The sequence below is a fragment of the Nelumbo lutea genome, chromosome 7 (assembly GCF_056320005.1).
Source record: "Nelumbo lutea isolate HS-2025 chromosome 7, American lotus-T2T, whole genome shotgun sequence".
Taxonomy (NCBI): domain Eukaryota; kingdom Viridiplantae; phylum Streptophyta; class Magnoliopsida; order Proteales; family Nelumbonaceae; genus Nelumbo; species Nelumbo lutea.
Genome location: NC_142690.1, coordinates 40,126,968 through 40,271,146, shown reverse-complemented (window position 1 = coordinate 40,271,146; position 144,179 = coordinate 40,126,968). Strand labels below are relative to the sequence as shown.

Genomic DNA, 144,179 nt, shown 5'->3' with positions numbered 1-144,179 from the left:
GTCCAGGGCAATACTGGAAATCTGGTCTGGTTTAAGGGTTCAAGCAATCCCATACTGCATGTGCCTTGGGTCTTATCCTGATGGCCGAAACAAGCCATCCCAACACTTGGTGGCATATCAGTATCAGCCTTGGCAGGATAAATCTCCCTAGACTTATCCAATGGCTATGAACATTTAAAACTAACACAAGTTTCTATAAGTGTCCAGTTTTAGGGTCTTACACAGAATTATACCAAACAACATGAATCAAACATGTACTTTATTTATTTACACTAAATGTCAAAAGTACATCAAAATGGATTGAAGCTAAGGGCATACAAAATAGTCTAACAGCTCCCACTTGCACTTAGGTCCAATCCGGTACAAGCTGGAGTCCCATGCTTTCCACGTGTTTCTCAAACACCTTCTGTGTCAGTGGCTTAGTCAATGGGTCTGCCACATTGTCCGCTGATGCTACCTTCTGAATTAGGACGTCCCCTCTACCAATGATCTCCTGTAGTACATGGTACTTCCTCTCGATGTGCTTTGACTTCGAGTGAGCCCGAGGCTCTTTAGCCTGGGCGATCGCTCCATTGTTGTCACACAACAACGGGATGGGTGATGTGCTGGATGGAATCACACCCAATTCGTGTATGAATTTCTTCATCCACACGGCTTCCTTGGCAGCTACACTTGCGGCAATGTACTCGGCCTCAGTTGTGGAGTCTGCAATGGACCCCTGTATGCCACTTTTCCAGCAAACAGCACACGATCCTATCGTGAAAACATACCCAGATGTAGACTTTCTATCATCTGGATCTGACTAGAAATTGACATCGGTATACCCTAGAACTTGTAGTGAACCACCGTCGAATACCAGACAAAACTCTTTTGTCCTTCGAAGGTATTTAAGTATGTTCTTCACAGTAGTCCAATGTTCCTAGCCTGGGTTGGCCTGGAATCTGCTTACCATACTCACCGCCTAAGCTATGTCCGAGCGAGTGTACAACATGGCATACATGATGCTCCCTACGGCTGAGACATAGGGAACGTCTCTCATGCCCTCAATCTCCTCAGAAGTCTTAGGAGACATCTTATTGGAGAGAGTGACTCCATGTCTAAAAGGAACATTTCCTTTCTTGGAGTTTTCCATGTTGTACCTTTTGACAATTTTGTCAATGTAAGCAGCCTGGGATAATCCAATTATCCGCTTCGATCTATCTCTATAGAGTCGAAGACCTAGTATGTAAGAAGCTTCTCCAAGATCTTTCATGGAGAACTACTGTGATAGCCATACCTTGACCAAAGTCAACATTCCTACATCATTCCCAATGAGTAGGATATCATCCACATACAATACCAAAAAGGTAATCTTATCCCCACTGGACTTCCTGTAAACACATGGCTCATCCAGATTCTGTTCAAAGTCAAACGTTTTGACGGCAGAATCAAAACGGATGTTCTAACTCCTAGAAGCCTGCTTAAGTCCATATATGGATCTATTGAGTTTACATACCATGTGTTCCTGACCAGCAACAATGAAGCCTTGCGGCTGCTGCATGTATATATCTTCACTAAGATCTCCATTCAGGAATGTGGTTTTGACATTCATTTGCCAAATCTTGTAGTTATGGTATGCTGCTATAGCTAACAGAATCCTAATGGATTTAAGCATGGCCATGGGCAAAAAAGTTTCCTCATAATCGATGCCTTCTTTCTGAGTATACCCTTTCGCCACCAAGCGAGCTTTGTAGATCTCAATCCTGCCATCGGGGCCCTTCTTCCTCTTGTACATCCATTTGCAACCAATTGCTTTTACCCCGGAGGGTGGATCTACTAGAGTCCAGACTCCATTGGTCACCATCGAGTCCATCTAAGCTCTCATGGTCTCCACCCACTTCTGGGATTCTATGTCTAACATAGCTTCCGCGTAAGTCACAGGATCCTCTTCACTAGTCAAGGCTTCCACTAGGTAACTATCCTGGTCATAACCATATCGGACTGGTGGTCTGGATACCCGGGTGGACCTTCTAGGTTGGTCACTACCTGGAACTTGTGGGACATCTCCCATTGCTCGTGAGCTCTCCTCATCAAGAACTATTTCCTGACGGTGAGTGTCCATGATGTATTCGGATTCTATGAATTGGGCGTTTCGATTGCAGAACACTTTCTACTCACTTGGGTCATAGAATAGATAACCCACTGAATCTTTTGGGTAGCCTATAAACAAGCAACGACTGGTTTTGGATTCCAACTTGTCCACACTTGTTCTTTTAACATGTGCAGCACAACCCCAAATCTTCAAGTGTCTTACACTTGGCATCCTTCCGGTCCATAGTTCATATGGAGTTTTCCGAACTGATTTGGTTGGAACCCGATTCAGCACGTAGATAGCAGTCTCTAATGCATATCCCCAAAAGGATGTGGGTAATTCTGAGCGTACGAGAAGTGACCGGACCATGTCCAACAAGGTCCTATTCCTCCTCTCTGAAACACCATTGAGTTGAGGTGTAGCAGGAGGAGCTAGTTGTGATACTATCCCATTGTCCTTTAAGTAGTCCCTGAATTCGTCAGAGAGATACTCGCCGCCTCGATCCAATCAAAGGGCCTTAACTTCTCTCCCTAACTATTTCTCGACTTCCTATCTGAACTCTTTGAACTTTTCAAAGGATTCAGACTTGTGTCTCATTAGGTACATGTAACCATATCATGAAAAATCATCTGCAAAGGTGATGAAATACATGTGTTGATTCTGTGTCCTAACACTCAAGGGACCACATACATCAGTATGTATTAGGTCAAGTGTGCCTCTAGATCTTTCAGGCTTACCGTCAAATGGCCACTTAGTCGTCTTACCTTGAAGGCAAGGCTCACAAGTGGGAAGATTTTCTACAGTTAGAAAATCCAAAGGACCATCCTTTACCAGCCTTGTGATTCAGTCAACACCGATATGGCCAAGTCGGTAATGCCAGAGGCACGTGGGATTTACTGTATTACGATTCCTTTTCTTGGGATTTTCGACCGACGTAGTTTCGGTTAGGTTAGTTTCCAGAGAAGGATGTAGAACATAGAGACCGTTCTCCAGTTCCCCGTATGTGATGAATTTGTTATTCCATTTAAAAGTAATCGTATTTCTAAAATAAACAGTATATCCATCAACACACAGTTTAGAAACAGAAATTAAATTTCTTCTCAAGTTCTGTACATAAAGACAATCTTTAAGTACAAGGACTCCTTCTCTAAAAACTTATTCTACGGTTCCTATTGCCACAGCTACAACACTTGCAGTCGTTCCCAAAAATAGTGTCACTTCGCCTTCACTCAATCTTCTGCTAACTTTGAACCCCTGCAGTGAGTTACATGCATGAGTTGAAGCCTCAGAGTCAACACACCAAGACACAGCAGTAACTAACATATTAGTTTCAATGACATAAGATGGATGTTACCTTTCTTAGATTCCAGGTAGGTAGGACAGTTCCTCTTCTATTGGCCGGTCTGCTTGCAGAAGTGACAGACATCAGATGCCTTGTTCTTCTTCTGCTTCTTGGGTTTGGTAGCTTTCTTCTGGGGCTTCTTTGCCTTTCTCTTTTTCTTGCCCGATTTGTTAGTTTCAGCAAGCATAACCATAGGCTCATCCTTCTTGAGTAGATCCTCGGCTCTCTGCAACATATTGCTGGGTTCCTGGACACTGACATTCAGCTTATTCATATTGTAGTTCATTGTGAATGCATTGAAGGAAGAGGGCAAAGAATTCAGGATGGCATCCACTTGCGTGCCAAGATCTAGCCCAGATCCAAGAGCTTCGAGTTCATTAATGTATCCCATCATCCGAAGACAATGGTCATGAACTTTCTGACCTTTGGTCATCTGTGCAGTCATGAACAATTTCAGGACCTTCTGTCGAGTAGAATGGTTCTGCTCTTCATACATTGTTCTTAGACTGTCCAATATGTCATTGTTCTAATGACGCAATGACAAAGCAGCAGGCTAGGGAGTTTCTTATTCTCCCAATCTTGGTAGTCCCTCCTACAGGCCTTAGAAGCCCTATCACCCGGACGTTCCGGGGTAGGATTTTTCACCACCTTGTCTAACTTTTTGGAAGTTAAGACCAGCATAAGATTTTTGTACCAGTCGGAATAGTTTGGGCCCTTAAGCTTGTTATCGTCTAGAAGCTTTGCAAATTGACCGTTTGCCATTTTCTGATCAAACAGCAAAGACATTAGTCCTCAACCTTAATTTGATTCATGTTACTTACATAGATATGGTTTTTAATCTATGTTCCATTCCCATTTGTTCATCTCTGAGATTTTCCTCCTTTCTCAGTGATGGAGATGACAAACATGAAGCCAACTGTTTCAGCTGCAAAACCCCACCACCTTTTTGTGACGGATCATATCCACTCATCAAATGAGTATCCTTTTGGCCTCTATCAAACAAGGTTCAGAGCCGTTTTTAGGTAAGCCTTTCTATCTAGTGAGTGCACACCCATCATATTCAGGTTACACCAAGGTACCGTGAGAGAGTTCCCATTTTCTAGTGAAGCCACTCCCACATCGGTCTATGACGCCCCTATCATCTTATGAAACACTCTAACAGATCCAACAGCAAATGGATAGCCCAATTTTATGGTGCGTTTCCTCATTACTGACGCCCCTATCATCATTGTGCTAATGATGGAAGGCCTTTAGAGAGTCCATCATATGGATCTCCCTATCATATGCATTCATATTTGCTGGAGGGAACAAAATTATGCCCTAGTTCTAATTTAGGTCAAACCAAAGTGGCTCCCACTGACTTTCATAAAGTCAGATTTTTGGTGGGCCTCAATCGGCTAGGGGTTCCGTATGCATCCCTTTTCAGGATTGTGGGGCCCACCAAGCAAAGAGGGGTCATCCAATGAACTTAAGGGACACCATGGCAATGATGTGCATTCAACCATGGTGTGCACAAGAGCCACTAACGAGTCATCATGGGCCAAGTGCTTATGGCCCATGGTCGCAGCACATCAAACATCCAAACATCACATGTAAAGGAGGAATTGATCCAATCAATTAACTACTATAATGCCCATCGAATAGCCCATTTAAAAACCCAAAGCATTGACAATTAATGTCTACTAGGTGTATGGGCTGAATTGCAGTTAGCAGTTCGGCCCATACAACTTTTCTCACAATAATGGGCTTTTGTAGTTTTAACCCTTTAAAACTGGGCTTTACAAGTGGGCCGAATTAATCCCTATAATTGAACATCAGATTTGGAACAACAAGTGTGAGAAATATGGACTGAAAAACAACCCCTTTCGAACCCCAGATTTGGTCCAAACTGTTTTGGTCCAATCTAGTCCGAAATGGTCCAAAACTGATTTTCAATTCAAGAATTAATTCATGAAAGATCTGAAACTAATAATCTTGATTTTAAACAAACAAAAATCAACTGCGAATCATATTCTCTAAATTTACAATACAATATTCAAGTATTCTACTTGAACCATAATCAAACGAGATCTGAACCAAAAGGAAACAGGAAGGGTTATACCTGATCTGGAGAAACAATATCTCCCAAAGTTGGTGTTTACGCCCAAAGAAGAAACCAAGATCCGCTCCTGCTGAAGATGACACCACTGTGGATGGAACGGAACCAGCAGGGTGCGTCCTACACACTGGATTCTTTGCAAGAATCCTCTGGAAACCTTGAACACCGAATCTTTTTTATCTTTCTTGCAAGACTGTTGTCAAGAATTGATTTCTTGACTTCCTATTGCTGCAAAGATCCAATCTTGCAACAGGGAATGGCGACTGCTGGAGGAGGAGAAATCCAGGGACGAAGAGGGCTGAACTGTGTCTCTTCTCTCTGGAGTTTGTGGGAGATCAAATCTCAATTTGCAGGAGGTATCTCTTGCATACAAACCCTAGTTCAAAATCTGATATTTCTGTTAGGGTTTTTTCTCTTCCTTCTTGATTAAGAATCCTCCTAATTTTTTGGGAGTTATCCCAATCCAAATCAGTATTTGGATAGGGGATAATCTTAATCCTATTTGTAGATTAACTTAGCTGACTCATGATCTTAACCGGAGGTTACCAGGTTCAAATCTAATTTGAATTTGGTCTCATAGAGTGGATAAGGTTAAAGACCCAATCCTTTTACTAACATTAATCTCAGATTCGCCCCATGAATAGGTGATCATATCAGCCCAGTTCGAGATGGGCTTTTAGCCCATTAAGTGTTTAGTGTTCAACTAGTTTCCAATCTGCTGCCCAGTTGGGCTTCTTTCTATGGTGTGGGACCCAAGCATTGATCTACACACCAGCCACATGGGTTTGGCCCAACCTTTATTACAAGGCCCAGCCGAATTCACTGAAAAACTTAGTGACCCCCTTAAGCCCATCATATGGACCCTATGGGTCAACACACATTAAGTGGTCCCTGGGCCAAGCCATCTTATAAAAATCCAGGGACTGTGGGCAGGTGCAAGATTAGCCCATCAGGTATTATCCTAAATGGTCTTACACTTAACCTGTCAGCCCTAAATGATCAAGCACTGCCCGACAAGAGAAGACCTCTCCCTCGGCTGCAAGGAATAGTGTCGCACTCTCTACTCACATGGATCCCGGGAATTAAAACCTTTTGCAAATATTTTGAAACCGTACATATACATATACATATATATATATATATATATATATATATATTAATTTTGCAAAACAAAATTCCAACGATTGAAATCAACTGCCGGCAGTTTGGTTTCCATCAGAGAGAGTGCATCCCCGATCATTACCATTGTCCGACAAAGTGGCTGATCCTGTCACTATGATCACTCACTCAGATGAATTCTCATACTACCCCAGCATGTCCTACTTTTGACCCCACTAAGGATCTCACTGATTGACACATCAAAGACATCCCGATCCGACACCTAGTGATGTGTCATAATCGAGTCCAGGGGTCAGGTGTAACTTTCCAGTTTTGCCCATCTGTCTCCAAGGTCTAGGGCAATACTAGAAATCTGGTCCGTTTTAAGGGTTCAAGCAATCCCATACTGCATGTGCCTTAGGTCTTACCCTGATGGACGAAACAAGCCATCCCAACACTTGGTGGCATATCAGTATCAGCCTTGGCAGGATAAATCTCCCCAGACTTATCCAATGGCAGTGAACATTTAAAACTAACACAAGTTTCTATAAGTACATAAAAATGGATTGAAGCTAAGGGCATACAAAACTGTCTAACACTTATGTGATCTTGCGAGCTCCCCTTTTGCCTGTCATATTGTGGCCATTGTTGTGGAGGGACATAACCATTTAGGTAGGGCTTGTACAAGATTCGACCAAAATATATCTTTTGTAAAATAACTGAATCTTGTGCTCAGTTACAACACTCTACCACTAGCCCCTAGACATATTCCCTTAGTTCATCCCAGCTGAGTGGGGTCTTTGTTGCTGGATCTGCTTGGGGAGGAATTCTTGATTGTCCCACAATGTGCTATCTCACTTGCGTGGGTACGGGGTTGGTCCTGCCATGTTGTTTCCAAAGGAAGGGGAAATCCATCAAATGGATGGCTGAACCATGCTGGATGGTAGGGAAAATTTTCAAAAAAATTATTTTTACCCTTTTGGGAATTCATTCATAGTTTTAGAAAAACTACATTTTTCAATGTTTGTTCTTGCACCAAACTAGACCAAATCAGAAACCAAAAGAAAGGGAGAAGAATACATGATATGGATTCCACACGTGTAGTTCACAAAGTGGGTGTTCACGCCCAAAGAGGGTACCAAAATCAGCTTCCACTAAAGATGGCGCAACTTAGGGTGATGTCGGTTCAGCAACGCAGTCCTTCAGCAAGTATTTTAATCCAATAGTTTGGATCGAGCAAGGGAGATGAGCACAAAATTAATATGATTTTTCTTACAAAATGAGATGTGAGAACTGATCTCTATTAGTCCAAGAACTGGAGAATGAACCAGGTTTGGGTGGTAAGAGAAACGGGAGAAAATTGAGAGCAGAAATGTGATCTTTGTAGCAGTTCGCCCTCCTCTATTTATAAGCCTTAAATATCAGTTCTCCTAATCCAATTAGGAGCTTCCAAATCCAAATCTTTATTTGGATCTAGACTCTTTAAGTGGATAAGAGTTATCCTCTTATCCTATTGCTGATCTAAGCCCATATCCATACCCATATTTGCCCATGTCACATGACTGCTTTAAACTGTCAAGTGACACTAATGAGTACATGGTTTACTTACAATTTATACAGTTTTTGTATGAATTTTATGCCGGTTTGATTGAATTTCACCCTATCTTAGCTTGATTTTGAGAAAGAATTCAAGGGAAACCAACTCAAGAAAAAGAAGGCATAAAGCAAGAAAAGAGAGCCAAAATTTAATCAATTTAGCCTAGCCCAACCAAAAAAACAATGGAGGAGCAATCGGCTCATGTAGCCTATGCTACACTCTTTGGGGGAACCCAAAGAGAGAGCCTAGCAAGCAAGTTAAATTTGGCCCAGCAAAGAGGAGCCCCTTTCAGCCCAAAAGCAGCCTTGAGTACAGCCAAAATATGCTCAAAACTCAGCTAAGTTGCAGCCCAAAGTGCAGCCCAAAGGGAGCAAGGGGCGGCAACTTCTAGAGGTTTCAAGAAGAAGAGAGAAGGGCAACCAATTCTAGAAGATTCAAGAGAGGGATGAGGTGGCAACATCCTAGGCTCCTTGAAATCCTATTTAAGGAGGCCTCTTGAAGGGAGAGAGTGTTCAATTGCTGGAGTTCAAGGCTCTCTAGTCCCCTTAGGTTCAGAATTCTTGAAGAGAAGAGGAGAGGAGAAGGAGCTAGGCGTAAGAAGGAGAAGGGCTGAAGAGATCCAAGAAATCAAGAGGGAAGAAGGTGAGTTCGAATTGGAGGAAAGCTTGATTGAGAGATTCTTTGTTCTATTTCTACTTAATTTGTGTTTTCTTGAGTTCAAATTCAACTTCAATTCATGTAATTTTTCTTCATTTCTTTTCATTCCTTCTTGTTGTAATCAAATGCTGTAAAATTCAGATTGTGTAATCAAGTTCATTGAATCATTCGAATAGACTAGATCTAATCTTGTTGTTTCTTGAATAAAGCATGAATTGAAACATTCGAATAGACTAGACCTATTCTTGTTGTATCTTGAATAAATCATGAATTGAAACATTCGAATAGGCTAGATCTAATCTTGTTGTTTTTTGAATAAAGCATGAATTGTAGATCAGATTGGCTGAATTAATCTCTTAAAAATCTAGGTCTAAAATTTCAGATCTGAGATTTGTAAGGACTGAATTGCTTGAGAAAGAATTCAGACCTTCACATTTCAGCTTGGCCGATTTGATCTAACTCTTGGAATTTCTAGAGTGCTTGAGAGAGACTCTAGAAATTCAGATCTGCTATTCAAGAACTGAATTGCATACAAGGTTAGAAATAACTTGCACAATTCAGTTGGTGATCAATTCAAATCTGAATTGATGCCCTTGAAGTGTTTGATTAAATGCATGAATGATTAGATTCTTGATAGAGATATAAGAATCATCATTCTTGTGTAGGATGACCATGCACTTGAAAGAATATGTTCATTGCCTTGGGGTTTCACCAAACCAAGGCTGAATCATGTCCTATTCGAATGAGTTAAGAAGGTTGATTGCTGCATCATGAATTGAGATTTTTGGCTTACTCTTTCATCTTGAATGCAAGGTATTTGAGCCAATGCTTCTTAGGTAGGTTGTAGCTTAGGATTTTGGATTTGAATAAAGTTGTAATGTTTTGTTAATCAGATAAGAGTTGACCAATTTAGTATTAGTAGATGCTACCTAAATCCTCATGGGAATGATACTCTACTCATCTCTTTATTACTTGAGCGGCTAGTGCACTTGCTAGTGTCACAATGACCCATCAAACACCTCGATTAATTCATTTAATCATGGGCCTAAGGCCCATTTAAAAAGTGGCTCACATCCCTTTTTAGTTGTTGACCAATTTGGCTCTCTTTTGTATGGTGTGAGACCCGGACAATGACCTCACATAAGTCCATATGGGTTCAGTCCAGCTTCTGTGAAAAAGCCAGGCCAGATTTGAAGGGATTGGATATCCATCACATGGACACCCAAAAATTGCAGAATAAGGGGGTGAATTTCAAAAATTTTTCTCTCCCTTCAACTGGGAATCACATTCCCTATTTAGAAAATCATATTTTCAATGATCATTCTTGAACCATAAACTGAACCAGATCTGAACCAAAAGGAGTAGGAAGGGATTATACCTGATACAGAGAAATAATATCTTCTAATGGAGGTGTTCATGCCCAAGGAAGGATCCAAAATCTGTTCCCACTGAAGATGGTGCAGTGCAGGATGGAGCAGAATCAGCAGTGTTCTTCCAAAAGAACTTGACCCTTTGCAAGAATCAACAGGATGACTTGTGAATACAATTCCAATCAATATTTTCTCCAAAAGATTGATATCAAGATCAAATCTTGATTACTCTTGTAGAGAGTAGGAGATCGAACTGCTAGAGGCAGCGGCTACAAGAAGGAGGTGGCAAGAGAGTATTCATAGGGTGCAAAATTCTCTCTTCTTGTGATTTCAGCTCTGAAGACAAGAATGCGTTGGTTGCATGTCTAAAGGCTGCCGCCCCCTCCTCCTTTTATAGCCTTAAAGGGATCAGCTCCTAATCCCATTAGGAGTTGGTGATCCAAATCATATTTGGATTAGAAGTCCCTTTAAGTGATAAGGAATAACCCTTATCTTATCTGCAGATCAGATCAACCATCTCCTAATTTAATTAGGAGGCTTCCAAATCTAAATCTTATTTAGATCTTGGACTCTCTAAGTGGATAGGGTCCAGGCCCAATCCTATCAGTTGATCCATCTCAGAATTTGCCCCTTTTAATTGACTGATCAAATCAGCCCAGTTCGAAATGGGCTTAAGGCCCATCTAAGGTTATGTATTCACTTAGCCTTCCAAACTACTGCTCAGTTGGGTTTCCTTGTATGGCGTGGGACCCAAACATTGATCTACACATCAGCCACATGGGTTCGGCCCAACCTTTGTTACAAGTCCTAGCCGAATACACTATTATGGATAGTGCACCCCCTCAAACCCATCTCATGGGCTCTATGGGCCCAACACTTACCCTAAGTGATCCTTGGGCCAAGCCACCTTGTAACACCCAGGGACTGTGGGCAGATGCAAGATTAGCCCATCAGGTATTATCCTCAATGGTCTTACACTTAACCTCTCTGCCCATAATGATCATACACTGCCCGACAAGAGATGACCTCTCCCTCGGTTGCAAGGAACAGTGTTGCACTCTCTGCTTATATGGATCCCGCGAATCAAAACCTTTTGCAAATCATTTCGAAACCATAATATATATACTTTCATACCTCATATAAAATATATTTTGTAAAACAAATCTCAACGTTTGAAATCGACTGCCGACAGTCTTGGTTTCCATCAGTGAGAGTACATCCCTGATCATTACCTTTGTCCGACAAAGGAGCTGATCCTGTCACTATGATCACCCACTCACATGAATTCTCAGACTGTCCCAACATACCCAGGTTTTAAAACCCCGCTAAGGATCTCACTGATTGGTATATATCAAAGACAGCCCAATCCGACACCTAGTGCAATATCATAGTCGAGTCTAGGGGTCGGGTGTAACTTTCCAATTTTGCCCATCAATCTCCAACGTCTAGGGCAATACTAGAAATCTGGTCCAGTTCATAGATTCAATTAATCATACACTATAAGTGCCTAGGGTCTCACCCTGGCAGATGAGACAGGCCACCCCAACCAACTTGGTGACACCACAGTGTCAGCATTGTCAGGATAAGTCTCCCCAGACCGACCCACTGGCTATGAACATTCTAAACTAACACGAGTCTCATTAAGTGTCTAGTTTAAGGGTGTTACACAGAAATATACCAAGGGAACATGAATCAAATATGCACTTTTATTCATTTATAATAAACTCATAAAGTACATCATCTTGATTGAAGCAAAAGGCATACAAAACTGTCTAACAAGATTCACTACGAAACACAGTGGACCCTTGAGTCCATCAGTATGGGCTCTTAATGGGCCCAACATTTACACTAAATGGTCCATGAGTCCAGCCATCCTATGAAGGCCAAAGGACAATGTGGTCTTAAGTGAGATTAGCCCATCAAGTATAACAACCCTAAATAGTCTTACACTTAACCTCTTAGCCCTTAGTGACAAATACTACCTGTCAAGGGAGGACCAAATATAACACGAATATAACACGAATCAATTTTGTGCTTTTTTTCATTTACAATAAATGGATATGTACATCAATCTGATTGGAGCTATGGGCATACACTGTCTAACAATTCTAGCACGGTAGGGTAGGGGTTAGAGGCATGATGGCTGACAAAGGCGTTTGTAGGAGCGATAGCTAGGGTGAAGGAGGATTGCTTGTTTGGCTGATCTATTGGAGGAGGAACTGCAAGGTAACTCTTGTATCATTTTGTATATGCTTGATGCAATCAAACCGAGCCCCAAACTGGGTTTCAAATTCATAAACCTCATTTCACAAGACCTCTATGTCAACTTGTTTGGCCGCCTCCACTTCGTACTAGTTTCCAACCTTTGGGTTGGTATTCTCAAGGATGCTATTGTTTTCCACCGGAATGGGTGAAGGGTTGATTCTCCAAGCAACCATCTTCTATGATCAAGGAAGTAACCAGAGATTCTAATGTAAGCTAGATGGTAGTTAGTGTTACATAGTATATGCCCTTATCTCCAATCAGTTTGATGTACATTATGACATTTATTGTCATTGAATAAAGTACATATTTGATTCATGTTATACTGGTGTGTTTCTGTATAATACCCTTAAACTAGACACTTATGAGATTCATGTTAGTTTAGAATCTTTACATCCGTCGGATAGATCTGGGAAGATTTATCCTGCTAAGGTTGACACTAATGTGCCGCCAAGTTGGTTGGGGGGGCTTGTCTCAGCTGCCAATGTGAGACCTATGGTACATGCAGTGGGAGTTTGCTTGAAACTCTGAACCAGACCAAATTCCAGTATTGCCCTAGACCTTGGAGATAGATGGGTAGAACTAGGATGTTATACCTGACCCCTAGACTTGATTATGGTACTGCACTAGGTGTTGGATTGGGCTGCCTTTCATATGCCAATCAGTGAGATCCTTAGAGGGGGTCAAAACTAGGGTATGTTGGGGCAGTTTGAGAACTCACCTGAGTGGGTTTACATAGTGACAGGATCAGCCCCTTTGTCAGACAAAGTGAATGATAAGGGAATGCACTCTCTCTGATGGAAACCTAAACTGTTAGTAGTTGATTTTAAACTTGTTGAAAACCTTGAGATTATGGGCAGATGCAAGATTAGCCCATCAGGTACTACCCTCAATGGTCTTACACTTAACCTCTCAGCCCATAATGATCAAACACTGCCCGACAAGCGAGGACCTCTCCCTCGGTTGCAAGGAACAGTGATGCACTCTCTACTCACATGGATCTCAGGAATTAAAACCTTTTGCAAACATTTTAAAACCATAATTATCTATATATATATATATATATATATATATATATTTATATAAATATATTTTGCAAAAAACAAATTTCAATGATTGAAATTGACTACCGGCAGCTTTCGTTTCCATTAGAGAGAGCGCATCCCTGATCATTACCTTTGCCCGACAAAGGGGCTGATCCTATCACTATGATCACCCACTCAGATGAATTCTCGGACTATCCCAACATACCCAGGTTTTGACCTCCTCTAAGGATCTCACTCATTGGCTTATCAAAGACAGCCCAATCTGACACCTAGTGCAGTATCGTAATCAAGTCTAGGGGTTAAGTGTAACATTCCAGTTTTGCCCACTATTCACCAAGGTCTAGGGCAATACTAGAATTCTAGTCCAGTTTAGGGTTTCAAGTAAACCTACACTACATATACCTCAGGTCTCACACTGGCAGTTGAGACAGGCTACCCCAACCAACTTGGCGGCACATCAGTGTTAGCCTTATCAGGATAAATCTCCCCAGATCTATCCAACGGCTATGAGCATTTTAAACTAACACGAGTCTCATATGTGTCTAGTTTAAGGGTATTACAGAAATACACCACAATAACATGAATCAAATATGTACTTTATTCATTTACATTAAATGTCATATGGTACATCATTTCAATTGGAGCTAAGGGCATACACTATCTAGCAGCTCCCACTTGCACTTAGGTCCAATCTGGTATAAGCTGGAGTCCCATACTTTCCACGTGTTTCTCAAACACTTTCTATGTCAGTGGCTTAGTTAATGGGTCAGTTACATTCTCCGCTAATGCTACCTTCTAAATTAGGACGTCCTCTCTTCCAACTATCTCTCGCAATACATGGTACTTCCTCTCGATGTATTTTGATTTCGACTGGGCTTGTGGCTCCTTAGCCTGAGCAATAGCTCCATTGTTGTCACACAACAATGGAATGGGTGATGTGCTGGATGGAACTACTCCCAATTCATGAATGAACTTCTTCATCCATATGACTTCTTTGGAAGCTTCACTTGTGGCAATGTATTCAGCTTCGATTGTGGAATCTGCAGTGAACCCTTGTTTGCTGCTTTTCCAGTAAACAACACACGATCCTATCATGAAAATGTACCCAGATGTAGACTTTCTATCATCTGGATCTGACTAGAAATCGGCATCAGTATACCCCTGGATCTGTTGTGAGCTACCATCGATTACTAGACAAAACTCTTTTGTCCTTCGAAGGTACTTAAGTATGTTTTTCCCCTATGGCTAATATCAGTATACCCCAGAAATCGACATCAGTATACCTCTATGGCTGAGGCATAGGGAATATCCTTCATGCCCTCAATCTCCTCGGGAGTCTTGGGTGACATCCCCTTGGAGAGAGTGATTCCATGCCTAAAAGGAACATTTCCTTTCTTAGAGTTCCCCATGTTGTATCTCTTAACTATTTTGTCAATGTAAGCAGATTGGGATGATCCTATTATCCGCTTCGATCTATCTCTATAGAGTCGAAGACCTAGTATATAGGAGGATTCTCCAAGATCTTTCATGGAGAATTGCTGGGAAAGCCACACTTTCACCGTAGTCAACATTCCTACATAATTCCCAATGAGTAGAATGTAGTCTACTTACAAAACCAGAAACATAACCCTATCTCCACTGGATTTCCTGTAAACACAAAGCTCATTCGGGTTCTGCTCAACGTCAAACTTTTTGACAATAGAGTCAAACCGGATGTTCCAACTCCTAGAAGCTTGCTTAAGTCCATATATCGATCTATTTAATTTACATACCATTTGTTCCTAACCCATAGCTATGAAACCTTGCGGTTGTTGCATATTAGATATCTTCACTAAGATCTCCATTCAGGAACACAATTTTGACATCCATCTGCCAAATCTTGTAGTCATGGTATGCTGCTATAGCTAGTAGGATCCTAATGGATTTAAACATGTCCACCGGCAAAAAGGTTTCCTCATAATCGATGCCCTTTTTCTGAGAGTACCCTTTCGCCACCAGACAAGATTTGTAGGTCTCAACCTTACAATTGGGGCCCTTCTTCCTCTTATAGATTCATTTGCATCCAATTGCTTTTACCCCAGGGAGCGGATCTACTAGAGTCCAGACTCCATTGGTCTCCATTGAGTCCATCTCAGCACTCATGGCATCTACCCACTTCAAGAAATCTATGTCCAACATAACTTCCATATAAGTCACGGGATCCTCCTCACAAGTCATAGCTTCCACCAAGTAGCTATCATGGTCATATCCAAAACGGATTGGAGGCTTGGAAACCCGGGTAGATCTTCTAGGTTTATCACTACTTGGAACTTGTGGGACATCTCCCACTGACCCTGAGCTCTTTTCATCAAGAACAACTTCCTGATGATGATTGTTCAGGAAATAGTCTTACTCTAAGAAATGGGCATTTCGGCTACAAAACACCTTCTGCTCACCTGGGTCATAGAATAGGTAACCCACAGAGCCCTTGGGGTAGCTTACAAATAGGCAACTACAAGTCTTGGATTCCAATTTGTCCACACTCATTCTTTTAACGTGTGCAAAACAACCCCAAATCTTCAAGTATCTGACACTTGGTTTCTTTCCGATTCAAAGTTCATATGGAGTATTCGAAACCGATTTGGTTGGAACCTAATTCAACATGTATATCGTAGTTTCTAATGCGAAACCCCAAAAGGATGTGGCCAACTCTGAGTGCACGAGAAGTGACCGGACCATATCCAATAAGGTCCTATTCCTCCTCTCTAAAACACCGTTTAACTGTGGTGTAGCAGGAGGAGCCAACTGTGATACTATCCTATTGACCTTCAAGTAGTCCCTGAATTCATCAAAGAGATACTCGCCACCTCGATCCAATCAAAGGATTTTAATTTCTCTCCCTAACTGTTTCTTGACCTCTTGTCTGACCTCTTTGAACTTTTCAAATGATTCAGATTGGTGTCTCATTAGGTACACATAACCATACCGAGAATAATCATCGGTGAATGTAATAAAATACACGTGCTGGTTATGAGTCCTAACACTCAGGGGACCACATACATTAGTATGTATAAGGTCAAGTGTGCCTGTACATCTTTTAGGCTTACCATTAAATGGTCGTTTTGTCATCTTACCCTGAAGGCAAGGTTCACAAGTGGGAAGCTTTTCTACAGTTAGAAAAACCAAAGGACCATCCTTTACCAACCTTGTGATACAATCAATACTGATATGGCCAAGTCGGTAATGCCACAGGCACGTGGGATTAATTGTATCATGGATTCTTTTCTTGGGGAAATCAACCGACATAGTTTCGGCTATGTTAGTTTCTAGAGAAGGATGGAGAACATAGTGACCATTCTCAAGTTCTCCGAATGCAATGAATTTGCTATTTCTTTTAATAGTAATCATATTACCAAAAAGAATAGAATATCCATCCGCACACAATTTTGAAACAGAAATCAAATTTCTTCTCAAATTCTGTACATAAAGACAATCTATTAGTACAATTATTCATTCTCTGAAAATTAACTCTACGGTTCCTATGGCCATAGCTGCAAGTCCCCAAGTAAAGAGTTACTTCTCTGTCACTCAGTCTTCTACTTATCCTGAACCCTTACAGTAAGTTACACGCATGGGTCGATGCCCCGAAGTCAATACACCAGGAAACAGAAGTTACTAACAAATTGGTTTCTATGACGCAGGATTCGAAATTACCTTTCTTGGATTCTAGGTACTAAGGACAGTTCCTCTTCCAGTGGCTGATCTGTTTGCAAAAGTGACAAGCATCCGATGCTCTATCCTTCTTCTGCTTCTTGGACTTGGTGGCTTTCTTCTGGGGCTTCTTCTTTGCCTTCCTCTTTTTCTTGCCCGACTTCCTAGCTTCAACAAGCATAGCAAAAGGCTCATTCTTCTTAATTAGTTCTTCGACCCTCTGCAACATATTGTTGAATTCCTAAATGCTGACATTCATCTTGTTCATGTTGTAATTCATGATGAACGGATTGAAGGAAGGAGGCAAAGAATTTAGGATGGTGTCTACCTTAGTGACATGGTTCAGTCCGGATCCAAGAGCCTCAAGTTCATTGATATAGCCCATCATCCGAAGACAATGGTCATGAACCTCCTGGCCCTTGGACATCTGTGCGGTCATGAACTATTTTAGGATTTTTTTCCGAGTAGAATGATTATGCTCTTCGTACATTGTCTTTAGACTGTCCAATATGTCCTTGGAAAGATCGATCAAATCGAACTGCCTCTGTATCAGATTGTCCAGAGAGGCAATGATATAGCACTGGGCCAGGGAATTTTTCTCTTCCCACTCAAGGTATTCCCTCCTACGGGCCTCAGAAGCCCTATCTCCCAGATGCTCCGGGGCAGGGCTTTTAGCCACCTTGTCCAACTTCTCAGAAGTTAGGACCAGCATAAGGTTACGGTACCATTCGGCATAGTTTGGGCCCTCAAGTTTGTTGTCATTCAACAGCTTTGCAAATTGTCTGTTTGCCATTTCTGATAAAAGCAAACAATAGTCCACAACCTAATTTGATTCATGTTGTCTACATAAATATGGCTTTTAATCTATGTTCCATTTTCATTTGTTCATCTTCGAGATTTCCCTCCTATCTCAGTGATGGAGACAATGACTTATGTCAATGGAAATGCGGGAAATCACATAGGGTATATGGAGCCAACTGTTTCAGCTACATAACCCCACCACCTTTCTGTGAAGGATCATATCCACTCACCGTATGAGTTTTCCCTTTGGCCTCTGTCAGACAAGGTTCATTGCCATTTTAGGTTAAACCTTTCTGTCCAGTGAGTGCTCACCCATCATATTCGTGAACACCAAGGTACCATGAGAAAGTCTTCCATTTTAGAATAGCCCCCTCCCACATCGGTCTATGACGCCCCTATCATCTTATGAAACACTCCGACAAATCCAGCAACAAATGGATAGCCCAATTTTATGGTGCGTTTCCTCATTACTGAAGGATTCGTCTTCATGCTAATGATGGAAGGCCTTTAGAGAGTTCATCATATGAATCTCCCTATCACATGCACTCATATTTCAGGAGGGAACAATATTATGCCCTAATTTAATTTAGATCAAACCAAAGTGGCTCCCACTGACTTTCATAAAGCCAAATTTCTAGTGGGCCCTAAACGGCTAAGGTTCCGCATGGATCCTTTTCAGGGGTGTGGAGCCCACTACTGAGGGAGGTCATCCAATGACTCATAGGGACACCATGGCAATGATGTGCATTCAGTTATTGTGTGCACAAGAGCCACTATCGTATCTACATGGGCCAAGTACTTATGGCCCATGTACATTGCACATCACACATCCATACATCAAACGCAAGGATAGAATTGATCCAATCAGTTAATATTTGTAAAGCCCATTATTAAATCCCAATTTAATCCATAATATTACTGATTAATATTATCTAGGTATATGGGCTGAATAGTAGTTAGCAGTTCGGCCCATATAGCTTTTTTGCAATTGGTGGGCTTTTAGTAGTTTTAACTCCTTAAAATTGGGCCTTACAGGTGTGGGCTGAATTAAGTCCCACAATTAAGTATCAAGCCCTTGACCCAAAAGTGGGAAATTAGGGCTGAGAACAGCCTCCATCGAACCACAGATTCGATCCAACCAGTTTGGTTCAATCTGGTTCGAATGGGTCTAGCGTTTGATTTTTAATTCAATAATTAATTCAAGAAAATGATCTAAAATTAATTACTAATCAAAGACAATAAAAGATCAGTAATAGGGCGGTTCGCACATCTCTAACCTACAAAACAGATGTTAGATCACAATTTGTAGTTTCATAAACTACAAATTGCAGATAGCAATTTCTCCATCTATGAAATCTCCTTATCCTATGCATCCAACTTCGATCTTGAAATAAAATAAATAGAAAACCCTAATTTTTCTATTAATATTACATCAGATCGAATTCCTATACCTTTAGTCTAGAAATAAAAAAAATTAATTACAGACCAAAATTAATAGAATTGCAAAATCGCAGATATCCTATGCCAATAAAGAATTCGATCTCCTTTGTACGAACAACCCATAAATCAAGAAAATTATAAAAATCAATTCTAAATAAATTTTAGATCATTCATCCTTGATCTAGGAAACAATTTCCTAGAAAAACCACAATCTGCACAAATCGAGTGGAACGCCTTCTGCTCATTTGCGCTGGTTTAGATCTGATTTATTTCGGTTCAAGATTTGAACCATGGCTCTGATACCACTAAGGGATGAGAGATCCATCATAAAGATAGCCGAACCCTGTAGGTAGGTAGGGCAAAATTTAAAAAATATTCTCTTTTTCCCTTGTGGGAATCACACTCTCTGTTTTAGAAAATCTGCATTTTCAAGGATCAATCTTGAACCAAGAACCGAACCAGATCTGAAATCAAAAGGTAGGAGAGGGATATACCTGATATGGAGTAGCAGTAACTCCCAACGAAGGTGTTCACACCCAAGGAAAACTTCAAAGACTGCTCCCACTGAAGATGAGACAGCGTAGGGTGGAGTAGAATCAGCAGGTTCTTCACAAGAACCGAATCCTTCACCAAGAATTCAATGGAGGGAATGTGAGCACGACTTCAGATCAGTTTTTCTCCAAAAACTAATATCAAGAACACTTCTTGATCGCTCCTACAATGGAGAATGAACTGGCAATGGCAGCAGCAGGAGGAGGGCACAAAAGCAGAAGATGGCACAGTCTTACTATAGCTGTTTTCTCTCTTTCTGTGATCTAAGATCAGCAGTGTTGAGATGAATGGAGTTTTGCCCTCCTCCTCCTTTTATAGCCTTAAAGAGAGCTCTAATCTCATGAGGAGTTTCCTAATCCAAATCTGTATTTGGATCAGGACTTCTCTTTAAGAGATAAGGCTAAGCCCTTATCTTATTTATAGATTAGATCAACCCTCCTAAACTTATTAGGAGTTTCCAAATCCAAATCTGCATTTGTATCTGGACTCTCTGAGTGGATAGGGATAACTCCCTATCCTATCTATTGATCCAAATCCCAGATTCATCCCCTTCTTTAACTAATCAAATTAGACCAGTTCGAATTGGGTTTTAGGCTCATTAAGTCCATGTAACCTTCCAGACTACAGCCCAGTTGGGCTTCTTTGTATGGCGTGGGACCCAAACATTGATGTACACATCAGCCACATGGGTTCAGCCCAGCCTCTGTTACAAGGCCTGGCTGAATTCACTGAAAAGACAATGAACCCCCTAAAGCCCATCACATGGACTCCTAATGGGCCCAACACTTACACTAAGTGGCCCCTGGGCCAAGCCACCTTATAAAAACCCAGGGACTGTGGGAAAATGCAAGATTATCCCATTAGGTACTACCCTCAATGGTCTTACACTTAACCTCTCAGCCCATAATGATCAAACACTGCCCGACAAGAGAGGACCTCTCCCTCGCCTGCAAGGAACAGTGTTGCATTCTCTACTCACATGGATCCCGGGAATTAAAACCTTTTGCAAACATTTTGAAACCATAATATATATCTTTATATAAATATATTTTGCAAAAAAAAAAATTCAATGATTGAAGTCGGCTGTCGGCAGCTTTGGTTTCCATCAGAGAGAACGCATCCCCGATCATTACCTTTGTCCGACAAAGGGGCTAATTCTATCACTATGATCACCCACTCAGATGAATTCTCAGATTGTCTCAACATACCTAGGTTTTGACCCCCTCTAAGGATATCACTAATTGGCATATCAAAGATAGCCCAATCCGACACCTAGTGCAGTATCATAATCGAGTCTAGGGGTCAGGTGTAACATTCCAGTTTTGCCTACTAGTTACCAAGGTCCAGGGCAATACTGGAATTCTGGTCCAGTTTAGGGATTCAAGTAAACCTACACTGCATGTACCTCGGGTCTCCCTAGATCTATCCAACGGCTGTGAACATTCTAAACTAACACGAGTCTCATATGTATCCATTTTAAGGGTATTACATATATAAAGGAGGAGGGCGAACTGGAATAGACATACACAGTTCTACTGCTTTTTGCTTCCAGATCTCTCTCTCTACTCTTGCCGCCCTACCTTATTTGATCTCCACCTCCTAGGGTGATCAAGATTTCAATCTTAAAATTGTTTCTTGGTGGAAGAAACAATTTTGAAGCCATTCTCACTACCTTGTTTGGTTCTTGCTGAAGAATCTAAGGTTCTTATTGAAGAACCACTTGCTAATCCTACCTTGCCCTAAGCTGTGTCATTTTCAATGGAGGAAGGATTTGGTATTCTCTTTGGGCGTGAACACCTACATTGGGAGGAGCTTTTTGCATGGATTCCATATCAGGTATTCCTCTCCCTAGTCTTGGTTTCAGATTTGATCTGGTTTGTTTCAAGAACGAACCATGAAAAATGCAGTTTTTCTAAATCAAGGAATAGGATTCCCAGATGGGATAAAGAAATTTTTGAAATTTTGCCTAGCCACCCTGCATGGTTCGGCTATCCATATGATGGATAATTCCCTTTAGTGGTATCAGAGCTAGGCTCAAGTCTTAAACCATATCTAGACCAGATCTGAACCTATGCAAATGAGTAGAAATTGTTCTACCTGATTTGTGCAAGTTTATTGTTTTCTAAGAAATTGGTTCTTAGTAATGGGGCGTATGATCTGAAAAATAATTTTTTATTATTCTGATTTAATTATGGAATGTTTCTGTGGTTATTTCGTGGCTCAACATATGCTATGTCATCTTTAGTGGAGGAGGATTTGGTATCCTCTTTGGGCGTGAATACCTACATTGGGATTTTCTTTTGATTTCGTATCATATATATCCCTCTCCCTCTTTTGGTTTCATATCTGGTATGGTTTTGTTTCAAGAACAAACCTTCAAAATGTAATTATCTAAATCAGGGAATACGATTCTCAGATGGGAGAGAAAGAAAATTTTTAAAATTTTTCTCAACCTCCCTATAAGGTTCGGCCATCCATATGATGGATCTCCCATCTATTGAGTGGTATCAAAGCCAGGTTCACATTCTTGATCCAAATCAGACTTGATTTGAACCTATGCAAATAGGCAGAATCGTTCTACCCTATTTGCATAATTTACAGTTTCACTAGGAATTGGTTGCCAATTTTGGGTTGTTCCTATGGTGGAGATCAAAATTTTATTGGCGCCAAGAAATTGCACCCCTACTGAACTATTCTATTCATTCTTGGTCTGTAAATAATGTTTTTTTTTAGACGGAATGTATAGGATTTATTCTGATGTAATTAATAAAAGATTAGGTTTTTCTATTTTTTTTCATTGGAAGAAATGTTGGAAGTGCGCGGAGGAGAAGTTTTGCAGAAACGAGTTCAGCCATCTGCATTTTGCAGATTTGGAACCTGCAATCTACAAACTAATCATTGTTTTGTAGGGTTGCAGCCTTACGAATAGCCCTCTGATTGTTGCTTGCTGATTCTTGATTGTCTTGTTTTCAGCCTTTTAATTTTGAGATCTTTCTCTTGAATTGATCTTGCAGTAGACACCAAACCCTAGACCCATTTGACACAGATTGGACCAAACTTGTTGGACCGAATCTGTGGTTCAATAGGAACTGTTCTCAGCCCTAAACTTTTATTATGGACCAAGGGTTTGATGGCCCATTGCAAAAGGCAATTTGGCTCTCCTTGTAAAACCACTATTTAATTAAGTTAAATCTACACTAGCCCTAATTTAGCATAAATTCTATATGGGTCAAATGTCCTTTTGCAGTTCAGCCCATATACCTAGATAATGCTATATGATAATGTTATGGGGTTTAATGGGATAACACTAATTTAACCTAATTAATTTAGGGTTTTATAGATGATTTGATTAATTGGATCAATTGTGTTAATATTTCATTCATGTGATGTATGATGTGTGATGTGCAACATACATGGGCCAAAAGCACTTGGCCCATGTTAATTCGATAGTGGCTCTTTCACACACCATGGTTGAATGCACATCATTGCCATGATGTCCTTAAGATCACTAGATGATCTCCCTGTTAGATAGTTATGCCCTTAGCTCCAATCAGATTGATGTATCTTTCGATATTTATTGTAAATGAATAAAGTACATAACTGTTCCATGTCATTGTGGTGTGTTTTTGTGTAATACCCTTAAATTTGACACTTATGAGACTCGTGTTAGCTTACTTCACAGCCGTTGGATAGATCTAGAAAGATTTATCCTGCCAAGGTTGACACTGATGTAACACTAAGTTGGTTGGGATCTCTTGTCTCAGCCACCAGGGTGAGACATGAGGTACATGTAGTGTGGGTTTTATTGAAACCCTGAATTGGACCAAATTCCAGTATTGCCCTACACCTTGGAGATAGATGGGCAAAACTGAAATGTTACACTTGACTCCTAGACTCGATTATGGTGCTGCACTAGGTGTTGGGTTGGGCAGTCTTTGATATGCCAATCAATGAGATCCTTAGAGGTGGTCAAAACCTGGGTATGTTGGGACAGTCCGAGAATTCATCTAAGTGGGTGATCATAGTAACAAAATTAGCCCCTTTGTCAGACAAAGTGAATGATCGGAGAATGCACTCTCTCTAATGGAAACCTAAACTACTAGCAATTGATTTCAAATGTTGAGATTTGTTTTGCAAAATATATTTATATAGAAATGCACATATATATATTATGGTTTTCAAAATGTTTGCAAAAGGTTTTAATTCCTGGGATCCATGTGAGTAGAGAGTGCAGCACTATTCCTTATAGCCGAGGGAGAGGTCCTTTTTTGTCGGGTAGTGTTTAATCATTATGGGTTGAGAGGTTAAGTGTAAGACCATTGAGGGTAATACTTTATGGGTTAATCTTGCATCTGCCCACAGTCTTTGGGTTTCCATAAGGTGGTTACACTCAAGGACCATTTAGTGTAAATGTTGGGCTCATTAAAAGCCCATGGTGATGAATTCATGGATTCACTGTCTCCTACAATGAATTTGACCAGGTCTTGTAATAAAGGATAGGATGAACCCATGTGGCTGATTTGAATATCAATGTTTGGGTCCCACGCCATACAAAGAGAGCCAACTAGGCAACATGTTTAGGGGTAAGTGAGCACATAAGCTTAATGGGCCTAAAGCCCAATTCAAACTGGGCTTAAATTAGTTAATTAAAAGGAGGCAAGATCTGATTTATAATCTGATTAGGATTGACTAAACGGATAAGATAAGTCTTATCCATTTAAGAGTCCAAATCCAAATATCAAATTTGGATCAAGAAACTCTCTCCTAATTAGATTAGGAGGCTGATCCAAAGAAGGCTATAAATAGGGGGTGGATTCCTCAGTTTTAACACATAGCAACCTGCGGAATTCTCTCTTATTCTTGCCATCCCTACCCACTTCGATCTCCTTTTGTGGAATTAATCAAGAAAGGTTCTTGATATTGTTTCTTGTTTGAAGACGTGCTCACCACCCCCTGTTCAATTCTTGTTGAAGAATCCTACTTCTTGCTGAAGAGTCATCCTACTGATCCTACTTCATCAAACACTGTGTCATCTTCAGTGAAAAAGGGTTTTGGTCTTTTCCTTGGGTGAGAGCACCTTCATTGGGAGTTACTGCTACTTCATATCAGGTATATTCCTCTCCTCCCTTTTGGTTTCAGATCTGGTTCGGTTTTGGTTCATGATTGATCATTGAAAATGTAGTTTTCTAAAATAGGGAATGTGATTCCCAATTGGGAGAGAGAAAATTTTTGAAATTTTGCCGAATCTTTCTATAGGGTTCAGCCATCCATATGATGGATCTCTCATCCCTTCAATGGTATCAGAGCCATGGTTTGATTCTTCAACTGAAGTTGAGCCAGATTTGATCTGCGCAAATCGGTAGAAACTGTTTTACCCGATTTGCATAGTTAGTGATTTTTTTTGGGAAATTGGTTCCCAATTCTGGGCGAATGATCTGAAAATAAATATTTATTATTTTGTTATATATTTAGAATTGTTCTATATATATTTCTTGAATTTTGGGCTGTTCGTATGGAGGAGATCGAAATCTTTCTACAACGCAAGAAATCTGTGCATCTACATTTTTTCTATTCATTCTTGGTCTGTATTTATTTATTTTTTTAATTTTAGACAGAATGTATATTAATTCGAATCTAATGTAATATTAATAGAAAAATAGGTTTTCTATTTTATTTCATTTGAAGACAAAGTTGGAAGCACAAAGGAGAAAATTTTGCAGATTTGGGTTTGGTGATCTGCAATTTGCAGTTTTGGAAACTGCAAACTATGAACTAATTTTTGTTTTGCAGGGTTGCAGCCTCACAAACAGCTCTCTTGCTATTGCTTACGGATTCCTGATTGTCATGTATCAGTTTCTTTATTTTCAGATCATGTTTCTTGAATTGGATCTTGAATTAAACATCAAGCCCTAGACCCATTCGAACCAGATTGGACCAAACTAGTTGGACCAAATCTTTGGTTCGATGGGGGCTGTTCTCAGCCCTAAAATTTCCTTCATGGACCGAGGAGTTGATGCTTGATTGCAAGATGCAACTTGGCCAACATCTGTAAAACCAGTTTTGATTTGTTAAAAAACTACTTTAGCCCAATTCAGCATACATGCTATATGGGCCGAACTGCTCTTTGCAGTTCAACCCATATACTTAGATAATATTATTTGATATGGGCTTTAAATGGGATGAAAAGGTTTTAAATTTTAATTATGGGTTTTACAGTTATTTTATTGATTGGATCAATTATGAGCTTCATGCATGTGATGTATGTGATGTGATGTGTTGCATACATGGGTCATAAGTGCTTGGCTCTTGTTAATTCGATAGGGGCTCTTTTGAACAACATGGCTGAATGCACATCATTGGCATGGCTCCCTTAAGATCATTAGATGATCTCCCTTTCTCAGTGGGGCCCACTTCAGTTTCTCCCCAAGAGGAACACCCCAGAACCCTAGCCGTTTTGGGCCCACTTTGAATATGACTTTATTAAAGTTAGTGGGAGCCACTTTGGTTTGACCTATATCAGATCTTGGGGATTTTTCATTCCCTCCATTAAATATAAGTGCATGTGATTCGGAATTTCATATGATGAATTTTCTAAAGGCCTTCCATCATTAGTATGAAGGATGGTTGTATTGGTGGGTGATGATGCACCATAAAATTGGGCTATCCATCTGCTAATGCGGTTGGTTGGATTGCTTCATGAGATGATAGGGGCGTCATAGACCGATGTGGGAGGGTGAAAATTAGTACTAGTCCCACAATCAAATAATTGTAGTAAAAAGTGGTACTAGGTTGAATCCCATAGGGAGCAAATCAGTAATCTCTTAGCCGAATGGATAAAGTAATTGAGTGGAAAATTTAATAACTAAAATTTAAAAGAATAAAAAGCAATAGCAAACTCAACAATAAAAAAGAAATCAGTCTTACCAAATTCTGATTCAGGGGTTCGGTTTAGCCGATTGGCCATCGATCATAGGTACCCCTGGAAATCTTGTAATTCAAGCATTTAACCTTAGATTTATTAGCATAGCCATAATAAACCTTGTGTTTTCCTAATTCAGTTGACCAAACCCAGCATTCGATCAATACTTATCACCACTCAACTGGGTACGATAGCGTTCCATATTAACCGGTGATAGCATTAAGATTTGTGAAAACAGTTAAATCAAAACAACAATAATTGAGATAGTTGTAATTATTGAATTTTGTTCCATCGATTCCTTTTAGGTTAAACCATGTCAATACATTGGTCAAAGGCTGTCATGAACAATTGACCCAAAAAGATATTAACCTAATTGCTACTTGTACCACTATTCGTGACAATTACAGATCACCAAAATCATGGATAGCAGTAGAAAAATCAACATTAATTCAGTTTGTCAGACTAATTAACATTAACATCCAATGAAAATGTGCTCAAGAATCAATGAATACTTGAATTAAAAAGCAAGAAAATAAATTAACTACAAAACCTCACTATGACACAATCGAACCGCCCCCCTTGAACCAGAAAAAGAAGCTTAGCTGCTCATGATCTGCAAAACCTCCATGCTCTGCTTCTCCATGGCCAAATTGCTCTCTTGAGTTTCTTGAGTTGCTTGGTGATCTCTTGGATCTTGGAGTGAGTGATGCTAGAGCTGATTCAACCCCCTCTTTATATAGCCAAAGGAGAGGGCTGTTTTCCAACTCCTTCTAAGAGATCATCTTATCTTTAGGGAGTCTTCATCTTCTTTGTACTAATCCTATCCTATCTCTTATCTAATGATCTAATCTCAATCTTCTTATCTCTCTAGGATTACATTCAAGACTTTAGATTTGATAAGACTCTCTCCTTGGAGATTACATTCAAGATTTGGACTCTTGACTCTTGAACTCGAGTTGGGCTGCTTTAAAACTTGGGCTGCTTCAAGGTACTTCTGCGAGTTGGGCTTAAGTTGTGAAATGAGCCTGGCTACGAACTTGCTCTGACTTTGGGTTTGTTTTCGTACTCGATTCGGGCCAAATTTGTCAAAATCCAAAACATAAACGTTGTAGGCCTTCCTTTCATATTTCTAATGCTTCTTTAATTGTCCAATTCGGAGTCCAGAATTGAGAGTTAGGTCTCTAGATTACTGGCTATTGCCGAAACAGTGCAAAATCACCCGATTTGGCCTGTTTTCTTCCAATTGCATGAGTCCATTTAAGTGCTAAAGTAATGTAAAAAGATGAAAATTAGGGGACAAAAATAGGATTCTTTTCAGTCTCATCAAATCCCCCAACACTTAAACTTTGCCCGTCCTCGAGCAAGGCAAAACTCAAGAAAAACAAGAGAACCTAACTATTGCAACTCTCTTCTTTTTCCCAAGACGACTGACGGGTTTGTCGAAGCCCTCAAAATTATTACTAGTCTTACAATAAAATATTTGTAGTAAAAGTGGTTCTAGGTCGAATCCCACAGGGAGCAAATCAATAATCTCTTAGTTGAATGGATAATGAAATTGAGTGAGAGAATTTAAATATTGAAATTAAAAGAAAAGAAAATAAATAGCAACTTAAACAAGAGAAAATCAGTCTTACCGAATTCTAGTTCAAGGGTTTGGGTTGAATCGATTGGCCATCGATCCTTGGTACACTTCAGCATTCTCACAATTCAAGCATTTAACCTTAGATTTATTATGATAGCCATAATAACCCTTGTGTTTCCCTAATTCAGTTGACCAAACCCAGCATTCAATCAACACTTATCACCACTCAATTGGGTATGATAGTGTTCCATGTTAAACAGGGATAGCATTAAGATTTGTGAAAATAGTTAAACCAAAATAACAATAATTGAGATAGCTGCAATTACTGAATCTTGTTCCATTGATTCCTTTTAGGTTGAACCATATTAAAGCATTGGTCAAAGGCTATCAAGAACAATTGACCCAAAAAGATTTCAACCTAATTGCTACTTGTACCATTATTCGTGACAATTATGGATCATCGAAATCATGGATAGCAGTAGTAAAATCAACATTAATTTAGTTTGTCAAACTAATTAACATTAACATCCACTTAAATTATTCTCAAAAATCAATGAATACTTGAATTAAAAAGCAAGAAAATAAATTAACTACAGAACCTCACAATCACAGAATCGAACCTCCCCCCTTGAACCAGAAAAAGAAGCTTAGCTACTCATGATCTGCGCAATCTCCATTCCTTGCTTCTCCATGACCAAACTGCTTTCTTGAGCTTCTTGGTCTTCTTGATGATCTCTTGGATCTTGGAGTGAGTGATGCTAGAGCTGATTTGCCCCCCTCTTTATATATCCAAAGGAGAGAGTTGTTTTCCAACTCCTTCTAGGAGATCATCTTATCATTAGGGAGTCTTGATTTTCTTTGAACTAATCATATCCTATCTCTTATTTAATGATCTAATCTCAATCTTTTTATCTCTCTAGGATTACATTCAAGACTTTAGATCTGATAAGAGTCTATCCTTGGAGATTACATTTGAAATTTGGACTCTTAAATCTTGAATTCGAGTTGGGTTGCTTTAAAACTTGGGCTGCTTCAAGGTACTTCTGTGAGTTGGGCTTAAGTTGTGAAATGGGCTTGGCTACAAACTTGCTCCGATTTCATATTCATTTTCGTACTCGATTTGGACCGAATCTATTGAAACCCAAAACATAAAAGTTGTGGTTCTTCCTTTCATCTTTCTAGTTCTTCTTGAACTGTCTAATTCGGAGTCCAGAATTGAGAGTAAGGCCTAGATTACTGACCGTTGCCGAACTATGTAAAATCACCCGATTTGCCCTGTTTTCTTCCAATTGCCTTCTTTATTGCCCTGAATCGAAATACAAGAGTAATGAGTTCATTTAAATGCTAAAGTAATGTAAAAAGATGAAAATAATGGGACAAAAATAGGGTTCTTTTCAGTCTCATCAAATCCCCCCACACTTAAACTTTGCCCGTCCTCAAGCAAGGCAAAAACTCAAGTAACACAAAATAAACCAAGTACTGATTTTCAATCTTTCTTTTTCTCTACATGATGCCTAGTTCATTGCATGCTTTAGTCCAAACTTGATAGCCTTCCCTCATTATATCTCTTTCTCCCTTCTTCTCATCCAAGAGTGATTGCAAATCACCATTCCCCATGGTCCCAGGTTAAATCGATAGTCCAGGAGACAAGCCTTCCTGACTGAAGCATCCTTGCCTGAATGGGTACTCATTGCCTTAACAAACCAATACAGCTAGATTCACTTACCTTTCTTTGTTTCTTAAGCCAAAACAAGGTGCGTTTATTGCCATAAGCTTGCTATGTATCACATCTCTGCCACTTAGTATGAATTCCTAGGATCTAAAGGTGAGAATGGGGTTGGGGTTCTAGGGTGAGTGCATTTTATGCTCCATCTCACCCTTGCCTTCATTTCAAGATGTGAGTGTATTTTATGCTCCATCTCACACTTGTTTTTGTTTCTAGATGTGAGTGCATTTTATGTTCCACCTCACATTAGTCACGATTTTATTTTTATTTTTTTTTCTTTTTTTTCCTTTTTTTTTGCACAAGAATCATAGGGTTTCACCGTCTGATCCTTGAATTCATTGATTGTGGTCTCAATATGCCTAACACAGCAAGTTCTAGAATAATCAAACCATGTTTGATAGATAATTATGAAAAAATCAATCAAACCCTTATGCATCTTGCCTATTGATCGATTAAAATAATGAGGTACCATATGCAGCCAAGAAAGAGTCAGTTAGTCATGCTTGCATCCTATCTTATCTATTCAGCCTAAGCACATGATTCCTGATAAGTTGAAATCGTTCAAGGATAAGTTTCTGGGAGCTGAAATTTCAAGAAGGTAAGGTACCCCAAATTTCCATCAGATTTTCCTAATCCCCCCACACTTAAGTTATACATTGTCCCTAACATGTGTGATTATGCATAAAGTAGAAGGATTCGGGGGTACTTCCCTATTCGCCTTGTGAGGTTCCTACTAAACACAAAAATCAAAACAAAATAACAAAATTAACTAAACACATTTGGTTGCCTCCCACAAGCACAATTGTTTAACGTCGTTATGCTCGACGTCCTCCTTTGCTACTTTAACTCTCGTGGGTGCAGCTTCCGGTGTGCTCCCCTTCCATCCATCATGGGCGGGTTCAAATCTAGAATAGGGGCATTCGTATCCAATTGTGCACTCGATTCTAGTTCCTCATTAATATCTTTTTCAAAAACTTCCTGCACAGTTGGATCAATAGTGTCAACCAAATAGATCGATTGGTCTTCATTTGGGTACTTCATAGCTTAAAAAATATTAAATTTAATAGTCTCCCCATCAAACTCGATGGAGAGGGTACCCTCATCCACATCTATTTTGGTCTTGGCCATTTTCATGAATGGCCTACCTAATAGAAGTGGGGCTGAACTTTCGATCGTGTCCTCCTCCATCTCCAGAATGTAAAAATCAGCTAGAAAAATTAAATCATTAACCTGCACCAATACATTCTCAACAATCCCTTCTGGGTAGGCGTTAGAATGATCAGCTAATTGGATAACAACTTTAGTTTCCTTTAAAGGACCTAATCTCAAAGCATAGTAAATCAAATATGGCATGACAATGATAGATGCACCTAAGTCTAGCATGGCATGCTTGATTCGCTTATTGCCAATAACACAAGGTAGGGTGAACATACCTGGATCAGCATATTTTTCTGGTAAGGTCCTCTTGATCACGGCTGAAACGTTCCCTCTAACTCTTGAGTCCTGTACCTCCTCTTCTTTCTGTCCTTTATCTACCTTCCTTGGTGAGGTAGGTTCCTTGGTGAGGTAGGTTCTAGCTTTAGTTCCTTCTCGCTTCTTAGCACCACTGCACTTACATTCTCCTTGGGGTTGACTACCATTTGTGATGATAGTTTCCCTGAGCTCTGTGCCTCCAACTTGCTAACGGCAGTGGCAAGTTGGCTGATTTGGTTCCCCAAATTTTGAATGCTAGCTCTTGTTTCCTGTTGAAATTGCTAAGTATTAGTAGCTAGAGCCTTAACTATATCTTCTAATGACATACCTGAATTCAGGGGTTGGCCTTGTGCTATGATGGGTGTTGAAAACTGGGGCTGTCGACTGAAAAAATGGGGTTGATATTGATGCTGTCCTCCTTGGTTCCTGTAGCTCAGGTTTGGATGATCTCTCCACCCCGGATTGTAGTAATTGGAGTAGGGATCATACTTTCATTGGGGCTGGCCCGGGAATCTGTAGGGTTGAGAGATACATCACATGGATGCCCAAAGATTGTGGAATAAGGGGCGAATTTCAAAAATTTTTCTCTCCCTTCAACTAGGAATCACATTCCCTATTTAGAAAATCATATTTTCAATGATTAATCTTGAACCTTTAAACTGAACCAGATCTGAACCAAAAGGAATGGGAGAGAATGATACCTGATACGGAGAAGCAATATCTCCCAACGAAGGTGTTCATGCCCAAGGAAGGATCCAAAGACTGCTCCCACTGAAGATGGCACAGTGCAAGATGGAGCAGAATCAGCAGTGTTCTTCCCCAAGAACTCTGTCCTTCGCAAGAAACAGCAGGATGGAACGTGAGCACAGCTCCCTTTTCAATCCTTTCTCAAAGAATTGATAGATCCAATCTTGACTTCTCTCACAGCTGGAGATCGAACTGGCAAACAGGGCGGCAAGAGCAGGGAGGCGGCAAGAGAGTATTCGCAGGGTGCAGAATTCTCTCTTCTTGATTTCAGCACTACAGAGGATCTGATGTGTTTCTTGGTCTCTCTCAAGGCTGTCGCCCCCTCCTTCTTTTTGTTAACTTAAAAGATCAGCTCCTAATCCCATTAGGAGGTGCTTATCCATATCATATTTGGATCAGCCTTCTCTTCTAGTGATAAGGATAAACCCTTATCTTATCTGCAGATTAGATTAACTTTATCCTAATCCCATTAGGAGGTTTCTAGATTTGAATCACATTCAGATCTGGACTCTCTGAGTGGAGAGGGTTAAGACCCTATCCTATCTGCTAATCTATCTCAGAATTTGCCCCTTTAATTAACTAAATAAATAACCCAGTTCAAAATGGGCTTTAGGCCCATTAAGCTTATGTGCTCACTTAACCTTCCTAACTGCTGCCCAGTTGGGCTTCCTTGTATGGCATGGGACACAAGCATTGATCTACACATCAGCCACATGGGTTCGGCCCAGCCTTTGTTACAAGGCCGGGTCGAATACACTGTTAAAGACAGTGCACCCCTTGAAACCCATCAAATGGGCTCTATGGGCCCAACACTTACCCTAAGTGGTCCCTGGGCCAAGCCACCTTGTAACACCCAGGGACTGTGGGCAGATGCAAGATTATCCCATCAGGTATTATCCTCAATGGTCTTACACTTAACCTCTCAGCCCATAATGATCATACACTGCCCGACAAGAGAGGACCTCTCCCTCGACTGCAAGGAACAATGCTGCACTCTCCACTTATATGGATCCCAGGAATTAAAACCCTTTTGCAAACATTTTAGAAACCATAATATATATACATTTATATCTCATATAAAATATACTTTGCAAAACAAATTTCAATGGTTGAAATCAACTGCCGGCAGTCTTGGTTTCCAACAGTGAGAGTGCATCCCCAATCATTACCTTTGTCCGACAAAGGGGCTGAATCTGTCACTATGATCACCCACTCAGATGAATTCTTGGATTGTCCCAACATACCCAGGTTTTGACCCCCACTAAGGTTCTCACTGATTGGTACATCAAAGACATCCCGATCCGACACCTAGTGCAGTATCACAATCGAGTCTAGGGGTCGGGTGTAACTTTCCAATTTTGCCCATCAATCTCCAAGGTCCAGGGCAATACTGGAAATCTGGTCCAGTTCAAAGATTCAATTAATCCCACACTGTATGTGACTAGGGTCTCACCCCAGTAGCTGAGACAAGCCACCCCAACCGACTTGATGGCACCACAGTGTCAGCCTTAACATGATAGGTCTCCCCAGACTGACCCACTGGCTGTGAACTTTCTAAACTAACACGAGTCTCAATAAGTGTCCAGTTTAAGGGTATTACAAAGAAACATACCAAGGGAACATGAATCAAATATGCACTTTTATTCATTTACAATAAACTCATAAAGTATTGTCAACCTCCCAAAATTTTGGGTTTTCTCCTCTTTCTTCTTGATTAAGAAACCTCCCAATATTTTGGGAGTTATCTCAATCCAAATCAGTATTTGGATAGAGGTTAATCTTAATCCTATATGCAGATTAAGTTAGTTAACTCCTGATCTTATCAGGAGGTTACCATATTCAAATCTAATTTGAATTTGGTCTCTTATAGTGGATAAGGTCAAAGACCCAATCCTTTTACTAACACTAATCTCAGATTTACCCTATGAACTAGTGATCATATCAGTCCAGTTCAAAATGGGCTTTTGGCCCATTAAGTGTTCAGTGTTTAACTAGTTTCCAACCTGCTGTCCAGTTGGGCTTCTTTGTATGGCATGGGACCCAAGCATTGATCTACACACCAGCCACATGGGTTCGGACCAACCTTTATTACAAGGCCCAGCCGAATTCACTAAAAGACTCAGTGACCCCCTTAAGCCCATCACATGGACCCTATGGGCCCAACACTTACATTAAGTGGTCCCTGGGCCAAGCCATCTTATAAAAACCCAGGGACTGTGGGCAGGTGCAAGATTAGCCCATCAGGTATTATCCTAAATGGTCTTACACTTAACCTCTCAGCCCTTAATGATCAAGCACTGCCCGACAAGAGAAGACCTCTCCCTCGGCTGCAAGGAACAATGCCGCACTCTCTACTCACATGGATCCCGGGAATTAAAAACTTTTGCAAATCTTTTGAAACCGTACATATACATATACATATTAATTTTTCAAAGCAAAATTCCAACGATTGAAATCAACTGTCGGCAGTTTGGTTTCCATCAGAGAGAGTGCATTCCCGAACATTACCATTGTCCGACAAAGGGGCTGATCCTGTCACTATGACCACTCACTTAGATGAATTCTCAAACTGCCCCAACATGTCCAGGTTTTGACCCCCACTAAGGATCTCACTGATTGACACATCAAAGATAGCCCAATCTAACACCGAGTGATGTGTCACAATCGAGTCTAGGGGTCAGGTGTAACTTTCCAGTTTTTCCATCTGCATCCAAGGTCTAGGGAAATACTGGAAATCTGGTCAGGTTCAAGGGTTCAAGCAATCCCATACTGCATGTGCCTTGGGTCTTACCCTGATGGCTAAAACAAACCATCCCAACATTTGGTGGCACATCAGTATCAGCTTTGGCAGGATAAATCTTCCCAGACTTATCCAATGGCTGTGAACATTTAAAACTAACACAAGTTTCTATAGGTGTCCAGTTTTAGGGTCTTACACAGAATTATACAAAACAACATGAATCAAATATGCACTTTAATTTATTTCCACTAAATAACAAAAGTACATCAAATCTGATTGAAGCTAAGGGCATACAAGACTATCTAACAGCTCCCACTTGCACTTAGGTCCAATCTGGTATAAGCCGGAGTCCCATACTTTCCACGTGTTTCTCAAACACCTTCTGTGTCAGTGGCTTAGTCAATGGGTCTGCCACATTATCCGCTAATGCTACCTTCTGAATTAGGACGTCCCCTCTACCAACGATCTCCTGTAGTACATGGTACTTCCTCTCGATGTGCTTTGACTTCGAGTGGGCCCGAGGCTCTTTAGCCTGGGCAATCAATCCATTGTTGTCACACAACAAGGGGACGGGTGATGTGTTGGACGAAATCACTCCCAATTCATGTATGAATTTCTTCATCCACACGGCTTCCTTGGCAGCTTCACTTGCGGCAATGTACTCGGCCTCGGTTGTGGAGTCTGCAGTGAACCCCTATTTGCTGCTTTTCCAGCAAACAGCACACGATCCTATCATGAAAACATACCCAGATGTAGACTTTCTATCATCTGGATCCGACTAGAAATCGGCACCGGTAAACCCCAGAACTTGTAGTGAACTAGCATCGAATACCAAACAAAAATCTTTTGTCCTTCGAAGGTATTTAAGTATGTTCTTCACAGCAGTCCAATGCTCCTGCCCTGGGTTAGCCTGGAATCTGCTTACCACACTCACTGCCTGAGCTATGTCCGGGCGAGTGCACAGCATGGCATACATGATGCTCCCTACAGCTGAGGCATAGGGAACGTCTCTCATGCCCTCAATCTCCTCATAAGTCTTGGGAGACATCTTCTTGGAGAAAGTTACAACATGTCTGAAAGGAACATTTCCTTTCTTGGAGTTTTCCATGCTGTACCTTTTGACAATTTTGTCAATGTAATCAGCCTGTGATAATCCAATTATCCACTTCGATCTATCTCTATAGAGTCGAAGACCTAGTATGTATGAAGCTTCTCCAAGATCTTTCATGGAGAACTGCTGTGATAGCCATACCTTGACCGAAGTCAACATTCCTACATCATTCCCAATGATGTGGATAATGTCCACGTACAATACTAAAAAGGTAATCTTATCCCCACTGAACTTTTTGTAAACGCAGGGCTCATCCGGATTCTACTCAAAGTCAAACATTTTGACGGAAGAATCAAAATGGATGTTCCAACTCCTAGAAGCATGCTTAAGTCCATATATGGATCTATTGAGTTTACATACCATGTTTTCCTAACCTGCAGCAATGAAGCCTTGTGGTTGCTGCATATAGATATCTTCAGTAAGATCTCCATTCAGGAATGCAGTTTTGGCATCCATCTGCCAAATCTCCGAATCATGGTATGCTGCTATAGCTTGCAGGATCCTAATGGATTTAAGCATGGCCATAGGCGAAAAGGTTTCCTCATAATGGATGCCCTCTTTCTGAAAGTACCCTTTCGCCACTAAACGGGCTTTGAAGGTCTCAACCCTACCATCAGGGTCCTTCTTCCTCTTGTAAATCCATTTGCAACCGATTGCTTTTACCCCGGAGGGTGGATCTACTAGAGTCCAGACTCCATTGGTCTCCATTGAGTCCATCTCTACTCTCATGGCCTCCACCCACTTCTGGGAATCTATGTCCAACATAGCTTCCGCGTAAGTCACGGGATCCTCCTCACTAGTCAAGGTTTCCACTAGATAACTATCCTGGTCATAACCATAATGGACTGGTGGCCTGGATACCCGAGTGGATCTTCTAGATTGGTCACTACTTGGAACTTGTGCGACATCTCCCACTGCTCCTGAGCTCTCCTCATCAAGAACTATTTCCTGACGGTGAGTGTCCATGATATATTCGGATTCTAAGAATTGGGCGTTTCGACTGCAGAACACTTTCTGCTCACTTGGGTCATAGAATAGATAACCCAATGAATCCTTTGGGTAGCCTATAAATAGGCAACGGCTAGTTTTGGATTCCAACTTGTTCGCACTTATTCTTTTAATGTGTGCAGGACAACCCCAAATCTTCAAGTGTCTTACACTTGGCTTCCTTCCAGTCCATAGTTCATATGGAGTTTTCGGAACTGATTTGGTTGGAACCCGATTCAGCACGTAGATAGCAGTCTCTAATGCATATCCCCAAAAGGATGTGGGTAATTCTGATCGTACGAGAAGTGACCGAACCATGTCCAACAAGGTCCTATTCCTCCTCTCTAAAACACCGTTGAGTTGTGGTGTAGCATGAGGAGCTAGTTGTGACACTATCCCATTGTCCTTTAAGTAGTCCCTGAATTCGTCAGAGAGATACTCGCCACCTCGATCCGATTGAAGGGCCTTAACTTCTCTCCCTAACTGTTTCTCAACTTCCTGTCTGAACTCTTTGAACTTTTCAAAGGATTCAGACTTGTGTCTCATTAGGTACACGTAACCATATCGTGAAAAACCATCTATAAAGGTGATGAATACACGTGTTGATTCTGTGCCCTAACACTCAGGGGACCACATACATCAGTATGTATTAGGTCAAGTGTGCCTCTAGATCTTTCAGGCTTACCGTCAAACGGCCGCTTAGTTATCTTACCTTGAAGGCAAGGCTCACAAGTGGGAAGATTTTCTACGGTTAGAAAATCCAAAGGACCATCCTTTACCAATCTTGTGATTCGGTCAATACCGATATGGCCAAGTCGGTAATGCTAGAGGCACGTGGGATTAATTGTATCACGATTCCTTTTCTTGGGATTTTCGACCGATGTAGTTTCGGTTAGGTTAGTTTCTAGAGAAGGATGTAGAACATAGAGACCATTCTCCAGTTCCCCGCATGCGATGAATTTGTTATTCCGTTTAACAGTAATCATATTACTAAAATAAACAGTATATCCATCAGCACAGTTTAGAAACAGAAATTAAATTTCTTCTCAAGTTCTGTACATAAAGACAATCTTTAAGTACAAGGACTCCTTCTCTAAAAACTAATTCTACGGTTCCTATCGCCGCAGCTGCAACACTTGCAGTCGTTCCCAAAAATAGTGTCACTTTGCAATCACTCAATCTTCTGCTATCTTTGAACCCCTGCAGTGAGTTACACGCATGAGTTGAAGCCCCGGAGTCAACACACCAATAAACAAAAGTAACTAACATATTAGTTTCTATGACACAAGTTTTGATGTTACCTTTCTTAGATTCCAGGTAGGCAGGACAGTTCCTCTTCGAGTGGCCGGCCTGTTTGCAGAAGTGACAGACATCAGATGCCTTGTTCTTCTTCTGCTTCTTGGGTTTGGCAGCTTTCTTCTGGGGCTTCTTTGCCTTTCTCTTTTTTTGCCCGATTTGTTAGCTTCAGCAAGCATAACCACAGGCTCATCCTTCTTTAAAAGATCCTCGCCCCTCTGCAACATATTGCTGAGTTCCTGGACACTGACATTCAGCTTATTCATATTGTAGTTCATAGTGAACGCATTGAAGGAAGAGGGAAAAGAATTCAGGATGGCATCCACTTGCATGCCAAGATCTAGCTCGGATCCAAGGGCTTCGTGTTTGTTAATGTATCCCATCATCCGAAGACAATGGTCATGAACTTTCTACCCCTTGGACATCTGCGCGGTCATGAACAATTTCAGGACCTTCTGTCGAGTAGAATGGTTCTGCTCTTCATACATTGTTCTTAGACTGTCCAATATGTCTTTGCTAGTTCGATCTGATCGAACTGCCTCTGTATTGAGTTGTCTAATGAGACAATGACAAAGCAGCGGGCTAGGGAGTTCTTATCCTCCCAATCTTGGTAGTCCTTCCTACAGGCCTCAGAATCCCTATCACCCGGATGTTACGGGGCAGGATTTTTCACCACCTTATCTAACTTTTCAGAAGTTAGGACCAGCATAAGATTTCTGTACCAGTCGTCATAGTTTGGGCCCTTAAGCTTGTTATCGTCTAGAAGCTTTGCAAATTGACCATTTGCCATTTTCTAATAAAACAACAAAGACGTTAGTCCACAACCTTAGTTTGATTCATGTTACCTACATAGATATGGCTTTTAATCTATGTTTCATTCCCATTTATTCATCTCTGAGATTTTCCCTCCCTTCTCAGTGACGGAGACGACGGAATGTCTCTGGAAATGTGGGAAATCACATAGGGTGCATGAAGCCAACTGTTTCAGCTGCATAACCCCACCATCTTTCTGTGACGGATCATATCCACTCATCAGATGAGTTTCCCTTTGGCCTCTGTCAGACAAGGTTCATAGCCATTTTCAGGTAAACCTTTCTGTCCAGTGAGTGCACACCCATCTTATTCAGGTTATGCCAAGGTACCGTGAGAGAGTTCCCATTTTTTGGTGAAGCCCCTCCCACATCGGTCTATGACGCCCCTATCATCTAATGAAACACTCTAACAGATCCAACAACAAATGGATAGCCCAATTTTATGGTGCGTTTCCTCATTACTGATGGACCTATCATTGTGCTAATGACAGAAGGCCTTTAGAGAGTCCATCAAATGGATCTCCCTATCACATGCACTCATATTTGCTTGGAGGGAACAAAATTACGCCCTAGTTCTAATTTAGGTCAAACCAAAGTGGCTCCCACTGACTTTCATAAAGCCAGATTTCTGGTGGGCCTCAATCGGCTAGGGGTTCCGTACGCATCCCTTTTCAGGGTTGTGGGGCCCACCAAGTAGAGAGGGGTCATCGAATGACCTTAAGGGACACCATGGCAATGATGTGCATTCAGCCATGGTATGCGCAAGAGCCACTAACGAGTTAACATGGGCCAAGTGCTTATGGCCCATGGTTGCAACACATCATACATCCAAACATCACATGTAAAGGAAGAATTGATCCAATCAATTAACTGCTGTAAAGCCCATCGAATAGCCCATTTAAAAACCTAAAGCATTAACAATTAATGTTTACTAGGTGTATGGGCTGAATACCAGTTAGCAGTTCGGCCCATACAACTTTTCTCACAATAATGGGCTTTTGCAATTTTAACCCTTTAAAACTGGGCTTTACAGGTAGGCCGAATTAATCCCTGTAATTGAACATCAGATTTGGAATAACCAATGTGAGAAATAAAAATATGGACTGTTCGTACCACCTGCAAAACAGAGGTTAATCACAAAAGTTACAGTTTCATAAATTGTAAATCGTTGTATGCAATTTCTCCATCTGCAAATCTCTAGCGCCGCCATTTTCTTCCTTCTTCTTTAATCAAGAAAATAAATAAAAAACAGAAATCCTATTTCTATTAATTAATTACATTCTTGATCAAATCCTATACATTCAGTCTAGAAAAATAAAAAAAAATTATTTACAGACCGAATAATAATAAAAGGAAGAAAAAGGGTGCGTAGACTATCTACGCCAAATCTGCACTACGATCTCCAGGTTCGAACAGTCCATTAAATCAAAAATAAATAAAGAATAATTCTAAATAAATTTTTGGATTTAACAAAATTAATTTCAGATCAAACGCCCTTAACAAGAAACCATTTCTTGAAAAAAAAAAAAAAAAAGAAAGCAATCTGCGCAGATCTTGGCAGAACATTTTCTGTTCATCTGCGCAAGGTCAGATCTGATTTTCTTTTGGTTCAAGATTCGAACTTGTGGCTATGATACCACTGAAAGAATGGTAGGATCCATCTAATGAACGCCAAGAAGGGTGCGGAATGGGGGGCAAATTTCAAAAAAAATTCCTACCTTCTTCCAACTGGGAATCATATTCCCTTAAATTAGAATACTTTATTCAAGGATCCTACTTGAACCATAAACAAACCAGATCGGAACCAAAAGGAAACAAGAAGGATTATACCTGATCCGGAGAAATAATATTTCCCAAAGTTGGTGTTCACGCCCAAAGAAGTAACCAAGATCCGCTCCTGCTGAAGATGACACAGCTGTGGATGGAACAGAACCAGCAGGGTGCGTCCTACACACTGGATTCTTCACATGAACCCTCTGGAAACCTTGAACACCGAATCCTAGTGTCTTTCTTGCAAGACTATTGTCAAGTACTACTTTCTTGACTTCCTGTTGCTGCAAAGATCCAATCTTCCAACAGGTAGTGGCGGCGGCTGAAGGAGGAGAAGTATAGGGACAAGGCCCAGCCGAATTCACTAAAAGACTTAGTGACCCCCTTGAGCCCATCACATGGACCCTATGGGCCCAACACTTACATTAAGTGGTCCCTGGGCCAAGCCATCTTATAAAAACCCAGGGACTGTGGGCAGGTGCAAGATTAGCCCATCAGGTATTATCCTAAATGGTCTTACACTTAACCTCTCAGCCCTTAATGATCAAGCACTGCCCGACAAGAGAAGACCTCTCCCTCGGCTGCAAGGAACAGTGCCGCACTCTCTACTCACATGGATCCAGGGAATTAAAACCTTTTGCAAATCTTTTGAAACCGTACATATACATATACATATTAATTTTGCAAAACAAAATTCCAACGATTGAAATCAACTGTCGGCAGTTTGGTTTCCATCAGAGAGAGTGCATTCCCGATCATTACCATTGTCCGACAAAGGGGCTGATCCTGTCACTATGACCACTCACTTAGATGAATTCTTAGACTGCCCCAACATGTCCAGGTTTTGACCCCCACTAAGGGTCTCACTGATTGACACATCAAAGACAACATGATCTGACACCGAGTGATGTGTCACAATCGAGTCTAGGGGTTAGGTGTAACTTTTCAGTTTTGCCCATCTGTCTCCAAGGTCTAGAGCAATACTAGAAATCTGGTCCGGTTCAAGGGTTCAAGCAATCCCATACTGCATGTGCCTTGGGTCTTACCCTGATGGCTGAAACAAGCCATCCCAACACTTGGTGGCACATCAGTATCAACCTTGGCAGGATAAATCTCCCCAGACTTATCCAATGGTTGTGAACATTTAAAACTAACACAAGTTTCTATAACTGTCCAGTTTTAGGGTCTTACATAGAATTATACCAAACAACATGAATCAAACATGCACTTTAATTTATTTCCACTAAATAACAAAAGTACATCAAATCCGATTGAAGCTAAAGGCATACAAGACTGTCTAGCACCTGATCCATGAATTCATTGATCATGGTCTCAATATGCCTAACACAACAAGTTCTAGAATAATCAACCCATGTTTGATAGATAATTATGTGAAAATCAATCAAACCCTTATGCATCTTGCCTATTTATCGATTAAAATCATGAGGTACCATATGCATCCAAGAAAGATTCAGTTAGTCATGCTTGCATCCTATCCTATCCATTCAGTCTAAGCACATGATTCTTGATAAGTTGAAATCGTTCAAGGATAAGTTTCCAGGGAGCAGAAATTTCAAGAAGGTAAGGTATCCCAAATTTCCATCAGATTTCAATAATCCCTCCACACTTAAGTTATACATTGTCCCCAATGTATGTGATTATGCATAAAGTAGAAGGATTTGGGGGCACTTCCCTATTTGTCTTGTTGGGTTCCTGCTAAACACAAAAATCAAAACCAAACAAAATAACAAAATTAACTATACACAATGGGTTGCCTCCCACAAGTGCAATTGTTTAACGTCGTTATGCTCAATGTTCTCCTTTGCTACCCTAACTCTCGTGGTTGCAGCTTCCGGTGTGCTCCCCTTCCATCCATCATGGGCGGGTTCAAATCTGAAATAGGGGCCTTCGTATCCAATTGTGCACTCGATTCTAGCTCCTCATTCATATCTTTTTCAAAAATTTCCTGCACAGTTGGATCAATAGTGTCAACCAAATAGATCGAATGGTCTTCATAGCTTCAAAAATATTAAATTTAATAGTCTCCCTGTCAAACTCAACGGAGAGGGTACCCTCGTCCACATCTATTTTGGTCTTGGTCATTTTCATGAATGGCCTGCCTAATAGAAGTGGGGCAGAACTTGTGATCGTGTCCTTCTCCATCTTCAGAATGTAGAAATTAGTTGGAAAGATTAAGTCATTAACCCACACCAATACATTCTCAACAATCCCTTCTAGGTAGGCATTATAACGATCAGCTAATTGGATAACAACTCTAGTTTCCCTTAAAGGACCTAATCTCAAAGCATAGAAAATCGAGTATGGCATGGTATTGATAGATGCACCTAAGTCTAGCATGGTATGCTCGATTCGCTTATTGCCAATGACACAAGGTAAGGTGAACATACCTGCATCAGCATGTTTCTTCTGGTAAGGTCCTCGTGATCACGGCTGAAACATTCTCTCCAGCTCCTACCTTAATGGGGCTTTCGTTTGAGTCATATACCTCCTCTTCTTCCTGTCTTTTATCTGCCTTCCTTGGTGAGGTGGGTTCTAGCTACAGTTCCTTCTCGCTTCTCAGCACCACTACACTTACATTCTCCTTGGGGTTGACTACCGTTTGTCATGGTAGTTTCCTGGAAGTGGCAAGTTGGCTGATTTGGTTCCCAAAATTCTGAAATGCTGGCTCTTGTTTCCTGCTGAAATTGTTGAGTATTAGTAGCTAGAGCCTTAACTATATCTTCTAATGACATACCTGAATTCGGGGGTTGGCCTTGCGCTGTGATGGGTGTTGAAAACTGGGGCTGTTGACTAAAAAAATGGGGCTGATATTGTTGCTGTCCTCCTTGGTTCCTGTAGCTTAGATTTGGATGATCTCTCCACCCCGGATTATAATAATTGGAGTAGGGATCATACTTTCGTTAGGGCTGCCCCAGGAATCCTCCTACGACATTGACTTGCTGCATCAAACCATCTTGCAATGATGGGCACATGTCCATAGGATGGACTGAAAGCCCTAGCAAATTCAACCAATTGTTACATACTTCAGCATTGTTACTTCTGCTCTTGTTTTCCTTTTTTCTGTTTTTTCATTAGTTCTTATTCTCAAATCTGAAATTCGATTGTCTAAATAATTATGGAAGGTTGTAGTTCTAATACTTATTTTGTTAAATCCTCATGGGAACGATATTTTTATACTACTTGATAACTAGTGCACTTGCTAGGGTTATAATTATAACTATTAGGTGACAGGGCTTCTAAGGCCTCAAGAAGAGAGTATCAAGAATGGAAAGAGAAAAATTCTCTTGCCCAATGTTATATTATAGCCTCTTTAGACAATCCGATACAGCGACAATTCAATAAGATCGAAGTGTCCAAGGATATATTGGATAGTTTAAAGACTATGTATGAAGAGCATAATCGTTCTACTCGACAAAAGGTCTTAAAATTCTTTATGACCGCACAGATGACCGAGAACCAACAGGTTCATGACCATTATCTAAATATGATGGGTTGTATCAATGAATTGGAGGCTCTCGGGTCAGGGCTAGATCATGACACCAAAATTTATGTTGTTCTCAATTCCTTACCCCTGTCCTTTAATCAGTTTATCATGAACTACAACATGAGTAAGCTAAACATTAGCCTTCAGGAACTCAGCAATATGTTGTAGAGGGCTGAAGAACTGATTAAGAAGGATAAACTGATAGCCATGCTTGTTGAATGTGGCAAATTGGGCAAGAAAAAGCAAAAGGCTAAAAGGAAGGCTCAAATGAAGGGTAGGAAAATAAAAAAGCAGAAGAAAGATAAGGCATTGGATGCCTATCACTTCTGCAAGCAGATCGGCCACTGGAAGAGGAATTGTCCTCAATACCTAGAAACTAAGAAATAAGGTATGTTCGATTCTTTCATCATAGAGACCAATTTGTTGGTCACTTCTGCTTCCTAGTGTATTGACTCCGGGGCTTCGACTCATGCGTGTAACTCACTGCAGGGGTTCAAGATAAGCAGAAGACTGAGTGATGGAGAAGTGACACTTTACTTGGGAACTTTTGTAACTGTTGCAGCTATGACCACAGGCATTGTAGAATTAGTTTTCAGAGAAGGAATTATTATACTAAAAGATCGTCTTTTCGTATCTAATTTAAGAATAAATTTGATTTATGTCTCAAAATTATGCGTGGATGGTTATTCTATTTTCTTTAGTAATGTGATTACAGTTAAACGGAATAACAAATTCCTGGCATATGGGGAACTTGAGAATCATCTCTATGTTTTCCATCCCTCATTGGAAACCAACATTATCGAAACTACATTGGAAATAATCCCCAAGTAAAGAATTCATGATATAGTTAGTCCCACATGCCTGTGGCATTGTCGACTTGACCACATTAACATAGATCATATCACAAGGTTGGTAAATGATGGTCCTTTGGATTTTCTAACCATAGAAGATCTTCCAACATGTGAACTTTTCCTTCAGGGTAAAATGACGAAGCAGTCATTTAATGGTAAGTCTGAAAGATCTACAGGCACACTTGACCTTATACATACAGATGTATATGGTCCCCTGAATGTTAGGACACATAATCAACACGTTTATTTTTTAACCTTTACTGATGATTATTCTCGATATGGTTACAGGTACCTAATGAGACATAAGTCTGAATCCTTTGAAAAGTTCAAGGAGTTCAGACAAAAAGTCAAGAAATAGTTAGGGAGAGAAATTAAAGCCCTTCGATCAGATCGAGGTGGTGAGTATCTCTCTGACAAATTTAGGGACTACTTAAAGGACAATGGGATAGTATCACAATTAGCCCCTCCCACTACAGCACAGTTAAACGGTGTGTCAGAGAGGAGGAACCGAACCCTATTGGATATGCTCCGATCAATTCTCATCCACTCAAAATTACCTACATCCTTTTGGAATACTTATTGGAGACTATGATTTATGTGCTGAACCGGGTTCCAACCAAATCCATTCCAAAGACTCCTTAGGAGCTTTGGACTGGTAAGAAACCAAGTCTGAGACCCTTACAAATTTGGAGTTGTTCGACACATGTTAAAAGAACTAGTGCTAACAAATTGGAATCTAAGACTTGTCGTTGCCTATTTGTAGGTTACCCCAAAGGCTCTGTAGGTTACCTATTCTATGATTTGAAAAAACAAAAGTTGTTTTGTAGCCAAAATGCCTATTTCTTAGAAGAAGATTACATCCTAGAGAATCTTCAGGAAGAAGTTGTTCTTGATAAGGAGAGCCCAAGAGTAGTGGGAGATGTCCTATAAGCTCTAAATACTTAACCTAGAAGGTCTACCTGGGTATCTAGGCCTCCAGTTTGATACGACTTTGACCAAAAAAGTTACTTGGTGGAAGCCACGATGAGTGAGGAGGATCCCACGACTTATGCGGAAGCTATGTTGAACATAGATTCCCTGAAATGGGTAGATGCCACGAAAGCCGAGATGGACTCGATGGAGACCAACAAGGTTTGGACTCTTGTGGAGCCACCCTCTGTGGTGAAAGCAATTGGTTGCAAGTGGATTTACAAGAGGAAGTAGGGCCTAGATGGTAACATTGAGACCTATAAAGCTTATCTTGTGGCTAAAGGGTACACTTAGAAAGAGGAAATCGACTAAGAGGAAACCTTTTCACCGGTGGCTATGCTAAAGTCTATTAGGATCTTGCTAGCTGTAGCAGTTTATCATAACTATGAGATTTGGAAAATGGATGTCAAAACCGCTTTCCTGAATGAAGATCTTATTAAAGATATGTATATGCAGCAAACACAAGGATTCATTGTTGTAGGTCAGGAACACATGGTCTGCAAACTTAACCGATCCATATATGGACCGAAGCAGGCTTCTAGGAGTTGGAACATCCAATTTAACTCTACTGTTAAATAGTTTAAATCTGAGCAAAATCTGGATGAACCCTGTGTTTATAGGAAAACAAGTGGGGATAAAGTTACATTCATGGTTCTGTATGTAGATGACATTCTACTCATTGGGAACGATGTAGGAATGTTAACTATGGTGAAAGTGTGGCTTTCACAGCAATTCTCCATGAAAGATCTTGGAGAAGCCACCTATATTTTGGGACTTTGACTCTATAGAGAAAGATTGAAAAGGATAATAGGTTTATCCCAATCTACTTACATTGACAAAATTGTCAAGAGATACAGTATGGAGAACTCCAAGAAAGAAAATGTTCCTTTCATGCACAGAGTCACTCTCTCCAATGGTATATCTCCCAAGACTCTCGAGGAGATTGAGAGCATGAAGGAGATTCCCTATGCCTCAGCCGTAGAGAGTATTATGTATGCCATGTTGTGCACTCGTCCTGACATTGCTTAGGCAGTGAGTGTGGTAAGTAGATACCAGTCTAACCCAGGACAGGAACACTAGAGAGGTGTGAAGAACATGCGGAAATACCTTAGAAGGGCAAAAGAGTTTTGTCTGGTATTTGATGGTAGTTTACTACAAATCCAAGGGTATACTGATTCTGATTTCCAATCAAATCCAGATGATAGAAAGTCTACATTTGGGTACATCTTTACAATGGGGGCCTGTGCAATTAGCTAGAAAAGTAGCAAACAAGGTTCCATTGCATATTCCACAACCGAAGCCGAATACATTGCCGCAAGTGAAGCTGCTAAAGAAGTCGTCTGGATGAAGAAGTTCATTCAGGAATTAGGAGTAGTTCCATCTAGCACATCACTCATTCCACAGTTGTGTGACAATAATGGAGCTATAGCTTAGGCTAAGGAGCCATGAGCCCACACGAAGTCAAAGCACATCGAGAGGAAGTACCTCATACTACGGGAGATAGTTGGTAGAGGGGACGACCTGATTCAGAAAGTAGCATTAGTGGAGAATGTAGCAAACCCATTAACTAAGCCACTTACACAGAAAGTGTTTAAGAAACACGTGGAAAGTATGGGACTCTGCCTTGTACCTGATTGAACCTAAGTGCAAGTGGGAGCTGTTAGATACTTATACCCTTAGCTCCAAACAGATTGATGTATCTTTTGACCTATATTGTAAATAAAAAAAGTACATAATTGATTCATGTTATTGTGGTGTGTTTTTGTGTAATACCCTTAAATTGGACACTTATGAGACTCGTGTTAATTTAGAATCTTCATAGCCATTGGATAGATCTGGGGAGATTTATCCTGATAAAGCTGACACTGATGTGCCACCAAGTTGGTTGGGTGGCTTATCTCAGCTACCAAGGTGAGACCTGAGGTACATGCAATGTGGGTTTTCTTGAAACCCTGAACAGGACCAAATTCCAGTATTATCCTGGACCTTGGAGATAGATGGGCAAAATTGGAATGTAACACCTAACCCCTAGACTGGATTATGGTACTTTATTAGGTGTCAGATCGGGCTATCTTTGATATGCCAATCAGTGAGATCCTTAGAGGGGGTCAAAACCTAGGTATGTTGGGATAGTCCAAGAATTCATCTAAGTGGGCGATCATAGTGATAGAATCAACTCCATTGTTAGACAAAGTGAATGATCGGGGAATGCACTCTCTCTGATGGAAACCTAAACTACTGGCAATTGAGCTCTCCTCACGGACTGGTGGCCTGGATACCCAAGTAGATCTTCTAGGTTGGTCAATACCTGGAACCTGTGGAACACCTCCAACTGCTCCTGAGCTATCCTCATCAAGAACTATTTCCTGACGATGGGTGTCCAAGTTGTAATCATTTTCCAAGAACTATGCATTTCTACTGCAGAACACCTTCTGCTCACCTGGGTCATAGAAAAGGTAACCCACAGAGCCTCTGGGGTAGCCTATGAATAGGCAATGACTGGTCTTGGATTCCAATTTGTCCGCACTCATTTTTTTAGCGTGCACTAGACAACCCCAAATCTTCAAGTGTCTGACACTTGGTTTCTTTTCGGTCCAAAGTTCATATGGAGTATTTAGAACCAATTTGGTTGGAACCCAATTCAGCATGTATATCGAAGTCTCTAATGCGTAACCCTAAAAGGATGTGGGTAACTCTAAGTGTACAAGAAGTGACCGGACCATATCCAATAAGGTCCTATTCCTCCTCTCTGAAACACCGTTAAGTTGTTGTGTAGTAGGAGGAGCCAACTGTGATTACCCAAGGACTGTGGAGGGAACAAGTTGCTACGTCCCTAGACCTTATTTAGGTCAAACCAAAGTAGCTCTTACTGACTTTTTGAAAGTCAGATTCAAATGGGCCCAAAATGTTTAGGGTTCCGCACGGTTCCTCTTAAGGAGGAAACTGATCTGGGGCCCATCAAAAAAGGAGATCATCCAATGATCTTTAGGGAACCATGAAAATGATGTGCATTCAACCATGGTGTGCATAGAGAGCCATTAACGAATAAACATGGGCCAAGTACTTATGGCCCATGTACGTAGCACATCTCACACATCCACATATATAAAAAATCACATAATTAATCCAATCAATTAAATCAACTAAAAAACCCTAATTAATTTAAGTTAAATCTATATCAGCCCATTAAAGCTCATAATATTATCATATAACATTATCTTGCAGTTTAGGCCATATAGCATTTATGTTGAAATAGGGCTAATGCAGTTTTAACTTAACAAATTTGGGTTTTATAGGGTGGGCTGAATCAGATCTTGTAATGGGCCATCAAACCCTTGGCCCAAATCAGAATTTGGGGCTGAGAACAGACCCCTATTGAACCACAGGTTCAATCCTACCAATTTGGACTAATCTTGGGTCAAACTGGCCTAGGGTTTGGTGTCCATTGCAATATTCAATTCAAGACTGTGATATGAAATTAATTACAACCGATTAAAGACAATAAAAAATCAGCAAGAAAAACATATCAGATGGTTGTATGTTTGATTGCAAACCTGCAAAACAAAGGGTTAATCGCGGATTATGAATTTGATATTTATAAATCGCAGATTGCAATTTCTTTAACTACAAAAGGTATTTTCTTTCCTCCACATGCTCCAACAAGTCTTCAAACGTATAAAAAAAAAAAAAAAAAAAAAAAAAAAAAAAAAAACTAATTTTTCTATTAATTACATCACATCAAATCCTATACGTTTTATCTAAAAACAAAAATTAAAAAAATTATTTACAGACCAAAATGAATAGAGTGAAAAGTTGCAGGGTGTGTAAATCTTGAAGCCTTTAAAGAATTCGACCTCCATCACACGACAACCCAAGAATCCAAGAAACAATTACACAACCATTCCATAATCATTAAAGAATAATAAATAATTAATTTCAGATCTACATGCCCAAAAAATGGGAACCAATTCCCAGAAAAACTACAAACTTGTGCAAATCGGGAATAACAGTTTCTGCCCATTTGCATAGGTTCAGATCTAGTCTAGATTTGGTTCAAGACTTGAACCTGACTTTGATACCACTAAAGGGAATGGATATCCATCATATGGATGGCCGAACCATGCTGAGTGGCTGGGTGAAATTTCAAAAATTTCTTTCTCCCTTTCAAGAATCATATTCCCTGATTTAGAAAAACTGCATTTTTTAATATTTGTTCTTGAAACAAATTAAACCAAATCTGAAACCAAGATGAATGGAGGAATATACCTGATACAGAATCAACAGTAGTTCCCAACGTAGGTGTTCACGCCCAAAGAATTCACTAAATCCGTTCTCCACTAAAGATGGCACAACTTATGGTGAGGTAAAATCAGCAAAGAGATTCTTCAACAAGAGGCTTCATTTGCAAAAGTGTATTATAGAAGGATTTCTCCCTCTATTTATAATCCTTCTTGGATTAGCTTCCTAATCATATCAGAGAGGCTTCTCTGATCCAAATCTTTATTAGGATCATAACACCTAAGTGGATAAGACATATCTTATCCTCTTGCTGATCTACTTGCTGATCTAGAAGCAGATTTGATCTCAAATTCGCCAATCTCTTATTAATTTCATTAAGTCAGTTTGAATTGAGCTTTAGGAACATTAAGTCATTAGGCTCATTTCCTCTTTAATTTGCTGGCTAGCTTAGCTCTCTTTGTATGGTGTGGGACCCTAACATTGATCTCCACAAAATCCATATGGGTTCAACTTAGCCTCTATTACAAGGCCCGACCAAATTCGCTATTGGAGGCAATGAACCCCTGAGCCCATTAGTATGGGCACTTAGCAGGCCCAACATTTATACTAAATGGTCCCTAGGTCCAGCCACCTTATGAAGGCCCAGAGACTATGGACTTATGTGAGATTAACCCATCAAGTAAAAGCCTTAAATGGTCTTACACTTAACCTCTCATCCAATAATGATCAAACACTGCCCAACAAGAAATGGCCTCTCCCTCGGCTGCAAGGTACAATGTTGCACTCTCTGCTCATATGGATTCCGGGAATTAAAACATTTTGCAAACATTTTGTGAAACCATAATATATATATATATATATATATATATTTTTGCAAAACAAATCTCAACAAGTTTGAAATCAACTGCCGACAGTTTAAGTTTCCATCAGAGATAGTGCATTCCCCGACCACTCACTTTGTCCAACAAAGGGGCTGATTCTGTCACTATGATCACCACTCAGGTGAATTCTCAAACTGCCGCAACGTACCCAAGTTTTGACCCCTGCTAAGGATCTCACTGATTGGCATATCAAAGACAGTACAATCCAACACCTAGTGCAATACCATAATCGAGTCTAGGGGTTAGGTATAACTGGAAAATGGTCCAATTCAGGGTTTCAAATAAAACCACATTACATGTGCTTCAAGTCTCACCCTGACAGTTGAGACAAGCCACCTCAACCAACTTGGTAGCACATTAGTGTTAGCCTTGGCAAGATAAATCGCCCTAGATCTATCCAAATGATATAAAGATTTTAAACTAACACGAGTCTCATTAGTGCCCACTTTTAGGGTATTACACAGAAACACACTATAATAATATGAATCAATTATGTACTTTATTCATTTACAATAAATGTCAATAATGTACATCAATCTAATTGGAGCTAAAGGAATACACTATCTAACACACTGTCTTCAGTAGTGAATTCGGCCAGACCTTGTAATAAAGGTTAGGATGAACCCATATGGCTTTTATGGAGATCAATGTTAGGGTTCCATGCCATACAAAGATAGCAAAGCTAGCCAACAAATTAAAGGGGAAGTGATCCTAATAACTTAATGGGCCTAAAGCCCAACTCGAATTATGTTAATTAGTTAATTAAAGGGGGCAAATTTGAGATTAGATCTACTTCTAGATCAGCAAATCTTATCAACTTGAGAGTTCAGATCCTAATAAAGATTTAGATCAAAGAACCCTCTCTTGATAGGATTAGGAAGCTTATCCAGAGAAGTAATAAAATAGAGGGAGAAATCCTTTTGTTAAACACATTTTGCAAAACCTAGATCTTCTCTCTATTCTTGCCGCCCTACCTAGTTCAATTTTCACATTCTTGGACTGATCAAGAACAGTTCTTAATTATGATTCTTTCTTGAAGAATCAGATCTGAAGTTGTGATCACATCCACTGCATGATCCTTATTGAAGGATTGCAATTCTTGTTGAAGAATTGCTTTGTTGGTCCTACCTCAACCTAAGCTGTGTCATTTTCAGTGGAGGTGGGATTTAATATCCTCTTTGAGCGTGAACACCTATGTTGGGAGTTACTTGCCTAGATTCCATATCAAATATATCCCTCCCTTAATCTTAGCTACAGATTTGGTCTGGTTTGTTTCAAGATCAAAACTTAAAAAATGCATTTTTTCTAAATCAGGGAATAATTCCCGAAAGGGAGAAAGAAATTTTTGAAAATTTGCCCAACCACCCTACATGGTTCGGCCATCCGTAAGATGGATTTCATTTCCCTTTAATGGAATACTGCAAGCTGGGAACAAGTAATGGACACACGTGCAACGCTAAATTATGCACGTGATGGGACATCCCGTGGGCCTAATAAAGGCGAGCAATACAAATAGTGACGTCACTTGGACCACGTCGATTTAAAATAGTCACAAAAGGAAGTAGCATATGTGGATTATGAGAAAAGAAAGTTCATCCTTAAGATATCTCATAAGACATGTGGCGGAACCTTAGCAGTGTTCCCTAATAACTGATAGTGAATCTAGGATTCCCTTTCCAATGGCAATTAAACGCTTTTGGCTCCTTCCTTTTGGGACCCCAAGATCTCTTCCTATAAATAGGGGTCCATCTCATAACGAAATCATTATTCTATCATCCCATTTGCCCTAATGCCATGGTCTGACACAGGCTTAGCCTTACTTACGCTTGGTAGGCTTACGTTAAAGGACATCACCGTCATTTTTGCTTGTAAGATTTTTGGGAGAATTGATGTTATCTTCAGGTAAACCACCAAAAGCTTAACGTACTCTTTGAGGAGGGGTGGTCGACCTCCTTGGATGCCTAACCTTGGTAGTCCTAGACCAACATCCCTTGTGGGGTAGCCCTAGTTAATGGCTAGCATACCAGGGTTCCTCATGGGCGCACACTTGCTCATGGGGACAATGCATGGACTGACATTGCTTTGCCGACACTCAAGGGAGGCTTGGCATGCGGGCCTAGCTCTAACATGACCCTTTACCAGCCAGCCCCTTGCCCAAGTTGAATGTGCTATCCCATTGCCCACATCGCACGGGTATGTTTCGGTCCAAGCGATTGCCTCTCATCATGGCACACAAGTGCCCACATCATTGGCATACAGGAGAGCCATCACATCAGTGTCCAATCACCTCTCATCGATACACAATAGCCTCACATCATGGCCTTCCCCCTTCTGCACAAAAGAGGCACCTCCCATGGACCAGCCAGAGCCAGCCGAGTGCCCCGACCATGTGACTTGAGGTCATGATCTAGTGCTACTAACCTTTGTGGAGCCATCTCATTGGGCAACTCCTAGCCTCCAAACACACATAAGGCTTGTCCTGGCCTACCTTGGCCTAGACGTCGCACGGGTTTCTTCCACTACAAAACAACCCTTGTGACAGTTAGTATCAGAGCAAGCTAGCTAACCACTGCCGCAATTGGTATCAGAGCAAATTCGCCCAGAGCCAGTTGAAGCGGTCATCATGACAAGCAACACATTATGGGGTGTGGTCCTTAGGCACTTCCTCTCGGGTTCAAGCAAAGTTTCACATCAGGCCTAGCAAGAGGCCATTCATTCGTGTCCTCATTCCAATGCTCCCAAAACAATGCTCTTGCAAGGGTAGACGCATTGATCACTGTACTCATGCGGGGGTAAACACGTGAGCCTTTTTATGGAAGGCATGTTATGGTGATTTGAGTGGGGGTGTGCCTACATCTAGGTTTCATGACGGATGAGCCATTGTTTCGTAGCCTTGTTTGAGGCACTACTAAGGCATGAACAACAATCCGAAATTGGTTGGTATCGGCGATTGGTCAAGGAATATCATTAAGGTGGCAATTTTGCATCATAGGTCCTTGGTTGAAACCACAATATTGGAATGATAGGAATGTGGGTACACTGGTCGTTGGAGCATGGCGGCCCTACACCGGCAATGCATCGAAGGACATGCTTAGTTCAACAACATGTGGAACATTGGCAGTAGCAACTCTTATCACAAGGCGAGTGCATGTTCGACAACATCATGGGTAAAAGTTGCCACAGTCGCGTTCATTGCGGTCAGATCTCCTTGAAATAGTAGCACATTGGGGCTGAGGGAAGAGGTTGCCCAAACTGGTATGGTGAAGTGTAGTTTCGAGGGCCAACAAAGCATAAGCCATGGACTAGGTTTGAGTAACTTGCACTCGGTGAGGTGAAGTCTACAATCCAGCATGGTGAAAGGGTACCCAGGACACATCTCCAACAATAGGAGTATACCTATCACATTGTGTTCGGTAGCACCACCAAAAAGCTACCAAGAAAACGGTCAAGCCTTGGGGTAAAGATGATACATGGGGCGGACCTCCACGAAGCACACATCCAATTTCTTCGAGGGCCCTTCTTTCACACAGTTCAATAGCATAGACATTGCGTGATTTGAGTAACCTCAACACAGGAGGTGAAGTCCAAGCAAACTGGCATGGTGAAATGGTTTCGTTCCCAAAAATAGACACCAACATTGGCAAGACCAAGGTTGGCCAGGCAAGCTCTGGAACTGGCAGACAAGTGGATGGCGTAAGACACATACGCCCATTCACAGAAGGAGTCATTGTCGATGACGACAATGGATTGAGTGGGGAGGCCTGTCACAGTCTGACACAGGCTTAGCCTATACTTGGTAGGCTTACGTTAAGGGACATCACCGTCATTTTTGCCCATAAGATTTTTGGGAGAATTGATGTTATCTTCAAGCAGACCACCAAAAGCTTAACATACTCTTTGATGAGGGGTGGTCGACCTCCTTGGGTGCCTAACCTTGGCACTCCTAGATCAACATCCCTTGCAGTGTGGCCCTGGTTAATGGCTACTAGGGTTCATCATGGGTGCACACTTGCTCATGGGAACAGTGCATGTACCGACACTGTGCTACCGACACTCAAGGGAGGCTTGCCATGTGGGCATGGCTCTAGCATGACCCTTTACCACACCCACAGCGCACGAGTGTGTTCCAGCCCAAGCGGTTGCCTCTCATCATAGCACACAGGTGCCCACATCATCGGCATATAGCAGACCAATCACATCAGTGCCCAATCACCTCTCATCGACGTACAATCGCCTCACATCATGGCCTTCTCCCTTTAGCATGTAAGAGGCTCCTCCCATGGACCGACCAGAGCCAACCGAGTGCCCCGGCCATGCGACTTGAAATCATGATCTAGTGCTACTGACCTTGGTGGAGCCATCTCATCGGACAACTCCTAGCCTCCAAGCACACATAAGGCTTGTCCTGGCCTACCTTGGCCTGGACGCTGCACGTGTTTCTTCCGCTACAGAACTACCCCCGTGACAGAAGCCTTTAACCTACCTCCCACACTCGATTTTCCTTTGTCCTTCAAAGAGACTCCTGTACATAGCCTAACCACCACACTTACACTAACCACTTTGGATTGCAATTGGCTTGATGAATTTGACCTTAAGGAATCTCTCCATTTCTTCTTTGATTTTCAGGACTACGTTTGACTAAAATACTCAAAGGCTACTTTACTGGTTTGTATCTTGGACCTATGTACAAGCAATGCTTGAGAAGATTTAAATCGAGTCTAGGCATCTAGTCATACGACCAAAGTGAAAACATCCTGGACTCTACGAGTTGACAAGAGATGGATATGGAAAAAATGTAAAGAGATGACTGTTGGATTTTAAAGGTAACACAGCTTTTAAAACTGAGAGCAAGGTCACCCAACGATTCATTGAATGCACTATTGGAACAAGTGATGTTTGTCGCCTTGTCCTTATGAGATGTTGATTTCCTCCAACGATTCATTGAATGCACTATTCGAATCTTGCATGTACTTGGAGGTCGGATTCCGTCATAATAGTATAATACGATACCATTGTTCTCAACCTATGGAAAGGTTTTATTGTTAAAATTCTATTTTTGTTATGTTTGTTAAATTATCTCGTTTTTTGTACTTGTTTCTTTGTAAACTAAATTTGTTGCGGTGTCTACTGTAGTGTCTTGGTGCGGTGTCTGTATCACAACTTTTTGTCTATTGTTGCAAGAGGAATAGTTCGAGAGATGATGAATTTTCATGAGAATTTGTATCTTGAAGATTAAAGCTAGAAAACGTGATAATGTTCATGTAATATATTCTTTAGCATATATTGACATCATATAACATAAGTAATATACCTCATTTGTTGCTTTCTTGGTAATAGGATCCTCCCACAATTTTGTAGTACACGGGGCCATTTAGGACTGTTACCTTTACACATTGGTGCCGCTTCTTCTAAATTAACATTGTAGTCTCAACCTTCTCTTCTTTTGGGAGCTCAACCTTTGCAATTTGCGCATCACCATTGTCTATCGGCTCTATATAATAAGTCACATCTTGTATAAGTGCCTCCAATCACTCGACTGGTACTCTATTGGCAGGTATCCAAGATACCAACCCGTGTGTCTCGCCTTGATACATTGGTGGTACATATACAACACTATGGTGAGGTAGAGCTGATCATTGGCCGACTGAGGACATGTCTTCCTAACAAAGACTCATTATGACGAGGCTATTATAGCTATGCATGAAATAAACCCTATTGTCTAAAGCTTCAAACGGTATGAGCAATGTGTAAAAGACATCGCAAGTGTAAATGATCATATTCGTTGCATCGCAAAGGTTTGAGATTGTGCTTGCTAGTAAATTCATCGACAAACACAATGCTCATGCGTACTATGATGATCACCTCTATATCATCATGATCCTCGTTGAAATCCCCATGATGTTAATCTATATGTACTTACACTTGATTTGCATCATTTTTACCAAATAAGACAACATTTTAAAGTGGAGCCCAGGTCCCACTTTGCACATATATAAATACTTGCAACACAACCAACACAACAAAATCATGAAGTGTGATATATGCCCCTAAAATACTTCATAAAATGTGTGCATCAACCACACGTGATATTTAAAATTCCACCATCAAACTACATATATTAATGCCACAGCATTTAAATGTATTATGTGATGTAATGTGTGTCAAATGGTGGCATATATTAATGCCATGTGGCACTAAAATATAATCAATGACGCATGTATGCCATATGATATATATGGATAATATATGGTACTGGAATATATTCAATGATGTGCACCATGCGACAATATATTTGAATGTCACATGGCACTTGAGTGTAACCATATGGCACAATATAAGGACGCCATCTATGCTGTAAATAGCATGTCCACAAGTTATATAGAAAACATATGAACAAATTTAAGGAACTAAAATTTAGCCATCTAATTAAAATACATAACAATATACAGATACATACCTTCTAGAGTTCCAATATCTCACGCTCAGCTATCAACGATCAGCTACTGAATCAGGGGTGGTTCAGCTAGTTAAGAAATTAATGCAAACAATCAATCTTTAGTAGTTTAATCAAGAGACATTCATAATCTGTAGTTGTCTATTATCATATAATGCACCAAGGCAGCCTTCAGATAATCTTATTCCACCAAGTATGTTCCCTCACTCAGCAAGTGACATCTTGATAAGGCAAAGGGACCACCAAAGCTTTTAAATTGTTTTCCGTTTCTTTCTTTCTTGCCTGTTCCTAAGCACCTGCATTACAACACAGCATCTTGTTTACATGTCAAATTAGTAATGATGTTATTTATTCAAAGAAATCCTGTACGATGTTCAGAGATGTTAATTTACCTCAAACCAAGTCCATGTGCCATTTACCGTGTACCAATGGGATTTTGAGAACATAAAAGTCACCCATAACAATGCTTATTAAAATAAAATTGGAGTGGCAGTCTGCCATTTACCGCGCCATTTCTTTCTGGCTTTTTTTCCGTCCATCCCATTTTGTGGAATAAGCAGTCTTGCCTGATGTTATGATTTAAGAATAGCAATGTAGATACAGAACAATTCAATTAAAAGTCCAAAATTCAGGTTTTATGTGAGAACCAACTATGGCTGTAGCAACCTTTACACAAGACTATCCTAACTTAGGTAAAAGGAAGAAAAAAACTTACAATCTTAACATCTCAATGTGGGGCTAAAATGACATCTATACCTAGCAACCCAGATAAAATAGGGGGTCTTGCCAGCAATTAGTGTTCATGCTATAGATGGAGTGAAAAGCAAACACAACCATGTTGCTCCCAAGAAATCAAATATACAGAAACAGGGAGTAGAGGTTAGAAAGACCAAAATTTACAGTACAGTATTGATATGAAGTGCTTTGAGCAATGCTGTGGCCATCTGTTTCACCAAGACTTGACCTCCAGATCGCTGCCCATCCCTGCGCTCTTCAATCAGATTTTGAAGCTTCTGAGGTAGATCATTCTCCACAATGAGTTGTTTAGGCCGTGGATGGTGCTCATAAACAGCCTGCCATATTGGCTCCAAGTAAGACTATATTATTAATGCTGCCACAAAAATCTGAAATCTATAGAAAATTCCACATGAAAAATCCGACGGCAAATAATCATGGTAAAAGAGCACAAAAAAATTTAAACTCACCTTTATTAGCTTGAGTAAATTGAGACGAGCAATTGCATCTTGGTGGTCAAGTCTTGCAATGAGCAATGGGGTCAAACCATTAACTGCCAATGTTGTATTTATTCGGGATGATTTCCTGCATTACAAAATTATCTCTAAGACTATCAGAACTTTTAAGAAACAAAGGAAAGCTGTACAATAAAAGAGGAAACTAAAACATTGCATTAGCTACAGGAATTAGTTGAAACCCATGAAATAATATTATTTTTAATAAAGATATTTAATATTAAGGAGGATCACATTTTCTTTATTTTTAATAAAAACCTTTTATGATAAGAAGAATGAAGATGCATTGCACTAGTTGAAAGGAGGGGGGGGGGTCTTTCCCCTTATCTTTTCTTCCCTTCCCTTTCCTTTTCTTTCTTTTTCTCTTTTTTTCTTCCTTCTCTATCTTTCTTTTTCTTTCTTTTCCCTTTCCTTTCCTTTTTTCTTTCTTTTTTTCTGTCTTTTTATATCGAGCGTATGCCTCCAACACACCTCATGAAAAAAGCGTATGAGTACGCCTCAGAGGTGTCAGTGCCTGTGGCATATGCCTCAGGGAATTTTGGGGGCGCCTTGCCTCCAGACATACGCTCCCATGCCTTTAAAACACTGCCCAGAACATGGTACTGAACAACTTGATATACAACAACAATTTAAGCAAAAGTCAGACAGATAAATGTACTTATGATACAAAGAGTGGAGTGGTTTTATATAAAAGGAATCATCTGAGCAGGTTAATGAATCAAGAGATCTTCTAGTTCTCAAACCCATCCACTAACTGGATCTACATTCTTTCTTCTGCATGTGCACAAGCATGCCATTGTATTCTCTACATTCTTCTATTGCATTTTATAGTTGAGTAACATGTTTACTTTATGTTTTATAGCTTTATGTGATATTATTATAATCAGGGGTATATTTTCCCATCTTGGTATAATGATTAATAAGGGTGATGATTCTAATTTTGCTTTGATTTAATGATGCAGATATGAAAGCACAGAAAGAATCAATGGAGAATTTAATCAGTTATCTAATTCCTATACCAATTTCAGAAATTTAGGCTGATAGGATATACTGATCTCATTTGAGTTTTTAAATTTATTTCCCAGTCATAGGTTAATAGCTATCTTAAGAATAGAGTTTTAAGTTCTCCAACAATTTAAACTCACAATACTATTGTTAGTAATTTCAGATGTTTTTAGAATAGTTTAATTTTAGTAGGATTAGAAACGTTTTCTTAGGGTTGTTTTAGGAATTAGTGCCTGTTGGAGTGTCCCTATGGTATAATGGGATATCTGAGTGATAAGAAAATTCAATTAGACATTGAGATGGGACTACTCCAAGTTTCAACCTATAATGGGATATCCAAGTTCATAAGCTAAATCTATAAATAGAGTCATTGAAATTCCAATTAAAAGAGGACGATTTGACGAAATAAAGTTTGGGTTTAAGATATCAAAAATAAATAAATAAATAAAGTTTGGGTTTCTAAATTCTAGTTATTGCCAGGAACTTTTCCCTTCTTCCTCTTACCATTTCTTCAAGACCTCTCTCTCTCTCTCTTACTATTTCTTCTTATAACCATCCATCTCTTTTCTACCAATATACTTTATTTCTAATCCACCCACGAAGCTTAACACCAGATCTAAAGTTTATAGGACCCCTAGACCATCATACATAATTTGATATCAGTGCCATAAAAAAATAAAAGAAAATTCAATAAGAGGGGAAGAATTACAACAGGAGTGATAAGAAATAACCCCCCAAAAATAAACAAACATGTGTCATCAAGTTCTTCTACTAAATACCCTTAGTTCATATAAATATTATGTATGAGACCACGTGATTGTTATAATATGGACTTGAAACTTCACAACCTCTGGATACACTTGGGGAAGTCTATCCTAACAAAGTTGTCATTCTCACATAGCCCAAGGTAGTGGAGCAATGGATATCAACTACTCGAGCTGTGACCCAAAGTGTGGGGATGAATGTCTGCAAGAAACGTTGAATTGGACCAAACCCAACATGTTCTTGGACTTTCTAACAGGCTAAACAACTGGGTATTCAATGGTCACTAAAACCATCTAAATGCAAAGGGTGTTGAACCAATACTACACAAACGACTGTGATGAATCTATAACATATCACTCATCTGTGATGAGTCCACAACTCATTGCACACCTGCGATGAACTTTGGCCCCGCTTGAACTTGTGATGAGTTCCGGACACGCGCGAACTTGCAATGAGTTTCGGACTCGCGCAGACTTACGATGAGTTTAAAGCGATCGCGGAACCGTGACGAATGTGGGCTTACCGTAGGTCATAAACAAGTAGTAGAAACACATGCGTCGTTAAATAACGCGCGTGACGATACACCTCGTGGGCCTAATAAAGATAGACAAACTAGATAATGACGTCACCCGTGCCACGTCAGTTTAAAAGGGTCACAAAAGGAAGTAGCACACGTGGATTATGAGAATCCTCAGACGAATGGAAAGTTCGTCCTTAAGATATCCCATAAGACACGTGGTGAAACCCTAGCAGTTCTCCCTAATAACTGATAGCGAATCCGAGATTCCCTTTCCTAATGGGAATCATACGCTTTTGCCTCCTTCCTTTCGGGACCTCGGAATCTCTCCCTATATATGGGGGTCCAACACATAACGAGATCATCATTCCATCATTCCATCATCCCATTTGCCCTAAGCCTTTAGCTTACCTCCTGCACTCGGTTTTCCTTTGTCCTTAAAGGAGACCCTCGTACATAGCCTGGCCACAACACTAACATTAGAATCTCTGGATCAACATGTCTGGGTGGTCTTGACCTGGTGCTCCGACCATGTTGATACTTCCTGAGTGTGCGCAGGGAGGGGGTTTGTCTCTACTTGTGCCGGTTTCCTCTTAACAAAATCATCAAGTTTCTCCTTCTGTACAAATAATCACCTCAATGAAAGGTAGTCCATGAGGTCGTGGTGCGGCGACTGGTGAAAGGTACACCTTCCTCTGTGCCTCTCCTTTGGGTCGATCCCTGGCGGCGGCAGTGGTAGATTGATGGCACGATCTTCCACGAGCTTATTCATGATCATGATCACCTCCTTGGTGCAGGCGAAAGAAGGGATCAATGCATTATTTCTTCTGCCCTGGACATTGTTGCGGTAATAGGGCCCTGGCCTAGGCCCTCCAATATTGCAAGGTTTTTTGTCCATGGCATAAGCCTAGTTCTTCCCGTACTGTCCTGCTACTAGTGTAGACTAGGACAAAGTGCTTTTGACAATGTGAGCCGTCCTCTCCGTGCACTTCCATAATTGGCTGAAGGTCTCTACTTCTACATTCTCTATGCCTATCCTATAGGAGGGCTGCATGCCTTGCACGCATTGTTCGACGAAACTCTTCTCAGTGACATGTTTGTCAAAAACTGAATGGGTCAGCTTCTGAAATCTAATCACATAGGCCAAAAGATCTTCTCCCACGCATTGCTCTATGTTGTGCAAGTCAGCCATCGTCAATCTCTGCTCTAAGTTACACCATTTTGACAAGAACCTCTTTGTCAGTTCTGCCCACGAGTCAATGCTACATGTGGTTAGATTGACGAACCGGGTATAATGCCAACCCAGTCAAAGATTTAGAGAGCTCCCCAACTTTCAGGTCCCCGTTGAGAGCAAAGGACCCCAAAGCATCCTCAAACTTGTTCACATGTTCCTGCGGGCTTCCCTTCTGCCCGTCGTACTGTGGCCACTACTGGGAGGGACGTAGCCGGTGGGATAGGGTTTGTAAAGGATTCGATCAGAGTAGGGCTTTTGTAGGACAAGGGAAGCCTAGGCTCTGCTCTAGTATTCCACCATCAACCCTAGAACGTATTCCTTTAGTCGTCATGGCTGAGTGGTGCCTCTATTGTTGGGTTGGTATGGGAAGTAACTAGAGGCTGTTCAAAAGTGGGCTAGTTAGTCTGTGCAGGTGTAGGGTTGGTCCTTGCAGGTTGCTCAGGCATAGTGGGGTTCTGATTGGCAGATTGGTGGCTGGTGGGGATGGAGGCAGGAGGAGCTGTTGGGGTAAAGGGGGAATGTTCAGGCCTGGCCAACTGCTAAAGGAGAAGTTGCAGAGTGGCTCTCATCTCCTGTTGCATCAGCTCCACACGGTCGAAGCGGGACTCGAACTCTTAGACCTTGATCAATCAAGAGTATTTCAATGTTAACTTGCTCGGTTGACTCCATACCGAACTAGTCCCCAACTTCTGGGTTGACGTTCTCCTGGGTGTTGTCGTGTTCTTCAGGAATGGGAGAAGGATAATCTTGCGAGCGGCCATCCTCTGTGATCAAGGAAGTGTTAGACGGTTTTGTATGCCCTTAACTCCAATCAGTTTTGATGTACTTTCGATATTTAATGTAAATAAATAAAGTACATGTTTGATTCATATTGTGTGGTATACTTCTGTGTAAGACCCTAAAACTGGACACTTAATGAGAGTTGTGTTAGTTTTAAATGTTCACAACCGTTGAATAAGTCTAGGGAGATTTATCCTGTCAAGGCTGACACTGGTGTGCTGCCAACTATTGGGGTGGCTTGTCTCAACTGCCAGGGTGAGACCCAAAGCACACGCAGTGTAGGATTACTTGAACCCTTGAACCAGACCAAATTTCCAATATTGCCCTGGACCTTGGAGATTGATGGGCAAAACTGGAAAGTTACACCTAACCCCTAGACCCAATTATGGTACTGCACTAGGTGTCGGATTGGTTGTCTTTGGTATGCCAATCAATGAGATCCTTGGCGGGGGTCAAAACCTGGGTATGTTGGGACAGTCTGAGAATTCATCTAAGTGGGTGATCATAGTGACGGGATCGGCCCCTTTATCAGACAAAGGTAATGATCGGGGATGCACTCTCTCTTATGGAAACCAAACTGCCGGCAGTTGATTTCAATGGTTGGAATTTTGTTTTGCAAATTTTATATATATGATATATACTTATATATGGTTTCAAATTGTTTGCAAATGGTTTTAATTCCTGGGATCCATGTGAGTAGATAGTGCAGCACTGTTCCTAGCAGCCGAGGGAGAGGTCCTCTATTGTCGGGCAGTGCTTGATCATTATGGGCTGAGAGGTTAAGTGTAAAACCATTTAGGATAATACCTGATGGGCTAATCTTGCATCTGCCCACAGTCCCTGGGTTTTTTTAAGATGGCTTGGCCCATGGACCACTTAGTGTAAGTGTTGGGCCCATAGGGTCCATGTGATGGGCTCAAGGGGTTCACTGGGCTTTCTAGTGAATTCGGCTAACCCTTGTAACAAAGGCTGGGCCGAACCCATGTGACTGATGTGGAGATCAATGCTTGGGTCCCACGCCATACAAAGAAGCCAAACTGGGGCAGCAGTTTGGAAACTTATTGAGCACTAATTACTTATTGGGCCTAAAAGCCCATTTTGAACTGGGCTGATCTGATCACCCACTTAAAGGGGCGAATCTGCAGATAGGATTAAGACTAAACTCCTGATGAGATCAGGAATGGGCTGATCTAATCTGCAGATAGGATTAAGATTATCCCATATCCAAATACAGATTTGAATTGGGATAACTCCTAATTGGATTAGGAGGTTTCTTAATCACTAAGAAAGGAGAAAACCCTAATAAAGAATTACAAGAATTCGACCTAGGGTTTTTGCAATTAACACTCTCTGCAATCTGAGATAGGATATCATCCTCCTTAAGCTGAAAACTGCATTCACGCCACTTTCAGCTTAGGGATCTTCTCCAGCCGCCGCCACCTTGCTGCATAGCTCGAACTCCATTGAAGGGAGAATCAAGAAATTTGTTCTTGATATCAGTCTTTGCTGAAAGGCTGATTTGGTTCGGTGCTCTAAGCCTCCAACGAGTTCTTGTGAAGAGTTCGGTATGTGAGACGTACACTGTTGGTTCTGCCCCACCATCGTTGTGTCATCTTCAGCGGGAGCAGATCTTGGATCTTTCTTTGGGCGTGAACACCGACGTTGGGAGATTTTGATTCTCCGTATCAGGTATAACCCTTCCCCTGATCTTTGGCTCAGATCTGGTCTGGTTTGGTTCGAGTAGATCCTTGAATATTTGATTCTAAAATAAGGGAATGCGATTCCCAGTTGGAAGAAAGGTAGGAAAATTTTGAAATTCGCCCACCCATTCCGCAACCTTTTTGGTGTCCATACGATGGATCCTACCATTCTTTTAGGAAGAACCAAAGATTCTAAGTATCTGGTTCATCTATCTTCGGCTGAACCAAAGACAAGGGGGCTAAAAATCAAATACTGCTTCAGTTGTCTTCGGCAAAGCATTGCTCTATCATGAAATTGGGGGGCTATATTCCTAAAACGATAGACTCCCTTTAACCAATAGGGGACTGGTTATGTCCTTCTATAAGACAATTTCTGTTGATTCCAAAGGGGCTCAAACCTTCGCCAACCAATTTGGCACACATATGGGCTGAATCACAGGAAAGCAACTTGTAAAAAGATAGGGGGGCTGGATTACAATGAAAACAAAAAGTTACTCCAAAACAAACACACCCGATTCTCATCTAGATAACATCCTTAAGTCGGATGCCATAATGCTTATTGATAAGTAGGGGGGCTAATAACCCACCCAAATTAAAATTTCCCACACACAAAGTCCATAGAACTTGCCATCAAGAACAAGAACGACCACCAAACCTAATGCGAAAGAATTTGGGTACCACAACACCTACAATCCTCATCCCCATCACCCCATTACAAACATTCAAGGCAAACCCAATAACGGAAATAATTATCAATAAGCTCCCACTTACCAATAAGCAAGGGGCTAATGTAAATATATAGTGGTCACTCAGACCATCTAAATACAGAGGGTGTTAAACCAATACTACACATCCGCGATGAGTCCACAGCTAATCACACCTACAATGAACTTTGGCCCCACTTGAACTTGCGATGAGTTTTGGATTTGCGCGGGCTTGCGATGAGTTTAAAGCGACCGCAAAACCGCGATGAATGTGGGCTTACCGTAGGTCATAAACAAGTAGTAGAAACACGTCCATGACGAGACACCCCATGGGCCTGATAAAGACACACAAGCTAGGTAATGACGTCACCCGTGCCACGTCGGTTTAGAAGGGTCACAAAAGGAAGTAGCACAAGTGGATTATGAGAATCCTTAGACAAAAGGAAAGTTCATCCTTGAAATATCCCATAAAACATGTGACAAAACCCTGGCAGTGCTCCCTAATAACTGATAGCGAATCCAAGATTCCCTTTCCTAATGGGAATCATACGCTTTTGGCTCCTTCATTTCGGGACCTCGAGAGCTCTCCCTATAAATGAGGGTCCAACTCATAACGAGATCATCATTCTATCATCCCATTTGCCCTAAGCCTTTAGACTATCTACTACACTCGGTTTTCCTTTGTCCTTCAAGGAGACCCCTGTACGTAGCCTAACCACCACACTTACATTTTTTTTTGGTATTGAATTATCGTCGGGTGACCCCATAGGGGCCATGTTTCATTTTTTTTCTTGGCACAATACAACCCTTTTCAACAACAATAACTTCTCTCAAAGGTGTGATGGGAATCGATAGCAGGGCTCAAAATTGCATATCTTCTGGGAGTACCCAGTGTATGTACCAACTGAGTCACCATTCAGTTAGTTGATATTAGATTGAGTATCAGACCTGTTTATCTTTGATATACCAGCCAATGAAATCTTTTTGGGGTCAAATATCTAGGTATGTTGGGACATTCCAAAATGATATGTCGACTTATGACCAATGTAATAGGATCTGCTAGTACATTAAGTCATAGAGAATACTTTGTACAAACTTCCTCCATGGAATCTTGAATATGTCGACAAAAGGATTATTGAATCTTCAATAAACAATCCAATGGTTTTGGAAGTTGGACACCATGTAATGAAGAAAGGGAAAAAGTCCTTCCTTTAATGTGGTGTCAAGTGTTTATAGCAAAGAGATTGATTGCAAGTGATTAATTGGAATGTATTGACTTGATTATCACATAATGGGTTGAACCAATGGACTTGGGCCTTAAGGATGGTAAAGTCCCAAGTAGTTTTAAGTGTTTAGACACTTAATGGGCTTGATCACTTAAGCCCATAAAAGCTATGGTCGAATTAGCCTGAAATGGGTTATTTAAACTTAATTAGCCAAACCCACTGGATTGTATAAAGCATTCGACATTTTTGGCTCTCCCATTAAGCTGTGGGACCCACACCATAAAATTTGTAATCTCCTAATTAATAGAGTTCTAATGGATAATTAAGAGTCTTACATAAGAGTCCAAGTAAAACTATGTGATTTGACTAGTATGACTAGTTAGATGGATTCTGATTTACTAGCTGGTTTAAGAGAGCTGGACTCTCTCTAATCTTATTTTAAATGAGTTAGGAGTGGTTATTGATTAAGAGAGGGCTCTTGCAACACCCCCCCCCCCAAGTAATAAAGAGAGAGGAATTAGACGGGATCAAACCATGTAAGTTCTCTCCTACTAGCTGAATTCAATCCCACCATTGTGAGACATTTAAACTAGGGTTTTGAACCCCATTCTACCAGGCCTTTTATCCATTCCTTCTATCACATCCAACAAAAGAGATCCCTAACAATTTGCTTACCTCCACCTCCATGTTGACTAACTCCTTGTGCACAACATGAGTTTCATCCACAATGACCTCCTTATGTTTGAAGGGTTTAGTCAAGACCTCCTTGCCTCTTTTATTTGATTCTTCTAATGGCTTTGTTTTATATTTTCTACTACCCATTGCCCTACTTAAGAAATCTTTTGAACCCTTAATTGGATACTTCTTTCCCAACCCCTCTTTATCAGAAAGAGAAAAAAAAACTACTTAATAACTGTCATTGCTAGACTTTACCATGCTTGAAACCACTTAAATTGTTTTTCACTTTTCCAAAATAAACCCTAATTTGTTGGAAGGACCAACACCACAAACTCCTTTTAACCAAGAGATCTTCATAACATGAACTAGCTGGCCATTTTTTGAGGTCTTCATCTTTTCTGGACAAACCAAAGTTTTAAATTTCTCCTTACCCTCTTTCGATTCGTCAGCTCTGCCACCCTTCATCCTTCTTCCCAAATCATAACCCAATCTTCCAACAAATATTTCAAAAAAAAAAAAAAAAAAAAAACTCCTGATATCACATCTTCTAGCACAACCCCCATAACATCCAAGAAACAAGATGAAACACTACCATACCCCATTTCCATTCCACCTCCTACCTCTTTTGGGGAATCACCAACTCCACTCACCAAATTCCCTACTGCCAAGCTCCTAGATTCCAAAGGAATTGGAGCTGTAGCCAAGCCCAACACGATTGCCATCCCTCCACTTAGGTCAGACATAGTTACTTACCTCCCCCACCACCAAAGAGAAGATGTCACTCTCTAAAACTTTAGGACCCCTGGCAGCACTAGGGGGGGAAGTGATCTTACCTTGTTTCGCAACAATATTGTTGACAAAACTAATTCCCCATGAGAAGAAGCCCCAATAAAATCAAAACCACAACCTTGTTCCTGTACATCCGTTTGAAAAACCTTGGCATTCACCTCCCCCCATCGCTGAAGGTCTGAGGAGAATGGCGAACTGAACCTAGTGGAGGAGGGGAGGAAAGGAGTTGGGCAAACCCCTAGAGGGGCTACTTACATACCCTCTATCAGCAAAGCTGAGAGCATCAACTCCTCTATCATGTGCCTCAGGGTGTTTTGGGGGCACCTCAGGTTGTACACCTCCCACACCTTTTAAAACATTGATTACAAGTTGAAAGGTTTAGCAATGCAGGCCAAAACCAAAACGGACTATAGTAATAAAAAATAACTTGATGGCCTATAATATAACAATGGATATGACACTAAAATGCATGTAATGAATCCCATATAGTTGGGGTAAGGTTTATTGAACTTGTGTTTTAGATTACTCAGACTCCATATGCATTGTGTGATTCCAATTACCATGTCCACATGCCATGTAATACTGTTGGTAAATCATCTTTACTATAATTAATACAACATATGCAATACATTTATGCATATAAAATCTATCTTGGAAGAAGATTTGTAATTGTGCCCTTTAGTGTTGAAGGCCACAAAACCAAGGAATCTTTGACAAGGAGATATGCTTTGGAGCCAAAAAAAAAAAAACTCAAATATGAGGTGAAATATGGTATTTATGTAGATTTAGGGAGTGAAGACGTGGTCATTCCAATGAGCCCCCACCCCACACACTATATATAGATAATGCTTGGAAGTAGGAAATGGTAAACAAATTCTTACACATGGATGGGAAAGAAAAAGATATGTGGATGGCAAGACACATACGTGATAATTTTCAAAAAGGGCTCCAGTATATTCACAAAATGTTGCTCTGGACATCTCTGGAAGAACTTCACCAATTTCTGAACAGCTTCCTTTTTCAGTAAAGCTTGTTCTACTTTTTTGTTATCATTGTCATGTGCCAAACAGACTGCAAGAGAATCCAATGCGGTCACTGACCAGAGTTCATCATCCAGCAGACTCAAGTACACATCCAAACCACCATGGGCCCTTAACTGCTCCCTTGAATTACGGGATGCATGCGCCATATCACACAGCAGAGGCAATGCATACTGTTTCAAGGGTGAATCTGACATGATGAAACGCATCAAGTGTGGAATAATTCCATTTTCAGCAGCCTGCTCCTGCCTCCTCTTGTTTATTTTGCAGAGATTGAAAAGCGCATTGAGGACCTTCAGTGATGGGAAATTGTCAGAAAATATCCAAAATTGAGTCATGGAAGAAAAAAAAAATATGAATGTACACAAATTATGATAGAAAAACATGTTCTAAAACCATCATACATTTGCTCAATAACAAGATAGAAAATAAATTACAACCGTAACATTCAAATACCTGCTCTAAGCGATGGGGAGACTATCAAATCTCAATGAAGCTGTATGCAAACCATATAACTACATATAGGGAAGTGATGATGTGTCCAGTCCAAACCATGCATCAGATAGAGAACTCTATGAATCAGTCATCTGCCCTGACAGGTGGGCTGTTCAGGTCTGCGGTTCTGTAACTGCTGTGACAGCAGTTTTTTCTTCCTTAGTTCCTATTAAAACTTCAATGGTTGTGTTGAAAATTGATGAATTATTGATTGGAGGGACTGGTCAGACCTGATATTTGATATGTTTTGCACATCTGAACTGGTTCAGTAGGGTTGTAATCTGAGGACAAGTGATGGCATGTGATCAGATTTGATTATTCTGTGAGAACAAGACTTTTTGTGACTAGAACTGTGGCTGAACTAAGGCTTTAACCTTTTTTTTTTTTGACTGAACTATGATTCTGAACTTAACTGAGAACTAGTTCTTTGACTGAATTGTGACTGAACTGAAATCAAGTTCTATGTCTTCTGAGGATTCTAGTCAGAGTGGATTGCGTAGAGGTTTTGACATGAGCTTTCCCATGGCTATGATTCCCTTTGATGGTCTCAATTACCTAGAATGGTCAAAGGGAATCAAGCTCTACATAACTGCAAGCGGAAAAGTGGGGTATATCAATGGTAGAGTTAGAGACCCCAATCTGGAGCATTGTTTAAAATGTCCCTAATTTCCCTAATATTTCCACGACATATTTCCATTTCCATGGGTAGCAACACAAAAATTTACTGGAATCTACATTTCCCCAGTGAACACTACCAGACCTACATGGAGTACAAGAGATGGCATCCACGACATATTATGGAATTTTACTAGAATTGACATATTCCCTAGTGAAAACTACCAGTACTATGTGGAGTACAAGAGATAGTATTATAACATAAGTTGGTGACAATATTATAGATATGTGAAGTAACAAGTTATTGTCCACCTAACTTACATGATTACTACTTTAAGTTAGCTCAATATTCATTTAAAACATTAAGTTAAATAATAGTTTTTGTTTCTGCAGTAGATTATTTGGTTGATCTATTACAACCATTTACATTTTCTCTGAGTTTAAATTTTGCTTTAACTAATTCTATCATGAAGTTCTAAAGCTTAAGGTTTACAGGGCAACTTCAGAACATATTCTTTTGTCTATAACCTTAGTTTCTTAGTTTTGTTTAATAATTTGGAACAAGATAATAATTTAAAAAGGTGTGCCTACGCTTCTTTTGTTATTTCATAAAATACCATTCTATATTTTGCATATTTTACAATGTTTACACCACTATAATTTTTACAATATTTTCATACAATATTTCCGACATTTCCGACATGTTTCTTATTATTGGATGACCGACATTTCTAATGACATCGACATTTTAAACCTTGGAAGAAATGGAAGGAGGTAATGTTGATGACTACAATAAAAATGAAGTTGAACTTCCTAGTGGAGATGAAGATGCTTTGAAAAACTTAATCGTATTGTAAACTTGTCAAAAAATTAAATATAAATATAATAAAAGGCAAAATATATATAGGAAAATGACTCGACCCTATTTTTAATCTACATCTACCATTATGTACTTAACAATAGAATTTACCACTTATACAATAGAAGATTAAGATGAAATAATCAAGTTTGACTTGAAAATCAAACAAATCTACATACAATGGTTTTAATATCTTGTTTCTTTGAATTTCAAGTGTGACCTTAGACTTTAATATCTTGATTGTTTGAATTTCAAGTGTAAACTATGTCTAATTGTCTTTGTGACTGAATTGCAATAATGGCTTGATGTTTTTTTTTTGAAAGGTAAGATAAAATTTTATTAAAGGGAGGAGCAAATGATACAACAGCTTCCTAGCCATACTAAGACTAGCCAAGAAAACAACTCAGATTACAGACTCCAAATAGACTGGGACCTCAACACCTCAGGGACATTCAGGTGCTTAAACTCAGATTTTACAGAAAACCAATATACATATTTACTGACTGCACACTGCACCAGATCATCTGGACTTTTTGACTTGTTACAGAAAATTCTATTGTTTCTTTCAGTCCAATTGACCATAAAATAGCTGCAGGGACAGGTCTCCAAACCAGCTTTCCTTTTTTCTCAAATATCAGCACAGCAGGTCTTTGACTGATCATGAAATTACCCAACAGAGACCACCAGATAAATCCAAAATCTGCAGCCCTCTTCTATCCAGACTGGTTCTAGTAAGTTTAGGTATTTAACTTTTTTAATTATATTATTCAAGTTTTTGATTAAAAAAAATGTGCCTTGCTTCAATAAGTTCATACCTCACCTTGCTCTTTCAAAATACTTCCACAACCACATACTAGAAGGATAAACATGATTGAACAGGTTTATAATGACTAGAATTTTCAGCCTCAAAGTTAAGAACCTATTCTTGATGATGAGGAAGATGCATTGGGATTTTGCTGAATAAGAAAGAAAGTCTTTTAATGCGGTCAAGTGCATCTTTCATGCAGCCAAACAACCACTATGCGATACACAAGTAAAGAAACACCTAGAAGTAGCCAATGCCAAGTACAATGAAGCAGCTGAACAGCATAGATATTCTAAAGTTTTTAAAGAAGGCATTTCAAAAATTTAATTTTCAATTACGACACAGAAAGCTATATCTGGCATATTGCCATCCAATTTGAACATATTAAGTGCAAAGCAAAAAAAGAAAAAAAAAAAGAAAGAAAAGACTCACTTCACTATGTATCTGATGTATGAGAGGTCCTTCTTGGAGATCAAGATTTGGAATCAAATGTTTGATTGCATCAGCACGCTGAAGATTCTCTAAACAGTTTGGATCGGTTGACAAATGGTTGATACACTTCAATAACTATAACATAGAATGAGAGAAAAGATAACAATGTCATAGATTTGAAATCAAAATTATAAAGAGAGAAACCTCAGTGGTACAGCATCAGCATGTTTCTTTTCTCAAACCTTCAGAAGTATAGGAGGTTCTATCTTATTGAACATCTGGAAAAGACGGCTAAGCAAGCTCTGGCTACACATGTAAGATTTAACTGTTGTGTCTGCTTGGGCAAACTCAAGCAGTAGGTCAGCAACCTTCTCAAGGTACTCCCTAGCCACATCAGCATTCAATGTTGACACCATGTGTGAAAGTAATCCAGAAGATGTTGCACTTCCTGGTCTAGCATTTAGAACACCTGAGCCAGAGAGTACACCTGATGCAGTCTGAGATGCAATGCCAGATGTTGAGGCAGCTCCTTCATTAGACATTGGTGGTCCTAACTTCTTGGTTACTGTTTTGTGTGATAATCTTGGAGCGGAGTCAAGATTTTCATTTTCTCTTCCACGACCAGAAACCTCTGTAAACAGAAGGAAAATTTTACTGATAAGTAATACTAAGAAATAAATATATACAAGTGTTACAGTCACTCCTTGTGCAAGCACTAATAAGTAAATTATGGCACCTCCCATAACTTAATAGTCAATAACAACAGAAAGAATAAATTAGAGTTGCAATTTAAGCAATCGGGAGCTGAAAAAAAAAAAATCTTTTTTTACCTGCAAATAATCAGAGTTATTTACCTGCAAATTCTGCCATCAGAAAATCTAATTCACCATTTGTTTTCCTTTCTGCGGATGAATGTAACAATGGCAGTATGCTTTCATGTCTCTCCAATCCAGAGAGCTGGCGTACATACTCAAGCTGACCAGAGAAATGTCTGGATGGAGGTTCCTTGTCCAACAAACTAAGAAGTGGTCGAATTTGCTCTTGCTGAGAAGCTAATGTGGTTGGGAAACCATTAGATGCATTCTCCGGTTGTTTTAAAGGCTTGTCAGTAGAAATCCTATTGTCCAAGTTAGTGACTCGTTGTCTAAGGTCAACTTCTGCTTGAGAAGTATCATTTTCTATAACTGTTGGCTCCGGAAACTTGGAAGCAACTGAAGCTTCCATTACAGTGTGGTTTGACTGAGCTTTATCACTATCACCAAGAAAGTACCTGGAGTCTTGGTTGGCATCTGATCTTTGGGAGTATGAAGCTGAAGCATGCGATGGTTCCATTGTTCCAGTTGACAAAGGATGGTCAATAACCCCATGTCTAACCTTAAGCACATCAAGTTGATCAGGACTAGAAAGGGGTATTTCACCTTGTGTTGAAACAGGAAAGCTAGAATCTAGAGGACCAGATCGTGGTCTTGGAGCTAAACCATCCCCTTGAACATACCCACCTGCCAATCGAGTTGCTTCATTCAAGCTGTGAAGGGTGTTAATGAGCCTGATAAGTATACCATTCTTTGCAGCTATGCGACAGAAATCATTTCTAGGTGTTGAACGCTGAAGCATAAAGACCTGCCACATGCCATCAATGGCTAGATGAACCATTTCTCTGGAGAGGTAGAAGAAATTAATCAATACATTTGGGGTAATATACTGAAAAACAATAGGAAAAATAAAGAAAAAGAAGGAAGAAAAAAAAAGAAGCTCAGCAGGTATAAAATCCTCTGACTGATGCCGATGAAAAATAAAATGCATTACAACCTCCACACACACAGCCTACTTTTGTTGTACATGTAAACAAAGGCATCACAGATACAATAACACAATGGTTTCTGCTTAGAAAATGATGATCTTCAGCCTCCACATAAGAATGCAACTTGGGTTCACTTAACCAAATTCCCACCCAGAATGTACAGGGCTTTTACATGGGGTGGTCTTAGATTTTCAGGCTCTGCTCTGGACCTAAGCCTGACTCCACCTCAGGTTGGTATAGGGTTGAAGTCACAAGTGGCCCAAACCTGCCCAAGCCTTTGGGTAAAGTACAAATACATATTTACAGTGCTCACTTATACTACAAGTGTTCACACATCTTACATAATCACACAAGTTTGCATGCATTTGTTATTTAGACAAGGCTATGCATACATACACTGTAAGGCATTAGGTACTAATGTAATTTCTATATTTTCTCCTATTTTCTTTTCTAAATTGGACCGTACAGCCCAAGTAAAATGTCCAAGTGCAAAAAAAAATTGATCCTCAACTGAACCAAGCCAAAGCCTAGCTTGAGTTATGTCAAGGTTTAGCTACAACTGACTTGGGGTGCCAATACCAAGCTTTACCTCAGGGTGCATCAGGCCTCAGGCTAGGGGCCCAAGTCTCATAGTTGGACCTGGATTAGCCCTAAACCCTTCCTCACCCTTGGCCAACGTATCAGTTGTCCAATCGAGGTAATGCAGTAGGATAAACCATCACATAACAGAAGAGAGAGGAATAGAGAGAGAGAGAGAGAGAAGTAGAGAAAGAGGACTTGTGGAATAACAATGTTATTTCCTGCCTAACTTACATGATTACCACTTTGAGCTAGCTCAAATATTCATTTCAAACAGGAAGTCAAATATTAGTTTTTATTTGTGTAATAGATTATTTGGTTGATCTATTACAACCATTTACATTTTCTATGAGTTTAAATTTTGCTTTAACTCATTCTATCATTAACTCTGTATCTTAATGTTTACAGGGCAATTTAAAAATGTATTCTTCTGTCTATAACCTTAGTTTCTTAGCTTTGTTTAATGCTTTGGAACAAAATAATAGTTTTAAAAAGTGTGCTTATGCTTCTTTAATCATTTCATAAAATAGCATTCTATATTTTGCATACTTTACAATGTTTCCACCATGCCCATAAGTTTTACAACATTTATGTACGATATTTCTGACATTTCTGGCGCATTTCTTAGGATGATCGACATTTTCGCCCACACTGATATTTAAACTTTGGATTTTGGGTTTTTACCATGGTAATGAGCCATTTGAAACCTAATGTTCTGATGCCAAAACTGATGCAGCAGAACTTGAATAACCTATCACAAGATAGAAAGAGAGAGGAATAGAGAGAGAGAGAGAAGAGAAGAGAAGAGAAGAGAAGAGAAGAGAAGAGAAAGGGTAGAGAAAGAGAAGAGAGAAAGAAATCCCAAAGAATGACTCCAAGTGTCCTAGAACCAATCTAGGGTTTGTACGAATCACTACATACAAAGGCTTGCAAAAGAGCTCTCAAGAAATCATCATTCATTCATTAGCTTGAAAGGAAGAGAATACATCTATTTATAAAGTGACTTGTATGGCCCGGAATACTGTTCACCATAATTACAAAAAAATGTCACTCCTATTGTGCATCAAGAAACACAATAACTTTCTACCTACTAAAAAATTGAAAGAGAAGAACTGCTAGGCTAGAGGAACAAAATGCTATATAGCCCAGGCCCACATGGGACTGGTCATAATGATGAAAATACCCCTGACGAGATCAGTGCGAGTCCCAGGAGTCTTGCCCATGCGAAATCAGAACATGTTTGTTGTCCTTCTTATGAGAATAGGTCTTATAATGCCTGGACTGATCCATACCACTTGGAGGCCACCAGAACATGGTATTCACACCAGATGCTGAATTGGTAACCAAGGTTCACCAGTTCTATCTCTGATCCATTGAATAATATTACTTGATTAACCATCCAGCATCATTTAAAAGCAAATCTGTACTCTAATAGAATTCCCTGATCCAATAAGACCTGAGTAGACTAATTTGTTGCTCTGTGCACACCCCAATCAAAAACAAAAAAAAAAAGAAAAAAAAGAAAAGCTCTAAGACTATACCATTAGGTACCTATGACATTCAATCTTAAGAACATCCTATCCTAAAAATTGAAAATCTAATCCATGCATAAGATGGATGAAGTACAAACCTGTATTTTGCATAGTCAGCCTCAAGAAAGCCCACCAAAACAGGTATTCCACGGCAAGCAATGAACATTTGCAATGTCAAGGAGCTGGATAACAGAAGCTAACATGATCAATTCAAACTAATCAACAATGTATTAAAAATACTATATCACAATAGAATGTATATAACGAATCTACACCTTGATTGACAAAGCTGCTGCAAGAAATAGGCAGCCTGCATACGAACTTCTCGGGGTCGATCAGGTACCGCAAAGCTCATAACAACAGGAATCTGATTTAATTTGCAAGACAATCAATATTAATAAAAGAATAAACGACAACCCAATAAACAACAGCCAAAAAAAACCATATATAACGTTCAAAGTATTCTCACACACTCATCCTCTTGATTTAACAACTGCATTTTTAGACTCAGGCCCACAATTCCATATGTGACAATAAGAATAGCTATCTAATAATCAATTAAATCGATAAACCTACCAGTGAATAACAACTGAAAAAATATATAAATTGGATGGCAAGGGCCAACTAGTTGGGACAATTTTACATTCTAATTTTTTTTTGAAAAACAGCATTAGAGGGCCACAAATCTCAATGGAATTAACAAAAGAAAGTTCCCTGAGTCAAATGTACACCTAAGAGGTAATATGGTACTTACCAAGCCAACAAGACATGCATTTTCTTGGAAACCAGTATTATCTTTGATTATCTGGTTTATAATTTGAAGAACAGAACATATAACCTGCATTTGTTGAATCATATGGAAAAAGTTAAAACAAAATGTGGAAAGCCACCATATTGAACTTGTTGAGATGCTAATGGAAAGGAAGACATCAAATCAGAAGATGAAATCATCAATAAAACAAACTTACACGAGTTTTAGGAACTTCAAGCAATTCCATTAAGGGGAGAAAACCATGTTGAGAAACAAAGACAATTTTCTGGTCTGGACGCTCTTGAAAGAAAGCATTAAGCTTCTGACATGTAGAAACAATCACATCTTCCGACTCTTCTGGCCTTAGTGACCCAACTAATCTGCTAAATTCTACAGCCTACAAATGGGAAAACAAATAATATTCATTCAATGTCAGTTGATCTATATCAAATTAATTCCCTTACTCTGTTTAAATCTTGGGAGTGCATTTGGAATTGAATTTTAATCCCTGCCTTGAATACCTGGCCCCCCAATGTGTCTAACAGTGTGTGTGTGTGTGGATGAGGGGAGGGGATAACCTCTAAGTCAACAAACACATATGATTCAAACACTAAAGTCTGTATTATCCTGAATTCTGTTCCAATGTGGAAAATGGACCCAAGCATTGGAGTCCATATACAAGAAATTGATCCCCTGAATGTCTCCAATTTCAACTTCACCCTGATCTATCTCATCCAACCCAACAACACTTAAGTGACTATCCCAGGAATTATGGAATATTCCAAAACAAGGATTTGGAGGCAATGCTCCAATCTCTCTGGTATTAAAATTCAGCTCCATTAATAAATTCAGCCCTAACAGTGGGATCTCGAAACTTCCAGGATGGGAGCCAATCCAATTTCATTTCCACCATAATCAAGAAATAGTGCCAAGGAAAGGACAGCCATGGACCAAAATAAGAGTATCAGAAATAACAGGTGGAGCCACTGTTTTATTTAACATAAGAGCTAGAGAATAGAATAAAGAAGGAAAAAAACATCTTTATCCTACACATGTATGTCCAGTCCACCCCTCCCAAGGCCAAAGATAGTGAGCTGAGACTAGCATTTGCTAATGGGCTTTATACATGGTATATTAATCTATTAGCACGCATATTAATATGTATTGATATTGTAGCACTGTGCCAAATCAAGGGCACCCAGCCACCTAGGAGATGCCTTGACATCAATTTCTTGTACATCTTGGAAGGTCTCAATTGGGGAAATAATTTGATGATGGCAAATGAGTCAAGACATGTAGGCAGTGAGAGAAGGGACCAAGATTCCAGCATTCCGCCTTAATAAATTAGAGATTATTCTGTGGTATCATTAGTAACAAGTTGTTTTCAGCAGCCAGTTATAAAATTTGGTCAATGGATGATTCAACAGATACTTCAGACTGAGAGTCTGAGGAAGATGATAATAAGATGGTGGAGGCAGACAGCAAGGCAGGAGAAGTGGCAGCAGTATTGGATCAATATTTAAGGTAGAAAAGAAAGTAGATCTTGGTTGATAAAGACATAGAGGTAAGGACGAAATTGGGGTTGTTTTTAATAGGTGGGGAGGAACATGCCAGAAGAGTCTATGGAATTAGAAGGTCAAGAAGAAATGAAAAGTCTTAAGAATGCAAATTCAAACCTTTGAATGAGTTCATGCAACAGGTAGAAGAAGGCCTTCAGTAATGGTAAAAGAAAATGCTTGCTTAAGTCTTTTATTGTATTGTTTACAAAACAAGGATTGTGATAGGATTTAGGGAATTCTTCATTTTTTTCCTGAGATAGGTGGTGGCTGCCTGTGCCTGGGGGCCTTTCTATTTTTTTTTTTTTTTGGTTTGAGATTTTCCTTGTGGATTTCTGGTTGCTATAGTTGAGTCTGGACTTGAGATTTTCCTGTGCCTGGTGACCTTTTTTATTGGTTTGAGATTTTCTCTTGAAGCCTTATCACTTGAAGTTGCATTCATCTTTCCTTCAATTTTTTTAATATCAAAAACAATCATCTTGCAACAAGGGACCCCAGTATATTCAGTTACTCACCACTGTTTTCCTTTTTACTTTTTGGTTAAAGGTGCAATATGCAAATTTTTTCATTCTTCTTTTCCGAATTGAAAAAGTACTGAGATAACTCACTTATAATTAACCAAGATTAATTTTGTGAAAGAATACCAAGTGTGCCCATGCATGTTAGGAGTACAGAAGTAATATAATGCGTGGTACACATTCTATCACAAAAAAAGAGATAGCCAATACTTTATCTAAGTACACAATTGCTACAGAAAAGCTGAACAAGTATATGTGATAAGACAATCTGGAGCACCTGTAGAGGAAAAAGGTTTTCTCCAGCCAGTTTGTCATCAAAAACCTGCTCGGAAAAAAGCACCATAATGTTAGGATGAAAAATTAATACAAAACACCATGTACACAGTACACCAAAAAAATAATGAAAACATACCGAAGTGTCAATGCCAATAATGAGGCGCAACAAGTCTCCCCCAGTCTGTCCCATTTCATTTTCTGTCCGCTTTTGAGCCATTCGAGCCTTGAGCTTTGTTGCCAGGTCATTCTTTCCAGCATCATGTATAGCACTAACTTGATTTATCTGTGATGAGGAGGATGTTGAAGCTTCAGCTGCCCGGTCCTCTTGGTTTCTGTCAAGCGGATGAAATAAATCATCCAAAGAAGCATCCCCTGGTGTGTCACTGAATCTACTTAATTCATGTCCTCCAGAAATGATTGATACCTTAGCAGCCTTCAAAAGAAGCAGTTCAATAAATCCATAAGTCGAGAGTTGAAAGAAAATGCAAAACACAATGTCTAATCTCAAATATTTCCATTCAATAGTTCTGCCTCCAGAAATGATTGATACCTTAGCAGCCTTCAAAAGAAGCAGTTCAATAAATCCATAAGTCGAGAGTTGAAAGAAAATGCAAAACACAATGTCTAATCTCAAATATTTCCATTCAATAGTTCTGAAGTTAGTAATGGATTATGTCCCACTTATAAGTAGGGATGTCAACAGGTCAGGTTCGGTACAGGTTTAACTCAACCTCAACATAGCTCAAAGTAACTCCAACCCCAACCTGACCTGGCCTATCCTACATATACACATTTAAAGCTATCTAAATAAATCTCTCAATGCTGCAATGTCAAAGGGTCGGGTTTGGTACAGGTTTATCTCAACCAAAACCCGAATGGCTGAGCCAACCTTAACCAGATAAGGAATGGCAGTTTACCACTAAACCCAACCCACAAACAACCCTACTCATAAGGCATGCTTTATATGAATCCCAAAGGACATGGTTTTTACAACAAACAAAAAAGTGCCCATCTATGCAACTAGGCACCCAACTAAGTGACAAACACAAGAATGGTGCCTTATTCTGGTATTATTACTAATAGCTACTTCCTATTACTATATCTGATAATGTATCCTATCATACTGCATATTACCTATGCTTTGTTAAAGCATTTTAGCATTAAAACATAAATGATGAAAGTGTTTAAAATAGAAAAATAGAAAATCAGAAGAGAAGGATAAATACTCTTCTTTTTTATACATTCAATAGAAAAAAGGGTCAACCTTTTTTCCCTTCCTGATACTTTTTCTCTATTAAAAGATTGTTATCAATATAAAACTTTAGCCTTTCTCTGTCCAGCCCAACATAACATTTAAAAGAGATCTAAAACAGGGGAAAGTACAAGATTGCCCTTCATTAGGTGGGCTGAACATGAACAATCACTAAGAGACAAATAACTTTGGCCAGTGGGCCCAAAATGGAATAAGTTAAGTAAGAAATAGCCCAGCCCATAAAACATTAAGGCTAACAATACTCCCCCCACAAGTTGATAATAGATATTCATCATGTTTAACTTGCCCAATGATTCATGAAATTTTGATTTGGGCAATCCTTTTGTAAACATATCTGCAAGTTGCTTTGTAGTAGGTAAATAAGGAATACATAGATCTCCAGAAATGGTTCTTTCCTGAATTCAACTTTGCAACAGGAGCAAATGTTTCCTTGTAATCAATGCCCTCACTTCGAATGAATCATTTAGCAACTAGTCTTGACTTGTATCGCTCCACTGACCCATCTGCCTTGCATTTTACTGTAAAAGCCCACTTGCAACCTACAGTTTTCTTCCCATGTGGCAGCTCTACTAACTCCCATGTGCCAGCCTTCAAAATAGCTTTCATTTCTTCATCCATTGCTTCTCTCCATTTGGAATCAAGAATAGCTTCTGAATACCTAGAAGTAGTAGTAATAGAAGATAAAGTAGACACAAAGGAGTAATAAGTAGGGGAAAGATGAGAACATGGAACAAACTTTGATATTGGGTGCGAGGTACATGAGTGAGTCTTCTTATAGAAGGCAATGGGTAAATCCAAATCAAGTTTAGAAATAGTACCTTGACCAAAGTTGAGAGCCACCCAATTTATCGTAGAACTCAGCTGGAGGATCTCCATCATAAATATGATAAGAAACCATTTCCTCTTTCTTTTGTACACACTCATTTCCATGCCATCATAAGTAGTGTGTTGGGTGTTGACAGGGCCAGAAGTCGTAGAAGTCTTTCCATGGCAAGACGGATCAGAGGAAGAAGGTGGAGGGGATGGAGGTGAGGCCGAGACAAGAAAGGATTTACTCAAAGGAAACCTCTTCCACCCTACTAGTCTCCCCCTGAAGAGAATTCCAGGGTGGCTCAAAAGAATTACTGGGATTCAAAAAATGTAACATCTTTGGTAACAATCTTCCTTCCAATGTGAAGATCAAGATACTTGTAGCCCTTTTGAGTAGGAGAATAGCCAAGAAAAACACCATGTATAGCCTTGGAGTCCAATTTGGTTCTCTTGAGGTCTGTGACATGGATAAAATACACACACCCAAACACCTTGGGTGGTAGAGAAAACTCAACCTGATTAGGACAAAGAATTGAAAATGGAGTCAGCATGCAATCAGCCACATTTGGGTGGGAGACTGGAATTAGTAGTATAAGTCTGTCCAGACTGGGAGGAAGCACTTGAAGTGGTACTTTTCTTACCACAATACATTTGGACTTGCAACATGGCCAGCACCATTAGGACCTTTGTATGGCTTCTTATCCTTCCTTAGAGCTTCTGATTTGAGGTGGAGATACAGAATCTAGCAAGTATCTTTTGTATGTTTCTCTCCTCCACAACAAGTACACTTCAAAAGGTAATTGTCTCCACCCTTATTCCCTTTACCTGGAGATGAAACAAGGGCTGATTGTTCAGTTGGATGAAACTGAACATCACTTCCCATCTCTTTTCTTCTCAAGTCTACACTCCTAATTAGATAGAAGACATGCTGAAGGTCAGGTAGTTCATTCCTTCCCAAGATCTGAGAGTGAATGCTCTCATAGGAAGAATTCAGACCTGCAAGGAACTTGAAGAGAATCTCTTCTTCAACTTGTTTGTCATGGTTTTCTTTGTCCTTGGTACTCTCCCAGTCCAATATTAAGAGATGGTCAAGTTCTTCCCAAAGGTCTTCAAGGGTTGCAAAATATGTTGCCACCATAAGTTCTCCTTGACACATCACTGCAATGTCTTGATTCAGCCTATATATCCTTGCAAAATTTTTCCTCTGCCCCTATCTCTCCAGCAGTTTATCCCATATCTTGTATGGAGTACCATAGTGTTGCACAGTCCTAGTAATCTTAGGACCCGAGAAAACCTATGCAGTACCATGGGTATCAAGGTAAATACCCTCAACATCATATACCACTCTAGAAAACCCTCATCCTCATTCCCGTTTTGTCTTCCATTTTCATTGGTTTTTCTCACAACATCTCTTTAACATAGAGGCTTCTCCATTGGTGTCAACCTCTCAGGTAACACCATTCCTTTTTTTTTTTCTTCTTCTCTATCACAATCAACTCTCAGCAGCAACCTCAGTTTACAGTCCAATTAGCCTTTGTAAACATCTTGCCGGAAAAAGAATTCCAATTGATCCATGCCTTGATACTTTTCTGTCACCGTTTCTCACTATCCTTTGTAGGCTATATAAATCCAAAGTATATAGTTTCTCAGCTCAAGGTTATTTCGTTTGGGGTAAATGATTGATGGATAACAAGTGGGAGAATGCTGAAACAGGAGTCATGTTGCCAAACCCATATAGTTGGGATTAGGTTTGGATGATAGTGATGATAATGATGATGATGATGATGACAATGACGATAGGATTTCCAGGGAGGGTTTTGTAAATACACTACTCTTCCCTGCCTCCCTAAACCTCCCAATCCGTACCCTCCCCAAAATTCGCAACGTGTTGGATTTTTGAACTCCAAACCTGCCCACACATGTAAATGCAAAACCCTCCCTGACCCCACCCTCCCCACATTTGAGGTGGGGCAGGTTAGGTCTAGAACCCATATCTAATTTCCTGCTACTTTCTGCTATATAAAAGCAATAAACAAGCGAATTTACATGAACAAACATCAAAGTTTCCAATTATTTGATTGAAACATGTAGAAAATAATTATCCTTTACATAAGGTTCAAAGCATTATTAAATTCAACAGATAACACCTAAGTTTATATGCCTTAAACTATAATTTTATAATAAGCACTGGGGGTATTTTAGCAAATTCAATGTGCGGATCAGACTGTCAAAGAGTGTTGGGTTTAGCCTAATACCATACCCTACCTGTACCCATACAGGTTTAAAATCCCAAAACCCGTCCCCACCCCAAAATCCAATCATCAAACAAAAAAAAGCCCCATCAGGGAGGGTACCCACCAGGTAGGGTGGAAATTGCCATCCCAAAGATTTCCCTAGTAGCCAGATGAGGGAACCCCAGGTCCCATCCAAGGTTGTATTATGTTTTGAACGGCTTTACATGGAAAATGTTTGATGTTGAATCAACTTATTATAACTTTATAAGTTTGCCATTACTTAAAACCACGCACTGCTTAAGTTGCAAGTTGTAGAAACCAGCTTATCATTTCCTTCCTCATTGTGCCTATTTTGAGTTCTCATAGTAAAGCTCCTTGCTGTACATTGTCTAAACTTTATCACTATAACTGTTGCTTGATACACTTGTATTTTAGATTCCAAAAGAGAGTTAAAGAGATATACCTTCTGAGGATCGTTCTCATCATTCTTTAGTCCAGGGCCAAATAAATCAATATCACCAACAGCAGGACCACCTTTTCCTTCATGTTCTCCAGTCATGAAGTTTTCCCTTTTCAACTCTGGAGAAGCCATCTCACCATTCATCACTAGATCATCCTGATCGGCCATTTTTGACAATTCTGGTGATTGCCCCTGGTTAGGAACCTCACCTCTGGTATAAGACAGCCTACCAGAACTAGTTTGCATGGATTGCTTGTCATGGAAGGCTAAAGTGGGATCTTGATATGAGAGAGTATCAGCTTCTTGATTATCTAAACTTTCTGGAACAAAATTACCATTTGCATTGTGATCCTGATCAGGCCTGCTCATATCGACAGCATCTGTTTCTGATAACTCTTTCTTAGATTCCTCCTGAAGCTTCAAAGAACAAAAATCCATTAAGATCACGCACAGTTCAAATGATTCATGATTAAAGTTGATGGTTAGTATGATATTAAAGAAAATAGACTTTAAATAATGGTCGATTTACAGTAACATATTAACAACAACAGACTGTAGATGAAGTGCCTATTTACAGAAAGATTTAACACCAAAGAAATGACAGCAAGCAACACCAAATGCAACTCCCTGAAAGCAACGTCCCACAGACATGGTGAGCCCAAGATATCAAACTACAAGACAAAATTGAAGATGTTCTTCATGGGTCCCACCATGTCTGCAGGGCAATGTTTTCAAGGAGTTGCAACTTAATTGCTAGAATCCCCATTTGTTCCCATTTACCAAAGAAAATGATAGAGGCACAAGTTTCTTACTACTTCCATATCAGAGGCATCTCTTTTCATTTTTCCCCTGGAAGGACTTTCACCACTATTATGATCTTTGCTTGAAATTTCGGCAGGCTCTGAAACATCTTCTTCTATACTTCTGCAAGAAATAGTTATTTTTAAATATTTTTACCATAAAGATTTCAGAGAATCAATAATTACATTATGGTTGGTCCTTCATGCTTACACAAAACATTTAAAACAAGAGCCAACCAAAATTCCCTGAGAAAAAAACATTTGGAAAGGAATCGCTAAGAAATATAGAAGTTCAATACAACAAAGAAAATGGAGACTAAAAGGGAGCAAAACAAGAAACAGAATAACAAACATTAACATGGACGAGATGTTAGTTAGGGGTTAAAATGGACTAATATTTGTCTGAACATAATTTAGCCCCCTTAACCTCTGCATATTGCACATGTATTAATGTAGGAAGATAGCAGCATTTAACTCCTAAAATTGTAGGTTCGATCTTATGAACCAGTCCTTAAACAAGCAAATCGGACCTCTATTTGGTATTCCATATCTGTCAGCAGTCCAGCAAAAGTTTCTATCCAAAGTCAATTAACTACACCAAGCCTAAGCCCATATCCAAATTCATGACAAATTTAATTTGACTTGTATAGCCATACCAACCAGTGTTCTTTCTTATAGGTTGATGACACCTTTAAGTGATTGGTATGATTTTTTTTTATGATAATTAACAGAAACTTTCATTAATGGATATTAAGAGAAAAAGATACAAGAGGGGTAAAATCTCTTAACCCTCCCTAAAGGTACATGTAAATTTACAATATTGCCCAAAAAAGATTGACTCTTCCCACCCCTTGTTTGGCCGGTGAATCTGCCAAGGAACTGGTACTCCTCTTAGTCCACTAAAACTTGATTTCCATGTTTTGAGTAAACCGTTTAACTTTCTTTTTCTCATTTAGATGCTTCCAAAAACTAAAATCATCCTTCTATAGCCAACTGATAGCCAGCTTGGAATCACCTTCCACCATCAGTTTTCTGATATTCAGCTTCTGGGTTCTTTTTACCCCCTTCAGAACAGCCAATATTTCAGCTCTTAGTTATTTGAACCTAGACCAATTTCCAATTACGCCCTGGACCTTGGAGACTGGTGGGCAAAACTGAAAAGTTACACATAACCCCTAGACTCGATTATGATATTGCACTGGGTGTCAGATTGGGCTATCTTTGATATGCCAATCAGTGAAATCCTTTGGGAGTCAAAACCTGGGTATGTTGGGGCAGTCTAAGAATTCACTCGAGTGGATGATCATAGTAACAAGATCAGCCCCTTTGTCGGACAAAGTGAATGATCGGGACTACACTCTCTCTAATGGAAATCAAAACTGTCGGCAGTCGATTTCAACTATGCTTGAGATTTGTTTTGCAAAAATATATTTATATGATAACATATATATTATGTTATAAGAAAAAGGTTTGAAAAAGGTTTTAATTCTCGGGACCCGTCCGAGAGAGAGTGCGACACTACACCTTGCAGCAAGCCAGGGGAGAGGTTCTTTCCTGTCGGGCAATGTTTGATCATTATGGGCTGAGAGGTTAAGTGTAAGAGACCATTAAGTTCATTATCCATGGGCCTTCATAGGATGGCTGGACTTGAGGATCATTTAATGTAAGTGTTGGGCCCATTAAGAGCCCATACTGATGGACTCGGGGGTTAATTGTGCTTGATAGTGAATTTGGCCAAACCTTTTCACAGAGGCTGAGCCGAACCCATATGGGCTTATGTAGGGTCATTGTTGGGGTCCCACGCCATACAAAGTGAACCAAATGGGCCAGCAACTACCTAGGGACGTGAGCCACTTGCTTAATGGGCCCAAAACTCAAAATTAATTGGATTAATCAAGTGGTCACATGATAGCTTAGGAAGAAATGTGACTTGGGCAAATATGGGTTTGGATAAGGGTCTAGATCAGCCATTAGGATAAGAGGATAAGTCTTATCCACTTTAAGAGTCCAAATCCAAATAAAGATTTGGATTAGGATCCTCCTAATTCGATTAGGAGTGGTGATCCTTAAGGCTAAGGAAAGAGGAGATCGAAATTAGCTCCAGATCACTCTGCTCTTGCCGCCCCAGAAACCCTAGTTCATTTCTCCACCTTGTGGCTAATCTTGATCAGTCTTGATTTCTAATATTTTGCAAGAAAATATCATAAAGAATTCGTGCTCACCTCCCTTGTTCGATCCAAGGTGTTGGATCACAGTTTTGCTGAAAATTGTGTTGTTGAACCGGCTTCAATTCAAGATGTGCCATCTTCAATGGAAGCTGGTTTTGGTACTCTCTTTGGGCGTAAACTACTACTTTGGGAGCTACATTTGTGGAATCCGTATCAAGTATATTTCTCCCTTTTCTGTTGGTTTCAAATATGGTCTAGTTTCAGTGCAAGAACGATCCTAGAAAAAGCAATTTTTCTAAAATTGGCAATACGGTTCCCGAAAGGGTAAAAGAAAATTTTTGAAATTTCGCCCAGCCATCTAACATGGTTTGGCTATCCATATGATGGTTTTTCCCTTCCTTTAGTGGTATTAGAGCCAGGTTCAATCTTGAACCGAAATAAACCAGATTTGAAACAGAACTGAAATCGGCAGAACTGTTCTAGCCGATTTTGGGCGATTTGATCTGAAATTAATTTTATTATATTCTGATATAATTTTAGAATTGTTCTATTATTATTTCTTTGGTTCTTGGGTTGTCTATGTGATGGAGATCGAATTCTTTTTGGCGCCAAGATTTGCACACCCGAGAATTATTTATTTGATCATTAGTCTATAAATAATTATTTTTCATTTTTAGAAAAAATGTATTAAGATTTTTCTGATGTAATTTATAGAAAATTAGGTTTTTCTATTTTTTTTACATTGGAAGACTTGTTGGAGTGCGCGGAGGAGAAGAAGAAAGATTTTGCAGAAAAATCTGCAATCAATGATTAACAGTTTTTTGCAGGTTTGCAGTTCATCCGGATCAGATTCGACACACTTGCAGTCCTAGATTATTTATTTTTGTTGTGATTGATTGTCAATATTCAGTTGTTAAAAATTTCAGATCAAATTCTTTTGAATTGTTGTATGTTTTGGACACCAAACCCTAGGCTGATTTGACCTAGTTGGGTCCAAACTAGTTGGACCGAACCAATGGTTTGATGGAGTCTGATCACAGCCCCATGGGTTACGTTTTAGGTGGCTCAAAATCGGATTTGGGCCAAGAGTTTGATGGCCCATCACATGGACCAATTCAGCTCCCCCCCTTAAAAACCCAATTTATGTTAAGTTAAAGCAACATCAGCCCATTTCAGCACAACTACTATGTGGGCCAAACTGCTTTTTGCAGTTTAGCCCATATACCAAGATGAAATTATTGGATAATTTTGGGCCTTTAATGGGCTATTGTGTGTTAACTTAAATTAATTAGGGTTTTACAAGTCTTTTGATTGATTGGATCAATTTGTGGTTGTGCTTGTGATGTGCTGAATGTGATTCGTCCATGGGCCATAAGTGCTTGGCCCATGTTTAATTGTATGTGGCTCTATGCGAACACCATGGCTAAATGCACATCATTGCCATGGTGCCCGTAGATCATTGGATGATCTCCCCTTTTCGATGGGCCCTTGATTAGCTTCCTCCCCAAGAGGAACCCTACGGAACTCTAGCCCGTTTTGGGCCCATCTGAATCCGACTTTATGAAAGTCAGTGAGAGCCACTTTGATATGACCTAAATCAGACCAAGGGATTGTTTTGCTTGTTTCCTCTGAATTAATATAAGTGCAAACAGATAAGGAATTTCATATGATGAATTCTCTAAAGGCCTTTCATCATTATCATGAAAGCGGGCTGAATCGGTGGGTGGAGATGCACCATAAAATTAGGTTATCCATTCTGTTGGTCCAGTCGGTGGGCTTGCTTCATGAGATGATAGGGACATCATAGACCGAGGTGGGAGAGGCCTATCCTAAAACAGAACTCTTTCATGGTACATTGGGGTCCACGATATGACGGGTCAGCACTTACCAGACAGAAAGGTTTAACCTAAAATGGTAATGAACCTTGTCTGATGGAAGCCAAAGGGTGGATATGATCCTTCACAGAAAGTGGTGAGGTTTTGCAACTGAAACAGTTGGCTCCATGCACCTATGTGATTTCCCACATTTCAAAGTACATGCACCGTGTCCTCATCACTGAGATAGAAGTGAAATCTCAAAGATGAATAAAATGGAATGGAACATAGATAAAAGACCATTCTATGTAAAATAACATGAAACAATTTTAGGTAGTGGACTAATATCTATTGCCTTTTATCATAAATGGCACACAGACAATTCGCCAAATTGTTGGACGACAACAAACTTAAGGGACCTAACTATGTTGACTGGAACCATAACCTTAATCTGGTCCTTACGTCCAAGAAATTGGACAAGGTTGCCAAGAACCCAGATCTGAAACGTTCGGGTGACAGGGCTTCTGAGGCACGTAGGAGGGAATATCAAGAATGGGAAGAGAAGAATTCTCTTGCCCAGTGTTACGTTGTAGCATCTTTAGATAATGCTATCCAAAGACAATTCGATAAGATCAAAGTCTTTAAAAACATTCTGGATAGTCTAAAGACTATGTATAAGGAGCAAAATCGTTCTACCCGACAGAAGGTCCTCAAGCTATTGATGACCACGAGGATGATCGAGAGCCAGTCGGTCCATGACCACGTCATGCGGATGATGGTGTATATTAACAAACTAGAGGCTCTTGGATCCCAGCTCGATGATGACACCAAAAATGATGTCGTCTAAACTCTTCGCCTCCCTCCTTCAATCGGTTTGTCATGAATTACAACATGAACAAGCTATAAGGTTAGCCTTCAGGAACTCAGCGATATGTTGCAAAGGGCAAACTGATTAACAAGGACAAGCTGATGGCCATGCTTGTTGAAGATGGCAAATTTCGCAAAAGGAAGAGGAAGGGAAAGAAGAGGCCTCAAAAGAAAGCAGGCAAGCCAAAAAGGCAGAAGAAAGACATCATCTGATGAGTATCACTTTTGCAAGTAGATCGGACACTGAAAGAGGAATTGTCCTCAATATCTGGAATCCAATAACAAAGAAGGTAATTTTGGATCTCTTGTCATAGAGACCAATTTGTTGGTCACTTTTGCATCCTGGTGTATTGAATCCGAGGCTTCTACTCATGCATGTAATACATTGCAGGGATTCAAGGAAAGTAGAAGGCTGAATGACGACGAGATGGTTCTTTACTTGGGGACTTCTACAACAGTTGTAACTACAGCTATAGGAATTGTATATTTAATTTTCAAATGATGAATTGTAACTCTTAAAGATTGTCTTTATGTACTGTTACTAAGAAGAAATTTGATTTCAGTTTCAAAATTGTGTAAAGATGGTTATTCTATTTTCTTTAGTGATAAGATTACTAATAAATTGAATAACAAATTCCTTACCTATGGAAAACTTGAGAATGGTCTCTACGTCCTCAATCCTTCTCTAGAAATGAACATAACCGAAACTACGTCGGAAATTATCACCAAGAAAAGAACACATGATATGGTTAATCCCACGTGTCTGTGGCATTACCGACTTGGCCATATCAATATAGAACATATCACAAGTGATTGGTAAAGAATTGTCCTTTGGATTTTCTAACTGTAAAAGATCTTCCAACTTGTGAGCCTTGCCTTTAGGGTAAGATGACGAAACGACCATTTACGGGAAAGCCTAAAAGATCTACAAGCACATTTGATCTGATACATACTAATGTATGTGGTCCCATAAATATTAGCATACGGAACCAGCACTGTTATTTCATAACTTTCACCGATGATTATTGGTTCCAAATAGATCTATAAAACTAAGCGAGATTCAAACAGCAACACTAAAAAGTATAAAGCTCGACTGGTGGCTAAAGCCTTCACTCAAAAGGTAGGTGTTAACTACAAAGAAACCTTCTCCCTATCACCAAGGATTCTTTAAGGATAGTTATGGCTCTTGTTTAATCTAGAATTACATCAAAGAGGGACAGGTGACAACTAAGGGTTGTTGCTAGGTCGAATTAGGCCCTTCTATAGCACTCTTTAGCCATCTTCTCTATTTCAGTTCTTTGATAAGGTGTTGACTACAAAGAAACCTTCCCCCTATCTCCAAGAAGCATTCTTTAAGGATTGTTATGGCTCTTGTTTAATCTAGAATTACGTCAAACAAGGTCAGGTGACAAATAAGGGTTGTTGCTAGGTCGAATTAGGCCCTTCTATAGAAACTCTTCAACCAACTTCCCTATTTCAGCTCTCTGATAAGGGGGACCAATAAGGATGCACATTAGCTAGTTGTGTTCTCGGTACAATGGAAATCTGATGGTCATGGGCCCTGAAGGGTTGAAGTCCTTGGGTTCTTGAAATATGTCATCATACTCCTTAAGTAACTGACTCAACGGTTCAGATTTCAGTCTCCTATATCTGATTCAGACTAGCCAATAATGTTTAATCCCAGGTTTGGGGCCCAAGAACCGAAGAACATGAAAGTAGGGGATCCCAGGTGTTAACAGCTTTTGAGCAGGGCTTAAGAAGATGCAGTAATGGGCTGGAATGATTTATGGCCCTATAGATGACACTTCTACCCATCCGACTTGAAATCCATAGTTAACAAGGCCCAGTTGCACATCACATACCCTAGTTATTCTAACCATTGTATGCTAGTACCATGTCAACACTCAAAAAGTCCAATGGGTGTAGATCCACATTAAATAAATGGCCCTGAATTTTGAGGTCCATTCCATAGAACAGTCCATTGCAAGTAATTTGATTTCCATTTGCCACCCAAAGTGAAAAGATTTCAATGGGCCGAACAACCAAGCCCAATCTTTTAGCTTTTTGTTTAGTGATGAAATTTAAGGAACCCCCACTATCTATTAGAACTGCCACCTTCTAGCCCATAAATAAACCCATGACCTCCATCATCTTAGGCAAGTTAAGCCCAATTAAAGCTTGTAGGGAAATTTCAGGATAACTTGAATCCCCCCAAAACTTACAATGTCTAACATATCACCCTATTCAACTTCCCTTGGTTCACTAATGGGTTCATCAACTTGTAACCAAAAAAAAATTGTTGAGTTTTATATCAGTGTCCTTGTGCAAATTCCTCGTCACAATTATAATAGAAACCCTTCTCGCATTGGGCCTGCATTTCATTCCAAGATAGCTTCTTCTAAGGTAAAGTTGCAAGGGAGCTAAGCTTGGGCGAAGCCTGCCCTGTCCTGTTTGAAGGTGTCTTATGCAAGAGACCTAGAGGTTTTGGCAGTTTCTTCAAGCAATTCAGCTTCTCTTTATGAAGCTTGGCCAATCTGACTGATGCCATTATTGAGGTTGGCTCCATGGCCCCTGCCTCCAAGCGCAGATCTTCCTTCAGCACTCCCACGTAACACTCAATGAGCGCTTCAGTCATGCACCCTATTAGCCAACCTCTCAAATTCCATCTGATATTCCCTAACAGTCCCTGTCTATTTCAATTTTTTTTTCTTCTTTACTTTTCGAAAAAAAAAAATTATTACAGTTCCGGTCACAGGGGTAAAATTGTCCTTTTACTCTTAACATCTAGGCAAGAACTCTAGTCTTTCGTAAAGTCCCCATAGCTTCCTTCAGTGAGGAAAGCCTCCCTACTTCACCAAATCTTTTGTTGTACCTATTTAAATTAATGAAGGAAACTTTTCATTGTGTTGCTGATCAAAAAAAAGTCATTCTTGGAGGCATATATTTTGACATGTTTCAACTGTAATGCATTATTTTATAGGTGCAATGGGATAAGCCAGCCTCCATTCAATGACCAAAGAGGGTTTTGTGTCCATTTTATAGGGCACTGTCGTAAACAGCAACAGCAAATGTAGTTCAAGGACCTAAAAAGGAATTAAGTGGACTGGTTAATTAATCTTTTATTTTTTCTGTAATTACTGTAATTCTTACATTTTTCTTTAATTTCTATTATTTTCTACAGCTTGTATGTTTTTTCTATAATTTTTGTTGCTTCTCTGCATTTTCTATATTTCCTTCAGAAATTTCTGATATTTTTTCAGTAATTTTTATATTTTCTATAATTTATTTATTTTCTGCAATTTCTATGTAAATGCTGTTATTTCAGTCCATTCGGATCATATTGAACCCAATCCAACCCATTTGCACTTAAATGAATCAACTTGGGTTCTATTTCTATCAGATCCAGATTGGATTGCGCCCTGGTCATTTATAATGGGCTGATATCAGATCGAATCTGATAAGATCAAAAACCAGGTCCATTGACCGTCCTACCCCCTTTCGCCTCTCACCGTGGCACCTCAAAAACTATGGCACAGCTGCATACAGGCTTAGAGTCTTATCCTAGAGGTGACTATCTATCCATCCAATGATGAGTCACACAAACTCACCCCCAACTGGGTGTTTCAAGTCTACAAGGAATTGGGTCATTACTCATTATATCTCTTTCAACAAGTTTCACACAGCACCTGATGCCCTACAAATATTACCTTGGAACCTTCTACTCACACCAGTGTTTTAAAAGCACAAGGCGCAAAAAAAAACCGCAAGGCGAGGCATGCGCCTTTTTGAAGCAAGGCGCAAAATTAAAAAAAAAAATGCTATAAAATCAAAAAAATGCCAAAAAATGCAAAAATTAAAAAAATATTAAACATAATATTAATAAAAAATATAAACTTAAATTTTAAAATAAATGTTTTAAAAAACGTATTATCAAAAATTACTAAGTCACACAGAATAGTTGCATGACAGATGCCCTAAAGAGCAATGTTTTAAAACATGAAGGCATGACGTGAGGTGTTCCACTACCTAGAGCATGAAACGTAGAGCAAAACGCAAGTGGTGTAAGCCTCCTGAACACAATGAAGTGTAAGCCTCCTTAAGAGGAGGGGGATGAGGAGGAGCCTCCTTCCCTTCCCTTTCCTTTTCTTTCTTTTGTCTTTGTTTTCTATTCTCTTTCTTTCTTTGTTTTTCTTTCCCTACCCTTTCTTTTTCCTTTCCCTTCCCTTTTATTTTTTTCTTTTTTTTTTTTTTGTCTTTTTGTATGTGGTGTGCATGAGGTGCATGAGCCGTTCGCCTCATGAAAAAGGCATATGAGGCATACACCTCAAAGGTAGGGGTGTAAATCAGATTTGGACGGTCCACTATAATTATTAGATTGGGCCAATCCAAAATAAATTGGTCCATATTCTTATTGGTCTGAATTGGACCTAAACCAAATTTCCAATAATCCGATCATGAGGCCAAACCCTTGTCTAATTTGAAACCAATCAGAACTGAAGCCAACATAAAATCACTTATGTGAAAGTACTTTTACGAAAGCAATTTTACAAAAGCACTTTTATAAAAGTAATTTTATGAAAAGTACTTCTACAAAACAACTTTTATGAAAGCACGTTTACAAAAGTGCCTTTTCAATGCCATACGGGTATATTTTTGTAATTTTCAGATTTTCTTCATTTTAATATATTTTTGTAATTGTTTACATGTTTTGTTTTTTATATAATTTTTTATATTTCATTCGGTTTTAATGGATCGGATTGGATTTGGTTTGTATTGGATTTGGAATGGATTGGGTCCGGTCCATTTGTAAGTGGACTCACATTGGACTGGATTGGGTTGGACCAAATCCAGTCCAATTGATACTTCTACTCAAAGGTATCAATGCCTCTGGCACACACCTCAGGGCATTTTGGGGGTGCCTCACCTGGAAGCATGCCTCCAAGCAGAAGCCTCCCACGCTTTTTAAAACACTACTAAAGAGTAATAGCTCCCTTAATATTGAGAAAAAGACATAAAAGATCAAGCTTTAATGAAAGCGTGGAAATCAAGTTTCTAGGATTCAACACAATTGAGTAACTATCCAACCACAATACATAACAAAAATTCAACTAACTCATGCAATCAGCAAAACCACCAACCAAATACCCCCAAAATAGCCAATCCAAACAAAAGAGATCAACTACATGGCATGTCTTTTACCCCTATAGTCCTATAACCCATCCCCCACCTCTCTGATACTTTAGAGGACCACCTCATCAACTTTGAGAAGTGCCTTACAACTTTACTAAGTTTAGCCTCCTTTCTCTAACCAACCCAAGTATTCTTCACTCAATACCGCACCCTTACTATCAAACAATGGATCTCCTCAGCCTTAAAAAATGTTGCTTAATTCAAGAGGATTTTTTTATCAACTACAGATTTCATTAAATAAGAAAAAAGCATGTGTACTGTGTAGAGAATAAAATACAAAGACTAGCGATGAACTCTCCTACCTCTCCCTGAGCATTTTCTTTATACAACTGTGTCCAAAACAAATTTTCTCTTCCCACCCCTTGCTTTGCCAAAACTCAAGAGGATTATTCCTACCCATCAGTCATCTATGATATGCTTATATTTCCTTTCCTCCCTAAGATGCTTAAATCTCTCCATGGATAAATTCTTTTCTCTTTTGAGAAGTAAAACCATGAGATTTGATCAATTGAATCTCTTTAACAACCACTTTATTCAAAGGGAAATCATGCCTTACCTGATGAACCTCATCAAGTTGGATTTCTTGGTTTCAACTCTACCATCACCACATTCTACATTCATTAGCTCTTCCTCCGCAATAATGGACTCTTAACCAAAGCTCTAGCAAGAGGATGACCTTGCACCTGACTCTTAACAGTAGTCAATCAAGACTACAATCAGTCTTGAATCCCAAAAAGGTTTCGGATTGAGAAAAGTAGAAGGAAAGAAGACGAAGAAAAAGAAGAAAGAAGAAGTACACAAGGGTTTAGGAAAAGAAGGAGAGATCAAAATGAATCTGCCGCCACCACCCTCTCAATATTTATAAGTTATGTTCACTAATTGTAGGAAAGGGAAGAATTGCCCTCAATGCTTACATGGCAAATAAAAACAACAATAAACTGAAATAACAAGTTGTCTGAAATAACTACCAACTAACACTGATATAACTAACAAAGGTTACATGTGTTGTCATACGAACACAATGGGGACCACAGCCATGGGGCCCACATCAGTGTTCTCTACACTCCCCCGCAAGTTGGGAATAGATATTTGTCATTCCCAACTTGGGAACAGCCTTGGCGAGAAGATCTGCGAGCTGCATGTTGGAGGTGATATACGGGAGACACACTTCTTGAGATGAGACCCTTTCTCTAACAAAATGTCGATCAACTTCGATATGTTTAGTTCTGTTATGCTACACGGGATTATGAGCTATATTAATAGCCGCCTGATTATCGCAATACAGCATCAAGGGCTTCTCATAATCAATACCCAACTCTTCAAGTAGTGACTTCAGCCATAGGATTTCAGCCACTCCATTAGCCATCGATCTGTATTCAGCTCCGGCACTAGAGCGAGAAACAACACTTTGTTTCTTACTCCTCCGAGAGACAGGGTTACCTCCTACAAGGGCACAATATCCAGAGGTAGACCTCCTGTTATCCGCACTCCTAGCCCAATCAGCATCTGTATAGACCTCCACCTTCATGTGATCATTATTCTTGAACAATATACCTCTACCTGGACATCTCTTCAAGTATGCTAATATTCTCTCAACTGCAAGAAGATGAGTAGTTCTAGGGGAACGCATGTACTGGCTGACAACACTGACTGCATAAATAATGTCTGGTCGTGTGAGACAAAGATATAGGAGTTTTCCAACCAACCGTTGGAACATAGCTTTGTCTTCAAGAGGCTCTCCACCCTCTGCACTAATCTTGTGATTCTGTTCAATGAGTGTATCTACAGGCGTAACACCTAACTTTCCAGTTTCCACTAACAGATCTAGAACATACTTCCTTTGAGAAATAAATATCCCCTTGTTTAGATCTAGCAACCTCAATACCCAAAAAGTATCGCAGTGCACTAAGATCTTTCACCTCAAACTCTTGATAGAGTTGTTTGAGGGACTCAATCTCACTATTATCATTCCCTGTCACTACAATATCATCCACATATACAGCCAGCAAGGTTAAAGAAGAGTTCACTCTTTTAAAGAACAATGTATGATCTGACTGGCTTGTACATAGCCGAATTTTCCAAGGGTTAGTCTGAATCTATCAAACCAAGCTACAGGGGACTGCTTTAGCCCATACAATGCCTTATTCAGTCAGCAAACCTTTTTACCTATCTTTACATCATAAAATCCAGGGGTAAACTGCATGTAGACTTCTTCCTATAAGTCCCCGTTCAGAAAGGCATTTTTAACGTCCATCTGGAACAAAGGCCAAGAATAACTTGTTGCAAGGGCTAATAGAACTCGAATAGTAGTCATCTTTGCTACTGGGGCAAAAGTCTCCAAGTAGTCTATACCATAAGTTTGAGTAAATCCTTTTGCAACTAACCGGGCTTTGTACCTTTCAATGGAACCATCAGCATTATGTTTCATAGTAAATACCCATCTACATCCAACCGGTTTCTTTCCTTTGGGTAGGTCAACTAGCTCCCAAGTATTATTTCTCAAAAGGGCATCCATTTCAACCCTCATTGCATCTTTCCACTCAGGAACTGACAAGGCTTCTTGCACTGTTCTAGGGATAGGAATATCAGCAATGGAAGTGATAAAAGACCTGTAAGAGGGAGACAGGCGATCATAGGACAGAAACTGGGAAATGATGTGAGCTGTGGATGTGGTGCAACGTCGTTTCCCTTTACGGACAGCAATAGGGAGGTCAAGGTCATCCGAAGGAAGGGAAGTAGCAATAGTGGAAGGTATCTCAATGGGACTTGGATCTCATAAGGGGACTGTAGTACCTGGATCTGTATCCGTAGAAGGAACTGGGGCTGGCCTGGACTGGTGATGACCGAAATCAACCTGCTTCCACCGCCTGTGATAGACTTTCAACTCCTGATCCCTCTAACAACCCTCACCATTACAGCTCTCATCACTCAATGGAATGGGTAAAGGAACCTCAGATGAGTTAACCCCACTCTCACTATGCTCCCCCTGAGGAAAAAGACCCAAATTCTCATTACTCTCCCCCTAAGGAGAAACCTTAGGGTAATAGGGTACCTCCTCAAAGAAAGTGACATCCATCGAGACAAATCTCCTCCCAGAAACAAGATCATAGTAGCAATAACCCTTTTGAGTTTGTGCATAACCGAGAAAAATGCATTTGGAGGCCTTAGGATCAAATTTGGAATGATGAGGTCCAAGGATCTGAACAAAGCAGGTGCAACCAAAGGTTCTAAGAGGAACAGTAAACAATTCCTCGTCTGGGTATAGAAGGGTAAACGGAGGCTTCATGTCAAGAACCCGTGAGGGAACCCGATTAATGAGATACACTGCCGTGAGGATAGCATCTCCCCAAAAACGGATAGGCACATTGAAGGTAAACATGATGCTTCTAGCCACCTCCAAAATGTGCCTATTCTTCCTCTCGGCAACCCCATTCTGCTGTGGTGTATAAGGACAAGTGCTCTGGTGAATAATCCAATGATTGAGTAGATAAGAGGCCAGCGGCTTGGCAAAGTATTCTTTTGCATTATCAGATCTGAGGATTTTGATTTTGACCCCAAACTGGGTTAAAATCATCTGATGAAAGGTTTGGGTCAGAGCGGGAACCTCATCTTGAGAACGCATAAGGTAAACCCAAGAAAAACGGGTATAGTCATCAACAAACAACGGGAAATATTTGTATCCCCCCCGATAGAAGGGATGTGATACGGGCCCCAAACATCGGTGTGCATAACATCAAAAGAATTACTACTTCTTTTATTACTCAAGGAATAAGATGTTCTACAATGTTTTGCAAGCTCACAACTCTCACATCTCAAATCTGACACCTCAACAGACTCAAACAAATTAGGAAACAGACTCTTCAATGACCGAAAAGATAAATGACCTAACTGATTATGCCAGAGCATAACTGGACTCATAGACTGAGAAACAAAAGACTTCTTATCAACAGGCTCTTTCCAATGAGAACTCTCTCCAAGCAGATAAATCACATTCGTCTCACGGCCAGTCCCATGCACCTTCCTCGTCTCCAAATCCTGAAAAACACATCGGTCAGGGAAAAAGGTTACTGAACAGTTCTGATGTTTTGTAATACTAATGATTGAAAGCAAATTAGTATCAAGTTTAGGAACATGCAAGACTGAGGATAAGGAGATAGTATCAAATAACTTGATGTCACCCTTGCCAGAAATGGGAACAAGGGAGCCATCAGCAATGGATACTTTATCTCTACCAGAAGATAAGTGATAAGTAGTGAACAGTAATGGCAAGCTAGTCATATGGTCAGATGCACCTGAGTCTATTACCCAACAATGTTCAGTGTTATCTGGAGTTGAAGCATGGTAAGTTAAGGCCTGAGTACCTGAATGAGCAAAGGCTGATGTGGCAGGGGCTGATGATGACTGAGATGGCTGAGCTGAATTCCCAACCTCCTTTTCCAACTGTATTAGGGCAGCCCGAACTGTAGCTAAGGTGTCTAGGGGCGTGCCTTTTATGCCCGATGAGGATGTAGAATCGGTATTCACAGCCATATTAGCATTACCCCTTTTATTCCTTAGTTTTGTTGGGACTAAATGAGGGTGCAGCTTCCAACATGTGTCTTTAGTATGCTTGGGTTTCTAGCAATGTTCACACACTAAATCCTGTTTATCTTCCTTCTTCATGTCAGCATTACCCCTTTTATTCCTTAGTTTTGTTGGGACTAAATGAGGGTGCAGCTTCCAACATGTGTCTTTAGTATGCTTGGGTTTCTTGCAATGTTCACACACTAAATCCTGTTTATCTTCCTTCTTCATGTCCCTTTCTGTATCACCCCTAGACTTAGGTTTAACTACTGCTAGGGCTAGGGGGAAGGGCTGATGCTGCATCATAACTTTCTCCTAGTCTCTTCACCATGCACCAAAGAGTAGGCTTGAGATAAGGTCACACTATCTCTTATCAGTATTTGTTGTCTCACAATGTCATAATCATAATTCAGACCAGCCAAGAATTCAAACACCCTATTGGTCTCGACTTGCTTTTTATGGGTCTATGCATCTTTTGGACTTTCCCACTCAAGAGTCTCCAGATGGTCAATTTCATGCCACAAAGATTTCAAGGTAGAGAAATAAATAAAGACTGGTTTCTCTCCTTGTTTGAGGTTATTTACCTCACACTTCAGTTCATAGGCTCTAGCAACATTAAGGGGTTGGGAGTAGGTCTCTTTCATGACATCTCAGATCTCCTTTGTTGTTTTTGCCCACAAATAATTTCGGCTGATTATATAGTTGCATAGAGTTGCACAGCCATGTTATAACCAAGTAGTTCTCCTGAACCCACTTGGTATACATTGGGCCCTCCTTGGAAGGTTCTTTTGCATCTCCCAATAGGTAGCTAAGTTTTCCTCTTCCCCCAATAGCCATCATGGCCGATTGGGCCCATTCCAAGTAATTGGATCCGTCAAATCTCACAGTTGTAATCTGAAACGCAGTCTCAGACATATTACTAGAACTGTTGTTCCCAAAGACACCTTCCCCTTGATTTTTGAACTCCATTCTTGGTTAAGAATCAGTAATTAAGAACTCTTAGGGCTACTGCAATAGAAAACAGCACTTAAATAACTGATCACAGTCAGAAATCTGTATGAGATCAGTTCAAATCTGATCTGAAACCAATCGGCAGTTAGAATATAAGCAGTCCGATAACAGTTATCACCCCCAAAACAGTCTCTGAAGCCGAAACAGGTCTAGAAACCACTTAGAAAACAACCTGTAATGCTGAAGCAGAATTAGGGTTGTAATCATAGGGTTAGGAAAAACTTTGTGAGAACATAAACAGTGCTCAGCCACACCTTCCAAAAGGAGCCACAGTCAAGTCTGGCCGTAGGGTTAATGACAAACCCTAAAAGAAAAAAACTGATCGCCTCTGAGAAAATAAAGGGGAGTTCAGCCGCTCCTCCTAGATAGGTCCAACCTATCTTTGACTGACAACGATCACAAGGAAAGATAAAAACTTACCCAGAAAACTCTGATCGCTACCTTCAATCACGACCTGAACCCTAATATTGATCCTTTGAACCTTCTCTGATTCTTCCTGATTACCAAAACACTCTCCAAGCCTCTACAAGCCTTCGGACAGCTGCTAAACCCTTCTGGTAACCTCCAAGAATCAGCCAACAAACAGTCCTTTGTAAGCTTCCAGCCCTAGACAGTTCTCATGTGGTCGGCTAGACTAGACACACATGAGAAACCCTAGAGAGACTCTGATACCAAGTAGTCAATCAAGACTACAGTCAGTCTTGAATCCCAAAAAGGTTTCGGATTGAGAAAAGTAGAAGGAAAGAAGAAGAAGAAAAAGAAGAAAGCAGTACACAAGAGTTTAGGAAAAGAGGGACAGATCAAAATGAATCTACCACCGCCACCCTCTCAATATTTATATGTTATGTTCACTAATTGTAGGAAAGGGCAGAATTGCCTTTAATGCTTACATGGCAAATAAAAACAATAATAAACTGAAATAACAAGCTGTCTGAAATAACTACCGACTAACACTGATATAACTAACAAAGATTACATGTGCTGTCATACGAACACAGTGGGGACCACAGCCGTGGGGCCCACACCAGTGTTCTCTACATTAACTAATGGATGCTTAACCATCTGACTTGTGAAAAGCCGAAATGGAGAGTTTCATTCAGGCAACAAGACGGAGAAGAATACTTCAGTTGGAGAAGAAGAAGGTCCTTATGGAGGAAATAACAAGCAGAGGGAAGAAGCTATGAAAATCAGGGAAGATCAACAAGCAACTATCATAATGGAATCAGAAGTAGTGGACTGGCTTAAAGGTTTCGTAGATGACTTTCTATTTGCAGAAAGAATACAAGGGTGGGGAAATGAAACGACAAACAATGGGAAGAGATTCACAGTAGAAAATAGAAGGAACACAAATGGAGGATTTATTTTACTAACAGAGTTCTTTGGCAAAGGGAGAAAACAACTAGTATGCCTTCCAGAGGGACAAGCTAAACAGGGGTGGAAGATGATCGCAGGTGCACTTGATGATTTCAACCAGAAAAAATGGGAGTTCTCGAATACTGAAGAGCAAACTATGAGGAAAGAACAAAAATCTGCGGAGGTGAGTGAGAGCCAAACTGGGAAAGCAAACCAGCAAAAGCAAACTAAAAAGATTACTCCTATAACAGTACTTTCGACAGATATGAGTTCAAAAATAATATGGGATGGAAGGAATGGGGACTGGTTTAAGAGGAAAGTTGTGAAAGTGAAAACAGAGGTTATGGATTGGGAAGAAGTATTGCAAATCCTACTGGAGACGCTTCATCCAAAAGAGAAAATCACCCTCAACCCAATTAAAAAGAATAAGGCAATTCTTGACATGGTTGAACTTCAGACTGTGAGCAGAATCCTTGAAACCAAACTTGGCCAGATTGCAGTGGAAAATCGGTCGCCCTCCTGTAACGAACTGAATATCTCGCAGAAGACCATAGTTATCAAGATTCTGGGTTTACCCTTCAACCTCTGGCAGGAGCACATATTCCATAAGATAGCAGTGGCCTGTGGTGGGGTCTTGGAAGGTTTTTGCATGCAAAACCTTCAAGCGGAAAAGATTAAAGTTGCAGGTGGAAGATTGGAAATAATCCCAAGAAGCCTGGACATCTTCGTGGATGACTGTTGGAGAAAGGTGTGGTTGGTGTCGGAAGTCGAAGCAAGGCTGTGGAACAGTTTGGAGGTAGAAGAAGATGATGACGTGGACTGTTGGAGGCCATGTGGCGAGAGCTGGGTGGACCGTCCAAAAGGTCAAGTTGACCAGGCGTTTTTGGAAACTGAAAAGTCGGGCAATAGATTAAAGGAGACTGCTTGGCCATTTAAGGGAGATTTTTTGAAAAAATGCGAATGGGATCCAACGGCCCAAAAGAAATCCTATGCTGAGTGCTGCAATCAAAAAAAGAGCCACCTCGCGCTCAATTTACAAAATCAATTGAAAAGTCGGACCCAGGTCTACATAACCCGATCTGGAAGTCTAATCTGGGCCAGGTCTTTCAAGTTGGGTCACGTGACCCTTTTAAAAGTCATGCGCAAAGCTCCCTTGCGTCGATGGGGGACGATGATTGTGGTCTATCATCATCCCAAAGTGTGCCTATCCGCTCAAATCGTCCCCAAACAGGAACGACGATCAGAAAACCCTCCCCTCCTCTTCCTCCGGCTGCAGGAAAGACACCGGTGACTGGGTTGAAGCTGCATTGGAGGCCGGCGACTGAAGAAAACTCCATGACACCTGAGAAGCCAAACCCTCGCTACAATAGGGTCTCACAAGGAGACTCTGAAGATGACTCAGATTGGGAGGCGTTAAGAGATGTCGAAGAAGACGAGGGTGATCGGTTGTCAAGTATTGGTAGCATCAATTCGACAAAGACCTGCAAACTTTTAGACTCTGAAGCTTTCAGAACTGAACTGCTCTTCTCTGAAGATGCTGGTACAGAGATTCTGGAGATACAAGATTCAGGGGCTGGTAACCTTACTGCGGAAAGTGGAACGCCTACAGGAGATTCTTAGAGAGAGAAGAAAATAAATACAAATCAAGAACAAAGATAGGGTGGCAGTTTTGTGGAGACGGGTTTCCATAGCAAACCGACTTTGGAACCACTTGAGGAACAGCTCCCCCCAGCTGCGCAGGTGGACACTGTACCTGAACCTGAACCATCTGGGTTTGTCTTTGGAGGAATCGATGAAATCCAAATTCAAGATCAGGGAGTCTCTTCCCCCCTCCTCTCAATATAGTTCTTTCTTCGCCCCCACCTTTCTGTCAAACTCATTTGATTTTGATCCTTGTAGTAATCTTCAGCCTTTGGATTTTGCAGTTCCAGCTGTTGAAACGTCACCGGTGGCGGATAATGACCCATGTGCAATAGAAAAAGGAGGGGGTGGTGGAAAAGACAATGAGGAGAAATTGTTTAATGTGATGGTTTTGGAAAAGGATGAAGGGGGAAATGAAGTTATTGCAGGTACCCAAGAGAAGGAAAAGGAAGACTGCATTTGGATGAGGGAGAAGGATGTAGAGAGATACCCAAAGTAAAAGGAGAGGAACAAAAAGAAGCCAAAAGGAAGTTCGCCAAAGGAAAGGTCTATCTTAGAAAGGGGATAAAAGATGATAAAAAAAGAAAGAGAAGAATGAAAGAGGTGGAAAGGCTAGCCTGTGGTGTGTCCTATGAGAAGACTGTAAATAGGAAAAGGGAGAAGAAAAGAGGAGAATAGGATTTGGGATTGAATTAGGGTCGGGGAAAAAAGAGTGAAATGAAAGTGCTTTGTTGGAATATAAGAGGTTTAGGAAGTGCAAAGAAAAGGAGAGTCATCAGAAATGTGATAAGAAAGGAGAGACCGGTTATAGTCATGTTACAGGAGACAAAGCTTTCGAACTTGGACAGAAGGTGGATAAGAAGTATCTGAAGTTGCAGGGGTCTAAGTTGGTCTTTTGCCCCATCGTGGGGTGCCTCGGGTGGAATCCTTACAATGTGGAAGAATGAGGAAATTGACTGTCAGGAGGAACTAATAGGACAGTACTCAGTATCAATAAAAGCCAAGAGGATGAGTGATGGAAGGGAGTGGGTCTTGACTAATGTGTACGAGTCGAATTCATATAGAGAGAGGAACTCATTCTGGGAAGAGATAGCTGCAGTCAGAGGCATTTGGGAGGGTCTGTGGTGTTTGGGTGGGGATTTCAATGTAATAAGATATACAAATGAGACAAACAACCCCAACCAACCCTTAACATCTACATGAAACATTTCAATTCCCTAATTGAGTCCCTAGAACTAAAAGAGCCTACCTTGTTACAAGCCTCTTTCACCTGGTCAAATCTCCAAGAAAATCAAATGTGCTCAAAACTGGATAGATTCCTATACTCCATTGATTGGGAAGAGCTGTGGGGCACTTTGACACTAAAAGCCCTACCTAGAGTGACTTCTGATCATTGCCCTTTAAGCCTTTACCAAGAAAATCTTATTGGTGGCCCCACACCTTTTAGATTTGAAAACATGTGGCTAGAAGTTCCAAACTTTTTGCGAAGGGTAAAAGAATGGTGGTTAGATGATGGGATTAGGGCTAGAAACAAAGTGGTGAGATTCTCTAACAAACTAAAAAGATTGAAGGAAAAGGTCAAGGAGTGGAACAAAGAATTTGGAAAAGTTGAGGTCATAAAGGAGGATTTAGCCAGGAAAATGAAGTGGACCAAAAGGAGGCCAAGAAAGAGTGTGGGGTGGAGGATAGAATAGAAAGATGGAACTTAAAAGTGCAATTGGAAGAGATTCTAAGAAAAAAATTTAGATGTAAATGGCTTCTGGAAGGGGATGGAAATACCAGTTTTTTCCACTCTCTAACAAATGGGAAAAGACGGAAAACCAAATTTCCAGTATAGAGGTGGATGGAAGAGTGATAACTGCAAAAGAGGAAATTGAAAGATGCTTTGTGGATCACTTTAAGTCAATCCTAGCATCCTCTGATGAAAACATGGCAGAATTGGGAGATTTACAGTGGGACAAAGTGCCAAAATCCGAAGTTAACCTCCTAGAAAGAGCCTTCACTATTGAGGAGATACATGAAGCAAAATTCTCGACGGATAGATCTAAAGCACCAGGGCCAGATGGATTTTCAATGGCTTTCTATCAAGACTGTTGGGAAATTTTGAAAGATGAATTAATGGATGTATTTGTGGAGTTTTATCAAGAAGGGAAATTATCGCCTGGAGCAAATGCAACTTTTGTTGCTTTAGTGCCAAAAAAGGAGGAGGCCAAAACCCCTAAGGATTACAGACTGATAAGTCTTGTGGGTAGCTTGTATAAAATCATTGCTAAAGTCCTGACTGGTAGGTTGAAGACTGTACTGCCCTATATTATTTCTCAGAACCAAGGAGCTTTTGTAGAGGGGAGACAAATTGTGAATCAAATTTTAGTGGCAAATGATGTGTGGCAGCTAAGAGAAAACAAGGTGACAAAGGTTTGATTTGTAAATTAGACCTTGAAAAAGCTTATGATATGGTGGATTGGTCCTTCCTATTGAATTTAATGGAAAAGATGGGGCTAGGCGAAAGATGGAGGATGTGGATTAAAGAGTGTATTAGCTTAGCACATTTTTCTATTCTGATGAATGGGGTAGCAAAGGATTTCTTCCAGGCTAAATGAGGACTAAGACAAGGTGACCCCTTATCTTCATTCTTATTCACCTTTGTGGCTGAGGTTTTGAGTAGACAAATCACCAAAGCTGATCAAGAAAACCAGTTTAAAGGTTGGAGAATGGGTAGATTAGAAGTGGTGGTGTCTCATTTGCAATTTGCTAATGACATAATTATTTTCTGTGAAAGTTGTGATGGAGCCAGTTTAAGGAATCTGAAAAGATTGGTGGATGAATTTCAATAGGCCTCCAAATTGAAAGTTAATTGGGGAAAAAGTTGTGTAGCCGGAATCAACATTGAAGAGGGGGATATCCAAGCCATGGCAAATCTACTAGGTTGTGAAGTGAAAAATTGGCCTCTGGAATACTTAGGAATGCCCTTGGGTGGGAATCCAAAAGCTGAAAGCTTCTGGAAACCGGTGGTAGAGAGGTTCATGAAGATGTTGGCAATGTGGAAGAGAAATTATATTTCCTTGGGGGGAAGAATCACCTTGATAAAATCAACCCTTGCAAACCTTCCCACTTACTTCCTTTCCACCTTTAAGATCCCGGTGAAAATAGCTAGGAAATTGGAGAAGATTATGAGGGACTTTTTGTGGGAGCCTGGTGAAGAAAAGAAAGATCATTTAGTGAAATGGGAGCAAGCTTGTTACCCTAAGGACCAGGGTGGATTAGGTATAGGGAACCTAATAAAGAGAAACAAGGCCCTCCTAGAGAAATGGCTATGGAGATTCCCTTGTGAGGAAGAAAGGTTGTGGCACAGGGTCATTAAAAGCTTACATGGTGATGCAGATAACGGCTAGGATGCAAAATTAGCCCCCAATGCAGCTCATCCTCTCCTTAGAAGGCAATCTTTGAGGTATATCCAACTTTTCTTCAATTTATCAGGTTTGACGTTGGTTGTGGCAACAAAGTTTTATTCTGGAAAGACCTTTGGGTTGGGGATGTGCCTCTTATGCTTAATTTCCCAGACCTCTACTCTTTATCAAACTATAAAAACAAACTTGTTGCTAGGTTTGGTGTGCTTTTGGAATCAGGGATCTCTTGGAATTTTGGCTTTAGAAGAGGGTTGAGGGAAAATGAGTGTGAGTCTCTAGTGCTGTTGATTTCAACACTTGAGAGGGTCTACTTGGACCAATCTATAGCTGATTGTAGAGTGTGGTCCCCAACTTCTGATAGTTTATTTTCCTGTGCATCTTTCTTTGGTTTGCTCACTCATATTAACCCTATGGCCAGTGAGAGAAATTTGGACTAAACCGATCCCTCCAAAAGTACAAGCTTTTTGTTGGGAAGTGTTCCTAGGGAAGGTAAACACTTGTGATGTGCTATAGAAAAGGAGGCCAAACAATTGCCTCTCTCCTCATGTGTGTGTCCTTTGTTTGAGATGTGGTGAAACTCTAACCCACTTTGTTGAGGGCCCGGGAATAGGATCACGTCATGGGTCGGTCCACGGGGAAAACCTCCTGTTTTCCCTTGTTCCTTCCTCCTCGTGATGAACCTATCTTGGCGCCTTTGGTGATTTGTCCAAGAGATCACCAACTCTCCTAACTCACTCTTGACTGAATAGTTTGATATCTCATTCAATAATGGGGTCTCCTTAAATAGGAGATTACAAGAGTCCTAATCAAGGGGAGTCTCCTTGCTGAAGAGGGAGACTTCCAGTTCTATCTTGCTAAGGATAAGATAAGCTATTCCTAATCTGATAAGCTACTAACAAGATAAGATAAGCTAAGCTAATCCTAATCTAATAAGCTATTAACAAGATAAGATAAGAGATAAGAACAATAAGATAAGAACAAGCAAAATGAGCTAATCTAATCTAGATAAGGCTGTTGTTGCCGAACTGGGTAGGATGAGCATCACTGAATCCTTGCTGCTGCTGGCGGTGGGCCCGGGGCCTGTTGCTGCCAGCGGCGACGATACGTCTTCCCGAGCAAGGCGTCCATAAAATTACTCCCCTCCTGGACTACGAGCTTGTCCTCAAGCTCGAAAGCTGGATATGTGGCTTGGAACTCTGCCAATGGGATCCATGTGGCTTCTGTTCGTGGTAGATCACACCATTCCACCAAGTCTTCAAGGATTCCACGATTGAAACGAGAGCGGGTGACATTTTTAGGCTGGGGGACCAGTTTGCCATCTTTCAAGGGTGGCAGGGAGGGAACTTGGTCCGGGGGAACACCCGTAAATGGTTTCAGCAAGGAGATGTGGAAGACATCATGAATTCGACTAGTCTCTAGCAATTCCAACTGGTAGGCCACACTGCCAATCCGTCGCAAAACCTTGTAGGGCCCATAGAACTTAGGGGCCAGCTTCGAGGTGGCCTTGTGGTGCAAGGAGCGCGGTCGGTAGGGCTGGAGCTTCAACCAAACAAATTGTCCTGAATCAAACGACAGTTCCCGGTGGTGCTTATCATAGTGGAGCTTCATGCGGAGCTGGGCCTGCTGTAAGCGAATGTGGACGTCGGCGAGGAAGGCGTCGCGGTCCTGTAAGGAGTGATCGACTGCGTCCAAGCGAGTGGACCCGGGCTCTTAGGACATCAAGCGGGGAGGATCCCTGCCGTAAACGACGCGAAAGGGGGTCATGCCGAGGGAGGAATGGTAGGCTGTGTTGTAGTAGTACTCGGCCCAAGGAAGCCATTCCAACCACCGTCGGGGTTGATCGCCTACGAAACAGCGGAGATACATCTCGATAGTGCGGTTAACCACTTCCGTCTGACCGTCGGTTTGTGGCCGGTAAGCTGATGAGTAGGCCAGGGTGGTGTCGTGTAGTCGAAATAATTCTTTCCAGAAGGCACTAGTGAAGACTGGGTCTCTATCGCTGACGATGGATTCCGGCAACCCATGTAAGCGAAAGATATGTGTAAAGAAGGCGAGGGCAACCGAAGTGGCACTGTATGGGTGTGATAGAGGAATGAAGTGCGTGTATTTAGAGAAGCGGTCGACTACCACAAAGAGAACTGATTTGCCCCCTACCTTGGGAAGTCCCTCAATGAAGTCTATGGAGATGTCGGCCCAGATCTGCGATGGGATGGAAAGGGGCTGAAGAAGGCCTACCGGGTGTAGGTTTTCCCATTTGTGTTGTTGGCATGTGGAGCAATTCTGGACAGAATCTTGAATAGAAGTCTTCATACCTCACCAATGGAAATCAATCTGGATGCGGTCTAGTGTTTTTTGAATGCCCTCATGGGTGGAGTTATGGATGCTGGTGATGATGATGGGAATTAACGAGCAGTCTGCTGGAAGATGGACTCGTCCCTTATACAGTACCAACCCATCGTGAAGTGACCAATCGGGGTCGGCCGTGCCGGTCTGGATCTTCTGCAGTAAGAGCGACCATTATGGGGACTGTGGTGCTGCCTTCTTAATGTCGTCAAACAGAGAGATCTGAGGTTGGGAAATGCTACATAGAACCACCGCATCTTCTTCTCGCCTAGACAAGGCATCAGCTGCGCGATTAGAGGATCCCACCTTATATTCCACCCGGAAGTCAAACCCGAGCAATTTGCTAACCCAATGCTGCTGAGGGGAAGTGGTGAGACGCTACTCTAATAGGTATTTGAGGCTATAATGATCAGTTTTGACGATGAACGACCTCCCCCACAAATACGGCCTCCAGTGTTGGATGGCTCAGGCAAGGCCGATTAGTTCGCACTCATAAGCTGGAAGCTTCAGATGTCGGTCGGCCAATCTGCGGCTGAAGAAAGTGATCGGGTGCCCTTGCTGCTGTAGTACGGCCCCGATACCCACTCCGGAAGCATCACACTCGATTGTAAATTCGAGGGCGAAATTAGGTAATTACAGGACAGGGGTTGAAGACAGTGCATTTCGTAGTGATAGAAAAGCTTCATCAGCTGCGTCGTCCCACCGGAAGGAGTTTCTCTTCAACAGGTTGGTTAACGGGGCTGCCAACACTCCATAGTTCTGTACAAATTTGCGGTAGTAACCCGTTAAACCGAGGAACCCGCGCAAGGCCTTGGCGAATTGAGGTTTGGGCCATTCTGTTATAGCCTGAATCTTGGAACTATCAACTGTGACACCCTACCCATGGATGATGTGGCCAAGGTAAAGAACTTGTCGTTCCCCGAAGGAGCACTTGGACCGTTTCAGGAATAAGCTGTGTTGGCGTAGGAGTACGAAAACGGTCCTCAGATGGTGGACATGCTCTACCCATGATTTGTTGTAGACGAGGATATCATCAAAGAAAACTAAAACAAATTTGCGCAAATGGGGTTGGAATACCTCGTTCATTAGTGCCTGAAATGTAGATGGTGCATTTGAGAGTCCGAATGGCATGACTAAAAATTCGAAGTGGCCATGGTGGGTGCGAAAAGCAGTCTTCTTCACGTCACCGGGAGCCATGCGAACTTGGAAATATCCGGACCTGAGGTCCAGCTTAGAGAAATACCGGGCACCATGCAACTCGTCCAACAGTTCATCCACAACGGGAATAGGGAACTTATCTTTGATCGTCCAATCATTGAGTTCTCTATAGTCAACACAGAACCTCCATGTTCCATCCTGCTTCGCCACCAACAGAACCGGCGAAGAGAAGGGTGAGTGACTTTTGCGTATGACCCTTGGTTCAGCATCGCTATACATTGTTTTTCTATCTCATCCTTCTGCAAGTGAGGGTAGCGATAAGGCCTAACAACGACTGGTGCTAAACCCGCCACCAAAGGAATACGATGGTCGCAAGCTTGGGAAGGGGGAAGGCCCTTCAGTTCCTGGAACAGATCTGAAAACTCGGCGAGAAGTTTTTCTATGGTTGTCGGTTCTGTCTGGAGTGCATGATCCTACAGTGTCTTTTCTCTAACCCTGCAACCGTGCCATGAAACTTGCTCGCCATTCAGGTGGAAGGTCATGGTGAGTGCACTGAAGTCCCACAAAATCGGGCCTAGGGTAATTAACCACTTGACCCCGAGAACAATATCGAACCCATCCAATGAGAGTACAAATAAATCAACAAGAATTAGTTCAAAATTAACCTGTACAGGAACGTCCTTACAAATCCCTGGACTGTGAACTTTTTCACCATTTGCGACGGCTACTTGTAGTCGAGGCCGGAGTTCCATTGGTAGTTTTAACTACAGAGCTGCATGTTCACTTATGAAGTTGTGTGCTCCCTAAATCGACGAGAATGCGCACCGGCTGACCTGCGATATGTGCCTGTAACTGCATGGTCTGAGAGGTTTTAATACCGGTGATCGCATGGAGAGAGATCTCTGGTTCGAATGTGACGGGTTCCCCTTCCTCCTCCTCTTGCTCATCTATGAGAAGGCAAAAAAGCCTCTTGCATCTATGTCCTGCTGAGTAGAGGTCATCACAGTTGAAACATTGACCTCTCGCTCAGTGCTCTGCCATTTCTGCCCTAGTCAAGCGCTTGATGGGAGGAGTGACCATGTTACTGCCTGTACTTGTCACTGCTCTAGAGGTGGTGGTCGTGGAAGGCTTCATTTCCCGGCTGGTAGCAGAAGAGGGGGTCGTTGCTGCTGGTCTTGGGGGCACCCACGAGTTTGGTGGACAACCCACATTAAAAATTCTGCAGTTGAGCTACAGCTTGCGCTCAAATGCGCGGACTAAGTTCATGGCTGTGACCAAATTTGGGGGATTCTGCATCTCGACATCCACTCGCAAGGGTTCTGCTAACCCTGCTGTGAACATATCTACTTGCTGGTCTGGTCGCACGGAGGATGCCCTCGCGAGGAGGGTTTGGAACTGTCACTGGTATTCAGCAACTGTTCCGATATGTTTAAGGTTAATTAGCTCGCCCAGTGGGTTGCTGGTCAATGGGGGTCCGAACCGAAGAAGGCAATAGGATTTAAACTGGGGCCAACCGAGCCCGGGTTCTTCTTGCTCTAACCGATAAAACCAAAGTTGTGCTTCTTCTATTAAATGAAAGGCGGCTAGGCTTACCTTGTCCTGGTCATTTGTCCGTTGATTCCAGAAGAACTGCTCGCAGCGATACAGCCAGCCTAGGGGGTCTCCGTTGTCGTTGTACGATGGGAACTCCAGCCTGCTGTACTTGGGGATGATGGCTGCTCCATGGCCGACGGGCTGCTGTTCGCCGGAAGACTCCGGCAGATCTGGCTGGCGGTCGTTAGCTGTTGTCCTTCCGTCAAAGTTCCTTTCCCTGCTGGAAAGAAACATCTCCATTAGTCGCCGCAGTTCTCGCACTTCACCTTTGATCTCACGAACTTCGGAGTTGGTCTCCACGAGTTGGTGCTTGAGGTCGTGGACCCTGGAAGGTAGTTGCTCCAGATCTCCCATGACGCCTTGCTCTGATACCAAGTTGTTGAGGGCCCGGGAATAGGGTCTCGTCACGGGTCGGTCCACGGGGAAAACCTCCTGTTTTCCTTTGTTCCTTCCTGCTCATGATGAACCTATCTTGGCGCCTTTGGTGATTTGTCCAAGAGATCACCAACTCTCCTAACTCACTCTTGACTGAATAGTTTGATATCTCATTCAATAATGGGGTCTCCTTAAATAGGAGATTACAAGAGTCCTAATCAAGGGGAGTCTCCTTGCTGAAGAGGGAGACTTCCAGTTCTATCTTGCTAAGGATAAGATAAGCTATTCCTAATCTGATAAGCTACTAACAAGATAAGATAAGCTAAGCTAATCCTAATCTAATAAGCTATTAACAAGATAAGATAAGAGATAAGAACAATAAGATAAGAACAAGCAAAATGAGCTAATCTAATCTAGATAAGGCTGTTGTTGCCGAACTGGGTAGGATGAGCATCACCGAATCCTTGCTGCTGCTGGCGGTGGGCCTGGGGCCTGTTGCTGCCGGCGGTGGTGGTACGTCTTCCCAAGGAAGGCGTCCATAACACACTTGCCATTATCCTGCTCTTTTGCTTCTGGTATTTGGAATGTTGTTTGTTCTCTCTTTGGATGCAGATGAGCTCCCCCGCAAGATGTGGTAAATCTATTCAGCCCCTCTTTCATGTATCAACGGAAGAAAAGGGGAAAATGTATATGGAAGGCAGTGAGAGCAGCTACAGTATGGACTATTTGGGAGGAAAGAAACCTAAGAATCTTTTCAGGAAAAAGCAAAACAATGGAGGAAGTTATTGAAGCCATAAAAATCAGAACTGTGCATTGGGTGAAGACCGTGAAGATTTTTAGAAACTACTCCACGAATGAGATACTAAGGAATTGGGCTGAAATAGCACAAACAGATGTACCCAAAGTTTTTGTAAGCATGGAATGGAAGCCACCAGCACAGAACAAACTAAAACTGAATTTCGATGGGAGTTCTCTTGGCAACCCTGGAAGGGCAGGCATAGGGGGTGTGTTTAGAAATTATCTGGGTGTGGTGGTGGCACTCTACTATGGACCAATAGGTTATGGTGACTCAATACAGGCTGAATCTCTAGCCCTACTTCAAGGTCTAAAGATGGAAGAGCAGATAGGAACAACAGACTTAGAAATTGAAGGAGACTCTCTATTGGTCATCTCTTGGGCCAAAAACATCACATCAGCACCTTGGAAGATCAAGTTTATTTTCAGAGAAATTGACACACTTGCAAGGAAGTTCAACTCTCAGTTTGGTTGGGTTAAAAGGGATGCAAATGGGATGGCGGATACCCTAGCAAAACAAGGGGCAAAGAGATCTTCATTGTATTGGGCAGAATTGTAACTGATTGCTGGAGATTGCAATTTCCTATGCAATCTTTAGCTATTGTATCTTAATCTCTCTGTTATTAATGAAAGATTTTTACTGATCAAAAAAAAGAGGATGACCTTGCACCTTCCAATCATCCGTCTCTAGGCTCTAACCTTTTAACTTTTTATTTACAGAATACTAGTGGTAACACTGACCTTCAGCCAAAAAAATGCGAAACAGAAAGAAAAGAGAAAAGATAAGGTAATTTGTAGTTTATTATATTGAGTACCTATGACCAAAAGTAATGACAACAAAGAAACATCACAACCATATTTACTAAACTCAACATTCTATTCAATTTATACAATTGCAATTTGCAAATATTTTTCTAAATCTAACTTAAAATTGACTAGCTTGAGCCCAAAATTTTCTAATCCTTTTCTCTGATAATAGATTTTATAGGAAATTAGGTAAATATAGCTGAAATAGCATAACCTCTAAAATCCATGTGGTATCAAACAGTACAAAATACCGAGGGAAATAACAAACATAAAAGTCTACAATTACCTTTATTTTTAATACTTATCCAATGACAAATTTTTAAATTGAGCACCAGAAGGTACTTTATAAAATTTGCCTCAATGGATTGGATCAATGAAAACCACTTTAGTAAACAAAAACCTTCAAAAAAGTTTACTAGAAGTTGATATTGTATACTTTACTGTTCCACTAGAAGGCCTAAGTGAGGATTGCAAAGCACGCCTTGAGTTCTGAATCCAGGGATGCATAAGTAGCGTCTTTGCATCTGGTCTCTGCCTAGCATCCTGAAATATGCTTCTCAAAGTGAAAATAAGTAATTAAAATGGCTGTAAGCTATAAAACATCAGCCATTGTAATTGAAATAACCTAGTATAAAACTCAATCATGTGCCTTTTGTGAACTTTCATAAGCATATCACTGTTACAATACAATGTTAACCTCATGTGCTTTGTGCAGACATGAATCTTTTTCTTTTACATAATTATGATAAAGGAAACTTCGCTAATGAAAAGAAAAATTATATCATGAAATTACACCGAAGTAGGTGATGAGAGAAATCAATCATACTGATGAGAAAAACATACAAAAGAATGACCTAAACTTCAACATCTATAATATCAAATAACAACCAAAAACCAGATCCAAAAGAAACTGAATGACAACTACATATTCCAGATGCACCATTAACCAATCAAAAAGACCATACTTTCATTCTTGTTTCATATACTCAATACTTTTTTTCATACTTTTTGAAAGTATGTAAAACACCAAAAGCACGAAGTCAGCTTTTCATACTTCGTGCTTTTGGCAAAATAGTGCTTCCATTTTGTGCAAACAGCGGGTCACATGTGACCACCCTTTGGTAAAACTCTCAACCCTACCTCTGCTCACCGCTGCTGGAGTTGGATCGTCGTCACCAGTCTCAGACCGCCAAACCACCAGAAGCTCTTGCCAGACGTCACCGCTGCTATTCTCCACTGGGATCACCATTAACAGCAGGAAAGTTGCAGGTATGGATTACCTAATGTCCTCTTTTCCCATTTTCAATTATTTTTCCCATTTGTTCCATTATTCCACTGCTTCTCTCCACCGGAATCACCAATTCACCATCATTGGCTGGAAATTTGTGTATGGAATGTTGGACTGCTATTTCATATTTGTTCTGTTGTTTCACTATTTCTCTCCACTAGAATCACCATTATTGGCCAGAAATGTGTGTATGGAATGTTGGACTGCTATTTTATGATTGTTTTGTTGTTTCACTATTTCTCTCCATCAGAATCGCCATAACCCAGAAACTCAGAGTTACAAGTCTTGATTAAGTTGACTCAGTGGAACCACATCTTAAGAAAAATAGCATAGACAGGGTGATATGAAATTGTGGATTGGTAGATTCTACCTCACCTTTTTAAAACATTGACGCAGGAAATCTGTAATGTCAGGAGATAGACGATCAGGAATTGGAGGATGCTCATCCTGAAAAAAGAAAAGCATAGAAAATTTAAATCTTTAATTTCAGATTCAGATATCAGGACAGTGCACTTTTCTTAACTGGTTTCATTAACTTCCTCCTATTTAACCATGTGGGTCATTTCTGGATGGAGAAGAGAAAAGAAAACTCAACAATCACCAAGGCAATCAGGTAACAGAAACAGAAAAACATCAGAAAAAAAATTCCACAAGATTGACTAGAGGGCCACTGGCCACTATGGTGATTGAGACAGAGAACATTTCACCCTGATATAATAAGACAATGTATGATGATAAGAAAACACTTCACCCCAATATAATAAAACAACAAACAATGATGATAAGAATGGGTTGATAATATAACCTGAACAATCCGGAATAAAGCAGGCATAGGCTGAAGATCATAGTAAGGCGGGACACAAGTAAGAAGTTCAATCACAGTGCAGCCAACACTCCAGATGTCTGATGCTGCACAGACTCCTGACATTTCTATTACCTGTACCAGATAATTTAGTCATGTGTTATTTTCTAAACCTGGATATAAAGAAATTTATTATTCCTGTTTTACTTTTGTTTCTGGGAAAATGAAGATTAAAGTAAATTACTCCTCCCCTGAACACAAAACTAAAGCAGATTGAATAGGGCTACAGGAAAGACCATGAGAGAAATTATGAAGAAATGCTTTCCCCAGTGATCATGACTCATGAGGACAACAGTGTGAATTGCCATTGCACCATTTGCTATTTGATTTACTAATTGATGAGATGTGTGGGATTTCTTGAGAAGCTGTTTTTGTTATCAGCAGAAAGAGAATTTTATTCAATTAAGAGAATTAGATACAGAAATACAGCAATTAGAAAACAGCCATTGCACCAGAAATTTTTACAAAAAAGCCCGAAAGAGCTGTTGCCTTTGAACAGAAAGAGAATTTTATTCAATTAAGAGAATTAGATACAGAAATACAGCAATTAGAAAACAGACATTGCACCAGAAATTGTTACCAAAAAGCCCAAAAGAGGTGTTGCCTTTGAACTCCCTGTTTGGCTAGAGAATCAAACATTCCATTTGCAATTCTGCTGACCCATGTGAATGAGGCATTAAGTTCCCTTGCTATACTTACTATCTCCCTTAGCGGATGTCTACATATCCAAGGAACATTCCCGCTTGATTTGGTCCAAGATATCACTATTTTTGAGTCCCTTTCTATCTTCAAGTTCTTAAGATCTGCTAGCTTGGCAAGTTTTAACCCTTGTAGCAGAGCTAATAGTTCGGCTTTTAGAGAACCACCTTACCCTAAAGGTCCTGAGTACATAGCCAATACTTTGCTTGAGGAACCCCTGAACAACCACCAATGCCTGCCATACCCAGGTTTCCTATAGAACTCCCATCAAAGTTCAGCTTAACCTTGGAACTCAAAGGCTTCCACTCCTTCACCTTTCTTTCTTTATTCTCCACAGTGTGCCTCTTCATTCCACACTCTTAATACATCAGAAAGTGAGAAATTTTGAAAGAGCTGGAGTGATTTCACCTAGTGTGCAACTTTTATCTTTATGGCCTCCACTAAATCTTCTTTTTTTTATGAACGATAATAAATTTATTAATTCAGAAGCAGATTTAGAGTGAGTTCATACAACATCCCAGGGAGAGGCGCGAGCTGCAGCCCCTCCTTGAATCTTACAAGTAAACTAAGAAAGAAAAGCAAGAATCACAACTGAGCCCAAAACAATTCTTCCCTATTTACCCCTTGCTTAGCTAACACATCTGACAAAGTATTTGCTGATCTCCCCACCCACTGTATAGTGATCAACATATTCCTTGTCAACCAACTAAATTTCTTCATTTCATTCTTGTAACGCCACATAGCCACTTCAGGATTTTTCAACCAACCCACCACCACTTTGGAATCCCCCTCAATGTTAGGTGTTGTACCCCCAGCTGGTTTGCAAATTGCACCCCTTGTACAACAGTTAAAAGTTTTGCCCTGATGGAGTCCCCAATTCCCAAGGGACTTGAGTAGAGCAACAAAATCTCTCCCTTCTCATTTCTCAAAGCACCCCCCATTCCGGATAATCCTGGATTACCCATGCTACTTCCATCAAAGTTCAACTTCAGTGAGCCTTCAGATAGAGGAGACCAGCTTGTAATTGATTTGTCCTTTAGAGATGAACACCTCGCTACTGCTGACCAATTTCTCCAAAGGTCATTAAAGGAGAATTGATGAAAGATTTCCAAAGTCTTGAGCCAAGGTATTGACCTATTTAACACACAGTCTTTCAATTCCTGACAGCTCTTTTCCTTTTCTTGAAAAATTCTAATATTCCTTTCTTCCCAAAGAGTCCAAATCAAGGCAGCACAAGCACATCTCCACATAATTCTCCCTATTGTTGTAGGCCAATAAAAGGTAGAATGGTTGAAGAACATGTGAACTTCTGCTGGTAGACTCCAACTACTCCCAAACAACGAAAGTAGCCAAGCCCAAAGGTCTGCAAAAAAGGGACAAGATATTAATAGGTGGTAACAATCCTCACCGTGAGCTCTACAGAGGATACACCAATTAGGAGAAATACAGAGGAAAGGTCTTCTCTTTTGTAGGTTATCTAGAGTGTTTACTTTCCCATGGAATACTTCCCAACAAAACACCATAATTTTTGGGGAACTGGCCTGCACTAAATTTCTTTTGACGAAAAGGGTTGGTGAGTAGAAAGTTGAGAGATGGACTTGAAGAAAGAAGCACAAGTGAAGGTTCCATTGGGTCTAGGAGTCCATACCCTCTTATTTGGCTTGGCTTGGAGGGATCCAAACAAACCTGATTAAGACAACCAAGCAAAACAGAAAGAGAGTCGATTTCATCATCCCTAAGTCCTCTACGAAACCCAAAATCCCAAGTAGGATCTAAGGGTGTTCCCAAAGGTGAGACAAATTTTGAGACCACCTCTTTTTTGTACAAAGAAACAGAAAATAGCGAAGGGAACAGATCCTTTAAAGGTGTGCCTCCTACCCAAATATCCTCCCAAAAATGAGCAGTGTTGCCAGAACAAACTTCATACCTGATAAAATTGAGGAATTGAGGAAGGGTGTTGTGAATGGCCTTCCAATGTGTTGCTAGGTTAGCTTGCCTTGATACACCAGCATCCCATCCATTCTCTGACCTCCCATGAATGCTTCCCACCACCTCATGCCACAATCTCTCTCTTTCCATGGCCATCGCCACAACCATTTCCCTAACAGAGCTTGATTTTTTCTAGTTACCTTCCCAAGTCCTAAACCCCCCTCTTCTTTACTTCTACACACAATTTCCCAATTAACCAAGTGATCCTTTTTTTCTTGTCCCGGCTCCCATAAGAAATCTCTCATCAACTTCTCTAGTTTCCTAGCTTCCCTAACTGGTATCCTAAAAACAGACAAAAAATAGGTAGGTAAGTTAGCCAAGGTAGCTCTTATTAGGATAATTCTCCCTCCTAAAGAGACATAATTCCTCTTCCATGAGGCTAATATCTTCTCAAACTTTTCTATCACTGGGGTCCAAAATCTACTCTCCCTAGGATTTGCCCCTAAAGGAAGCCCTAAATATGACATAGGCCAAGCAGAGGTGGAACACTCAAGACACTCCGCAATAGCCTCGACCTCCCCTACCTCCAAATTTATACCCGCTATGCAGCTCTTTTCCAAATTTATTCTCAAATTAGAAATATTTTCAAATCCTTTGATTAGATCCTTTAGGTTTGCTACCTTTATGCAAAAACCTCCTTCACAAACGATCATTAGGTCATCTACAAACTGAAGGTGGGTGACGGGGACTTGGTGTCTCCCTATTCTCCAACCCCTAATGGCATCTTCACTGTCAGCCTTAGTAATGATCCTACTAATCACATCAGCTACTAAGGTAAAAAGGAAGGGTGAGAGTGGATCCACTAAATCTTCTTTTGTCCTATACTTGTCGTTGAAAATTCTTGCATTCCTTTCCTCCCATATTGTCCACACCACAGCTGCCCTTACTAATTCCCACATAACCCTTCCTCTTTATGTTGGCTGCCTAAGAAAGTTTGGACCAAAGAGGCTTTCTACATCCTGGGAAGTACACCTGAAACCAAAAAGAGAGCAAAAGGATTCCCAAACAAAAAGCACAAAAGGGTAATGAATAAATGGGGTAGGGATTCACCATCTGCACAGCAAATAATGCACATATGAGGGGAGAGGCATTTATTTCACCTCCTTTTTTGAAGCATGTCACAGGTGCTCACCTTCCCAAGAAACACCTGAACTTGCTCCAAACCTCTTTCACCAAAAAATTCTCACCCCCAACAGGAGTTTGTACAAGGGCATTGAAGAAAGAAGCACAGGTAAAAGTGCCATCAGAAGAAGCAAACCATACACTAGTGTCCTTCAAAGATTGAACCAAGTAAACTGACTTATGACAATCAAGCAAACAAATAAGGGACTCACATTCATTATCCCTCAAATCCCTTCTGAAACCAAATCCCAACTCAAACCAAAGTGAGAGAAGGTAACGAAATTTGAAATGGGTTGTAACTTGTAGGTAGAAACTGAATAAAGGTCAATGAAAAGGGAGCACAAAGTAGTATCACCCAGCCAAAGATCTTCCCAAAAAAGCACCTTAGAACCAAAACCCACATCAAATTTGATGAGATTAAAAAAGATAGGATATACCTCTTGAATTGCTTTCCACAGAAAGCTCATGGAAGATGTGGGGGCTATCTTTGCTTTCCATGGGATTGCTTGAGAAGCCGGTAATTCATTCCACAAATCCTCAGTGCCAAATGAAAGGCTATGTGGAAAGCATGCACTTCTGTAATCTGAGCTGCTCTCCATGTGGACAAAGGAGATAATGGGAAGTATTCCATGCATGGTTAGGAAGATAATATAATGGTACGCCGGTATGTTTTATTCACTTAGCCCACCTCTCCAATGACTTCATGGTCTAACCAACCAATATGCCCTTGACAAATCTATATGCATTTTGGGCAATGGACCTTTGGTACATTTGGAAAGGGAGAAATGCTAGACTTCTCAAGAAGAATAACACCATAGTTTGTGATGGAATTAGTCACTATCCAACTAATCTATTGGGTTAGACCAATGTTTTAAAACGCGGAGGCGTTCCACTACCTAGAGGCGTGAGGCGTAGTTTAGAACGCAAGAGGTGTAAGCCTCCCGAACACAAGGAGGCGTAAGCCTCCTTAAGAGGAGGGTTAGGAGGAGGAGGGGGAGGATGAAGAGGAAGGGGGGATATCATTTTTTCTTTATTTTAATAAAAATCTTTTATACTAAGAAGAATAAAGATGCATAACATTAGTTGAAAGGGGGGGTCTTGTCGAAGCGGATAGGGTTAGTTGATTAGGGTATGCAGAGTTGGAAGGGATAGGGTTCCAGTTACCCACCTTCAGTTTGCAGATGACAATCAATTTTTTGAGAGGGTGGAAGAGTTAGGGAAATTGTGGAACTTAAATTTGGTGGCAAATTTGTTTGAGCAGATTAGTAACTTGAAAATCAATTTGGATATTGTAGAGATGCACTAGGGCTGCTGTACTTTGGATGGTCTGGGAAGAAAGAAATGCAAGAATATTCAAGGACAAGGAAAGAAGTACGGAGGCAATCTTGGAATGCATTCTATAAAGGGTGATCCTTTGGCTCAAATCTTTGGACCAGTTTTCACCCTATTCTTTTGATGACTTGAGAAGGAAGTGAAAGGAAGCCACTGCCTTGTCAACAAGGAAGAGTAAAACCCTAAAAGATTGGGAACCACCTGAAGACAGCTTTATCAAATTAGACTTTGATGGGAACAGTTTCGGCAATCCAGACCCTTTGGGGATTAGAGGGGTTTTTAAGGATAAAGATAGACTCCAATGATTAGAGGGAATTAGAGGGGTTTCCATCCTTGGGAGGCATATTTTAAAGATATATTCTGCCTCCAATGATTATGCCAAAAATGAATAGAATGAGTCCCTGCACTAGTTTTTTCACCTTCAAGCCTCCCACTGGCCTCCGTTCTTCCAACACCCATTTGCTAATAGTATCTACAATGTGTTTTCAGCCCTTTGGAACCAGCATCATTCCTCCTGTGGCCATGTCCTTGTCTGTATCACCTCTTTGAATTAAACTCCCTCCTGAGTCTTAACATATTGTGGTCTGGCCGGCCCATGGGCAGACTCTTACATTGCGATTGGATTTTGACATTTTAGTCGTTAGATAATTTGCACTTTTACAATATTACACCTGCCAATGAGAGTCACCATTGTACATATTTCATATTCTTTCATTACCAATTAATAAAGTTCTTTTCCATTCAATTTTTGTGTCATTGTGCCACTTTGAGGATGATTTGTTCTATAGCCCTGTCTATTTTCAGAAATTTAACCGATCCATTTTTTATTAGTACCATTGACCTTCCTTGATTTTTTTTAGTTTTCGATGAGAACCTAGATTGTTGCCCTAATCATCCTTATCTAGAGTACAAGTATGATTTTGAATCAGACGTGAATCACTTGGGTTAGAACCTTACATCTTCTGCTGTTTTGGGAAGCCATATACATGATTTTCAGAAATCAGTTCTTTTTTCTACCTTTGTTTTCTGGTGAGGCATTAAGGGCGGAGAATTTTTTTATTTGAATTTTGTGGTTTTTTTCAATTAAAAAATTAGGGAAAAACATCAAAGGTGAGTCTACTTAAACTCAGACACAACCAATTCAATATCCTCTTTATTAGGAAACTGAATCTAATCACTCTCTTAAAGAATATGGGATATTTTTTACACCAACCCATGCATTGCACGAGTCGCATCTAGTATTGTGTGTGTGTGTGTGTGTGTGTGTGTGTGTGTGTGTGTGTATATATGCATTCTTGGCCCCTTTTTGTCCTTGAGGCTTCCAATGACTTTAATTTCTTTTTTAGAACCTATGTTAGTGTACCATTTAAAAATTTTAACACAATAATAATTATAATAAGAATAAATAGTAGTTACAGCAACAATAATAATATCAACAACACCAACCTAAATGTCACTTCGATGCTTATTTTAGTGACAAATTTTAATAGAATAAATTAGATACAAATAACAAAAAATTCCTTTATCTTCCAGCAGATCTGACTTGTGCAATCAGATATAGCACAAGATTCTTGGGGGTACCTCAGGAGCCATCCAATATGGTGTTCCAACAACAGAATGTGTATTAACATCAGCCTCGGTCAGTTTTGTTGCAACTCCAAAATCAGCAAGTTTAACAAGACCCTGAAAAGATCAATTTAAATTGAGTAAAAATCTGGAAAAGAATGGTCAAACAAAAAAATATGACACTAAACAAATCTCACAATAAAATAACCAAGATAAGCAAATGCAACATAATGGCAATAAAGATAAATTACTATTTTCATTCTCTTTCTTGTATGAATAAAAGATGAAATAATGACGATAGTATATTATTACAGTTATTAGTGTAAGAGAAGAAATTGTTAGTTGAACAAACAGTCAATTCATAAAATTAGTTACGCATCTTATTTTGGAACGAGGGGCAAAGGAAAGGGAACTTGCAGTGGCAGCAGTGGCCTCGAGCCTCAACTGAGCACCCAAACCCTAGATTTGATAGAAAGAGACAAAGGCGGGGGAAGACAGCAAAGTGTACTAGAGCAGTTCTGAGATGGATGAGGAATGGTCCTCTTCGGATGATGAGTCGAGTATAGGTAGTGTTTAAAATCAGGCATTTCCACCAGTTTTGGACTCAGGACTACATGTTGGAAGGCCTGTTTAGTCTAAACATCGAAGATCAGAGGGACACAGCACGATTGAATGGTCAAGGTTCTAATAACAAAAATCCAAAGACTCAGGGTGACGGCTTGTATCCAAGGAAGAGAAAACCAGAACTTTCGCAAAGGCTAGGGCAAGAAATTTCAATCAGGTCAGGATAAATCCAGGAGCACATAGAAATACCAGATTTCTTCCAGGAGAACCCTCCTTATTCAAAACTTGATAGGTTTCTGCCTATCTCAGGAGTGGGAGAATCACTGGGAAAATGTGTTAGGGAGAACCTTCCCTAAGCTTACTTCGGATCATTGGCCGATTTGTATCTTTTCAGAAACAAATGGAGGAGGACCCAAGCCATTTAGATTTGAAAATATGTGGCTTACTGTACCTGATTTCATGCAAAAGGTCAGAGAGTGGTGGGAGACAGATGACACTCAGGCTCTGTTACGATCCATTTGTCCCATGTTGGTAGTATGGGATGCTAATGTGAGGTATCCCACATCAGTAAAATGGGATGCTGTTCTGGGGTATATATGTGCATGGGTTCCCTCCCTCTAACAGCTAGCTTTTAGGGGCGAGTTCTCCCAAGGCACATAACAAATGGTATCAGAGCCTACACTATGCTTCCCAGTTGCAATCGTGTGGCGCAGGTGGTGACGTTGGTATTGCAGTGTTCGGCCGGGACTAGGTGAACTAGAACAAAGCCAGCCTGCGTGGGCGCTGGGACTGCAGAGCGTGGTGGAATGTTATGATCCATTTGTCCCATGTTGGTAGTATGGGATGCTAATGTGAGGTATCCCACATCGGTAGAATGGGATGCTGTTGTGGGGTATATATGTGCTTGGGGCCTCCCTCTAACAGCTAGCTTTTAGGGTGAGTTCTCCCAAGGCACATAACAAGCTCATTGGGAAGGTGTAAAGTTTCAGTTTCATAGGAAACTCAAGAATCTAAAACAAAGAATAAGGGAGTGGAAGATCAGTAATTTTAGGAAAATTGAGGAGTGTAAATCAAGCCTAATAAACAAAATTGATGAGATTGATAGGAAAGAGGAGCAGCAGTATTGGAGCTACAAAAGGCATGGGAGATGGGGGTGAGAAAATTGATAGTTGAAGGAGACTCAAGAGTAGTTATCAGCTGGTTGAGGCAAAAAGAAACAGCTCCTTGGATCTTAAGGAACGATTTCAAGAAGGTAAAAAGGTTCACAGAAGGTATGCAAGTGGATTTTCAATGTACTCCAAGAACAGCAAACAGCTTGGCAGATCAACTAGCAAAACAGGGGGTGCACAGGGAAACCTGTTTCTGGGCTCAATTGTAATGGCAAAAGTAAAGTTGGGTAGCTTCTAATGTTTAGACTTTCAAGGGTAACCAAGGCTACCCTTGGTGTAAATCTTATTCTGTTTAATAAAATATATTTTATTCATCAAAAAAAAAATTCTATGACAAATTAATGGGCAAACTAGTTAATCTGAAGTGAATAATTTGTTGAATATTTAGTTTCTTCCTTGTTTCTTTTATTTTCATTTATTACTGCCATTTGTTTATTACTTCAGAGTTGATCTTTGGGTCTGCTAACTCCATCTATGAAACTTGCCGGAACCAAGGTTCAATGTATCAATATGATATGCCCCATATCAGGTTTATCGTATCATACTTTTAGTTCTCAGAAACGTTAAATACTACTACATTTTTAAGTTTGATTTGCTTTATATTATTATATATGCTTTGACAACACGTCTAGCAAAGTATTAGACAAAACATTCAAAAGAAGTATGCCTTTTTTGATCATTTGAAACTCTCGATATGCAAAACTTGTGTATTGAGAGTATCAATACTTTTACCATGGCCAGAATTATGATTTTAAGGAGTGTATCTATGTATGGTTGTGGGTTTTATATTCTTGGGTAATCTAAACTTTCTTGTACATCTTGTTTAGATTTCTGCTAGAACCCTTTTTCTGTCAGGGCTGGTTTCCGTTATGTTTTTCCCATTTTTGTTCCAAGACCATCAGCTTTTGTACTGTCTTCCTTTTTCCTCTTTGGATTTTTTTCATCAATTCTTCCTTAGAATACCTTTCTTTTTGTTATCGATCTTAGAGGAGAAACTATAAAATAACAATTTGTAACAGAATACGGACAACACAGAAATTACGGTGTTTATTAGATAACTTGACTATTTAGTTCATAACAAGGATCATCAGATGCATTCACATTTCACACCAACTACCTCTTTGGTTGTCAATATATTTGCACCCTTGATATCCCGATGAATTACACCTTGTTCATGTAGATAGACCAAACCTTCTAAAACCTTCAGATGAAGAAAAGCAACATTACATGCTAAGGAAAAAAAAATAAAAAGAAGGAAAAAAAGTAAAGGAAAGAAAAGAAACTTGAAGCCATATGCAAACCTGAGCTATGTAAACAGCCACCAAAGATTCTGGAAAAGGGCCAAATTTGTTTGGCTTGATAATGTTAGCAAGTGAGCCGTTCTCCACATACCTACATCAGCACCATGTACATCAATTACATTACAAGAAAAGCAGTATTTTGTTCAATAATTGAAGAGAAGTTGAAGCATACATACTCGAGAATTATGTGCAGATGAGTCTTTGTCTTCAAGGATCCAAGATATTTCACAATGTTTTTGTGATTCAAATTCTGCCAAATGAATAATGAAATAACAATAATAATAATAATAATAATAATAATAAATAAAATACTTTGAATGACAACATCATATGTTGAATTTAGCATACTGGATGGTAAAGACTCAGAATGTTAAACTCAAAAAAGAAAAGTGAATTATAAGGTAGACCATTAGGGCTTTCTACCAGGAGTAAATCTATATTTGTACAGTTTAAGGGGGAGTGACAATGATAATTTGATAGGTCAATGCCCCAAGTATTTGTTTGCTAATTTAATTGCTCTACTGAAAATGACAAAAGTGATAGAACAATTAACTTTCAGCATAGCAGATCTTTCAAGACAGAACCAGATATACACCATATCAATATGACATTGGTAGATGGCCCTGATGGCATACTCAAGGGTATGTTGGGTGTTCTGGCGATAGATAATGCTATCAAGGTCATAAAAAGAAAAAGAATGGTAAAGAAAATAGCACCTTTAGTAGATCAATCTCTTGCTGAGAGAGAACACATCCACCAAGCAAAGAGCATTGCAAAAAAGAAAGCAGAAGATGGTAAGACACATAATAGTGATAGGAAGCAAACATCTTGCACCAATAGTATATCATTTAACATATACAAAATAGGAGGTGCAAATATGTTCTAAGTGTAGCATCACAAACATGGTTCTTTGGAATTCGAACATACTTAACAATCAATTGATTCATCGCACCTATTCATCAAAAAAAAACTGATTCATTGCACCTAACATAATACCAGCATTGCAAGAAAAACCACAGTACCCTAAGCAACAAAAAATTGAGAGCCTGAATGTCAAATTCGGATCCCTTTAGCATGCATCCAAAACCACAATACATGACAATACAAGAACGTCTTGGTTTTGGGTGATATAGGATTTTCTTGTCTTGGACTGAACTGCTTCATCCACCCCCACCCCCTTTCTTCTTCCTTCTTACATGTGCTTATGCTTTTCTTTTCTTTTTCTGGTCAACAGGCTTTATTTGTTGGACATTAACATGCATTCCATCATTTTGGAGCAATACTTCAACCAAGCTACAGAGCCCAAACCCTTTTCTTTTATTATTAGCCCTGACTGTACCAATGACATTAACACGCATTACACACAAAATGGCATTTAACTTGCTCAATAGCAAGATATTTTTTGGTGGTAAAATAAAAATTTCATTAAAAGGAAAAAGGATAACAACCTTCCAGATGATAAGACATCACCAAAAACAATGCATGAAGAAACACAATTTACATATTCAATTATTGTTCAAATAAATAAGCTAATAAAATTAATAGTACTTTATGCAGTAAAAGGAAAACAGTAATTAGTTTCCTCCATCTTTTTCCTAGTCCTGTGATAGAGTAACTAAAATGTCAGTCTCCCTTCCCAAATCAATTCATAAATCTTTAAATAGTAATAACAAACTGTCAAAGTATAAAGAACTAAGCCACCAGCAGGAAGAACTCCAAAGAATAAACAAGTAAATATGATGAAAGACAGACTGTGTCCGAGAAAACGACCAAGACTCTTTCCTTTTTTTCTATTCTTTTCTGATTCTGATTCTGATACTGAGTGGACTTGCAGACAACTCAAAATGGCCTCCAGTTTTCAAACCATAGATTACATACATGTAAGTAAAAACACGTAATCGGTTTTGCTGAATCAGCAAGTAAGCCCGTACAAGAACCAATGGAGAATGAGTAACAAAACACATAAGAACATTGTTCCTCCTTCCATGCAATAAAAGTAAAGAAAGAACATGTAATTAACTCGTCAATTATGGGATATTTGTCAAAATAAGATAAAGAAAACTTGTGTGTGAGGGAGAGAAAGAGGGGTAGAATCAATAATTAAGCAACTGAATTCCAGCAATAACAATCATAATTATGTCAGAACCAAATTTTCATTTGGAAGCATCAAAATTTCCAAATGTCACCGGACGAATTCAAATAAGAAAAAGTAGCACAAGATATTAATAAGTGAGTGGAATAAAACCATGATAATGTTGAGATCCTCTTGAGCGATATTCTCCAAGGAAACTTGCTTAATTGCAACGAAGTCTCCATTCTCCAAGTCCAAACCCTTGTACACGCGACCGTACGCTCCCTTCCCAATCTCATCCCCGAGCATCTGAACCAAATTCTTATATATAAGTCAAATTCCTATCGGATTCAACTCCACCAAAGTCTCACATAATAGAAACGAAACCCTAATAACACTGAAACGAAAGAATAGGCTGCTAAATCGAAAAAAACGCGCGCGAGAGAGAATAAAATTGCTCACGTATTTGTTATCGAGCGTCTTCGATTTGTGGAAATGCGTAGAAGCTGCGTGGCGAGACATCCCCGGAGAACGCTCGGTTCCGGCGAAGGACCGGAGGTCCAAGGAATGGAAGAAACGTCAATACTCTGGTTCCGATCTACCAATTTTTGTTAAAGGGAGGCCATTTCGGTAAATAAAGAACATATCGTCGTCTGGTTGCTCTAGTCGGAACTCGGAAGCGGGTACAACGGGTACAAGACGATAGGTGCAAGCCAGCTGACTTCGGGGTGTCAACCCACGGGCCGCCCAGACCGCACATATGCAAGAGGTGAGGTGGCTGTATTACTATCCTACTTTTATTTTTTTGTTATAAAACGAAGAGGGACCATACAAGAGGAGCAAATGAAAGCTAGGTACAAAAGAAGATTACAATGGTAATGTAGTTTGTAATGTAATGTACAATCTTTTTAGCTTCATTGAGCAAGCCAATCTGCAGCGTAATTGTCTCATGTAACACATGTCTGTACTCTACACCTTTCTCAAAATGCTCCTTAAGCTCCAGATGCTTAAGGCAGGTCAAGCATTTGTTGAAGGTTGGAGATCACAAACTTTGAATCTCTCTAGATGATGATGGAGTGGTCCCTGAAGTTCATCGCCAAGTTGTGAGTTTTCTAAGTAGTCCACCCTTCAAAAACATTGATGGTTGTATTACCAAGGTGGGTTACCAAAGTAATACCAAGAATCAAAATTTATTTTTATTGTTCCATATGCAGGGTGATTCCACAAGATTGGCTTCCAAGTCTTAACAATCTTGTCCGAAAAAGAGTAGTTTATAGCTTCTTGGTTTTCTAGAAAGGAATTTAGAGCCCTTTCTAACACAATTTGAGGGGGGTTAAGGAGTTGTTAAAAATATTTTTTTTTTTGGTACCTATTTTTCCAAATATGCCATAGAATGAAAACACACTTTTTCGCTTTTGTTTTCTCCCCTAGTAAAATCATTGTTACATGTAATTTTTTTTTCACCACACTTTCAAAGAGGGGTCCATGTCGTTTGGCCCCTTGACATTAGGCCTGATAGTCAACAAAATTTGCTTAGAAAGTGTGCAGTTTTTTAATATATATTCTAAATACTCATTCTCACTACAAAGGCTGCAACAACCGTCAATATTATCTCCCCTTCGTTGGGAGCTTGTTGTTAAGAAACAAAAGCAAGAAGACCCTCAAATTTGGAGGGCATTTCAGCTTCCACACTTTGGAATTCCAAATAAAATTCTCTCCTGAGCTTTCCTTTGGAGTGCAAACCTGCTTCCAATTAATAGGATGGACTGGCTTCTTATCATTTGAGTTAGTCAAGAGGAGGTTTCTTTAGGAATTGTTAATTTCATCAATAACTAGGGGGACCCATGCGATGCATGGGATTTATTAAGCGAAAGATAAATAATAGAAATGGTCATTTACTAAAATACCCTTATAATTTAATAGATTTACTAAAATATACCCTAGAGTTAGCATTTTACTAAAACAGCACTTATAATTTACAACGGATTTAATCAATCTTCCATTAGATGATAGTGGATAATGACAATGTTGACCCTAATGTTCACTTAAATAAATTTAATCAAAAGAAAATACAAATAAAAATACCATTCTTGCCCTTAATAAGACATGGGCAACCACTCTATTGGCTATATTTGGCCAAATTTGTTTTTTGTATAAAAAAGTATTAAGGTATTTTTGGAATAAAAAATCATGGGCCTAATGATAAAACAAACACTCCTTAATGAAAGGTTGATTAAGTAAATAAGTTGTAAAATATATGGGATATTTTAGTAAAATGAAAACTATTAGGTATGTTTAAGTAAATATATAAAACTATTAGGTACGTTCTAGTAAATGACCCTAATAGAAACACATAAGAGTATATATATATATATATATATATATATATATATATTTTTTTTTTTTTAATACCCATATTCCTTAGTCTAAAATGTTTTGTTTCATAAATCTAATTTTTAAATTTATTTTTTAATAATTGCACTAAAATTTTTAAATTTTAATTTAATTTTTAAGTTTAAATCTTTTGAACCGACTAACCTTTTGTGAAAACCGACCCAAACCGATACAACTTGAGTGGGTCGGTTTTCACAAAAGATCGGTCGATTTCAACTGACCAACTCCCCAACCCCCCAACCTGACCAGGTCAATTTGGTTGGTCAAATAGCCTACAGCCAGACAAAACCAACTCACGAACACTCATAATTTTAGCTAAATTAATAGTCTTATCTATGATAAATAATAATAGTTTAATCTCCAATAATTATTGAAAATTTATAGCAAAAATATACAATAATTGAAAATATATCAATAATGAAAAAAGTACAATAATTACAAAAATACAATAAGTACTAAAAATATATTAACTTAGTCAATAAATAGTATAATGTCAACATAATAGTTTAATCTCTAAGAAATATTAATTAATCAAAGAGCTATAACAAAAATACAATAAATACAGTAAGCACAATAAATTAAATTTAAAAAATTCAATAATAGTAGTTTAATCTCCAATAATTATTGAAAGTTTTCAGTTAAATAAAAAAACAAAATAAATTTATGCATAATCATTGAAAATACATCTATCACAAAAAATAAGTAAATAATTACTGAAATACAATAAATATTAATTTTAGTATATATAATTATATAATAAATATTGATTAAGAGTTTAAAATTATTAATAAATATTATTATTTTGAATGTTATTTTCTCAAATTATTACTTGATATAAGTAAATTAGTTATTTACAATATTATGTAAAAATATTAAATTATTATTAATTTCAATATTATATTATAACTATTTTTCTACTTTTTAGATTTTATTTTAAATTTATTACATAATTTCTTTATTTTAACTATTTAAAATCTAGTTATGTTAAATATTTTGTTATCTAAAATATTTAGTTATTTAAATACTTAAATAACATATAAAATATTTATTTTTTAAAATATTAATTATTTATTGTATTTAATTATCCATAAAATCATAATTTATACTATTATTACATAATTCATTATTAATTTTGTAATATATTAATTTATTATTAATTTTAATATTATGTCATAATTGTTTTTCTACTTTGAAGAAATTTTTTAAATTTATTACATAATTCTATTATTTTAACTATTTAAAATTTAGTTATGATAAATATTTAAATAATCTACAAAATATTTAAGATTTTTTGTTATTTGAATTTTATTTATTCAAAGCTACTACATATTGTTAAATATTTGAAAAACATTTAATTGATAATCTAGAAAAAAATAATTTAAATTGTTAGTACATAATTTTGTGATATATTTTGTAAAAGTATAAAATTATGTTTTGTGTTTCTAATAAATATTTTAAATTTATTATATAATTTTGTTAGAATATTTAAATAATTCTTAAATTTTATAATCCAAACTTTCTTTAGATAGATATAGATAAAAAGTAGGGGAGGGGATAAATAGGAATTAAAGATAATTTAGAAGAAAAACCCTCTACTAAATTAGAGATAATTTTGGAAATAAATAAGAATTAGAGATAATTTAGAAGATAAATAGGAATTAGAGATAATTTTGGAGAAAGTAGGGGATAGTGGGGGAGGTATTTTAGGAAAAGAGATTATTTAGGTTCTAGGAAAGTGCATCTTATTGGTTGTTTCAAAAATGACATGGAATAAATAAAAAATAAAAAAAGGAGAAAATTTTTTCACTGCCTTGTATATATATATATATATATATATATATATATATATACGAGAAACTATGACATTATTTGTAGTAGCAATAAGGAGAGTTAATCTCCTAGAAAGGGAATTGTAAGTGTGGTGGTTAGGCTACATACAGGGGTCTCCTTGAAAGACAAAAGAAGATCGGATGTAGAAAGTAAGTTGGAGGCTAGGGCAAATGTGTATGATAAGATTAGACCTGTTCATGGGCTGGGTGGGCCGGGCCGGGCTCGGGCCGGGCTTTTACTCTTCATTAATGAAAATTTGTTAGGCCCGAGCCCGAGCCTAGCCTTGATAAAAGGCCCAAAGCTCGAGCCCTAGCCTGGCCTTGATAAAAGGCCTAAAGCCCGAGCCTGAGCCCAAAGCCCAATTGTGTTCGCCGGAACTGAGTTCGTGGTGATTGTGGTCTGTGAGTTGCGACTTGCGATTTTAAGTTTAACAATGATCAGTTTGCGTTTGAGAAAGAGAGAGAGAGAGAACTCACTACCGTCGTCGGTGCCAATATTCGCCACCTTGCCGTCGCCGGTGTTTGAGATTTGAAAGAGAAGTGAGATTTGAGAAGAGGAACGAGAGTGAGAGAGAGAAAGAAAGAGAGAGAAAGAGAGAGAGAGAGAGAGAGAGAGAGAGAGAGAGAGAGAGAGAGAAGGAGAGGAGTGAGGACTCACCGCTGGAGTTGTTGCGCCGATGAACGTTCACCGCCTCGCCGGTTGTGTGGCTGCTTGAGAGTGTGAGGATGAGAATTGTGGAGGATGTGGAGAAGAATGGTTCGGCTGGAAAAAGAAGGGAAAGAAGCAAAGAGGTGAAAAAAAGAGGGGGTCTTCGATTAGGGTTTTTAGGTTTAGTTATAGGTCAGGCCGGGCTATTTTGGCAAATCCCAAGCCCGGCTCGAATTTATTGCGGGCTAGGCTTTTTGGCCCAAGGTTAAGCCCGTGGGCCCATATGCGTGTTCAAGCCCGTCCGGGGCTGGGCCGGGCTGGGCCGACCCGTCAGGGCACCCGCCCCATGAACAGGTCTAGATAAGATGATAGGATGGAATGATCGAATGATGATCTCGTTATGAGGTGGACCCCTATTTACAGGGAGAGATCCTGAAGTCCCGAAAGGAAGTATCCAGAAGCGTTTGATTCCCACTAAGAAAGGGAATATTGGATTCACTTTCGGTTGTTAAGGAGCATTGCTAGTGTTTCGCCACATGTCTTATGAGATCTCTTAAAGAGGAACTTTCCTTTCGTCTAAGGATTTTCATAATCCGCATATGCTACTTCCTTTTATGACCCATTTAACCGATGCGACACGAGTGACATCATCATTTGGTGGGCACATCTTTACTATGTCCACGGGATGCTCTGTCATGCACGTAATTTAAAGACGCACGTGTAACTAATATTTGTTCCTGATCTATAGTGACTATACATTTGTCATGGTTTTGTAATGGCTTTAAACTAATCACAACTCCACGCATGTCTAAAAACTCATCGCAAACCTACGCATGTCTAAGGTTTATCACAAATTTGCACTAGTCAAAGTTCATCTCGAATTTACATTAGCCAAGGTTCATCATGAGCTGTTTCGAGTACGAGTGTGTTGCAATCATGTGATGAGTTATAAACTCATTGCAGACATTCGATGAGTTGTAAGCTCATCACAAGTAACTTATGAGTTGTGAACACATCGCAAGCATCCATGTGGTATCAATTTGGTATCATTTGCACTCTAATGGTCTAAGCAATCACTATGTACCTCCATTAGCCCCCCTGCTTATTGGTAAATGGAATCTTACTGATAAGCATTTTTATCCTTAGATTTCGTCTTGAGATTTTATGATATAATAGTGTAAAGAAAAAGGATCAATGTGCATTGCGGCATAATGATCTTTGTGCGTTGAGTCTAGTAACCGTCCTTGTCTTGCATTTGGGTTTATTATCCCTACTTATTGACAAGCCAGTCAATAAGCAATAATGCATTCGTCTTAGTGGTAAGGATGGGAATTTGGATGTTCATTTTGGGTTAGTTTCTCGTTCATTATGTGATTCAGTCCCCTATCTTTTGACAAGTTACTTTTTCTTAGTAGGCAGTTTTATGCTCGGTTTGTTAACGAAGTTCTTAGCCCCCTACCTAATGGTAGGAAGTAAATTGTCGAAAGAGAAGCGATGAACGTTGAAGTATAGGCATTCAACCCCATGTGTATGTTGAAGTTGTGTTTGTTATGAATACATAATGCGAGGTAGTAATTTTTCACTTGGTGACTTTTTACATTCAGTTACCGTTGGAGGGGTGAGAAAGATGTTATGCGTCGATAACGTGGCAATAATCATTAAGACTTTTCCTAACTGTTGTATCTTCATAAATGCGCTTTGTTCACGCGTGTGGCTCAGATATGGGATGTAACATTTAAAATGGCAGTTGCCAATTGCCAATGTGGCGCCACTTTTAAATTAATGCGTTGGTTTATCCCGCCTGCCTCGGGGTACGGTTGTAATTTTAAACACTTTACTTTTCCGTTAAGCGTCAGTGGGGGAATTGTATTCATATTGATTCGTATTCCTTTGCGCTGTTTGGCATTCTTGACGCATGTGATAGTTCTATAAAAGTGCAATATGCCTGCATCCATTCTCTTCTTGGCGCTGTTTGGCATTCTTGGCGCTGTTTGGCATTCGTATTCCTTTGAGTGCCCATTTGTCGAGTTCGTTAGAGTTGTTGATATAACAAAAATGTTGCTTGAGAGAGATGCAACCAGGGTGGCCAACAATGGCAAGGGTTTCTGGCCTCCCATGCCAGTGTCGAGGGGAGAGGAAGGGGGTTTTGATACTATTGATGGCAATGAACTAGTATGTTTGTATGGGTGTGTGGGACATTTTGTATCCTATATGTGTAAGGAACCACAGACTGATACCTTCAAAGTCCCTGATTAGTTACTCGGGTTGGGCACGCTACGTCCTAGAAAACCTTATGTATTGTCGTCTGCTACAAGACGCTGGGTTCCTTCATTTTGTGGATTGTTTCATGGATCTTCCTAACAAGGAGGGGATAGAGTATGTGAAGCCCCTTTTGGAACATTGGTGTTGTCACACTCACACATTTGTGGGCGTGTTTGGTGAATTTTCTATCATCGTCGAAGATGTCATTGCCTTGTTGGCATTACCCATCGGTGGGTCAGTGTCTGCACACCACCTATAGTTTCCTGATTCCCTTCCTACCAACTTTTTGGGGCTCTATGAGGAGCTTTTGGGTGAGATTGCTGTGTTCAAGTCGCAGGTGGACCAATCAACTGCCTGCGGTAAAATGCTGCTTGAGGCATGGGTGGTGTATTGCTTCGAAACTAAGGGTAGGGGAGATGTGATGATACAGGGTGCAGCCAATGCTATCTTGCTATGTTTATTCTATACATCATGTCCCATTTCCTCTTCCCCAGGCTTCCTAACTATGGTCTGCACATGGTACTGGTTCCTCTTGCCGTGCTCGTTGCTAGAGGTCATCAACTCCCATTGGCATCAATGTTTCTGGAATATTTGTACGAGCAGATGGATGACACCATCCAATAGATGATGGATCCGAGTTGTAAAAGATGGATCAGTTACGTTTTTGCCCCTTTCTATTCATGTCTTGACCTTAGTGTCATGCCTCATCGTCTCTCTCCTATGCGTATCACCACAGCGACCATGGAAGAGGATGAGACAAAGGATTAGTCGGTTGAAGTCTGCCAGGAATCGTTGGCTTCATGCCAATAGGCATAAGCAGCTTGGGGTAAATGAGATTGAGCTAAAACTGGCGTCCCTTGAAGGATTCGTGTGAAGGCCTTATACTTGCGTTGTCTGACATGCGATGTCATTCTGTGTTGGCACCATTCTTCTTGACGATGGTGACCAACAATGTGCTGTGGAGGTGATGGATCCTGTTGCAGGTGTAGTGCATCTTATTCTCTGGCCTGGTGTCATCGCTTACGTGGATCACACAGGTGAAGCCCAAGTTGCAACCTATCACCTCGATAGGGTCCTTTGTCAATTTGGCTATGACGACATAGGAGCTCAGTTTCTTCGGAGTGCAGGGGAGGATGTATTTTGGACCTAACAAAATGATTTGGCATTCTCGGAGAGTTCGCGGCTCCCTATTGCGAGGTACAAGAGGGTTTAGGCTTGTAAGTCCCTCCATTTCTCATACATGTGCACATTGTTCGGGGGCCTCTAGATGTTCATGTGGGTGAGTCCTGCCCACGTCATGTTAAGGCTCCCCCTCAGGGTCATTTATCAAACCAGGGGCAGACACTGGTTAATCCTCCGCCTAGCCCTCAAATTCCAAAAGAGCTCATGTTGTGCGAAAGAGAAAGCGCCCTACACTGGAGAAAAGTGAAGGTAGTTGTCCTCCCATTGCGAAAAGGGCTAGATTAATGGTCAAGGCAAGCGCTTGCCACGAGCATACCCTGAGGAGGTCAGGCAGGAGCCTCCAGCCCCGACATCTGAAGTGAGGGGTGTGACCAATATGGAATCAATGCACTCGATAGTGCCCATCCCTACTGAGAAGGTTATTTCTATCTGGGTCTCATATGAACGTGTGAAGAAAATGGCTCCCCGTCCACGTAGGTGATTTTCAGTATCCTGCCACTATCCTAATTGTTTGTGATTATCTCACTATCCTAATTGTTTGTGGTTTATCTCATCGCAGGTGATTTTCAGTATCCTGCCATACCAGTTTCGCCAATTATCAGGTGGCTGGTGCGCGAGCTGTAGTCATCGTAGCCCCCCACTCAGAGTTAGGGAGTGGCTGAAGACTAGCCCAGTGACTTAGTCAGTGCTAGAGTAGTTGATAAGGGAGACTATGTCATATGATGGGTTTGCAAAGGGAGACCGTAGTGAGCCAGTGGATCAAACTGAGGTTACCCAAGAAGGCCTGCTGGCCGTTGAGACTCCTGAAGGGCCGGTCTTTGGATTGGGGCAGCCTGATGCTGAAGGTCAATAATCGATTGCAGCTGAAGTGCTGACTGAACCAGTGCGTGAAACAATAGCAGCAGACATGCACCATGAAGAAGAGGTTGCATCTACTAACCCTATTGAGCCTGACGTTCTTGGGGGTGTAACGACTATGGGTTTGGAGGCCCAGCTCAAAAGTGAAAGCCGTTGGTTCAGAGATGGCATCACCACTTGAGTCTATGTCATATGACGAGGAGCTTGCACTAGTATGACAAGAGCTTAAGGAGTACTGTGAGAAGAATGATATCGCTCCCCTTGGCTATGCAATTGTGGACCCTGTCTCTATCCAAGGCCCTCACAGAAACGACAAGTACTGCATATCAAGCTTCATAGCGAAGGCCGCTTCAGTCATTATTCAGAAGGGTTGGTTGCCATCCGCTGACATTTCTCCGGATTGAAAAGAATCCACCTTCTTGGCCCACGTGTTTTGGAAGGCTGGTCTCAGAGTAGAAGGAACTACTAGATTTTAAGGCACGAAAGCAGGTTCTAGCAGAGATAGAAAATATGAGGAAAGAGTGGTATGCCATGTGAAATGGCCGTGTTCTTGATTCCTTGTAAATCACTCAAATTTTGTAATGAGAAACCTTAGTTTATCTCAAATTGCTTATTGACTATGTTGTTTTATTATTCAAATAACATAGGAGTGTTGGTGGGCCTGCCCGATTGTTTGCATTGCTAGTATGCCTTAGTGGGCTGACCATGATGTTAGTAGGCTATTCGGGCCCTGTGTGCTCCTTAGTTGCAAGTTGTGCACAAAGTTCCTTATCATGGCGGAGATTACAATGCAATTGTCGTGCTTAAATGTCTATGTATTAAAAGGGACTGTGTGTGGGAAAGGTTTCCCCATGCAAGAGTTGCGATGAATATAACCATCATCATGCAAAAGGAATCACGTAAGAACCAACATACGTGCCAAAGTTAAGTGACATTGAGAATGATAAGGTTCAATGCAAATGCTAAAGTTGAGTAACTTTTACGAAGTAAGGCAAATGTTATCGCAAATGCCCAAGTGGAGTTCTTATGTTATCGCAAAAGAAGAGTAACATTGTATTGCATGTGGAAGGGGTATAGATTGTCATACCGAAGGGATTAAGTATCATTATATAAGCATCCAGTGTTGCTATGTGTAAAAGAGCTATTGCATTAGCTAAAGTGGAGTTTCCTTGCATTTTAAGGAAATAGAGCCCTATCGTGTATGCAAGACCTGATTGTCATTGCATTCTTGGGAAACAAAGTCCCATCCCAACTGGGCAATTGGGTTCCATCGTAGTTTAGAAAGTTAGATCATAATGCATCAGCACATGCCAGGTACTATTTTATTTGAGGCAACTAGAATATTATCGCATATGAAAAAGTTAGTGTTCTTCGCAACTATGTTCTATCACACTCTCGAGGAGATCATAATTGCACATAGTAATGAGAGTAGAAAAGGTTTAACCAAATATTACTTTTCATATATGTGGAGAATAGGTCAAGTATTTCCTGGATTTTCCAAGGTCTTCTGTTGTGCATAAGGAAGTCCCCCTGTCAAGATGCCTTGTCATGTTCAATGCGATTAGGTTTTCCCTGTTTCTAGGGTAACTATACTTATTCGCAAAGGCAAAATACTCAGCATTTGTTATCATGCCTGTGTTTGACATGTTTTTCCTAGGACTGCTAGGGTGATCCATCGCAAATTATAATGTACCTGTCTTGATTTGCTATTGCTCTTGGGGTTGCCAGGGCCTTCGCATGGAGCACGCGACATCGTGGAATCGGCCACGGAATCTTGGAATTGGCCAGGGTAAGTACGAATATGCCTGGGGTTGCTAGGGCCGCATTGAGCATGCAGCATCATGGAACCGGCCATGGCATCTTGGAATCGGCTAGGGTAAGTATGAGCATGCCTAGGATTGCCAAGGCCTTCGCATGGAGCATGCGGCATCGTGAAACTGGCCATGACATCCTAGAACCGCCCAGGGTATGTATGAGCGCTCCTGGGGTTGCCAGGGCTTTCGCATGGAGTATGCAACATCGTGGAATCGTCTATGACATCTTGGAACCAACAAGGGTAAGTATGAGTGTGCCAAGGGTTGCTACGGCCTTCGCATGGAGCATGCGACATCGTGAAACTAGTCATGGCATCCTGGAACTAGCCAGGGTAAGTATGTAGATATACATGTTAGACAGTCTTGTATGCCCTTAGCTTCAATCGGATTTGATGTACTTTTGTTATTTAGTGGAAATAAATTAAAGTGCATGTTTGATTCATGTTGTTTGGTATAATTTTGTGTAAGACCCTAAAACTGGACACTTATAGAAACTTGTGTTAGTTTTAAATGTTCACAGCCATTGGATAAGTCTGGGGAGATTTATCTTGCCAAGGCTGATACTGATGTGCCACCAAGTGTTGGGATGGTTTGTTTCGGCCATCAGGGTAAGATTTATCTTGCCAAGCCCATGATTTATCTTACCAAGGCACATGCAGTATGGGATTGCTTGAACCCTTGAACTGGACTGGATTTCCAGTATTGCCCTAGACCTTGGAGACAGATGGACAAAATTGGAAAGTTACACCTGGCCCCTAGACTCGATTATGACACATCACTAGGTGTCAGATCGGGCTGTCTTTGATGTGTCAATCAGTGAGATCCTTAGTGGGGGTCAAAACCTGGACATGTTGGGGCAGTCCGAGAATTCATCTGAGTGAGTGGTCATAGTGACAGGATCAGCCCCTTTGTTGGACAATGGTAATGATCGGGAATGCACTCTCTCTGATGGAAACCAAACTGCCGGCAGTTGATTTCAATCGTTGGAATTTTGTTTTGCAAAATTAATATATATATATATACATGTATATGTACGGTTTCAAAAATATTTGCAAAAGGTTTTAATTCTCAGGATTCATATGAGTGGAGAGTGCGGCACTGCTCCTTGTAGCCGAGGGAGAGGTCTTCTCTTGTCGGGCAGTGCTTGATCATTAAGGGCTGAGAGGTTAAGTATAAGACCATTTAGGATAATACTTAATCTTGCACCTGCCCACAGTCCCTGGGTTTTTATAAGATGGCTTGGCCCAAGGACCACTTAATGTAAGTGTTGGGCCCATAGGGTCCATGTGATGGGCTCAAGGGGGTCACTGAGTCTTTTAGTGAATTCGGCTAGGCCTTGTAATAAAGGCTGGGCCGAACCCATGTGGCTGGTGTGTAGATCAATGCTTGGGTCCCACGCCATACAAAGAAGCCCAACTGGGCAGCAGATTGGAAACTGGTTAAACACTGAACACTTAATGGGCCAAAAGCTCATTTTGAACTAGGCTGATATGATCACCAGTTCATGGGGCGAATCTAAGATTAATGTTAGTAAAATGATTGGGCCTTTAACCTTATCCACTCTAAGAGACCAAATTCAAATTAGATTTGAATCTGGTAACATTCTGATAAGATCAGGAGTTAACTAACTTAATCTGCAGATAGGATTAAGATTAACCCCTATCCAAATACTGATTTGGATTGGGATAACTCCCAAAATATTGGGAGGTTTCTTAATCAAGAAGAAAGAGGAGAAAACCCTAGCAGAAATATTAGATTTCGAACTAGGGGGTTTGAGCAAGCAAGAAACACATCCTGCAATCTGAGATTTGATCTCTCACAGACTCCAGAGAGAAGAGACAATTCTGCCCTCTTCATCCCTGGACTTCTCCTCCTTCAGCCGCTGCCACTACCTGTTGGAAGATTGGATCTTTGCAGCAACAGGAAGTCAAGAAATCAGTTCTTGACAATAGTCTTGCAAGAAAGACAAAAGGATTCAGTGTTCAAGGTTTCCAGAGGGTTCTTGTGAAGAATCCAGTGTGTAGGATGCACCCTGCTGGTTCCGTTCCATCCACAGCTGTGTCATCTTCAGCAGGAGCGGATCTTGGTTTCTTCTTTGGGTGTGAACACCAACTTTGGGAGATATTGTTTCTCCGGATCAGGTATAATCCTTCCCGTTTCCTTTTGGTTCAGATCTGGTTTGATTATGGTTCAAGTAGAATCCTTGAATAATGCATTCTAAATTTATGGAATATGATTCCCAGTTGGAAGAAGGTAGGAAAATTTTGAAATTCGCCCACCCATTCCGCACCCTTCATGGCGTCCATTAGATGGATCCTACCATTCTTTCAATACATGTATATATAGTAGGCACAATCAAGATCCATCGCACAAATTGGAGTCAATAACATATTCAAGGAGATCATATTTACATCGCACAATTCAGAATACATCACAGTGTATCATATTTCTATCGCAAAATTCAAAATACATCATAAGTTATCACATTCTCATTGAAAAATCTAAAGTCGGTAATGTGTATTTGAAATTCATCACTGTTCCATTTCAGACTGAGTATGCATACAAAGAAATAAAAATACACTATGTTCTGAATATAACATATCTTTCATGTACATATGACAACTACTTCTTTCAAGAATATGTAACATGTTTATTTTCAAAATATGACCACATGACAAATGACATATCTTTTACAATGCTACTCATAATATGGGTTCAACCAATGGCCATTCATTGTTTCATCCTCCTCTCATGTGTCTGTAGTTTTGAGTACATAGTATCCCGATGGGTGAGTTTCCTAGATTACGTATGGTCTGACCCAATTAGGTGCAAACTTTCAGGTAGATTTACCTTGTCAAATGTAGAGTGTTGTTTTAAGGACCTTGTCACTTTCTTTAAATTTTCTAGGCTTTACCAATTTGTTTTAGTTAGAGGCCATGGTTTGTTTGTATTTAATATGTTTTTGCAACAACTTTCCCTTTCTTCATCGATGAACTTTAACCTATCACCGAACAATTGATGCATGTCCTCTGTTTGGAATTGTTTTCCCATCGCAAAGGCTACGTGGGCAAAGACCATTTGTATCTTTACCGGTAGTACTGCCTCCTGGCCATATACTAAAGCATAAGGTGTTGCCTGTGTGCTCTTTCTGATCATTGTGCGATAAACCCAGAGAGTTTCAAACAAATTTTCTAACCAATCTTTTTGAATATCCACTACCGTTTTGCTCAGCATCCTTAGCAAGGTCTTATTTGTGGCCTCTGCTTACCCATTCCCCTGTGGATAATAAGTTATAGATGTAACCAGTCTCACCCCGTGTTGTCCCAACAAGTCTCAGACTTCTTGATTCTTTATGGATAGGCCATTGTCTGTCAAAATTCTCATTGGGACCCTAAATCGATCAACTATGTGCTGCCTAAGGAAGTTTGTGATGTTTTTTGCACAAATTCTTCGCAATTGTCCGTGGCCACTATGACGAACCAATACCCCCAAGAAGGTGGATTTATCTTGCCTATTAGATCTACCCCCCAGGTAAGGAAAGGCCATGGTGTAATGATGTGTTGAAGGTCATTGGCTAGTTTATGTATCCTTTCAGTGGGTACTTGGAATTTGTGGCACCTCTGTACATGCTTTTGGTGAAGGAAGGTGTAATCCATCATATGGATGGCCGAACCATGTTGGATGGTTGGGTGAAATTCCAAAAATTTTCTTTCACTTTTCGGGAATTGAATTACCAGTTTTAGAAAAATTGCATTTTTCAAGGATCATTCTTGCACCGAAACTATATCAGATTTGAAACTAAAAGGAAGGGAGAAATATAACCGATACAAGATCTATAAATGTATCTCCCAAAGTGGTAGTTCACGCCCAAAATGAATCTTAAAACCAACTCCCACTGAAGATGGCATAGCTTTGAATGAAGTCGATTCAGTAACGTAGTTTTCAGCAAAACTGCAATCCAACTAGATGAATCGAGCAAGGGAGGTGAGCATGAAATTTCTCTGACTTTTCTTGCAAAAATCAGAGGTGGAACTGATCAAGATTAGTCCAAGAAATAGGAGATCGAACTAGGGTTTCTGGGTGGCAAGAGCAAAGAGAGAACTAAGAGCAGAAGTTGTGATCTGGAGCAGTTCGCCCCCTCCCTTTTATAATCCTTAAAAGAGCACCACTCCTAATTGAATTAGGAGGTTTGTAATTCAAATCTTTATTTGGATCTAGACTCTATTTTAAGATAGGTCTTATCCTCTTATGAGAATGGATGCTCCAAGCCCAGATCCGTACCCATATTTGCCCATGCCATATGACTGTTTAATCATGGGCTTTAGGCCCATTAAGCAAATGGCTCATGTCCCAATAAAGTTGTTGCCCCATTTAGGTTGAATTTGTATGGCATGGGACCCTAACAATGATCTCACATAAGCCCACATGGGTTCAGCCCAGCATCAGTAAAAAGGGTTGGCCAAATTCACTACCGAATGTAGTGAACCCCTGAATCCATCAATATGGTCTCTTAATGGACCCAACATTTATAGTTAAATGATCCCTGAGTCCAACCATCCTATGAAGGCCCAAC

The 144,179-nt window shown here is 40.2% G+C and overlaps 1 protein-coding gene across 3 annotated transcripts; it reads right to left on the bottom strand.

Moving 5' to 3' along the window:
- Window positions 1-58,664: 58,664 nt before the first annotated feature.
- LOC148846159 (MAP3K epsilon protein kinase 1-like) lies at window positions 58,665-129,411 on the bottom strand. Of its 3 annotated transcripts, none has more exons than XM_088954971.1 (24): window positions 129,081-129,411; window positions 128,793-128,927; window positions 127,264-127,284; window positions 126,724-126,797; window positions 126,548-126,638; window positions 126,364-126,447; window positions 123,529-123,630; window positions 116,749-116,880; window positions 116,319-116,390; window positions 115,092-115,198; window positions 85,583-85,694; window positions 84,774-85,187; window positions 80,130-80,426; window positions 79,995-80,039; window positions 77,861-78,040; window positions 77,647-77,730; window positions 77,168-77,259; window positions 76,991-77,074; window positions 73,835-74,637; window positions 73,223-73,611; window positions 72,981-73,115; window positions 69,661-70,067; window positions 59,292-59,406; window positions 58,665-59,159 (listed from the first exon to the last, which is right to left on the bottom strand). In XM_088954971.1, exons 1-24 carry the CDS (start codon window positions 129,138-129,140, stop codon window positions 58,983-58,985), a joined length of 4,212 nt encoding a protein of 1,403 aa, XP_088811097.1. In that variant the 5' UTR covers window positions 129,141-129,411; the 3' UTR covers window positions 58,665-58,982. The 3 variants fall into 3 exon arrangements, with proteins under 3 accessions (XP_088811097.1, XP_088811098.1, XP_088811099.1); XM_088954972.1 differs by having other exon boundaries at window positions 84,774-85,181; XM_088954973.1 differs by lacking the exons at window positions 116,319-116,390; window positions 116,749-116,880; window positions 123,529-123,630; ... (4 more) ...; window positions 128,793-128,927; window positions 129,081-129,411 and adding an exon at window positions 115,796-115,935.
- Between the last annotated feature and the right edge of the window lie 14,768 nt (window positions 129,412-144,179).

Bases quoted from the DNA above. Each gene is read 5' to 3' on its own strand.
- LOC148846159 (XM_088954971.1), bottom strand. From the start codon at position 129,140: ATGTCTCGCCACGCAGCTTCTACGCATTTCCACAAATCGAAGACGCTC. The intron at 78,041-79,994 runs GTGCTCCAGATT...TCCCATTTGTAG, and splicing joins AAAACCTTTTTCCTCTACAG to GCTGTAGAATTTAGCAGATT. The intron at 73,116-73,222 runs GTTTGAGAAAAG...TCTATGTTATAG, and splicing joins AACCTCCTATACTTCTGAAG to TTATTGAAGTGTATCAACCA.